Source organism: Hoplias malabaricus, chromosome X2, assembly GCF_029633855.1.
Source record: "Hoplias malabaricus isolate fHopMal1 chromosome X2, fHopMal1.hap1, whole genome shotgun sequence".
Classification (NCBI taxonomy): domain Eukaryota; kingdom Metazoa; phylum Chordata; class Actinopteri; order Characiformes; family Erythrinidae; genus Hoplias; species Hoplias malabaricus.
The window spans coordinates 21849101-21993279 of record NC_089819.1 but is presented as its reverse complement, the minus strand read 5'-3'; the positions used below and the strand labels follow the sequence as shown (position 1 = coordinate 21993279).

At 40.5% G+C, this 144179-nt stretch overlaps 4 protein-coding genes across 11 annotated transcripts; all 4 read right to left on the bottom strand.

The window, feature by feature from the left end:
- Positions 1-16376: 16376 nt before the first annotated feature.
- On the bottom strand, positions 16377-21558 carry LOC136676814 (doublesex- and mab-3-related transcription factor 2-like). Of its 2 annotated transcripts, XM_066654049.1 has the most exons (5): positions 21333-21558; positions 19235-19637; positions 18350-18452; positions 17357-17730; positions 16377-17254 (listed from the first exon to the last, which is right to left on the bottom strand). In XM_066654049.1, the coding sequence occupies exons 2-5, from the start codon at positions 19589-19591 to the stop codon at positions 16652-16654; spliced, it is 1437 nt and encodes a 478-aa protein (XP_066510146.1). In that variant the 5' UTR covers positions 19592-19637; positions 21333-21558; the 3' UTR covers positions 16377-16651. The 2 variants fall into 2 exon arrangements, with proteins under 2 accessions (XP_066510146.1, XP_066510145.1); XM_066654048.1 differs by having other exon boundaries at positions 16377-17730; positions 21333-21557.
- A 7543-nt stretch (positions 21559-29101) lies between these two features.
- Positions 29102-38460, bottom strand: LOC136676916 (doublesex- and mab-3-related transcription factor 3a-like). Its single transcript, XM_066654208.1, has 2 exons — positions 38000-38460; positions 29102-31339 (listed from the first exon to the last, which is right to left on the bottom strand). Exons 1-2 carry the CDS (start codon positions 38319-38321, stop codon positions 30348-30350), a joined length of 1314 nt encoding a protein of 437 aa, XP_066510305.1. The 5' UTR covers positions 38322-38460; the 3' UTR covers positions 29102-30347.
- An 11320-nt stretch (positions 38461-49780) lies between these two features.
- Positions 49781-78602, bottom strand: LOC136676354 (doublesex- and mab-3-related transcription factor 1-like). 7 transcript variants are annotated; one of them, XR_010796282.1, is made up of 7 exons: positions 78282-78602; positions 73521-73698; positions 69483-69643; positions 64027-64198; positions 61135-61175; positions 51553-51805; positions 51204-51306 (listed from the first exon to the last, which is right to left on the bottom strand). XR_010796282.1 is itself a non-coding variant. In XM_066653301.1 (6 exons), exons 1-6 carry the CDS (start codon positions 78486-78488, stop codon positions 51247-51249), a joined length of 819 nt encoding a protein of 272 aa, XP_066509398.1. In that variant the 5' UTR covers positions 78489-78600; the 3' UTR covers positions 49781-51246. The 7 variants fall into 7 exon arrangements, 3 of the variants coding, with proteins under 3 accessions (XP_066509398.1, XP_066509396.1, XP_066509397.1); XR_010796283.1 differs by having other exon boundaries at positions 64027-64195; positions 78282-78601; XR_010796285.1 differs by having other exon boundaries at positions 51553-51693; positions 78282-78600.
- A 2595-nt stretch (positions 78603-81197) lies between these two features.
- On the bottom strand, positions 81198-141424 carry LOC136676679 (KN motif and ankyrin repeat domain-containing protein 1-like). The gene is made up of 12 exons (XM_066653836.1): positions 140931-141424; positions 105798-105920; positions 93326-95983; positions 91015-91164; positions 89332-89431; positions 88258-88458; positions 87201-87288; positions 85802-86021; positions 84805-84947; positions 83934-84134; positions 83475-83573; positions 81198-82087 (listed from the first exon to the last, which is right to left on the bottom strand). Exons 2-12 carry the CDS (start codon positions 105832-105834, stop codon positions 82025-82027), a joined length of 3960 nt encoding a protein of 1319 aa, XP_066509933.1. The 5' UTR covers positions 105835-105920; positions 140931-141424; the 3' UTR covers positions 81198-82024.
- Positions 141425-144179: the final 2755 nt, after the last annotated feature.

Below are 144179 nucleotides of genomic sequence, written 5' to 3'. Positions count from 1 at the left end.
TGGTGCCTATTCTGAAGTAAAACAGATCGTTATATCCACTTTGCTTTTCCCATCAGCTAGTCAGTTTAAACCAGCTCAATTGCTTTGTCATTCTCTGTGGTGCTATATTATTTTGAGCTTCCTCCAAAACAATAGCCCATATCTTCTAATGTGTGGTATAAAAGAGGTGCAATTGGACCGTTAAATCTTACCTCAGTGTATAAGAGGTGGTCAACGACAGTCCACGTTTGGAAGTGGATACTTAAGCAGTCATTGTAAAAGAATGTTGATAGCCAGCTTTTGGAAATGGCCCATCAGCCTGGCACCGCAAGGGAAAGGAAGGCCTTTTTTTTATGACTTCCTTTGAAAAAATTGATTCCAATTTATAAGAGGGGGTTCCTGAAAGGGTGTCATATACAATTCCCCCTGCTCTTCCTACTAAATCTTTCAGGCAGAAGCTTTTAAAACTTCAAATGGACTAATATCCCCTTACACATGTCACGGTATACCCCTATATAGGCCTTCCCTGGTCATTCAGTGCCTGATATGCCAGTGCGTGTAAGAGAATGACAATTTTCCACGAGGGAAAAAAGCCGGACCTGTTCACTGTAAAAGACGAGCATATGGTGTCTGGCGTTTCCATCACCTCGCTGAACAGAACTCGTCCCAGGTGGCTGTCGGGGTGTCTGTGTCTGCAAAGCACAAATAGACTTCTCATTATCAGTTATTTGCCCTCAGTTTATCCCTTTTGAGTTCAAAAGAATATAACTATCCTCAAAATTAATTTCCATCTGCTCTAATTAGTACGTTCAGCTACTCTAAGGTGCACTGGCTATTGACACGAGTGTATACAGTTTCTTTAATCCCCACAGAAAGGTATTAAACCAAGTGAGATGCTTTGAAGCAGCTGCACATGAGCAGATACTCAACGCCAAACATCAGCGTCGGGTTCTGGAGCAATTGCTCTCTGAAGCAGTGTTTTTCACTCCTGGTCCTGGAGGCACCTTCCCCTGCACTTTAAAGTGTTTTCCCTGATCCCAGCACACCTGGTCCAAATAATCAGTGCTTTAACAGTCCATCACTGGGTTGTATGTGTGTGTTAAAGCAGGTAAATCACTTAAATATGCAGGGCTCGCAAACAAGGCTTGAGAAACTCTGCTCTGGAGTGATGGGCTTTTGTTCAATTTTAAGCAGAAGTAAAGTGTTTTATTGCTAATCATCCAACTCTCATCTGACCTCAGTAATTATAGTTAATTGTCATCATGTCCTCAGAGGTCTAGTCTAATCTCATCAAAAGCTTTCTTCAAAAAGTAAAAGCTGTTACTGCAGCAAATGATGGACAAACTACCTAATACCTTTATTTAAGAAAAAATGTTGGGTGACCAGATGTGGCCAAACTTTAACATGTAACAGGTTCACACCTGGGTGGCACAGTGGTGCAGCAGGTTAGTGTCCAGTCACACAGCTCCAGGGACCTGGAGGTTGTGGGTTTGATTCCCGCTCCGGGTGACTGTCTGTGAGGAGTGTGGTGTGTTCTCCCTGTGTCTGCCTGGGTTTCCTCCAGGTGACTGTCTGTGAGGAGTGTGGTGTGTTCTCCCTGTGTCTGTGTGGGTTTCCTCCGGGTGACTGTCTGTCAGGAGTGTGGTGTGTTCTCCCTGTGTCTGCCTGGGTTTCCTCCAGGTGACTGTGAGGAGTGTGATGTGTTCTCCCTGTGTCTGTGTGGGTTTCCTCCGGGTGACTGTCTGTCAGGAGTGTGGTGTGTTCTCCCTGTGTCTGCCTGGGTTTCCTCCAGGTGACTGTGAGGAGTGTGGTGTGTTCTCCCTGTGTCTGTGTGGGTTTCCTCCGGGTGACTGTCTGTCAGGAGTGTGGTGTGTTCTCCCTGTGTCTGCCTGGGTTTCCTCCAGGTGACTGTGAGGAGTGTGGTGTGTTCTCCCTGTGTCTGTGTGGGTTTCCTCCGGGTGACTATCTGTGAGGAGTGTGGTGTGTTCTCCCTGTGTCTGCCTGGGTTTCCTCCAGGTGACTGTCTGTGAGGAGTGTGGTGTGTTCTCCCTGTGTCCGCGTGGGTTTCCTCCGGGTGCTCCGGTTTCCTCCCACAGTCGAAAAACACACGTTGGTAAGTGGATTGATGACTCAAAAGTGTCCGTAGGTGTGAGTGAATGTGTGTGTATGTGTGTCTGTGTTGCCCTGTGAAGGATTGGCGCCCCCTGCAGGGTGTATTCCTGTCTTGCGCTCAATGATTCCAGGTAGGCCCTGGACCCACCGCGACCCTGAACTGGATAAACACTTACAGATAATGAATGAATGAATGGTTCACATCTGTACATTAAGAGTACAGATATGTATTGTGATTGTACGTATTTGTACAATTTCACTATCACAAGACTTAAAATTGCTTTATAATTGATTTAAAAAAGATTGGAGGCAGGACATGGGAATGGAGTACACGTAACTAACAAAGTATAGCTGCAATGGTAAATGATACAATCATGTGTCCTTAATTAAGGTTTTGAAGACGTACTTGAAAGTAACATCCAAGTGATCATACATTTTTAGATGTTAAGGCTAAAGGCTTTAGTTGGTCCCTTTGTTTAAGGTTTGCAAGGGGTAATAGTGCTTGTTCTTGCTTGATCTTCATGATCTTTTCAGTAGGAGACAGATCTGGGAGGCTTAAGGCAAGTTTGGATCAAGTCTCTTTTTCTCTCTGTTATTGTTCCACAGAGCAGTGAAGCTAATGACTTACAGTGTCAGTGTCACAGTGCTAGCAAACAGCAACAGAAGTAGATGCAACACTCAGAACTCAGCACCATCCCAAACTGAGGTCAGTGGAAAAGCTGAACCTATGTTTATGGTGAGATATACATACATAGACTTACATTCATTTTGTGGAAATATACCATTGACTTTTGCATAACTACTACAAGCTTAACCCTAACCCCAATTCTAACCTTAGTCCAACCTTACAATATGTATTCATCTTAAAATGTAATGATTTATATTGTGGGGACCAGCTAGACTCTCTCTCTCTCTCTCTCTCTCTCTCTCTCTCTCTCTCTCTCTCTCTCTCTCACACACACACACACACACACACACACACACTGATGTTTCTTTTCCAAACAATGTATGAGTAAGAAACAATATCCTTCATCTTTAGAAAAACCTGGCACTGTGGCACCCATCTCACTTTTATACTCACTTCATAATCACTTCCACCTCCATAAACATCCTAAAGAAACCCATTTCTGAAGATACGGTACGTATCGCTGCTGTCCTGTTAAAAATGTGTCTCCAAAACGGTAACTTTACAGGAGAAAAAAAAATCCTTCTAAACGTTCAGTGAAAGTCGGTGTAAAAAAAGATTTTATAGTAATTTTGGAGCATTTTTATTGGTTCCTTAACCATGATTTTTTCACACAGTGGAGAGCTGCTGCTTTCAATTGCTGTAGTCAACTACTAAAAATTGACAAAAATGGAGATACACATTTGTCTTTGGACAGTGAAGATTTCTCTGGGGAATAATTACATAATTAAATCTTGTGTCTGTTCAGGGCAGGTTGTCCTCTCTTCACTGTTGTGACAACTTCTAATCTTCCGAGAAGTTTGTGCGTTAGATTTTAAGACGTAGCTCATAAACAGTGAGGTCAGATGCAGATGATGGATGATTATTTTTGGATCACAAAATGCAGTGGAAGGTGTTCCAGCTCTCCATAGACTCAACAGTCAATGTACCCTTTGATACTGATGAATGTCTATGAACTCTGCTGGGACCAGCATGGAGAATATCCTGTTTTTAAGAAGCAGTTGATGTATATTTTATAAGCATATGATATTAAGAGCACCATTAAAAGATGTTACGTTGTTCTGTGTCCATACATATGGCTTAGGTCTGATTTGGAGTAAGATACGTTCCTGAAAGTTACAGAAGGAAGTCATAATTAGAAAAGTCAAATAAGAAAAGATGTAAACAAAAGCTATACCTTACCTTATATAGCAAGAAAACAACCTATATAAGTGAACAGGTATTGGAATGGCAGAATGCATTGGCTAACCTCTCAACAAGCAGTCCATTGGTGTCTGTTCAGCTGCTCTTTTCATTGTAATAAATCTGTTTATTTGTAACGTAAGAAAACTAGAGCATTTTATATCAAACTAACACTTTTTATGCACAAAGCAACTGCTGATGATGACTAAATATAACACAACACTTTAAAAGTGTTTACTCTACACTGTTTCCTAGCATGGGATTAATAATCACAGCTTGGGCAAGGTGCCTGGAGTCAGATGTGGTACAGTCAGTACAATCTTTCATCCCGTTACTCTCAGAAACAGCAGCTGAGTGGCACATGGTGGAACCCTTGCAACCCCAAAAACATCCCACCATCAACTTCAGCTCCCCCCAGTACACACCAGTGCATATATGGGCTATTTTCTGGTTTTTTTCTGCCTAAACATGCCCTCTCCAGTTCAAATGCTCTGTGTTCAGTAGCAAAGTCATTTTCACACCGTACTTGGTCCGGCCCTTTTCTTTTATTCAGGACACTGTACATCCACACTTAGTTTTCACAGAGGTGATATAGTTTTTCTCCCCAATAGTCTCAAGGTTTTTTCCCCGTAATTCTCCAGTAAAAATCTTTTGTTGAAAATGGTAGCCAGGCTCTCAGAGCTGATTTGCAGGTGAAAATATTTTTAAGCTTCACTGATTTTCTATAATGAGCAGAGCACTGTAAATCATTCACTGCCACACAGCCTTAAAGAGTCCGTAAGGAAACAGAAACCAGGGAAAAAGAAGGAAAGTCGATCATATTTTATACCGTTTTTCTTTTAAACCAAACCTTACATCAACTGTAATTCTTAAAAAATATTTTAAAGTTAAGTAGTATTTGTATTCCAGACGTCCTGGACCTGATTTCTCAGAGAGTTATACTCCTTACTGATACGAGTAATAGTGTATTACTAATATATATATATATATATATATATATATATATATATATATATATATATATTTTTTTTTTTTTTTTTTTTTTTTTTTAATGCATTCAATTATTATGAATTTACCTAATGAAATAACATGCAGAAATAAATAATATATATATATATATTGTTTATATATAAATGAAAATAAATGCAAAAATTAACATTGGTAAACTATTTAAATTACACATACAGTCAAATGCAATTCCTTAGGCACTTTTAACATGAAGTAATGCATTAGGGAATTATATAAATCAATGCACAAGAAAGAAAGAAAGAAAGAAAGAAAGAAAGAAAGAAAGAAAGAAAGAAAGAAAAAAGACAGAAAGAAAGAAAGAAAGACAGAAAGAAAGAAACAATAATTTGTTTACGATAGATAGATAGATAGATATATATATAGAGAGAGACAGAGAGAGAGAGAGAGAAAGAGAGATAGTATAGTATAGATAGATATAGTTCAGGATTGTGGTAACATTTTACATTGTAATTTGTCCAAACAATAATATATATGCATTTACCAATGAAACGAAAAAGAATGAAAGAAATCCACATGTGTTTGTGCATCCCACCCCCCACCCCTTCCACTCTAAGGAGGCACCTCAACTCTATGGGTCTGAAAGAATGTGTAGTCATTTAGAAGACGATACCAAAACAAATAATAGACAAAAAGGAGAAGAAGAAAGGAGCTGCTGGTACTCTCTGTCTGTTTTGTAACTTATATTCTGATGTCTCCGACAGATTCTTTTTTGTGAAGTAGCATTGTACAGTAAAATAAATCATGCTCAGGGGCTTCTATGGAACAGACTGAATCATTTAGTCATGCTGGTGAGATACCAGTATCTCAGGTACCACTGAAATAAGTGTGAGTGGAGTGTGTGGTCAGTGGCCAGATCACTTGCATGTGAAGGAGGTGTGGGGTGGTCTTGATTAGTCAGAAACCCACTTGGAAAGACCAGCTGACTGCTATCTGCCTTTTCCTCTTTGTTAAATAGGGTAGGTCACAGTGGAAGGATTTTTAATAAGGTCTCCATTTAATTAAAGAAGATGCTGTCACACCGCAGGTGGCATTAGTTCCACACACAGCTCCAGGGTCCTGGTGTTCTGGGTTTGATCTTCATCTCGGGCATCGTCTCTAAGACTTTGGTGGGTTTTGGTAGGTTGAGTGGCTGAATGAAATTGCTCACGTGTGACTGGGTGAATGTGTGATCAACCTGATATGATCACAGAAGATCACTGAATAAATGTAGGACACGACCTGGTGACTGGGATTGTTTTAAAATGCTTGTGAGATGAGGCTTTGGCCCAAAATAAATGTTTAAAAATCCCTTCATGGTACATGGTTCAGGGTGGTGGTCTTGATTAGATAAACTCCCACCTGGAAAGAGGAAGGAAACCTGAGTGTTACCTAGCACTTCCATTTTGTTAGCTATGGTATGGATTAGTTTAGTAACAGCCCTTTCTCTCTGTGTTTCGATGTGAAACAGTTCTAGCGTATGATGTGGCGGGTCGTCACACCTAGGACCTGTAGCATGTGGAGGTCTTCAAAAGAGGAATTGGACACAGCACACAAATCAATGTACTTTCTGTGTTTAAACACGCAGGAGTTGTCCAAGATTCCCAGATAATTTACACAACGGCCCAGGATTAAAATTATCTTTGATGTGGGGTTATGATTTATAATCTGGACAGCTTAACGTTTCAGGAATCACTTCTGCGATTATAATATAAAATAGCAGACCCAGTTCTCTTCCTGTGGCATCTTTAAAATTTATCTTTAAAAAACTTTAATAGATACACTCTCAGAAAAAAAGGTACGGTAGAGGTATTGATCTGTGAGGAGTAGGTGTGTTCTCCCTGTGTCTGCGTGGGTTTCCTCCGGGTGACTGTTTGTGAGGAGTGGGTGTGTTTTCCCTGTGTCTGCCTGGGTTTCCTCCGGGTGACTGTCTATGAGGAATGGGTGGGTTCTCCCTGTGTCTGTGTGGGTTTCCTCCGGGTGACTGTCTGTGAGGAGTAGGTGTGTTCTCCCTGTGTCTGTGTGGGTTTCCTCCGGGAGACTGTCTGTGAGGAGTGTGGTGTGTTCTCCCTGTGTCTGCGTGGGTTTCCTCCGGGTGACTGTCTGTGAGGAGTGTGGTGTGTTCTCCCTGTGTCTGCGTGGATTTCCTCCGGGTGACTGTTTGTGAGGAGCTGGTGTGTTCTCCCTGTGTCTGCGTGGGTTTCCTCTGGGTGACTGTCTGTGAGGAGTGGGTGTGTTCTCCCTGTGTCTGTGTGGGTTTCCTCCAGGTGACTGTCTGTGAGGAGTGTGGTGTGTTCTCCCTGTGTCTGCGTGTGTTTCCTCCAGGTGACTGTCTGTGAGGAGTGTGGTGTGTTCTCCCTGTGTCTGCGTGGGTTTCCACCAGGGTGACTGTCTGTGAGGAGTGTGGTGTGTTCTCCCTGTGTCTGCGTGGGTTTCCTCTGGGTGACTGTCTGTGAGGAGTGTGGTGTGTTCTCCCTGTGTCTGCATGGGTTTCCTCCGGGTGACTGTCTGTGAGGAGTAGGTGTGTTCTCCCTGTGTCTGCGTGGGTTTCCACCAGGGTGACTGTCTGTGAGGAGTGTGGTGTGTTCTCCCTGTGTCTGCGTGGGTTTCCTCTGGGTGACTGTCTGTGAAGAGTGGGTGTGTTCTCCCTGTGTTTGCGTGGGTTTCCTCTGGGGGACTGTCTGTGAGGAGTGTGGTGTGTTCTCCCTGTGTCTGCGTGGGTTTCCTCCGGGTGACTGTCTGTGAGGAGTGTGGTGTGTTTTCTTATTGGTCACTAAAGTTATAAACAGTGTAAATGCACCTTTAAAGGTACAACAGTGTTTAAAAACCCAGTTGTGTTCCTTAAAGGTACATTACACAACTTTAAAATCTTTTTTTTTTCAAATGGTAGTTTAGCATATGGCAGGAAGTGGAAAGAGTCACTGGCTGAAAGATGACCGTATACGATATACATGTATATTTATAAATTGGTAAATTGCTTAAAGTAAATGGATTTTTATAAGGTTTATCATTATTAAATTAGTAAGAAATTCATTCAGAGATGGTTGGAGTCAATGTACAATTCTAACCCTACAGATTTAGAGTTGTTCACAGTGGAGGTGATAGAAACCAGACGAGTGAAATGTTAAATGCTTATAAAGAACTCCAATAGAAAGCTATTATATGAATGTATTTTTAAATATTCATTGAGATTATCTTCAGATCAATGTAAAGCAAACTAGTGACTGTAAACCTCTTTACTTTTAAATCTGAAGCCACATGTGAGTTCACTTGTTTTTTAAATAAATAAACTTAATATAAATGAGCTTAAAATATTGTGACCCTTGTGGCACCACAGTAAAAAATATTGGCTCCAGTTTGTACAGAAAAAAAACACTTTACATCAAAGCACTTGTTTATGTCTCTGCCATTTCATTTTATATTTTTTAAATTTTGAAAAATATCTAAAACTCCTCTTTAATGTTTATTGGCAGAGACCAATAGAGCAATGAGGATTGGGTCTCGTTTGTTTGTTTGTTTGTTTGTTTTTTATTTTCATCCTTGCTTTTTGGTCACAGCCACAAGGGGCAGTAAGTGAACCACTGGGTCACTGTAACCTTTTGATAAACACTAACTCGCTCATTCTGAAACATTATTTGGTTCTGTCACTTGACATTAAACATGGTGACTTTAGGCTCATGCTTTTCTTTGAAGATTTTACGAGCTGTTTATGCGAAGCTGAACTTGTGCTGATGGATATACTTTATGTGTTATTCCTATAATTCAATACGTCTTTTTTTTTTTACTCAAAAATCTTATTTTTTTCGTTAGTGAAGTATCAGTATAGATATCCATAAGTCAATACAGAAAACCAAACACCAGTGCATGGGTTAAGAGTTCCTGAAATAAACTCTCAGCTTGGTAAAAAAAAAAAAAAAACAAGATCAAAATAGAGAGATCAAGAGTCCTAAACTGAGTTCTCATGATCAGCCAAAAGGGGAAATCCCCTTGCAGATGTTCTGGCGCATCATTGGAACCCTGCAGGCGGGACATCTGGACATCAGGTCCCAGCCCAGCAGAAACCTGAGCAGATAAGAAGTATAAACCAGTTCTGTGGCACTGCACTGTACAGGAAACAATTGGTGTTTACATCACAACACGCAGAATAGCACACATCATGTTGGCTAAACACGGCTTAAGTGTCACAGTAGCAACGGCTCAAACTTTGGCCTCTGTCAAGGTTAAATTAGTGAGGACCATGGCCAAATACTGATGGACAACAAGGACTTGAGCTTCAGAAGAATGGGGGACAAACTGACCCATCCAAATGTTCCAGCAGGTCCATCATTCCACATCGGAGTGGACACATCAGCCCAACTGCCCCAATGGTCAATAACCGCTGTTTGTCGTGGTCTAAATGTTTACAAAACAACATCGCACCTCATTTCATAGTATTTTTTCCAATTTTTTACAAGAATCAGTGTCTATGTGTTGTTTCAATCACAATCTTGTTGTTTCCAAAACAATCGTTTGGCTTTTTTTTACATGACAATTTCAGGAATTTCACAAGAATTTGCGTATTGTTTCCAAAACATGGCTGTTGACATGTCATAATATTTTACAAAATATGACAACATTGGCTTGGTTTGGCAAGATAATTTTTCAATAAGATACTGTAATTTAATCTAAGGATTGCAACTAATTCATTGTTATATCATATTGATTGTAATATTATGAGACGACGTACGGCCACTGCAGTAACCGTCCAAACCCAGCTAAAAACCCCATATTAAATCCATATAGAATAAATAGGTTATTAAGTATAATTTTCATCTTCCTGAAAAGACCTGATAAAATATAGAAAATTTCGAAAAATCTTGAAATTCTGAATATTAAATATTAATGTAGAGGCTGAAACTTCAAGGAAATATTATTTTTAATGTAAGTTCACCTAATGTGTGAACTATATCTATAGATCAAGTAAATTTTCACATTATTCATTCATTATCTGTAACCCTTATCCAGTTCAGAGTCGCGGTGGGTCCGGAGCCTACCTGGAATCATTGAGCGCAAGGCAGGAGGGCGTCAGTCCTTCACAGGGCGACACACACTCACACCTACGGACAATTTTGAGTCGCCAATCCAATTACCAACGTGTGTTTTTGGACTGTGGGAGGAAACTGGAGCACCCGGAGGAAACCCACGCAGACACAGGGAGAACACACCACACTCCTCACAGACAGTCACCCGGAGGAAACCCACGCGGACACAGGGAGAACACACCACACTCCTCACAGACAGTCACCCGGAGGAAACCCACGCGGACACAGGGAGAACACACCACACTCCTCACAGACAGTCACCCGGAGGAAACCCACGCGGACACAGGGAGAACACACCACACTCCTCACAGACAGTCACCCGGAGGAAATCCACGCAGACACAGGGAGAACACACCACACTCCTCACAGACAGTCACCCGGAGGAAACCCACGCAGACACAGGGAGAACACACCACACTCCTCACAGACAGTCACCCGGAGGAAAACCACGCGGACACAGGGAGAACACACCACACTCCTCACAGACAGTCACCCGGAGGAAACCCACGCAGACAGAGGGAGAACACACCACACTCCTCACAGACAGTCACCCGGAGGAAACCCACGCAGACACAGGAAAAACACACCACACTCCTCACAGACAGTCACCCGGAGGAAACCCACGCAGACACAGGGAAAACACACCACACTCCTCACAGACAGACACCCGGAGGAAACCCACGCGGACACAGGGAGAACACACCACACTCCTCACAGACAGACACCCGGAGTCACCCGGAGCGGGATTCGAACCGACAACCTCCAGGAGCTATGTGATTGAGACACTACCTGCTGCACCACCGTGCTGCCCAATTTTCACATTATATAAAAAGGAAGTAATATAAATAAATTATCAATAAATAAATACCAAAAAATATGTGTTTTGTTTTTAACCAAATGATGGTATTTTTCAAATTATGACAAAAATATAAACTGCAAAAATAGAAATGATGTTTTGTTCTCACAGTGACGATATATTGGATCCTCAAGTCATGTCACACTTCAGTGGCATCCAACAACAGTGACCTCAGCGAAACCCAAACACGCCTCCTGTTTACGCTTCATCTCTTGTCTCTTCCATGAGGGGTTCTGCAGGTTTGCTCCTGGACCCTCTCTTACTCAAACAGACATGTAACCCCCTTTCTTTCACCTGATCTGTCACCAGGCCTTTGTTTGTCCTGCTCCTGTGGAGGAAGCCAGTCCTCTGTCCCAGCAGGCTGTTCCCCAGGAGAGTGAGGGCAGAGGATCCAGAGGGGGTTTGTCCAGGCCACAAGTCAGGCAGCCTCAGGGGTTCACCTCTTATCCCAGACTTTGCGGACACTGATGCCCTGAGACTTGCAACATTGAGGGCATCCCCTCTGTGGGAAAACACTCCTGTGTTTTGACACCGCTCTTGATCTGATAGCTGAGAACTTATCCACCACATTCTGGAGCCCTGAGAGAATCAGGCCTGTGACCTCACTCCATTGGCAATATTTATCTGTCGAGAATTTATTACATTTGAAGTGGGACAGGGTTTTGGAAGTTTCTGAAAAAATATATTTTTAAAAAAGAATTTCCATGGAAGGCATTAAAATGTTTTTATATTGAAGTCAATCTTTTGGCAAATGAATATATTCACAGTCAAAAATGTTTTCAAATTAAATTCCTTTAGAAACATTAGAGTCTGAGTGTCCCAATCCAGAAAAACAAAGATTTCAGACGTGTTTCCTGTGCCTTTTTCATGTCTCTGTCCTCCCTCTGAATTTCCATGTGCTGTGATAGTGCTTTCCTGCTGAAGATCCACTCTAAATGGGCTGAGACAAAGACCTTAGAAAATGACCTCTGCAGTAAAATCTGATGTCTTTCTCCATGGATTTCCATAGAATTTCCATGCTCCTTTCAGAATAGCAAATTAAGACCATGCATCACCGGACACAGAAGATAGTTTTGTGATCTTGTAGACACTGGGCACTGATCCTAAAAGCAGGATACCGCACTCTCGATAATTCCACTCATAAGAGCAATACACGCAACGTGACGGACAAGCATGCACACAGCTGGAGCCGTAAAATAAGATCAAGCAGCAGAGCTCAAGATGAAATGTTGTTGCCAAGCAGAGCTTGCCAGATTTATGTTCGTTCCTAAAGGATTTACAAACATTTGCATGAACTTTGGCCAATTTGCTTATCTACTTGCATGTCTTGAAAATGTTGCGAAAATGGAGAACAATGGACAAAGAGAACGTGAATTTTTGGATTAAGGTCAAAAGATGTATGGTGTTGTTTTGATCCATGTAAATGATTCCTTTGAATAAACAATAAAAAAGGAGCTTGGCTTCGGTGTGAGCATCTGAAAATGATATTTGGTTTCAAGTTTCACTTCAGCACCCCCCCCCCACCCACCCACCCTTTCTGCTTTAGTAACTTGTTGGTTCACCTGATTGCTTTATGAACCTGTCAGAAGGAGGGTAAGAAGTGACAGGTTCAACAAGTCTCTCTGCTGTTTGTTTAAGAGCCACACTCTTGTTATGTTCAGCTGTTGTGTGCTTGTTTACAGAGAGAGAGAGAGTGTTGAAGAAGCTTCATCTAAACGTTTCACCAATGTGGTCAGTGGGAAGTGTTAGAGTGGGGAGAGTGTAAAAGAAGGAGGAAAAGAAAAAACATCCCACAGGTGTTAATGTAATAACCTGCCAGGCAAGCTTGTACTGAGGAAACACACAGAGAAGATAGTGGTAGTGTGTTTGGGTAAGTGTGTGTGTGTGAGAGAGAGCGTTTGCATGTGTGTGTGCTGGGAGCAACCGGGGCCAAACCCTGATTTGACTGAGCCCGCATCGGCTTCATCAGCTGTCAGCTCAGCAAACACAGTAATTAAGTGCTGCTAGCTAGTCAAAAGTTCCTGTGCTACACATTTCTTATTATATTACAAGTCGCCTCGCAAGGAATTTAAGTCCGGGCCTCCCTCGGTGCTCTGGCTGCTGGTACTGAAGAGGCAAACACACTGAGGGTAATAAATAGGGATCCTACCCCTCAGGTTATGGCTGGGTGAAAGTCAATGCAAAATACAGAGCAGGCCATTTATTCCACACGTCAAAATAACCCCTTGCCTTGTGTAACTTCTGCGTGTCAGAGCGTTTGCATACACTTCAGCTTAATAGATGCTTAATGTGCAGTGTATTGTAGCATGGCCCAGACCAGTGTGCTGAGTTACTGAAGCGACAAAGTCAACAGATTGAAAGATGGGGAATAGTCCTGCACCTGCACGGCCAAAGGTTCAGAGCTTGAGGATAGGGTGGGAACTGAGACGCCAAAAACTGTGATCAAGACAGTAAAGTTGATAGAGTAATAGTAGTTAAAGCAAGCCAAATGTTTCAAAGAAAAAAAAAACCTGAGGCTAAATCCAGCCCAAGGGTCTAATCTGGTCTTTTCACCAACAATTATTTATGTGGCCCAGTAATGTAAAATCCAAAGGAGCATTGAATTTATAATTCAGTTTTGTAAAATGTGATTTATCTGGTTGATAAAAAAAAATACAGGGCACATTAGGAAGTTACAGTTTCCCATTTCAATTATGTACATCACACTAAGCACAATGTAAAGTATCTCCATTTTGTCATTATTTTCCCTCATGCAATTTCAAAGCTTCAGTTATTCTTTAAGGTTTTTTTTAAGATTTGATTAATAATAGACAAGCCAGAATGTCCTAAAACCATATGAAAATTTTGAGAATGTTATTTCTCACTCTGTACAGTTAAAATTTCAAACTGTACTGAGACACAAACATTGGTTCTGAAAAGAATGACAGATAATTATAAATGTATTAAACAGCACTATGCTAATCTTTCAGTTTTTTATAACAGCAACAGAGACCATAGGAGTATAAAGCCAATTTGGTAATTAGCAGTACTGTATTAGCTTACTGCAGCTGGAAAGCAAAGATGTAAATAAGCAGTTTTGCATGAAAGCTAATGTCTCCTTTTCTTTGTTCGACTGTGACTGATCTCTGAGAGAAAGCCAGAACTAGCTGCATCAGCACTGACACATGTATTATCAGATTATCCTCAACCAGTGAGCTCAACAGAACAAGAGTACAAAATGAGAACATGTCTAAAACAATTCCACAGTAGCAGAGGGACATGCTAATGTTAGCGTAACTAGCTTCAAATAAACAATTGTTATCTTAGCTGTCTCATTTATCTGCTGCGTTTGAAGGAACACTTGAGATTAGATTGATGGGAGACGGCTGGTAACAGGAGCTGAATAAACATGTTTGCGATACTAGCCAGGGCACTTCGCTATAACGCGCTAAATTTGACACTTTGGGAATGAAGCTCATCTGTCTTGATGGCATCAGCAGATTTCTATCAGCAGCAGTTAGTATCTGCAAACACTTCACCTCGACTAGCTTATGTATCCTTGCTGGCCTGGAACTATTTGAACCACAAATAATAATGATATCTCCTTGCAATCTCCCCATGTTTGCCTGGCTGCACAAATTTTCGACCTGTTTTCCACATATCTCAAGACTATTTATAGGAACTGTTTACTGTAAATAGCTAAAACGTGTGAGAAAAATCTACACAGATTTCTTTGTTAAACTAGAAGCATTCCCAAGTTCCATCAACACAGCTAGGGGTTCTTTCATACATTATTGTGTATATATTTTAACGCATTTATATTTTTGCATTTTATTGCAGCACTGAGGGATTTTTCAAGGGGTATTTAGTGAGTGGACTAGTGAAGGGTACTGTTCAACTTCTTGAACTAGAATGAAAATTATAGGCAGGTACTTTTATTGTAACTCTTAATACAAATGTGTGGATTATTTTTGTTATTAAATTGCTTGAACACAGCATTTTTCGACAATGACTGGGTCTGAAATATAAAATGGCTGCCTACTCCATTTGTAGTGCACTGCAAAAATCATGGCACTATGGTTTCCCCACTCAAATCATTAACTGAAGAATAGGCAGAGAGGCATGTAACATGTGCATGAATGTAAGAAGCCATCATTTAATGACCTACATACTGCACCACACAGTGAGCAATGTAGTATTAATTTTAGTAGTAATTAATGAACCATTATTTCATTTTTGTATTTTTGATCCTAATAGCTCAGTGGTGAGCCTTGTGCTGTAAATATGCTCCAGTATTAAAGCTAGGATATTTTTACTAAATGTTGTTGGGAGCTTGTTCCTCTCGTTTTTTGAGCACTGTTAATATTTGGTGTGTGATTGTGCTTTGGTCGCTTAATTATAGTCAAAACACAGCATGTCCACTATGAGCTGCTCTAGTCGCTTGGTCGGCCTCACCGTTTAGGTTGCTTCCATGTGGCCGATAGGGGCAGAATCACCTGACTGCAGCTTGGTAGCGTGGTTTTAAAGGGGCAGTACATGAACACACAGTGGGGACATAGAATATAAATAATTGACATAATCGATATAGACAAAAATATGTCGATTAGAAGTTCTGAATATCGATTTTGATTAATTGCCCAGCCCTACCTCAGACTTATATCTGAACTGATAACATATATTTGTGCTACAGTATGTGTTGATGCCTACTTAATGTAGCATGTCAAGGCATTTTCTTGTGAGAAAGTGTAAAAATAGATGGATATTTGATACTGCACACTGTCCATGTGACTTAATAATAAAGGACACAGGTGTTAAGCAGCGTATAAATGATTCTCCTGTGAATCTTTGGTCTTCCTCTTAAGCTCTACAACTGTCATAAGTTGACATATGTGGACTTGAAGCACAGCTCAGTGTCCCACATCAGTCGATAGCTCAAAGGGTTTGAAAGGAGGAAAACCTCAAGGATTGTGAGACTTTCACAATTTATGGACTCCTCAAGTTTCCGTTAAAAAAGACGATAAGGTGGCATCTGTGATACATATTCACATAATTCATGTCTAGAGCAGGTGTTCAGGATCTGTAGCTGCATCGCTGTGTATAAACTCAGTCAGCTACACCAGAGATAAATGGTCACACATTTGCACCCAACATATCGTATTGATTAATGTTGGATGCTGGTGAAGTGTCTACGAACATGTAAAACAATATAAAAGAGAATTTCTTTGTGTTACTGACAACTAAATTATTTCACCAGTGAAAAAACATGTTTACAACAAGAGGATATACACTTAAATGTGCTATTATTTATACAACTTTACTGTTGACCTAGTTGGTGATAAATACGTTTGGAAATACGTTTTTTCTTAGTCGTTATGTGTCAATCTGTCAGGAATTTTTAACTGTGTTTATAGAGTTAACATTAAAATTGTGATTTTAGAATTTAAAAATATATACTTCAACATTGGGATGAATTTTCATGAAATTTTATTGACACATTGAGGTAAAAAAATTAGCGATACATTTAAATACTCTACACTCTGATTTACAACATGCTTGTTTCACAAACTGTAATATTTACATGGCTATGTACAGAAGCATTGGTGGAGTTGGGATGAACAATTGAATGAGTGCTCACCAGTTGTTTGATCTCACATTCACATACAGCCAGTCAGGAAAATCTATTTCTGTCTATGAGTTAGAATAAATACACAGTATATATCGAAGCATTAGTCCATAAGTACCTTTTTGATTAATGTTTTGGACAGACAGCCCTTACTGGGACGCACGGTTTACAGGCAGCGAGGGCCGTTTTAATATGGCTTCCACAGAAAATGACAAAGGCTCGTTTGAAGAAACCTTTGTGCCTGCCGGCTTGACCATAGAGTCTTTTACTGCTCTCTCTGTGCTTTTAAAGCACGCTGCATCTTTGGCTGAGCCGTCCCTGAACTTCTTAGCAGCCTCCTCCAGCAAGTCTTTACAGCAGGGGCTCCTCAGCTCTGGGCCCTTTTCGCTCAGGGTCTGCTGAATGAGGGAATGGAAGGAGTTGAGCTTCATGGACAGTGTGTGCTTGGCGCTATCTTTGCTCATCTTGTTCAGCACATGTTCGTGGCCTGCTGGGTGTAGTGGGCCACTGGTGAACGCCTGTCTGTAGCCTCTTTTTGGGGGCGAGAAAGCAGATCTCTCCCTGGTGTTGTGCGCCTCTGGTGGCCCAGGTTGCACTTCAGTTGGATCCAGAGCTGCCCGTGATCCCTCGAGTCTGGAGGCGGCTGAGGAGGACTCATGTTCGGGCGAGTGGCTCTCATTAGATGCCATCATTTTTGGATCCCAGACGGCACCAGGTTTGAGATTCTGCACGGCTGTGGCATTGAGGAGACACTGCTGGTATAGAAGCGCATCACTGAGGTTACTGCCGCCCCTCGGCCACATAACAAAGCGTGGAGACATTGGGTACTGGCGGTAGGTGGTGGCCACACTCACATTGGACGAGATCAGCTCCACATTTGCTGGGCCGCTGGATGCGCCATACCCCAAAGACAGGTCCAGGCACCCGGGCAGAAAGCCACACAGCTCCTTGGGTGCCGTCTCAGGGGCTGTTGGTGCAGATGATGAGGAAAAAGCTGTCTTGTAAGAGTTATATTCAGCGGCATGCACCACACTTCCTGGAAGGAACAGGGACGCAGATGCGGACTGGTTAGACTCCAGGAGTTCCCGTTCCTTGTATTCCCGCTCCAGCATTATGCTTTCTAGCTCCTTGTCAGCAAAGGCACGTCTCTTCCTCATTCGGTCGCTGAGAGGAGGTGGAAGAGCGGGACTGGCTCCCAGGAAGGTGTCAGCTGGGACAGGACGGTACCCTGAGAGAATAAAGAGCTAGTTTAGACGTGAGCTCTACCACTCCAAAAATGAAATGAATATAAACAATACCCATGTAATCTTTTCTCTTTCTTAAAAAATTGATTTACAATGAAGAATTTAGTTCCAAAACACATCACAGAGCACTTTTATTTTTTTCATTTTTTATATGAAATAAATTGAGAGTGAGCTTAAAAACTAGGATGTTATCATTTGGATTAATAGCACGTTTATTACAGAAATATAAAAGAACATGTCAGCTGTTATCATCATCATCATCATCTTTATTCCCACTAAATCCATTTCAGGGTTGCGGTTGTCAGCTGTTAGACTTTTCAATATCACTATAAATGGATACAGAGCTTTCGGGAAGTAAGCACTGCAATTGGTTGATTTAATTTGACCTTCAGTGCCAGAAAAGTGTAATGTTACATATTTGCTGCCTCTGTGATATTAAAACAGGATGCTGTTGAATTAAAGAAATAGAGGCAAAGCTGAAAAAGAGATTAAAAAAAGGTAGAAACGATGAGTGAAGGGTTTAATAAAAGAGTGTAAATATCTGTGGACATTAAGCACATTAAGGCCTGGATGTTACTGTTTCATTTGTGATGACGCTCTTACCTTCTAAGATACTTTTAGCCAGCATCGTGGACGGGCGAATGTGCCTTTGATAGATCGTCCGTCTCTCGGCTGGTGTTGGTTTTCCCGATATTCCTTTCTTATCCTAAATATTAAAAATCAGAGGGAGTATAAAAACAGGCTTTTGAAAAGTAACTAAAAAACTACACCGCAGCACAAGCACACACTCGTTTAAGGCATGATTTATTGCATCATTTTTGGGCTAGAAATGTGGAAATTTGCCATTTCAAAATGTTTCATAACTTTAATGGTATCCATGTTTTTCGGGATTTCTCTGGACTACATTTATCGCAAGTAAATTAATACGACTACATATTAAGTAAGATTAGATCACACTAGTTTTCAAATGATGTATTTTGTTGGAAGTGAAATTAAATGAGCACGTCATGTTCAGAGAAATTGTTCCGTTTAAATTTTTGGAAAAAAAAATTACACGCTAAATTCAGTATATTATGAGTATTTAAATGTTAAAATGTGTAAACAGCTTTGTTTTTCAGAGTGCAGACAGACCACAGGCTAATAATTAACAGCTTATTTAATATGTAGTCATATTTACTTATTATATTTACTTAAATACGACTGAATTTAGCATGTAAAATGTAAACAAATGATAATATATATATAAATAAACTGTGGCCTGTGCAAACATTAATGCGTGTATTAAAGGCTGTTTATATTTTCCAAATTTTTAATCTTAGCAGGTTTCTCTGTATCTCGTATAATTTAATTTATATAATTTCATTTAAATGATTTACGAGAGTTTGAAAACCACTGGCGTTTAATATACAGGCTTAAACACGGCTATATAAATTAGACACCGTGCAGGTTTATTTACTTTCTACCCACTTCTGAGGGAAGGCAGCTCACCTCTGTGGCCTGTTGTCTCCTGAGCGCCACCTGAGCGGCCATGACCCTCTGCCTCTCCACCACCAGCAGGCAGTTTGCGCACTGACAGTCCCTCCATCTGCAGAAGCGCTTGTGGCCCTTCAGGCAGGACACCACGCCGTGGTTGCGGCAGCGAGCGCACTTCGGCGTGCGGCTGAGTTTCTTCTGCTCCCCAGGGCCGGGGCTGGGGCTCGCGAGGGCCGCTCGCTCTTCGTCTTTAACCCCGAGCTCATCGTCTCCGGCGCCGGGGAAGAGCGCGCCGAAAGACTCCGGCTCCTCGCCCTCCGCCCCCAGACTCTCAACATCGATCTCACACTCGGCTCCGGACAGATCAGACATGTCTCCGTCCGGGAAAAGTCGCCTCCTCTCCGCTGTGAGCCGCTGTCTGAGAAGGAAACCATAAGAGAGACGGCTTTATTTTGATATCTGTTTTACCTAGTGATAGTTCCAATAGGTCAAAGGTTCCCACACTTTTACTTCCGATTAACCCCAAACGGACCTCACGAGTGTTCCGAGACCCCAGGGGATTCAAACTTATATTTACTTGTTTAATTTATGTCACTTAGGGATATTTTTATACAGTAGTAATAGTTTTTTTGAGCCATCTACAGCCGAGTCTAATTTCCCCTGCGATATCAGCCTAGTCTTTTGTAAAATAAATGTAAAAAATTAAACTAGAGGTCGGTCTGTTTCTCTGTGAACTCATTTGAGGATCAAGTGTGGTCCTGATGTTTGGAGGAACCCTTGCTTTAGCTGTAAAACCTTGTTGGAAAGAGTAACCCTTATTCTTAGCCCCCATATTCACTTCTAACATCTCTAACCTAAAATCACATCAGCAACAGCAGTTTATCCAGTTTATATTTACTGCAGTCTTAATATTTACTCAAATAATAAAAATACAGCAATTTAACTGTGTTTATTAAATTATTACATACACATTTTGAAGGAAACCTTGTGAAGGAAATTTTAGATAATCCAAAGCAATATTTTACATCAATTCAAAACAATTTCTACACTGCTCCACTCTACTGTGTGTGATAAAGTCCTCTGTTTCTAAGATGAATTCATAAAGACACTTTGCTGCTGTGTTTTCTTGTTACGAGGTGCAGAATCTAAACTGTCCCCTGTTCTTAGTTCTGTTGAAGGACGCTCTGGTTTTATTCCAGTTGTCTTGTGTGGTGATTTCTCCTTTTGAGTACAATGCGCTTTCAATTAACTATTTCCACAGAAATCAGTATAAACCAGCAGGCACAGAAGCTAAATAAATAAAAAAATGAATAAAAGTTTTTGGGAAGTTATTGATGTTAACTGGTGATTAATACTGCTTTCTAAACTTAGATAGAAATGTACTATAAAGGGGTGAATCCTCAAGTTAATTCACAACAGTTCATTCTCAATTTCTGTTCACACCTCCAGCACAGACACGTAGTGACTTGCTCCATTCACCTTTTGGCCCACACTTTATACCACTGAGAATTTTCAAATGACAGTGTTAGCCTATTTTCCGTTCTAACAGTAAATCCCTGAGAAAATGAAACTACCTTTTCCTCATTCTATTCAGCTGACTGACAACAAATGACCTACACTGGAAAAAAACAGTAAAAAAATTCAGCTAAAAATCTAATTCACTACATTTGTTGAACACGAACAAACACTAAACCAAAGTTTATTCTAAGTACTCAGTTCTATCCCTTGCTACTACATTAAGTCACTTATCTGTTTCTGTACTGAGGATTTCCACTGTAAAAAAATAAAAACAACACAAAAAACCTCTAGGTTAAAAAAACAAATAAACCCAAAAGTGTAGTTGTTCATTCTAAAAAATACTGTGGTAACAAGCAAATAAACTACACCTTTCACTTTGAATGTGCACTCTGACTGAAGCAATGAAAGTATCTACTGCTGAAACTAGTTCAGTTGACTGTCAGCACATGGGGGAATTTTAGGTCATAGTTTATTAAAACTGCTGTGCAAAGATGACGAAGAATTAACAATATTTCTACTCTCTCTCTCTTTCTCTCTCTCTCTCTCTCTCTCTCTCTCTCTCTCTCTCTTTACCCCAACATGTATTATAGCTTACCTCGTGAAAGTGTGTCCTCCTCGGAAGAAAGTTGCCTGTTGTGAGAGCTCAGTTTAAAAGATTTCCTTTAAAAGAGGCTTAAATACGTTTTTCTCTCAGTTGAACTGTTTTCCTTAGACTTTCAGAAAGAGCTCTGAGTGTGTGTGTGTGTGTGTGTGAAGGAGAGGGAGAGAGAGAGAGAGAGAGAGAAAGGGCGAGACAGACTTTACTGAAGCTGCTGTCACCGCTACACAAACCTCGTGCTTTCAACTCAAAGCACCTCCTTCATCACAAACCCAGCTCGCCTTCTGATTGGCTATCGGTCAATAGAGACTCCTGATTGGCTGAACACACTTCCCCCACCACTATTACTTATTTGACTAAACACACAAGTACAACAATTCCACGAAACTTCATTTCCCCATTCGTATTCAGAGAACTAACTAACCGAATAACAGATAGATAGATAGATAGATAGATAGATAGATAGATAGATAGATAGATAGATGTCTGACATAAAATGATGTATAAAATTCTTAACTATATACAGTAGAGCGCTCTGTTTAGACAAATGAAATAAAATGTATTTTACTTTATGTGTTTGCTTTATTTCCTGCGGTCAATGATTAAGTGGTTTCCATCATAACGCTGCACTGACAGTAAGCCCCCTCCCAACAGCATATAAACACCTTTTAGTGATAGCTATTTGAATGAAAGTCCTCTGACTGGTGAGTATTAAGTGCTTTTCCAGTCCCAGTGCTGGAGTGTAGGAACCAGGTGGGAATTTAAGAAATCTAAAGCTTCCAGGAAACAATCAATTAGTCAAAAGACAAAAGAGAAGTGCGGTTATTTTCTTCAGACCGAAGCTGGAGAAACCATTCACTTCGTTCAGTTCAATTCCAGTAAAATTCAGTCTGCAATCCTCGTGGGAAATATATAATGAATGAAATCAAACAGGACCGCCGAGAATGAGACTTTTTCGACTTTCATTTTCAGCTTCACCCCCTTTTAATAAAGTCTGGATTCCTCGGTTTATTAAATCCGCCTAACCGCAGTTTCTGTGGCGATTCTCTTGCTGCTGGACTTTAGTACGGAGCTGTTTATGTTGAGGCATCCATGGTTACTGCCGTGTATGTGTTAAAAGAGCTCGCGCGATGACAGCTCGCCTCGTGCAGCCTCGTTTATTTTAGCCTCGCGCGTCAATAACAAACGCCCCCATTTGTTAGAAGGCAGTTTGCTAGTGATTTGCAAGCGGTACATCGCATTGTGTTATTTCGTTAGCATGTGTTTATTATTAGCCAATGTAACCACTATTGAAACTATTCAAATGATCGCAGGAGAATGCAAAATATAAGTGATTTTTTCCATTAGGACTATTCCAACGCGTGTTTTACATTTCCTTGCATACTTAAAAAAAATCCCAAAATTATTTAAAATATTAAATTCTCAGTAGTTACTGAAATGTGGACAGGATTCATGAAATGGTCAGTAGTTTCAAACACTCAAAAATATTCTACATTTGTGCAAATACATGCATAGATTTATGTGTTTAAATACAAATAAAAATCATTATTTACGTATATGCAAAAAAAATACATGAACCATAATCCAATGAATTATCTAATACAGTCTGATCACGAATGCAGTTTTAAAACATTGATTATAAGCTCATGAATCAGACTGGGCTGGTTTTCCCAAAGGCTTCGTAGAATGAATATCATCGTTAAATGTGGAGCCAGCATTACATACGGAAATTGATCTACAACCTAGAATGGAATCTGGCATTGTGTCATCTACTTACTGCCCTACACTCTTCTTTCCCCCTGTGCATTTACTTCTCAGAATGTGTCCCATTTAAAAAATTGGAAACACAGGTATCGTAAATTTGATATAAACAAGTACTCAGCTTAAACACACATTTAATTTATATGTACACCACGACGATGTTCCTGAAATCTAATGAAGTGGCCAATTAGGGAAGTCTTTTTTTTTAAATGGTCTCTGGAGTAGCATGCAGCTACTGTTGACTGCTGTCAGGTTTTCAGTGATGGATTTATTAAAACAACAAACACGTGGGAAATCCTCCCAAAACACACACACACACACACAACAAAAACACAGTTTGTCCCAGTGGAGCCATGTGTGAAGAATCTCAAAAGAAAGTGAAAAAGCCACTGGAGAACAACACCCTAAGAACTGTGCTACTGCACCAGAGAGAAGACACTATGACTACTGACCAAACAAACAAGACACGAGTAAACAACACGAGAATAAATAAGGGTAACTTAACATTTCAAAGTTTAAGAACCTGTCAGCAATGAGATTTATTAAATTTAACAAGAGCAAATACAACTCTTCTTTTACTTTAAAATAGGACCAAAAAATCAAAATCAAAATCAAATACAAGTTTAAAATGAATAATTAATCTTTGTGTACATATTTTGTTTATTTATATATATTTTTCAGACATATCATGACTATTTCTTTTATAATTATGTTGAAAAACAAAGTATTTCACATACTGAATGTTGTTTTACTCCGTTTTTGCTGTTATTTATTGTAACTGTTATTAAATGATACAACGTTAATAAAGAAACAAAGGCCTTAAATGCTTCTATAGGAAAAGATGCTTATCACGTTTTACTCGGCTGTGTGAGCAGGTGAGAAAAGAAATAAAAATAATTATTGGAAAACTATCAGGCGAATTCCACCATTCATTAAAGTATAATCAACAGTACATCGCAAAATGAAGAGGTCCAAACATTTAAAAGAATTTGTACAATTACTACACAACATTTAAAGGCTCTAACTGAGCTACATTTGTATTTCCCAAAATGTCGTGTTTAAATCTTGTTTTGCACCCGTTTTCGATTTACAGCTCAGCAAGGCGGGGACTGCCGGAAAACAGGTGGGTAAAGGGAAACAGCGACGGGGAGGATCCTACTGCGCATGCGCTCCTTAATGCGTCCGCATGTTTAAGGCCTGTCCAGTACAACTGAAAAACAAACGGTCGCCAAGGGGGCAATCACGGCGGGAAACACTTTCATCTTCTCCGTAGATTTGTCCTAATTTCACGATTAACCGTCAAACCTCAGATGCTCAGTGACTGGACAGATACGAGACCACATCATTCGACAAAAGTAAAAAAAACGGCCCCTGTTTGGATAAGTGATTTAGCTTGTATATTTACTAACGGAAGTTAAATAAAAAACGCATATTCTACGTTTTTTACTGAATTTCACATTGCATCAAAATCGCACGATGAACTCAGAAATTAAAGTAAGTTAATATTATGTGGGAAAAATCTTTTTATATGTAAAAATTTAAATCACAGCCGATTTTTTTTTCTTTTGACTTTTATCAGGGACTGGGATCCATCCATCCATCCATTATCTGTAACCCTTATCCAATCTAGGGTCGCGGGGGTCCAGAGCCTACCTGGAATCATTGGGCGCAAGGCGGGAATACACCCTGGAGGGGGCGCCAGTCCTTCACAGGGCAACACAGACACACACTCACTCACACCTACGGACACCAATCCACCTGCAACGTGTGTTTTTGGACTGTGGGAGGAAACCGGAGCACCCGGAGGAAACCCACGCGGACACGGGGAGAACACACCAACTCCTCACAGAGAGTCACCAGGAGCGGGAATCGAAGCCAGGCCCCTGGAGCTGTGACTGCGACACTACCTGCTGCACCACCGTGCCGCCCATGACTGGGATCCAGTCCACTGTATATACACTAAACTATATCGCCACACAACGGTCTACTGACCGTTTTATATATATATATATATATATATATATATATATATCTCCTTTTTCACAGAAACCTACTGATTTACTGACTCAACCTCTTAAATAAACACACCAGAGACATTGTTACTGTCTAACGTTTCTATTATTTCTAAGGCATGGATGACGTTTTCTTTTGGTGTGTGTTAATATTGGGGAATTAGAAATAATACTATTTCAGTTTGTGGGGCTTTCAGGGGATTGCGGGACAGCTACTTTTATCAGGAACTTTGTGGGAAGTTTTAGGAATGAATATGTGTTTCCAGTATTCACAAAACAAAATTATACACAGTAAATTGAGAGTGAGTGGGTGTGGCACGAGGATAAACGTCCCATAATTAGTAATAAAAAAACCTTGCATTTTGCTAGGAATCATATTCCTTTGCGCAGGTGCAGAGGGTAGAGGGAAAGAGGTAGACCCTCGCTGGGGGTCTGCTATGTTAAGTAGCATTTAAGAACTGTGATGGATCGGTAGCGCGTGCTCTGCATGCTGAAGCAGGGCTAATTTGTCAGCGTGTTTGATGCGCGCGAGGGCACTGAGAGCTGTTGACTTAGTGGCGCGTATTCAAATGCGCGCGAGAAATTCTTCCTCTCGGTTAAGTCAACACGCGCTTAATGAACTGCAACACCTGCACTTAGCATGTAGCTAAACAGTAAATCACCAGAGCTGAATGAACTCATACTTCGCAAACAGACACATACAGTGCAGTCAACACTGGGCCCACTGCTCTGATACAGAGAGGACAAAAAGACCCGGATTATTATAATTTGGCTGTAAAATCAGGCAGTTTTATGTTATTAATTTTTTTTCTTGTTGTTCTTGACATTATAAGTTTTACTGTAATTGTGGTGTAGGATTTATTATTATAAAAGGTTCAGTTCTTAATTGGCCCTTCTATATTTCCCCTGATAGCAAGGAGACGGCGGACCACTTTTGGTCCACTAGTGTTTTACACGGTCTTTTCTGGGCGGACCACTGGTGATTAAACAGAACTTTAGACTAAATGACACATTTTAGCACTTTTCCATTCACAGTTCAATTTACTTTTTTTTTCCTTCATTAGGTTTTTTTGTTGTCCTTTATAAATAAGATTAGTAAATAATTTAAATCCAGCACAGTGTCAACATTTTTAGCATTTAATCATTTTATATCAGGCTTATACTCATTATTATATCTCTCACAGTTGTTGGTAATATCTGTATTAGTGTGTTTTCCAGAATAAAAGTCTCTGTGAATGTAGAATCTGTTTGAGGAGATTATAAATGAGTGATATCCGGTACAGGAGAGTAATCTGAGTGGTCCGATGGTGGACCAGCAGTGGTCTACAGTCAGTACCAGCCTTTTTATGCCAGTGCATCGATGCTCGCTGTCTGGGTCGTGCCAAATGAAAAACATGTTCATCACATTTTATTCACAGGAAAGTACTTTCATAGGTCTACTCAAGTAGAAATGCAGAATATTAGTACTTGTACTGACGTGGTAGTAAATAGTATTTAACTATGATAAGTACGTATGAATTAATTACGATGTACACATACATTCAAGTATTGTACTTCATCTGTTCAACTTCAGATGTTATATAAACATTTGCTAAATACTGGTGATCAATATTATAAAAACACTGATGTCAGAATCATTCACAATTTCAGTCCAATGACCCGCAGTCGGAGTAAATTCCAATAGCATGCCCTTATTTCACTTTGTTACAAAAGTTCTGTACAGTTTCATATGTCCACACAGAACGTATGCCTCATTAAACAGTCCACTCTTTACACTGATGGAAAATGTAACATGAGAGGTGAGAAAGGTGAGCTGCGTTGAGTTCAACGAGCGCTAGATGGCGCAGTTTAGTCGTTAAACAAACGTTTGTATATTCCTTACAAATGCTGAATTTAGCCTCTTTATGGTGCGCCTGTGCACTGCTCTGGCGTTCATTTAGTTACACACACTGTATTAATACAGATTGTATCTGAATGTAGAGGCACTATGAAGAGCATCAGCGTCTCTATGGAGCTTCAGCCCCTCAGCCTCAGACCACCCAGAGCTGAGCCAAGCACTGGAAAGATGATAATGTTTGAAATTACTGGGCCTGAAGCAGTGGATCCAGACTGTAGTGAACACCACATCTTTCTGTACACATTAATAAAAATTTAACTTCGTGCAATTAATGCGTAGCAATGTGTAGTTGCCACTGACAGTGTTTTTAAATTGGGAAAAGTGTGGATATATTTGTTTTGTAAGCTATAAATTAATTTTTCTACCTCTCGCTTTACACATTTCATTTATATTTGTTCTTTTGTGTTAATCAGCTAAACCAAACAGCTAACACCTGTGACCACTTAAACTTAATTTAATGATTTCTGAGTCACTTCCAAGACAAAGTGCATAAGTAGTATTTCAAATACAGGTGTGTCTTTTCCTATCACTCAGTAAATATTGCCTTTGTGTATTTCTTGGTTATTCCAAGCATAGCCAAGAAATACCCCAAGAATCAATAACAACACTTTGGGCAACGAGCTGTAAATTTGTAGCCAAAAACATTTTTTTCGTACACGGATATATTCCTGCAGATATACCACAGCCATTTTAGGATTTTAAAAAGGAAATTTGCTTACGACGCGCCTCTAGGTGGCGCTATTCGCTCAGATTTAGCTGTGAGAACTTGTTCTCAGTTTTTCGCGGAGTGAGCTTTTTTTCACCACAATTAGCAAAGAAACGAGGGGGGGTGGGGCAAAAACGGACTCCGTTTACATATCAGTGTTTTCTTAACAGTTCCGTTTGTTTCAGCTTTAAACAGCTCAAATAATGATTTACCTTTAATTTACCGTTGGAGCTTCGACTATTTCTAAATGCTAAATCTCTCAGTATTCGTTCTTTCATTCGAGTCTCTTTCTTACTGTGAACGTAGCTCCGGTAAAAAAAAAAAGGCAAAAATCTTCACAGTTCACCCGTGTGTGCCCTTTTAGCTTAGCATAATTGTTCAGCAAAAGAAAATGACCCAGATCGTGGTCTCCTTTATGTAAAGCGATAACAGTATGCTGAGTTACACACAGTAAATTCACCAGTATTAAATCAACATTATTAGTGTTAAAATAACAATAGTATTGATTTAACACTGGTGAATTTACTGTGTACTTTGTATGAACATCTAGCAATGCGCATTTGCACTTTAATACTTTTAAGTTGTCTTTCTACGTCGTCCATATTTGTTTTATTTATATAACAACTTTCCTAACGGTTTTCTGTAAATGACCCAAAATGGACGTTGTAGCGTGACACGTTTTAAGTGTTTATTTTTAAACACTTAGTTATAATGTCTATATTAATAATGAACTGTTATATCATATGTTAGTAACAAATTTGTACGATAAGTTAAAACTCTTGAAACACATTAACATTAAATGAATAACTGTAATAAGCATTACCTTATGTAATGTATGACACTGTATTACAATAGTGAACGATTTATAACATTGTAACATGTTATTACTTATTTTAAGATAACTGCAAAATATAATTTCACATTATCAGGCATGATCACATTATTAGGATAATATTACACCGCTGCTTTCTACAACAAACTGCATCCAAAGAATATTACTTGCAAGGACTTACCTGTCGGATATGTGGTAAATACATAAAAACAGAGGTCCGTTTCTTCCACAACAGCCCCATTTGTAGCTCAAATATGTCCCTGTTTGGGATCCTTGGCTGTTGTCTAATTAAAAGCTGGAATGTAACATCTTATATAAGGGGTGTATTATGTCACAAATGAAAGAGTTAAGAACACTTGCTGACAGAAGCATAAGCATCAGATTTCTTCTGTAAACTACAGTAAAATCATGATTTGAACACTTCCAGGTAACTGTCATGACACTGAAATGTTTGCCCTCCAGGGATACAGTGAAGAAACAAGTTTGTCAAACAAGTTTATACTAAAATGATGCCGCTTCCAAAATAAGGTCACACACTGAAAACATTTATATCTTCGTTTTATTATTTGGGGATTATAATTATATACAGTCCAGTGTTTATCTCATGGTCATTTAAAGCTGTGTCATAATCTAGTTCATCGCAGTCAGTTCAGCAGATGACTGTGATAATGTATTTCAGAGCTGATAATATTCTGATTTTGAAATTCTGCATATTCAGGTGTGAATAAGTAGAGCTTAAGAAATGTATATTGGGAATGATAATCATACATCAGTGTTTTAGACTTGATTCTTTTATCATTTGACAGATTGGATTTAGCAACTATTCCCAGAATTACAGTCATCTGTTGAAATGATGAACCTACATTTGGTTATTTGTAATTACAATATTAATAAGATCCATTTTCTTTAAACATTCACATCTTGTTGATATTATTTTCATTTAAATAAATGACAATGACAATTCCAGTTGGGACTATTTGGTATACACATTTCCATGCTTTATTGTTTGGTTATCTCTACATTTCATTGCTATTTACAGGACATTTCATGCAAGGTGGAATTAGTGGATATTGTTGGCCAACTAAAGATCAGTCTTTCATATTTATCTCTTGTTTTTTTTTTTGGTCAGTTCATACTGGTGGTGGTTTTAAGAGTAGATGGAGCAGGGAATGGTAGTATTACATCCACAAACACCATAGTTCAGAGGGCAACACAATACCTTAATGTACAGTGTATTTCTCATAAAGCTCCTACAAGGTCGCGATCTGCCGTATGTCTTGTTGTCAGTTCAGTTTCATTCACAGGACTGGGTTTTAGTTTGTGTGTTTTGGGGCTGAACGATTAGGGGAAAATATCCATAAAATGTTTCTGACATTTCATAGTGTGCAAATGCATTTAAATGTTATCTCTATAAATTAAGCTCCAGGTTTCTTCTATTTTTTCTTTCTTTTTTATTTGACCCTCAATGCTGAAAGCCCCTGGTCAAATTACACATTGTGTTCAATGTCACAGTGAAAACAAATCCAGATCCCCTCCACACTTCTGCACATTTTATATTAAACTATGTGTGTTTTTATTTTGCATGTACTTGAAAAGCACTATATAGATCCAATGTATTATTATTATTATTAAATAGTATTGTGCAGCTGGATGTGCAGAACATCAGATCTGTAAAACAAAACATATCATTTGACCAGGACTGTTCTAATCTCACACTGCACCCTTTTTACATTATGATTTTTATATAAAACCATTAATTGTTCAGCCCTCAGTTTGTTGGCCTCCCCACGAAGTACACCAGAGGTTAGGAAGATGAGTTGAGGATCCTGGAGTCAGAGGAGTCAGACCTCTCATCATAATCCTCCTCAGCGTATATTGTCTGTTTGGTGGTGGAGGGACAGCCGTCCTCCTGGACACTGATTCTCTGCTCCTCTGGAGGGGCTCTGGCAGTCAGCAAGGGCGAGCTGCGGAAAGGTCCGGGTGAAGGTCCGGAGAAGGGTGATACGTATTGGGAACGGAGCTGGTACTGCTGCTGCAGGGTCATGGTGTTCCACAGAGTCACATCGCTGTGCACAAAGGGCCCTCCAGCCTGGCTCCGGCTCAGAGAGTTACGCAGCATCAGCGGGTACCGAGGCGGTTGGTTGAAGCCGTGCTGCAACGGGACGCCCAGAGGACTGGGCACCATCCCCCCGGCGGCAGGCGACTCTGGAGTAAAGCGCAGGGAATCAGGGACACGGAAAGCCGAGCCCACTGACCACTTGGTGGAAGACATTGGGTATGAACCCAAAGGATGCTCAAAAAGATGCCCATTGGAGGGCAGCACTAGACCCTCTGAACCATCAGGAGAGGGCTTGTCCACTTTCGCTGAGGATCGGCTGGACAGCAGGACCTCGATTGCCCCAACCAGGTCGCCCCCACATCCCCTCAAGATCAGTTCAAGCACGGCAGGCTTGTGTCCAGGGAAGATCTTTTTCAGCACCTCTAGAGGGGGACGGTTGGCTCTCAGGTTGAACGGGAGAGAGACAGAACCTGAAAGACCCTCGATTAAGAGGTTGGGCTCACTGGGGTACTTTGGGCTCTCGGGTTTGGGCTCTGGATCAGTGCAGGATTTAGGGGCACCGTAGCGGGGCTCTTCAGAATGAGGAGGAGGAGGAGGAGGGGGCTCTGGTGTGGTGGGAGTGTAGCAGGAGTTTGTTTTGGGCTCCTCTGGGGAACTGGCTGGTTCTTGCTCTCTGTCACTGGTGCTGCCGCTGTTCTCTCCTCCAGACTGTTCACCAGACAGATCATCATTCAGCTCTGGAAACAAACACATAAAAACAAATAATACATCACCTATGGTGCTCTTGTTCAGTTTTATGAGTGCCCAATGAATAACCTAGATGTTAGGTGTAGCCAGTTGCTGATTGGATCATAAATGACCACAGTAACCTTATTCATAGGACACCTTAGGTGTAGGATCTTATTTCAACGTTCAGTGATAGATGAATGATAGATGACAGCAGAAATGTTGTGGGTTCCTGGCAGGAAGACAGTGAACTGTTCCTATCTCAAACTCTAATAGACTGGCTTAGGATATTTGACATCGTATTCTGTGTCTGAAGACTTCTTAATCTTTAATGATTTGTTAAGATTCATTCATTACCTGTAACCCTTATCCAGGTCGCGGTGGGTCCGGAGCCTACCTGGAATCATTGGGCGCAAGGTGAGAACACACCCTGGAGGGGGTGCCAGTCCTTCACAGGGCAACACACACACATTCACTCACACACTCACGGACACTTTTGAGTCGCCAATCCACCTACTAATGTGTGTTTTTGGACTGTGGGAACCGAAGCACCTGGAGGAAACCCACGCAGACACAGAGAGAACACACCACACTCCTCACAGACAGTCACCCGGAGGAAACCCACACAGACACAGGGAGAACACACCAACTCCTCACAGACAGTCACCCGGAGCGGGAATCGAACCCACAACCTCCAGGTCCCTGGAGCTGTGTGACTGTGACACTAACCTGCTGCGCCACCGTGCCGCCCCACAAATCTTGATATAATAATAATAATAATAGTAGTAGTAGTAACAATGACATTTAATGTTATTGTAAAAGAAAACTACTGAAGCAAAGAACAATGCTTGAAAATTTTGTTTGTGACAAAAGTTTGTTGGTGATTGTGAAGAACCTTTAAAGGAACACTAGGTAAAAATGTCTCCTACCCTCCACCAAAGTTTACATAGTGCAGTTTCTGCAGTGTTGAGCCCAGAGTAGCAACAACAGAAGCTCTGTTCACCCTATTACAGCTCAGTGAACCATCACAATCATTTTGAAGCTGTAATGTTAAGGGAAAAATATTACAAAGTGTTCCTACAAAGGCTTGAATCCCTTCCTGTTTCTACAGTTTATTTATGAAGAAGTTCTTCCAACTTTAAAAAGGATCTTCTTGTATTCTGTATTTACTCAAAAGCGTCCATAGGTGTGAGCATGTGAGTGAATGTGTGTGTGTATGTGTGTGTGTCGCCTTGTGAAGGACCCCTCCAGAGTATATTCCTGCCTTGCGACCAGTGATTCCATGTAGGCTCCGGACCCACCACGACCCTGAACTGGATAAGTCGTAACAGACAATGAATGAATGAACGAATGAATGCATATTATCCACAAAAGTGTCTCTCTGTAGAGAGATCCAGTGACATGTTGTTCTTCTGTGGCATCACATAGAGAAATGTATACAGGACCTTTATTTTGAAAAGAATGAAAATAAAGCAAAAATGAGGATCATAATATCCCACAGGACTTTATAGATGGTAAAGTTAAAGGCAACTTCGATGATTGTTGGTAACTGCTGCTCCCTCTGGATTGTTTACATTCAGAAGCTCAGCGTCTTTTAAGGTGTAACGGTCTGTTTGAGAGGTAAAAAACTGATGTTTGTAAGTTTAACTTGTCTATTAGATTTTATCCACTGTTTGAATTACCACAGTTGTGTAGTTATGTAATACTTTAAGGTTTACTTCCAACTAGAGTAATCTGCAACAATTCCTCCCTATGGAACAGGAATAAAGCAACATCCTCATCTCTTTTATCATGATTTTTAACCCATTTAGTGACACTAGGGCTTTGTAACCACATCAGACTTGTTTGCAGAGCATAAACAGACTGGAGAGCTAGCAAATGGGGAAGAAACATCCTCTGAATTTTATAAAAAGGTGCTTTTTGATTAAAAGCCTGAATGTCACCTTTAAATCCTTCTGTTATATTAGAATAGCTATGTAATGACTTTGTCAGCGGGTCACTGGGCTAAGACTCCCTCTATCACACAAAGCTTTCAGGCTGTGAGGATGAATGCTAGCGCGCCTCATTTTTCGTGTGATCATTGGACAGCTCAACACACTTGGAGGAGAAGACTAATTCAGTTATATCAGCTAACAGACACCTGCATTGGTTGGTATCTTGTCCATTCAGAGAGAGGGAATACACTCCTCAGTGAAAGTTGACACTGAAATCATACAGGCTTTAAAAGCTCAGGATCTAGTCATTGTATGTTTAACAACAATAAGAAGTGATTCTACCAAACCATCAGCAAAATGTGGCCAGCTTTATCTCTGACAGGTGTGAAAGCTGAGGGGCAGGACTTGAGTGAAAGGCTGAGCTGGGATTTGTAGTCCTCTGCCTTTTTCTGCTCTGCTGGATGCCTGGGTTTTTTTTCTCTGCAGCCAGTTCACAGCTACATTATCTGTAATTTAACTGAGCTGCCAGCGCAACTGATTTATTCTGCTTCACTTTCCTCTGAGAACAGCTCTGAGCTCAAAGTGCTGAGTGGAGTCTCTTCTCCACATACTGAAAACGGATGGCTGTTATTCGGTAACATTTCACCTGAGTTTGGAGCCCTGCTGAACTGATGGATATTGCCTTCGACTGCCGCTGTCCACTTCTGATTACTGTAATCTCTGGAGTGAAAAAGAGCTGATGGAAAGTCAATGTCAATTTGGTCTCAGTCTCTACTCTCCCTGTAATGTCCTGTCCCATAGTGTACAGTTCTCTATTGTACTGTAGTGTAGTGTCCAGTACTGTACTGTCCATTTCTGCAACGAAGCCGCAGCCATAGATTCACTCAGAGACACATCACCGTCACTTATCTACAGTATTAGGTACAATCGAATGGGAAACAGGAATATAGTGGGAAACACAATAATAACATGCCAGAAGGGGTTAAAACAGAGCTGAATGGAAAAAACAGTAATAACCACATTCTAAGTCTAATGATTGTGTATTATAACAAGTTGCAACATACGATTATAATAATTCAAATGCATATTTTATTGAATACAACTGTGAATGATGTTTGTGTGCTGTTCAGATCCTTTGTATATATTTTAAATAAAGTACAGCCTAATGGTGCTTTAACATTTTGCATATAAATATAATGAAAATATATAATATATCCTTTTTAGATTTGAGGAGGTAGTATTATAATCAATATTGTCCAAATAAAACACATATCCCTTGTGCTTTTAGAGCCCACTCCCAACAATACGTATGAAAATAAGTGTCCTGTGTATAATTTCTGCTAATTGTGTGCCACGTATATCCTGCATCATGTTATTTATTTATTTTTTACCAGCACTGTATTTAAAGAATATACTGATCCTGTCTAATATGCTGTTTTGATTTGGGCCTGATATTGTTATATGATATATAAGTTGATGCTGTTTTCATGTTACATGTTATTTATGTTTGTAGTCATAATATACAAGTTATATTTACAAGATAAATTTAGTATTGGCAATAAAAATAATGTGACTTTATTCTCTTCCTCTTTTTCTTCTTATTATAATTATTCTTTTAAAATATTTATGCTATAGTTATGTTATGTATACAGCAAACTTATAGTTAATTAAAGTTAATTTAATTATACAGTAAATTTATATAACAATTATTATTGTTTAATATTGTGGAATTAAATTTAAAATATATTATTATATTATTATAATTGCTATAGATGTAAACGATTCGCTCTTATTTAAATAGTACATCTAAAGCAAGGAACTTATTTAAATACTTTACGTGAATTTATTTTAATTATTATATTTCAATACATTTTTCTTGAAGTGTACGTTATATGTACAGTGTATAGTAAGGTATGACAATAATATCATTAATATAATTATTACAATAATGGCATATTACACGTAGTTTGTGTTTAAATACGATATAAACACACTTTTTTTAACGGATTTTTCTGGGTTTTCCCGCTTTTTCCTTCCGTTCCGCTGTTAACGCAGTTTATCGCGTTAATTTAAAAACCGTGACAGTGACGTCTTCAGCGGCTGGAACGTTAAAGGGTTATTGTTATGATTATCCGTCTTCCTGTTATGACACGGTGTTTGGGGTCATATAAAATCCGTATCTTTTGCTGCAACGAATAAATAAATGCATTTTCTCACACAGTCTGTTTTCCAGAGTAAGTAAAGAGTAAACAGCCTGCATATAGTTCGGGATAATTTCACCGCAGTCTAAACACAGCGAGGTGTAAATATCTCAGTGAACCCAGGAGCTGATGATGAAATCTGACAGGATTCAAATCAGGATTTAACATCAAATTTACATTAACACAAACAAAAGACCTCATAATCTAATTTTAATACCAAGCGTTTCCTTCCAACCCGCATTAAAACCGCTGTCAAAAATAGTTTAATAATATCAATAGCAATACAAATTAAACCGCTTTTTAAAGAGAAATGTAAACGCGTGTTCTGTTATTCTGCTGTTTATTCTCTTCAGAAAAGCGCTGTACTCATCCCGAGCGTCTGGAAAAAAAGCGTCTTCATATTTTATAAAATATTTCTCACATGTTAGAGCCTTGTCAGATATTCGCAAATAATAATAATAATAATAATAATAACTTCCTGCACTTTTAATGCAACACCGTTTATCTACTGAATTCACTTTTGCTCCAAACTTTAAACTCATTGGGCACTAACACCTACTCAATGTGAAATAACTCCATCTGATTCAGGCCTAGACTAACGGGGGCGTCTAAACATTTTCCAGTCCACTGTAAAATATTCTGTATCTGTTTTCGAGGACTTTAAACTGCTGCTGTACAATGGAAAGCACTGGTTATTTTTCTTAAAGAGTTTTTTCTTTTATTAGTTATTCCTTGTGAAGTGTAAATCCCACTTCTAATGATGTCAGGAAAAACAGGAACATTTCATCACTCTCCAGTTAAAACGTGTATCTCCATTTCATTTATTTATTTATTTATTTTAGATTACTACATCATTTGAACACCATCACCTTGTGATAAAACTTCATGATGAATGAACGAATAGAAATGCTCCAAAATGAGTTCAAATAAAATCTTATTGCATTGATTTCCATTGAAAGTCAAGGAGGGTTTTCTCTTCTCCTGTAAAACTGCTATTTTGGGAGATACATTGGACAGCGATGAACAGTGGGTTTTGTTCCACTAAAGTGTGAAATGCATAAATACGGCTAGATACAACCCTAAAAGTCTAAACCCTAACCCTAGACCTAAGCCTTACCTCAAATCTACTAACACTGTCCTTAAACCAACCCCTAAACTTAACACTAGGCATCTCTCTTAACGCTTAACTGTACCTTACCATCACTCTCACACTAATCCTAAATCATCCCATGCTTTAGTGGCACAGTATCCTGACACTGACGTCCAAACTGGCAAATGTGTTTATTACAAGCTTCCGCCTGGGACCAGATTCAAAGGTCAGTTTTACAAAATTGTTTGAATGGGAACTGCAGGAAGACACTGGACTCTATTCCGAATCATCTGCTGTCCAGGATTAGGCCTATTCCGTGTTCAGTAAAACAGCTGTTACATTTCTGTAACTTCCTCACAAACAAACAGGGCAGAGTTTCCCCAAAAAGCTTGTGGGTATAAAGATAACACCAGAACTATCCCCCTCTCAGTTCTGTCTCCAGAGAATCAAATCAGCTCCGATCAAACCAAATCTGATCACGTTCTGAGCTCTTATAGCTGCAGTGAACTGTGATCTCTCAGAACTTGTATCGGTCTCTCACTCGGTCAACTCTCACCTTAGAGCTTTACCCCAACACACTTTAAAAACATGGTCCTTTAATGGATCCTGAGGCAGCGCTTAAATAAAACAGCAAGATGGTTCTGTTGTTACATGCTTGACATCAGACGTAACAGCAGAACACGCCTGGCTTCTACACAGAACCAGCACATCTGAAAAACCACTCTACCATCAATAGAACAATTTATTATGTAAATGGTTGAATATAGAAACCATGGGTCTGTGCAGAACCATTGTATTTACTAAAGACCCCTCGAAGAACCCTGTTGTTTGAAGTGTGAACGTTTAAAGTTAGGGTTAGTTTCACAGACTTCAATAAAAATGGCTCTGTATTTTTTTAACAATGTAGTATTGTCTGGCTCTAATTTATTTAACAATCAGTTTTATTAACATATTGTTGTTGTTTTTTTTTTAATAAATACACATGGTCAAATATGTGTCTTGTTTTGGTTTTGATTTTGATTTTCTAACATTTCTTCTGTAATCAAGGAAATGAATTAGGAGTTGATTTGTTTTCTGTTGACAGCCTCCTCTCCAGAACCTTTTTAGATGAGATGTTGGAACATTCCTTTGAAGATCTGATGGTATTAAACTAACTTAATAACTAATTAAGTAAATAATTAACTAACTAAATAAATAACTAACTATATAAGTAATTAAATAATTAATTAAATATCTAACTAAATAGAAGGTGGGTCAGGTGCTGATGGTGTGAGGTTAGTTCAGGGTCAAAAGTCAGTACATTTACGCTATGTTCATTAATTCTTCTTGTTCAGGGTCGCGGTGGGTTCGGAGCCCACCAGGAGTCACTGGGATCAAGGCGGAATAGACTAGCTATTACTAACCTTTCTGTCGCTACGTGTGTGTGTGTGGAGTACGGTATGTTACCTGCCGCCGTGTGCGCGCTCCAGCGCTGCTGCGCCCCAGGGGTTGCGAGGGTCTCGGGGATCAAGCTGAGACTCTGCAGGCTCTCGCTCGCCTGCTGCCGTCGGAGCGCGACCTGCGCCGCCATCACGCGCTGACGCTCCACGATCAGGATACACTTCTCGCACGCGCAGTCTTTGAAGCGGCAGTAGCGCTTGTGGCCCTTGAGCCACGATAGCACGCCGTGGTTGCGGCAGCGCGCGCATTTGGGCGTCCTCTGGAGCGGCGCGCGAGCCTGCGCCACCGGACCCCCGACGTACACGAACGGAGAGCCGAAACCGTTCATGCTCGCGTGTGTCACGGGCTCAGGAGACGGGAGAGAGGGTGCGAGAGATCAGCACGCGCCACGCAGCTGCGTAAGAAGAGGGCGAAGATGAAGAAGAGCCCAAAAAAGTCCGCGCGCATTGCACGAGGAAAGCGAGCACCTTCAGTGTAACCGCCCACTAAAACCTCACACCGCCGGGGTTTCTCCTCATCGCCAGTGGCGCCCCCCCTGCTCGAGAATAATGACCGAAGACGTCAAACAGCCTCTTTTTTTTTTTTTTTTTTCCTCGCGCACCTCCCCAAAAACACACACACACAGGCAACACTGCCTCATAGTAACACCTATTTTCCAGCACGCACACACGCACAAGAATAAAACAACAACAAAAAAAATCGACACCCTCTTCACAAGAAAAAAAAAGCACTTTACAAACGACTTTACATTTAACTCTGAGGCAGCAGTATTCTGTAAAACCGCTAATACAATCTTTATAATATTTTATATTACTGTTATTATACAGTTTATATAGTTTTATTATATTGTATATTAATTATTGTACACAAGGCATAATATTACAAAAATAAACTCTATTGAATGTTTCGCATTATACGGTATAAAACATTAATACACGTTTTACTAGGGTTCACTAATGATTTTAGTCCCTAGCAGAGTCTCCGCGGACTGTTTCTTTTATTTGTTTGTTTCTTTTGTTTGTTTTTTTATTATTTAAAATGCACAAGGGACAAAGGTGAAGAAGAGTGCGGGAGTGTTCCTAAATTACAAAACAATTTTTCTTGCAACAACTGAAATACATTCCATGACCAACATGACACTTAGTGTAATAACACACAACACACCACTGGAGCCGAGTGTGTACACATTCCTCGAGGTGTAATCACATATGAACAAAATCTGTCAAAAACCTGTCAGTGGGGCACCCTCCAGAGCTCATACTCAGTCCCTTCAGTTAGGGAACATGCCTTATTCTGTTATAATTGTAGATTTTAAAATTGTGTTAATTTCATACGCCCCGTTTCATCTCCAGGACTTGTTTCTGGAGAAGAGTATGCACCTGGGCGTAATGACATATATGACACATTTAATAATACTTGAACTTGTTTATATTTATTTTAAATAAACGCTAATGTTTGTTAAAGGATCTAAGAACTTGATAAAATCGTTAAATTTACAGTAGGCTCTTTACGAACACTCAAATAGTAACAAACTGAAAGTGCTTCAATGAAGATTACAGCCATTAGCTGCACCACAATAGCCCTGTTACTAGTTTTTTAAACATGTTATCACTGCACGGTTCCCGTATTAATACGTTTTTTTGAAACACAACCGTCTTCACTGAAGACCCGGACGGTGTGTAAAAAATATAAAACGCGTGCTAGACCCAGTAAGTTACTGTAGAAAGAGCAGAAGTCCTTTCCAGTGTGTTGTTGTCAGGTTTTGTTGCCGAGGAGCATACCGCAGACTTTAAGTACGAACCGGCCACTACTTCATAATGCGCGTGCATTTCTGCAATCTGATCCTAGGCAATTATTCCAACAATGCTGCTGCAATTTCCAGAATCAACTGGGAATGCCCCCCCTCCCCTCCTCCTTTTTCCTCCCCAAATCCCTGCAGCGCGTGTTTAACCCCGGAGCCCGGAGCAGCGCGAGGCCACTTTTACTTTCAGCCCACGCTGCGCGTGCGAATTAAAGAGAGAAGAACTAATATGCTGCTTTGCATTTGAATACGAGCTTAACTCATTCCCATGAGGAATTTCAAACAGGCGCGCGCGGTGAGCTACTGCACTTAATTGGGCGATTAAAATGTTGGAGTGTGTTATTGGATGGAGTTTTCAGCGACGAAAAAAATACCAAAAAGATACAGGATTCCGAGGAACTTGAGGAATGCATCGTTTAGGTCAAAGACGAATCCCTTTTTTTGTTTCAAAATTTTACCATCCTGAGATTTAAAACGAAGTCACTCTGAGCTAAATTTAAAATCAAGTTTAGACGGTGGATATTACCTTAAACGCTCTCTCTCTCCCAGTCAGAGCTTATACCACTGGGTCCAGAGGGGTTTGGTGTGAACTGGCGCATTAGAAAAGCAGAGTGACCAGCTGAGATTTCATTAGCCTCGTGGTGACAGGAAGCAAAGGCCAGACTCACAAAACCTAAGGGGAAAAAAAAGTTACGAAGAATCTTAGGAGAAACAAAGCATTTCATACGAATGTTTTTAAATGCAATTCTCGGAGAAATAAAAACACCACTAAATATTTAATACTTTATTTCATCTCTGAGCTGAAAAGCTGACATCCTCTATTTTTTTAAACACGAGGCTGTAAAAAAACATTTTTACATTGTCAGAAAAAAACAAAAAAAAAAAAATAACAGTTTCTGTATTGTTCACCACACGCATCTTCAAAGGCACAACCGTGGTCTTGTGAATCTTGTAGGTGCGGTACGAGGTGAATATTTGTTTTCATAGCAGAAATATTAAGAACACAACACTAAATACAAGGCCTGGACTTGAGGAAATATGTGTGAAATTAATTCAACTTAAAAATCGACCGTTAAAATAGAGTATTGTAGAAGAACGTTGACTATCTAAAGTCACTGAGGACGTAAACTTGAGGGTGACGCCATGGTGATTTCTTCTCAGGAGCGCGAATCAGTGTAAATAGATCACAAATGTCCTCAGCTGTGGATACACCCCAGGTTTGTGGGTTTATTTTGTCACTTATTTTTTCAGAGATTAGATGAAAAGTAAAATGACGGAAGTAGACGATAAATCCAACCCAAATGTGAAACCAGGTGAACTTAAAAACGTTCTGCAAATGTTCTTTTATTTCCCGTAAGACACTTTTCATTGGTTCCTTCTGTCGGCCATTTTGTAGCCATTTTTAATTTGGATTATTTCAGCTCATCCACACAGAACCCAAACACAAAAACACACATTAGAACTCTATTGAGAGAAGGGATCATATAAAGTAAGAAAACAAAGAGAAATAGGAACATTTATCAGAAAAAAAAATTCTCAAGCACAAAGTTAATAGAAAAAAGAACACCCATCAAAAGTATTTATTCCTTAATATGTTTAAGAAAACAATAAAAGACAGTTTCCTCGTTTTTAAGCTTTGTTCACACAGTGGGATCTCTGTGGTTTGGGATTAATTTATGTACACTCTTCAAAATTATGGGTCTGTTATTAAAGGAAATGGTTCCACCCGATTAAAGGGTTCTTTGCATCTTGTAGTGGTTCTTCAGATTGATGGTGAATGTGCTATACATGATTCTATATAGCAACCTTTAGAGAAGGGTTCTATACAGCACCAAACAGGGTTCCTCAAGCTTGTTACAATAGGAGAACCATTTTTGGTGCCGCACAGAACCCTTTTCAAACAGGTGCTATATAGATATCAATGCATGCAAAGAACCCCTGTATGCAAAACATCCTTCAAAGGTTCAGGGTTCCATATAGAACCAGTTTCTTTACTAAAGAACCTTTGAAGAACTATCATTTTGAAGTGTTTAAGTGTTAAGGTTACCACATTGTTACCTTAAAGTGACACTATTAAACTGCATTACTCTATAAATCTATAGTGAATATAATAGTAACACATTAGACTGTGGCATAATGTAAAGATTAAATAGTTATAATACGTGGAACTGGGCTTTAAAGCACATTTAATGAATTTAGTGAGCACTGAACCCACTGTATTCTGAGTGTTTTAGGGAATGATGGAGGTTGTGGAACAATGTTGTAAATCTGGTGCAAATATAACATTCATATATTGGACAACTGTTACTTCACTCCCTCCCCATTATGAAAGGATTTTAAGAACAGGTTTTAGACTAAAACCTTAATTTATAATTTAAATTATCCTCAATACAATAAAACCACATCATTGAACATCAGACAGTTTATCTAAAAGCCTTCTGTGAAAGTCATAATCGAGGTCCGATTACCGTCCCCACGGCTTTGAACAGTTCAGACACTGTAAAATGCTTCATCAATTCAACCTAAAATGACATCATGTACTAATTTGCAAGCAGCTGAAGCGATTTTATTGAACTCAGATTAATTGCATGCTTTAAATGAAAGAATTCAAAGCTAAAATCTCAAAGCAGTTAAATCAGTTCTAATTCACATTTTACAGTGTCTTCTGTGTCTCAAATCAAAGCACAATAAAATAACAGAATATTGGAAAATTCAGTTTATTAAGAAGCTCAGAGCATTAATATTAATAAACTCCTCCAATGGAAAAAAAAAATCCCCATTGAAGAACTGGATGGATTTGCTGACCATATATTCACTGGTCACTGCTTTAACATGTTGAAATATCCATCCACAGCCTTCCACCGTGCTGGAGTTCATTGAAACCCAATGCTGGGTTTGTGTTGGTTCAGAAAAGGTTTAGTGAAGCACATGATGGGATCGAGAGCGAGTGAGCGAGAGAGAGAGAGAGAGAGAGAGAGAGAGAGAGATCAGCTCTGTCTCCAGGCCGTTAAGCTTTTAATTGGCAAATAGTGGAGGAAATTTCAAGGTGAAGGTAAAGCACTGTGTGAATAAATACAGAGAAGAGAAGCAGAGGAGACGAGGAAAAAAGAAAGGAGGGGGTGAATATAATTTTATACATGGGATAAAATTATCGACATGTTCTAGAGATCGTGGTATTGGTATAAAAGGCTCTGTGTTGTCCAGATGTTTAGAGATGTTGTCCAGATGTGTTAATATTTCACTGCTGAATTCCACCAAGGGTACCCAAAGATGTGGATTAAAATTGTGAGGGAAAAATAAAATATCACATTATTATAAAATATAAAATCATTAAGTGTGCTCCACCCCCAGTTTCAGTTTTGCAAATAAGCATGAGAAAATATTTGGCCCAGTATTTAATATTAGACCTAAACTGTAACAATTTATTTGTTGTGGGTTGCAGATATTTTGGCACCTCTCCCAATTTAAAATGCTCTCAAAATTCAATCAATAAAGCACCACGGCATTGTTTACACACACACGCTCTCAGAAAGTTAGACGCCACTGGTCACTGCTCCTTCAATTCCTTTAGTTAAGGAACATAATTTTGCAATAAACCATTTAATTTTAAAGTAATATACATCCCCACAGTGTCCAATGCAATTATTTGATTAGATTATTCTGTTGAAGCCCTGGTGTGTTTATGAATTAAGACCACAAATTATAATCTCTAAAGATCAAAAATGGTGAGTGCATATAAGAGTTTGGTGTGTTCTCCCTGTGTCTGCGTGGGTTTCCTCTGGGTGACTATCTGTGAGGAGTGTGGAGTGTTTTCTCTGTGTCTGTGTGGGTTTCCTCCGGGTGACTGTCTGTGAGGAGTGTGGTGTGTTCTCCCTGTGTCTGTGTGGGCTTCCTCCGGGTGACTGTCTGTGAGGAGTGTGGTGTGTTCTCCCTGTGTCTGTGTGGGTTTCCTCCGGGTGACTGTCTGTGAGGAGTGTGGTGTGTTCTCTCTGTGTCTGTGTGGGTTTTTCTCCAGGTGACTGTCTGTGAGGAGTGTGGTGTGTTCTCCCTGTGTCTGTGTGGGTTTTTCTCCAGGTGACAGTCTGTGAGGAGTGTGGTGTGTTCTCCCTGTGTCTGTGTGGGTGTGATGATGTACAGTACCTGTGACACATCACCAAGAGAAACCATTATGTATACTTACCTGTACTTACTCACCTGCATACAGGTCATGCGAGAGGGAAAAGAGTACTATCTCTTGATGCTGAGTTTTACTTACCTGGTTGAATCCATTCTCCACAGAGGGAAGGGGGAACTAGCATCTAGAAGAGGGAAAATATATTATCTAATAAATATTGATATTATGAATGAACGTTAAACATGCCATGGCTGTAACTGAATCTTAGTACAGTTGTTAGTTCATTGTTAAGTTTTATTGTTTATGAAGCTTGTGTATCCAAGATACAATAACTTTTACCTCTTAAGGGAATGGTATATTCTAAGCGGCGGGGCTACCTATATATATATATATACCACACAAGGGTAAAAGAGGAGAGACTCTGCTAGACCGTAGCGAGAGGAGCATAACCTAAGGGCATAATAAGACTCATGATTTAGTTGTCTTTATCCTTTTGGTCTCTGCTAATAGAGAATTTTGTTTTGTTAATTTTTTTGTTCACAAGGAGCACGCGTGTGTATATATTGTAAATAGTAATTTAAAGTCTGGTGTGTAAATAAAGGTGGAAGGGAACCAAAAATCGAACCTCTCGGTGTTATTTCGAGTCGACCTTATAACATCTCAAGCCTCTCGCCCGACTCTACCCATAGAGAACACCTCCCACCATTTCACTTTGTGATGGTGTAGGGGTGAGCTTTATCACAGTGGGTTTCCTCCAGGTGACTGTCTGTGAGGAGTGTGGTGTGTTCTCCCTGTGTCTGTGTGGGTTTCCTCCGGGTGACTGTCTGTGAGGAGTGTGGTGTGTTCTCCCTGTGTCTGCATGGGTTTCCTCCGGGTGACTGTCTGTGAGGAGTGTGGTGTGATCTCCCTGTGTCTGCATGGGCTTCCTCCGGGTGACTGTCTGTGAGGATTGTGGTGTGTTCTCCCTGTGTCTGTGTGGGTTTCCTCCAGGTGACTGTCTGTGAGGAGTGTGGTGTGATCTCCCTGTGTCTGCATGGGCTTCCTCCGGGTGACTGTCTGTGAGGAGTGTGGTGTGTTCTCCCTGTGTCTGTGTGGGTTTCCTCCAGGTGACTGTCTGTGAGGAGTGTGGTGTGATCTCCCTGTGTCTGCATGGGCTTCCTCCGGGTGACTGTCTGTGAGGAGTGTGGTGTGTTCTCCCTGTGTCTGTGTGGGTTTCCTCCAGGTGACTGTCTGTGAGGAGTGTGGTGTGTTCTCCCTGTGTCTGTGTGGGTTTCCTCCAGGTGACTGTCTGTGAGGACTTTGGTGTGTTCTCCCTGTGTCCACGTGGGTTTCCTCCGGGTGACTGTCTGTGAGGAGTGTGGTGTGTTCTCCCTGTGTCTGTGTGGGTTTTCTCCGGGTGACTGTCTGTGAGGAGTTTGGTGTGTTCTCCCACGGTCCATAACCACATGCTGGTATGTGGATTAGCAACTCAAAATTTTCCACAGGTGTGACTGTGTGAGTGAATGTGTGTCGCCCTGTGAAGGACTGGCGCCCCCTCCAGGGTGTATTCCTGCCTTGCGCCCAGTGATTCCAGGTAGGCACCGGACACACCGCAACCCTGAATTGGATAAGTGGATACAGATAATGAATGAATGAATGGCTCACCATTAGAATTTCAATAAAAAGATTTAGGTAGCCAAATTACATCAGTTTAAAACATAATTATTTTGTTTATGTTACATGTGGTAGGAAACACAAAAACACACGTTTAACAATTTAATGCAGGTAGGATCCAAGGCCTTTCACTGCAGCAACCTAAATCACAACAACTTTCAAGCTGTAGGGATTTTGTGCCTCATATAGAGATCACATTGGACCTCACCACCCCACCACTTTTGCCACAAAGATGACAATAAGAAAATATACCCTGATTTTATTTTTAGGGTATTTACAACTCGCCTCAACCCACTTTCCACGCCCTCCTAGCTCTTTGAACAGTGAGTGTTTTTCAGATCCAAGTTTACTAGAGCCCAAGTATTCCAAATTCACATTCCATAAATGACAGAGAAGGAACTGTGTCTGTGTGAAAGTGGAGCCCTGTTTGAATGTGAATGAAATGGATATTGCTGCTGGAGTCTGGAGGGATTGAGGGTATAAAGCTATCAGTAGCTGTGCTCTGTACTTTATCAGTATTGAGCCTCAGTGCAGTTTTATAGAGTGAAGGACAGCACAGAGTCTATAAACGTCCCATACCCAGAACTCAAGCACCAATAAACCGGGATAAATCAACAGTCAACCTCTCACTGGAGCCACTGTGGAGTATGACATTCACCATTCTAAACAATATCAGCAATCAGGCAACTGTAATTATTAAAAAACTTCATACTCACTTCATATTTCCTCAATGCATCCAGTCAGTTTGCTCTTAACTGTGCGAAGAACGGTCAGTTACTGAAAATACACAAGAGGGTCAAGTCAACTCCACAAATACACATTATTAACAGTAACAAGGATAAGATGAGGATGGCTGCTGAGGTAAGACCTTAGAAAATAGGGTTATAATCAGTGTCTCATATATGGTTTTGGAAAATTGAGCTAGATTTCAGTTCAATTTAAAGACAAGCCCTCATTTATTTCCATTAAAAGTGACATTAAATAAAAGTCATTCATTATTCATTATCAGGAAAAAGCACAAAGCATAATATTCAAAAGAAAATTAAACATAAGCCTCAGTAAACATTTATATGGATACACATTAATAAAATTGGAATGGTTGGTGATATTAAACTACGGATACTGGAAGCCTGTGCTAGCATTTCTCCTGTGGTGTTTCATTAACAATCCAACACAATGGGCAGCACTTTGAACACATTTTATAAGTGGTCAGAAACTTGTAAATAACTCATGAAAGAATAAAGTTACGTTACAACCAAGCACACCATTGTTTTTCTTGTGAAATTCCCAATGAGTTTGATGTGTCACATGACCCTCTTCCCATTGGAAAAACAAAAGCTGGATCCAAAATGGCCGACTTCAAAATGGCCTCCATGGTCACCACCCATCTTGAAAAGTCCCCCCCCCTCCCATATACTAATGTGACACAAACAGAAAGTTAATATCACCAACCATTCCCATTTTATTAAGGTGTATCCATATAATTGGGGAGGGGGGGGTTACTTTTCTTAAATCAGGCATTATTAATATAAACAGAAAAGAGAAATAACTCAACAAAAATGTGCCTTCAATCAAAGTGCCGTGCCATTGTCAGTATTTTCTTTAAACACATTTATTTTTTCATTCAGCAGAACAGTAGATGCTTCATTTAAACCATCATTAGATTAAAGATGTGTGCATGTAAATGTAACGGACATCACTGAAGTAAAGAATTAAATACAAAAAAAATCAAAACTGAGAACAGCTCAGGGACTGTCCAGCTCTCTTAGGAGGATTAGGTACAGGCTCAATCCAGGGAGCCGTCCGTCCGTCAGCGGGCAGTTCCACAGTGGAGTGAGTGATGAAGGGACATCTGTTCACTGAAACCTTTGCTAATTTCTCTGAGCAACTAGACTTTCAAATTACTGCCTTTCTGACAGCAGCATCCACACCCAGCCACGCCCCCTCCATCTCTCCGTCTCACAGCCAGAGGATCACTCAGTCGTCACTATTACTCTTATCGCTCCCAGTGGAATCATTCTTTAATGCACTAGCTTTAAAGATAATTAAGTGACAACTGCACTCACTTAGTGCACTCAATCTTTATTGTGATGGGATTGCGGTAATTGCCGATCCCATAGGAGACGAATTCTCCCTATATCTCTATAGTTTCTCTTAAACAGCAACATCAGATGGAGAGGTTTTAGATATTCAGATACTTCTCCTGAGAAAAAGAGCCCAGGAATCTTCTGCATCTCCCATAGAGTTTGAGTTCTCTGTAAAGTTTCACACTGGGCTCAGTGCTGAGATAATAACACTTGTGTTTTTCTGAAGCTAAACGTAACATGGGGTATTCAACCATTTCTCATTTCTCTGTGACCCTTTTCAGGTTTGATGCTATAGATATCCTTATCATTTTTACCTTGACAAGAAGTGACTTGTGTCTTCTTGTTGTTTCTCAAAAGCCATCAAACAGCAACACATTTTTCCACTGGGATTTTTCTTATTTTTAACCTGTAATGATAGAAATACCATGAAAAATAATAACTTGGTGGTATTCACATTTACACTGAACAGGAGATCATTGATCCACCATTTTGTCATCTCTGTGTGAATCTGAAATATAGAAAGCACAGAAAGGCAATAAACATAAGACAGAGAAACAGCACATTGTTTTTAGAAAATGCAGTAAATGCACCATAATACAATACTTTATTGTTAAATATGAATATATAAATACATAAAAATTAAGATCCTACCTTTATATCCTAAACCAAGTAGGATGATGGATCTTCAGTCATTCACTTGTAATTCAGAACCCTGCTGGAAGACCACAGCACGTAGCACATACCCGTCTAGTGCAAAGATACATATATTCACCACTGTAACTAAAGCAAAGTTTATCTAAAACTCACAACGTCACATAAAACATTATTTTATGAATTCAGCAGATTTCCCTTTTTAACCTAATCCCAATCCACCCACAGAAGATATATATCAGGAACCTCATATAATGGACTTCTGGGAGCACTGTTCTCTGAGACAAATCAGAAATGAAAGTAAGCGTTAAGATTATTAATACTTTAAAATAATACATTAAAGTAAGCCCTTATAGACCTGTGCTTTCTATCATTATGTACCCATACTATCTAACAGATGGGCAACACTCGGCTATCAAAACACACCTGATAACACACAGCAGGAACAGTCAAAGTTATGACAAGTTTGTTCTTGATTTTTCCATAACCTTGAACAGTGTCTCCAAACAATGTACACATTCCCAGAGAGCTGTAGATTTTGCTCTTTTCCAATCCATTACATCCCAGGCTGAACATAAAGCGCATATGTAAAGATGAACTGCATTAAAATGAGCCTTGTTTCAGAGCTTCTGGTCATCAACCACTTTTATGTGGATCATTCCACCTCTTTAATTCAGAACTCCTGACTATAGAGATGCAGCTGAGGAACCTGCCCCCCACCACCTCTGAGAGAGTAAGTGTGTTTGAAAGCATCTTGAGGACGAGTGCAGCTTTATCGTGGCTCTGGCTCTCATGCGGCGGCGGTGATTGATGGTGCAATAGCAGTTCAAGGAAAACAAACCCAGCAACACTTCTCCAGCGCCGCTGGAACACAGGCCTCGCTTTGCAGCAACAGAAGGACACGGGACGGACCACCTCTGACAACCCCCCGTGATGAAAGGGACTTCCTTAACTAAACTCGTAAAGCACTGTGCAATAAAAGTCAATCTTCTGTAAAATCCAATTAAGTCATTATCTGACTGATTGTATCTTTAATTGAAAACAGAAGTGACAGTAAATTTCTGTGATATATCAGGATCAATCGATACTGCCAGGCCATCCGCTCCACAGCCGTGATTTATAATGTCAAAGCCGCATAGGTAACTCCACATTCTTCTCACTAAAACCACTGGGGGATGAAATTAAGAGTAAGTGCGTTTAATAAAAAAGAAAAAGAAAAAAACACACGCAAGACGGTGAAGTTATTGATTACAGCAGATGGGGCTGGGAATCCTACAAATGTTTTCAGAAGGCGCAGGGCGAAGAAAATACAAGTAATTTTCATTTTGGGTTTTATGTGGTGCACTGTACACACACGCGGTGTGAAAATCAGTCATCAATAACCGCTCTGTCTTCCCCTGAAACACAAAGCCACATAAACGCCCCAGACCTGCAAATTAGCTTTCTGCTGTTTTATTATTGAGACATAACAATAACCAATGCGTTCGTAACATGCCATTCAGAGTGAACCTCCATAACACTCACAGTCCTCCCATGAACAAAGCGCAGTGGTTAAAGCTACACAACTGTGTTGAATTGTACTTAACTGCCGTTATTCATAAGAAAAACTTTAATGCAAATTTTAAAACAAAATAATTCGTAAAACAACAATAAGGCACTCACTCATTGTTTTCATTATTAACACATAAAGGTACAGTTAGTACAACAAAACAACAGAAAATGGTCAAATACAGTGCAGAAGTAAAAATAAACAACAAAAAGAACACTATTTATACCTTCACAATAGTCCCCTCTGGAAATCTCATGATGCACACGTAGGAAATCTCTTGCAAAGTTGAAAGTACAGAATACGTTTGTGCACATTTTCTAAGTGTGATGATGTAGATCTATTAAGTTGGCATATAATATGCTACTGTCCAGTCATAGCTAGCCACTATAGCGGTTAATGGCTAACTGTTTTGCAAAGACTATTAAGGGCAACTCTAAGATACTGGAGGAAAAACAGACAAAAGTAGTCCTAAGCTCCAGAACCTTTCTCAAGGAGGTAGACATTGATGCAAATCATCCTGAGTTAAATGATGCCCTTTGTGTGGTGGCCATAAATAAACAATGCATAGCCTGGAGAGAGATTGAAGCATAATTCATTAGTATCCCTTCCTCACTTCCTGCATACTAACCCACACCCGCTTCCCTGCTCTCTGAAGGAATCTACAGCATGTGATGAAAAGGGATGAGCAGAACTGCTCTCCTGGCTGAAATTGTCACTGGGTTAACCCCATGTAATGAAGCATTCACCTCCTGGAAAAGTTAAAAAGAAGATAATTGGATTAAAACTAATCCAAACTGGTTATTGTTTCAGGAAAAGCATTAAAGCTGTTGCAAATGTTCATACGAACTATTAGTATTAGATATGAATGCAGTTATAAAAATGTGTTGGCCTCTAATACTGATGTGCTGTTTCTCACACTTTTGCACTGATAAAAAAAAAATAATAGATGAATGTCTATCAACAGTCAGCTCATAAGGGTTTTGTTTTAACTATTTAACTTGTGTCTTGTGATTTGAGACTAAGAAAACAAAGCAAAAAAGAACAGAAATTATAAAGCATTATAATTTTTTTTAAAATAAAGTATTAAAATTATACAAGATTATAAAACATTCCATCAAACTTTTCAAACTGCGGTGACAACATAATCAAAGGAATCAAATAGAAACAAATGACAGTAAGAACTTCCAGAAGCATCAAATTTTAAACTCGATGCCTGCAACTTGTTTTAGCTTGTAACACTAACCACTGAAGAAAAAATAATAAGGAAGTAACCCCAGAGGTTCAGGTCTAGAGCGGCTGGTTCTCAGAGGCTTTACTTGGCAGCGCCCTCTATTATGGAATCCACGGTAAATTCTCCAGAGTCAGAGTTGGCCTCACACTCGGGTTTGTTCTCCATGTTCAGAGGGTTGATGGACATGCAGGACAGCCCGGAGTCATGAGCTCCGTCAGTGGAGAAGGCTGCAAACCAGACAGGATCGGGTCAACAGTTTAGCCCTATTCATCTTTACATCTGAAAATCTAACTTAATACTGTACTGAAAAATGTAATATTATTATCCAACGTTCCAAAATCAATGTGGCTGAGTTACCCCCTTTAAATCATCATATCACCGTACATGACAGATATATACACCCACTGTATCTGTAGTTTAAACTTGAAATGTGAGAAATGTGCTGGAGAAAACAATTCCATTACAGCTTTTACCTGTCAATAAGCAGGCAACCTGTTATCTTCTTGTAATTATAATGCTGTCAGCACTCAACGTTACAACAAAGTAGTCAAAGTGCAGTCACACATGAATCACTGAGGCTCCTGAGCTAAAGCACTGAAGCTGGGAGCCAATGTCTGCTGAGCACACACACAACAAACAGGCCAAGAACAAAAACTGCTGGGTAAGCAATGTGTCGATTTGGCTTAGTTTTCTGCAGAGCTGGATAATGTATAAGAGTAGAGTCGACTGTAAACAGATGGATATTATTGTTAGCAGATAAAAATATTGTTTTTACTTATATAAGATAATTAGAAATGTTCACCCTGTATTCAACAGAAATCAATAGAAATGCCTCTATGTGACTTCAAAAGAGCTTTAGTGACATTAATTTGCATTGAAATTCAGAAGAGGGTGGCACGGTGACGCAGCAGGTAGTGTCGCAGTCACAGAGCTCCAGGGACCTGGAGGTTGTGGGTTCGTTTCCTGCTCCAGGTGCCTGTCTGTGAGCAGTTGGTGTGTTCTCCCCGTGTCCGCGTGGGTTTCCTCCGGGTGCTCCGGTTTCCTCCCACAGTCCAAAAACACATGTTGGTAGGTGGATTGGCAACTGTGTGAGTGAATGTGTGACTGCGTGTGTTGCCCTGTGAAGGACTGGCGCCCCCTCCAGAGTGTATTCCCGCCTTGCGCCCAATGATTCCAGGTAGGCTCTGGACCCACCACGACCCTGAACTGGATAAGCACTTACAGATAATGAATGAATGGAATTTAGAAGGACGCAATAAAACCTTTTATTCCAAAAATAATAAATATGCATTTTATATTCCATAAAAAACACTGAACAATGCCAAATTAGAAAAATTGTGCTAATACAAGGAAAAGAAAAATAATTTTATGACAGTGATGTTAAGATGTCAAGTGTATATTTAATAAGCAGAAATTAATTAAATTAATATATATATATATATGATGATGTTAAATAGAAACACTTACAGCAGAGACTATCATAATACGGTAAATTACAATAAGCCAAGGATCACAGATTGTGCACTGAGCCAGGTCACTGTTATTCTCCTCTGAGTGTGAATATAAAACTGACATTATGGTGTCTTGGTTCTATCAAATTTACAAGCAAAGGAGGAGGCGCAAGGGGGTGGTGGTGTTGGGGGTTACACAAACCAACTCAAATCCATCCCTGACCTTCATAACCCACACCAAGCAATATAGGGTTCATCTCCATGCCACTTTTTTTCCACTCTCCTCCTCCCTCTCCTCAGCTCTCCGCTCTGGCGTGGAGGTAATTAAGGGGCGCTGGCGGGAAAAAAGGAGTCATTTTTCTCCTCATTAACTTTCTGATTGGTTTCGGGCTTCGGGACTGGGCAAGCTGCCTGCAGTTTGTCACCCGTCCCAAACTGGCCAATCGTTAATACTAATGTTTGTGTAGCTAAACTGCGCAGACGCTCTTTGAACAGCAATAACGCACAGTGAGGGAAGGAGGGGTGGCGTGGAATTAGCTGTGCCTGTGTTAATTCTGAGGGAGTTCATCAGGGGGAAATCTATGGTGTAATTAAAAGGAAAGCTCTTGCGGGTGACTGGACAGGGTCGTTTGGAGGGACTGTAAATTACACGCCGGCCCGTGGACATGTTCTGTGTCACAGCTTCGTTGCCTTTGATTATTGCTGTATTACCATTTAATACAGATTAATGTTGGAGCCTAGCAAATACTTTAAAATGCTTTCAATAGGCTCTTAAATGATATGGTACTACACAATAATATAAAGACCTGTCTGTACCACATTATGTGTAATATCAAAAACATTCAGTGTAATATCTACACCATCTGTAAACAACTTTAAAGGCCATTTCCAACAAGTCAGAGCTCTCTAGGCTGGAACTGACTAAAACAGTGTTTTTGGAAACTAACAGCTGTTGGAATAAGGCTTTATGGATGTTTATGCAGGTGTCAGTTGTCATGAAGGACTTATGTAGCTGTCATGTAGCCTTCCAAAATAATGACCTAGAGTACCACGTTAGCGCTGAAATCACAAGACAACCACATGGACCCTTCCAGGATTTCATATTCGATACGCAAACCTTAAAATACATAGCTACAATTAGTACTAATATGTTTTCTAAGAGTATTTCAAGCCGAACATTGGCAGGTCCTCAGAATTGCCCAATGATGTAAAATCCAGCACACATCCGTCAAGTGTAAAACAGTACTGAAACAAGAGAGGATTTACCTTTCTGTTTGCTGAGAAAGAGCTTATTCTCTCCTCTGAACTTTTGCCCTCTTCACCTCTGTTCTACTGACTATCTTATATTTCCAAACTATTAAACTGTCTTTGTGTGGTTTAACAATGGGAAGCTTTTTTTAAAAGTCCACAAAAAAGGGGCGGGGAAAGGCTGAAAGAAGCTCAATCATTTCTGGCAGTCAGAACAAAAAGTGAACAAAAGCCCAGATGTGAGAGAAGATGGTAATTTAGGCCTGATCTATTGTGGATAAGGCTTTTCTTCTGGGGCTCATATACTACCTGCACAGGGCCATGAGGGTGCGTTATGCCTCCTCTTAGATAAACACACATACACACACTCTTGTGTACACTTACACACATGTAGATATGCATGTTTCAGAGAGACAAACCTTTAATGAAAGCGTTACACTGATCAGCCAAAACTAATTTACTAATTTAGCCTCCTTGTTTCTACACTCACCGTGCATTTTATTACCTACACTTACCAAACAGGAGCACTTTGTAGTTACATAAGTAATCCATCTGTTACTCTGAATACTTTACTAACACCTTCTCACCCTGGTCTTCAATGGTCATGACCTCCAGAAGACCACCATAGACCAGGTATTATTGGGATGGTGGGTTATTCTCAGTTCTGCAAAGACACACTGATATGGTGGAGGTGTGACATCATACGTATAAGTGCCGCTGGAGTATTTAACCCCCGCAGAGTCACTGCAGGACTATCAATAGTCCACCAACAAAAAAATACTCAGCCAAAAGCTTCCTGTGTCCACTGATGGAGGACTAGAGGAAGACCAACGCAAACTGTGCAGCAGCAGATGACTGTCTCTGATTTTACATCTACTTGATGAATCAATGGTGTTAAAATGTGGGTAGTATGTGGACACTGTTTAAAAACTCCAGTAGCAGTTTCTGATCCATTTGAACCAGGGCAACAGACACTAACACACCACCACCACAATGTCAGTGTGATTGTGTGAGAATGAGATCCACCACCCAAATCATACCTGCTCTGTGGTGGTCCTGATCATTGAAAAAATAGGGTGAAAAGAGGCTAACAACGTATTCTGAGCAAAAAACTACTGCTCATACAATATTTCCTCTAGATTGCTAACGGTATTAATACTAGATGTTGTCTATGAGACTGTTAGAAATCAAGATTCATTCATTCATTATCTGTAACAGCTTATCCAATTCAGGGTCGCAGTGGGTCCAGAGCCTACCTGGAATCATTGGGCGCAAGGAGGATATACACCCTGGAGGGGGCGCCAGTCCTTCACAGGGAAACACACACACACACATTTACTCACACACTCACACCTCTGGACACTTTTGAGTCACCAATCCACCTACCAACGTGTGTTTTTGGACTGTGGGAGGAAACCAGAGCACCCGGAGGAAACCCACGCGGACACAGAGAGAACACACCAACTCCTCACAGAGAGTCACCCGGAGGAAACCCACGCGGACACAGAGAGAACACACCAACTCCTCACAGACAGTCACCCGGAGGAAACCTACGTGGACACAGGGAGAACACACCAACTCCTCACAGACAATCACCCGGAGGAAACCCACGAGGACACCGGGAGAACACACCAACTCCTCTCAGACAGGATCTGTTTTACAATTGCCAAACTAACTCAGGTCAAAAGTATTGGATAATATCTGTTGACCAGATACTTCTATATAATTTCCAAAATCCAAATCTATTTTCAGTTTTTTTAAAAAGCATACCTTAACAAACTAAAATCTCATAAAAAAGCATGATTTTACTTATGATTTTTGTTCATGTTTCCACTAAAGCGATGGAGAAAGATTAAAAAACAAAATAAATGACTGAAGGCAATGCAGCAAGAGATGGAGTCCTCTCATGGAATGACATGCGCATCTCTCTCTCAATCATTAGAGCTGTGGCAGGACTTAATGGCGCAGAAAACACAGTCAAACAGCAAGAGGAGGGGGGCTGGGGTGCAGCACCTTAAACATATGCTGACTCCTCAGAGTTAGAGGCGGCTGCCGCCATTTCTGCAGGAGACAGATGCAGCTGCTGGAGTGGAGCTCTCACTCAAGTCAGAATGGGACTGGGCTTTAAAGCTTACAGTATACAGGAATATTGAGTACATTGTATTTAAATGGTGGCATACTTCTAAACTGAAACAGCAGCACACATTTTTATGCTTAATTTAAAATAAGTAACACAGCCTGAACTGAAATGACAGAGCCATTAGAATAGAATAGAAACACGGAAACAAAAGTGAGTGGTAACGCCACTGGCTCCCATTTGAGAGCCCTGGGCAACCAGTCTGTGCTACACCTCTAAGAGTCCTTGGGCAAGACTCCTAACACTGCATTGGCCGATCTGTAATACCTGGATAAGAGCTTTTTTTGTGAGACTAATAACTACAAGTACTACAATTTTCACATCCTGTGCTATATAAAATCCATAAGTAGCTAAGTATTAACCCTATCATCAGGAGATCATAAACAGATACCTGGTGAAGCCAATGCAACACTTGGCCAGGAGTCCAAGACAGCCCTCACTGTCTGATTCAGCATAGACATTTAGTAAGGTCCTCCACTACCTATACAAACTCCAAGGCTGCTTCTACCTGTAGTTTTAAATCAAAACTCTATTGTTTATAACTTGTTTGACCAGAGTAGGGTGGGTCCCTCTTGTGAGTCTTGGTTGCTCCCAAGGTTTCTTCCTCCAGCTGCACGGGGAGTGTTTCCATGCCACTGTGGCCTTTGCCTTGCTCACCTGGGAATATTAATTTCGATTTCTGTTTTAAATCTCAATGTCTCTAAAGCTGCTTTGTGATCTCATCAGGTTGTAAAAAGTGTAAAATTGTACAAATAAATTAGACTTGACTTGATTGTCTCTGATGGGTGTAGAAATCAGGCACATTAATAGTCAGTGTGCAGTCCTTCGACAGTATTCCACCACCAAAACATCAGGTCAGGTGTTAAGTGGTTAGTTCTGGATCTCACAAGCCACTTCAACTTATTTTGAAAGATGCTGGATTGAGCTCCATCACTGCAGAGAAACTCCACAGCTGAACATCTCCACCTGGATTTGGAATTACACTGGACAGCATCATGTCCATTCACTGGGGTCAATTAATATTTAGTTAAAAAACGAATAGTAACTTGGGTGGCATGGTGGTGCAGCAGGTAGGTGTCGCAGTCACACAGCTCCAGGGACCTGGAGGTTGTGGGTTCGATTCCCGCTCCGGGTGACTGTCTGTGAGGAGTTGGTGTGTTTACATTTACATATTTGGCAGACGCTTTTATCCAAAGCGACTTACAAAAGAGGATCTAACATTCGAACTACAGCACAAATTATACAAAATACCTTACATTAAGTGCAATATGCCAAGAAGTAATAAGTGCATTAAAGAAAGACATTCAGTGCAAAAGATACTCTCGGAGAAGCTGGGTGTAGGTGTGTGTGTGTTGCCCTGTGAAGGACTGGCGCCCCCTCCAGGGTGTATTCCCGCCTTGCGCCCAATGATTCCAGGTAGGCTCTGGACCCACCGCGACCCTGAACTGGATAAGCGCTTACAGATAATGAATGATTAATAGTAACTTGAGCTAAATTCAACAAATTTGAACAAAGTATTAATTGCAATTTACACAATTTTGGCTGAACAAAATTAGCTGGGAAATGTTGAATAGAATTTATTCATATTTTATCAGTAACATCAAAGATCCAAAAAATGTAATAGATTTTACTCATTGGGAGGTCTTTATTTTTGATCATCATACACTTCCGCCCAACGCATTTTGAAACTCGTGAACACCAGCATTATTGGGTTCTGAACGTCCTCGGACTTCCCAAAGTGAACAGCTTTTAAATTATTAATAGGGAAAGAACAATTTTTATCTAAAATTGTGTATTTTGTTTGAGGCGCTCTTAAATGTGGGACACGCATTTTTTAAAGTGGATTGGTGAGTTTGAGGGGGAACAACGACAGTTGTTTGTATGTGGATGAAGTTTAACTTGTCCGTAAGGTTTTAATTTAGTTAATTTATTCAATGAATGTTACCTAAAATTCGGAAAATTAGAATCTACTCATCTACAGTGCTGTATTTATGTCTATACATCTCCACAATGTCATAAAAAACTGCTCATAATGTGTAAGAGTAAACAGCTTCAGACAAAATAATAAAAAATACAACAAAAATCTGTGATTTGTAGAAAAAAATTTAAATCCTCTCTTGGTAAAGTCCACATCACGCAGTAAATTAAAGTGTATTATGTCACTGCTGTCTGATCAAGATCTCATATATTCAAAAGCAAAAAGGTATAGATCAGATATAGAACAGAGTAAACCATTTTGGTCAAAGTATGTTAATATAATCCATGTTAATTTTCAGTTTTAATTAACTTTTGGTTTTGTGCATTTGTTCTAAAATTATGTAATTTTTCGAAAAGAAAAATAAACAAACACGGAGACACAAGTTTTCATTTCCAACAGTGGCAGTATACTTATTATTCATGGCACAACACAATCCCGTTCTATTAACAGCTGAACTTCCATCATTAACTTTTCCTGGACAACATTAGGACAGCAACCTTCAGTCCCTGTTGTTGGACCATTAGAAACCGCTATGCACAGCCAGCAGTGTCTGGCAGAAGGCATCATGCAAGGGTCAGAGGCTAATTAAACACAGAAGCACCTCTAGCCCCGCATTGTTAACCAATCTGTCCCCAGCCGGAGAGTGTCAGTGAGAAAATTGACAGGCCCTCCTCCAAGTTAAATCACTGGCACTGTTACGCTGCTTCACCGGCCCCCACAAAATGACCTGTCCATCTCTGGACTCCCGCTTTGATTCGTCGAAACATTATGGATATACTATAATGACCTGAGACGTGTGATCGATGATTTCAAAGATTTTTTGTCGGTCTGTTTAAACAGGAGAAAATAATTGCGAGTGTGTAATAAAAGATGCAGAAATAAAAACACCATTGTGGGCTGCAGCCCCAAGGGGAATATAAATGTCTCAATATATTCAGCTGAGACTTTTAATGGCAGAATGGTGAAGTGAGAGTTGAGGGGAACCTTGGAGGACAGGCCTTTTATAGCCACATACATAGCCTTTTAGATACATAATGTTTTAATTGATAAATCTGCAATGCTTTCATAATAAACAAGAAGCTGTCTTTCTGGAGTCTGCAGTTCTAACACGGGGTGCTTGTGCCGACAGTTGTGGTTGAGTATCATTTAATATATAAATCCGCATAAGAATGTTACTGCAACGCAATGGCAGCTGGAACTAAGCCATTAAACGAGTTAATTAAATATTAAGATATATCATTTATTGAGAAAGTGATGGCTGAATGTGAGATCTGCATGCACTTACTGCATCACTCAGCAGTGGCAAAATTATACAAGATGAGGGCTATTATTCATTCCAGCTTTAGGAATTAAAAGATCTGTAAGATAAAAATTTGTTCACTCATATCAAAACAGCTTCCCAAACCCCCCCTATCAGTCTCTATCTGATCTAAAGCACTCCTTTTAATGGTGTCTGGCTTGTCTATCCCTGTGACTCAGCTTGTCTGTGTGCCGGACAGTGGCAAAAGCAAGAGAAGAGCATAAAGCAGCGCTCCGCACCCATTTAATCTCCTAAGAGCCTTAGGCAAGTCTTAATGGAGATGTTGTACAAGACATTACAACTGTGCTTGAGGCTGCAGCAGGCAATTACACTGGTATTTAACCAATCCATAGAGAGAGAAAAGACAGAGCATTTAGCATCAGCAGCATAGTGGGGAAGACAGCATGAAATGGAGGAGTCGCTAAGTGTGTTTTCAGCTGGTTAGAATCCAGCCATGGATATCGCCTCTAGGCCACTAATTCATTCTGAGATTTAGTAGTAGAAAGCTTTGTTTTGTGTTTCGTCAGTTTAGGTGCTCACCTCTCGGAGTCCATGTCGTATTGACTAAAATGCTAAATGCAGCTGTGATAAGATCAATATCCACATCTCTGAAGCACTGCTCCTCATAACTATAGGTTATTCAAAAGTCAACATTATACTTGAAAAGCAATTTCATAAAACAACATGTCAGCATGACGGCAAATGGACTGGTGTCATATGCTTGTCTATTGATTCTGGAGGAGGAAAAGTGTTAGAGATATTTCAGACAGATCTTTATTTTGTCCCATTTAAGTGATTTCAGAAAGAAGAAAAATCCTTTAACATATTAATACAACGAACACGACCTCGTGAGTGGAGGTTATCGCAGAGGAGTTGAACGCCCGCTCTATTGGGGAGACGTCAACGAAAACGGATTAGTGATGATGAGAAAAGCTCAAAAGCTTTTCTGTTACATGAGACATTACACCCCTTCCTGTTGAATTTTTATCACTTTATTGTTCTTATTTTGTTGTTCCTCTCTGTTAATCCCACAGTGGAGGAGAGTGAATGGGGCCTTTGAATATTCTTGTAGGACTTTAATTTCCAGAAGACTGTGTCAAGTGTGCCGTTTCTGATTTAAATTCTCAAGTGTACATCTAGACAAAGAGTGTCCAAAGGAATATGATGGAGCTTCACAGAGATAACTGCTCATAACACAGGCTTAAAACTGAAATATTAATCTGAAATAATTGCTATGAATTATTCAGCAATGACTAAACTAATGCTACATTTGTGTTGATAGGAATGTGAATTAATGGGTTAAATGGCTGTCAAAGATACTACTCCAATGTATATCATAATACAGATATTTAGAGCTGGGATATAAAAAAAAAACAAAGCTCGTGGTATAATATGATTTAAACAACATTCATGTAACATTGGTTCTGTACTAGACATTCATTCATTCATTCATTCATTATCTGTAACCCTTATCCAGTTCAGGGTCACGGTGGGTCAAGAGCCTACCTGGAATCATTGGGCGCAAGCCGGGAATACACCCTGCAGGGGGCGCCAGTCCTTCACAGGGCAACACACACACATACACACTCCTACGGACACTTTTGAGTCGCCAATCCACCTACCAGCGTGTTTTTGGACTGTGGGAGGACACCGGAGCACCCGGAGGAAACCCACGCGGACACAGGGAGAACACACCAACTCCTCACAGACAGTCACCTGGAGGAAACCCACGCAGACACAGGGAGAGCACACCACACTCCTCACAGACAGTCACCAGGAGCAGGAATCGAACCCACAACCTCCAAATCCCTGGAGCTGTGTGACTGCGACACTACCTGCTGCTCCATCATGCCGCCTCTGTACTAGACAGAACTAGCTAATATGAAACATGGGTTAGTTTTATGTGGATAACAAAGGGCACTGAGGGAATATGAATCATACCTGGAAATCATCTTGTGGTTTTAAAACAGCAGGGCAGCATACTGAAGGAATACACAACAGTGAGATCAATACATATCTTCTGTTGGGGTGAGATTGCCACTTCATTACTGAATCACAACAAAGTCTGACACTGACAGTTCCATCCATACCATTGGCATCGGCACTTCAGAAGGATAAATGACAGAGACTTACTTACTGTTATCCTTCCACTTACAAAAACTGACTCTTTACTGTAGAAAGCTTCAAAAGTAAACTTGGTCCGCCCTACACAAGACAACTAACTTTGAACACTTTCAGCAATATACCGCGACAACAACAACGGGGAAAAAAATCAAGCGTGAAAGAAAATGGTAAAACCTGGAGCTGTCTCGTATAACACTAAAATTCCTACATAACTCACGGTGGGCACATCATCTCTGGCGATTGCAGGCGGTCGGCTCCTGCAAGTGTATGGAGAGTGGGTGTGAGGGTGGGGGCGAGGCGGACCCGGCCGTGTGATGGAGTGCAGTGTCACTTGCGGCCTAGGCGATTTATGGCAGAGCGCTGCTGACGAGCTCGCGGCAGTAAAGCGCGCACAGGGGCGTATTTCACAGCGAGCTGCCTTTTATGAAGAACACTTGGACGCCCCAGCAGGGCCGCCGCTCGTGACGGATGGAGAAAGACGCATGACAAGCTTCATCATTGTTTGTAAATCTTAACTGTTCCCGCTCACTAACCCCAGAGGCAATTTTCCAGAGACGGTGGTGGAAGGGGCCCGCTCAGAAAGGACAGCGTGGCACTCCTGAAGGTTATTTGGGCTCGTATTTGGCCAACTGATTACCCACCAGCACAAGGGGGAAATAAATACACTGCACACCATGCTGGAGTACAGGAGGCACAGCCGCTATATGGGCCACTCCGAGGCCTTCACAGAGAAAGACATATGTCCATGAGCGCATTACATCATTCTCTACATCTTCAGGATCAAGGATCAAACTTTGCCTTCAATATCCATGCATGACTTCTAATCACCTATAAATCATAACATATAAAGTTTGAAAAACACTGATTAGGACATACTTTTGCACATTTGTTCCTGGCAAATACCACAACTCAATGAACTCAGATCAAAACTATATATGCATTATGTACACATCAAAGACACATGAACGTGGACTGATATTTCAATAAGGTGATATCTAGGTTCATCTCAGCATTTGTTGACATGACAGGATATTGAGTGAGATTTGATTGAGCATGCAGACCATGTAGAATTACAGAGAATGGCAGGCTAAAGCTGGCTCATATGAAAATTACATTAGTCAAAAATGGAGAAATAAATGGATGCATTACGTTAAAAAAGATGGCAAAATTATACAAACGATACAAAAAAAAATTTTGGGAAAGTTACAAAATGCAAAAAAAGTTGATCTGTAAATTCACTTTCACCAGTATTTTTTTTATTTGAAAATGGACCATGATCGATTTTATACTGTAATTTGGAAAAGGAGGAGCATGAGTTTCAGGGAAGTCCATGGTTATTTCAGCATGATGAAGCCAGACACCGTGAATGTTACAACACAGGTCTCACAAGGTCTGCACAGTTTTTAAATTGAACCACTGAATCATCAGGTACAAATTTCTGAACGATCAGACAGAAATCTCTTTTGATGTTAGCTGTAAATAATTTAAAAACTTGCTTTTTGCTTTTTTTTAATTTAGAATATTCTAAGTATTACTGAAACATCTAATGGTTAAAAAGATCATGTTTAATGAAATCCTTACAAAAAAAAGGTTAATACGTTTATATGCTCTCTATTATTGTTCCTAAAGGTGTGGACATGTATATAGTAATTCTGGAAAACGGGTCCAAATGTGTTGCCTAATAAGGGATGGTCGTACTGTCTGTTCTAATGATGATGACAGAGAGATTGGGAGATGTGGACATGCCACACTGGAACGGGAGGTGACAGATAACAGAAATCTCTGCAGTCATGCCAAAAAGGTCAAGGTCATTAATTCTCCTTCATAACAAAAGCTAAAACGATTAGCACTGCCTCAGTAGAAGAAAGTAGTTTTCTATGTGAAAGTCTTAACATCTTTGTTAATTCTGTGGAGTTCTATATATGTAATTGTTGTGTTGTTATGATATTAAATTACCTGCTGGACGCAAGATGCCGGAAACATCAGACTGGCATTTCCCTAGTAACTGGGAAGTTAGTATCAGTGTTTTTGGACCACCCAGATTTTATTGCTTTTGTGTTGTAATGGAGCATGGGACCCCCTGGAGTGAGAGTGGGGGTGAGAGACACCCTTATGTTTGGGCCACTGGAAAGCAGCATGTAAAATTCATTAAGATCTAGAGCAGGTGAAGGGCTTTGGGGTATGGGGGAAAGGTGGGTCTTCTTAAACAACCAGAGCATGCCAGCGTTCTATCAACGTCACTTAGAATATGTCCATTTACGGGTTTTTATTCTGGGTGGTTTAGAACCGACTATTACCCAGAAGTTAAAGCGACGATGTTCTAATATGAAGCTATTACTAAATATTATTCAGGTTTATTTAAGAGCATATCCACTGATTTAAAAACCAGTTTATGATTTCTGAAATTCTGCATGTACTTGTACATGTGGCTGCTATCTCTTTAAATCTGAAGGTCTAGGACAAATGGCCATAATAAAAGTTTTACTTTTGAATTTATGCATTTGTGAGAATTTTATGGCGCCCTTGACTTGCAGAGAGAACCTCCCTCGGATGTACTTGTGCACACTGTTGATAAACTCTGGATAAAACTTTATGGGCCTGAGAGTGGTGTGTGCATACGTTTATGTGTGTGTGTGTATGTGTGGTGCATGTGTGTGTGTGTGTGTGTGTGTGTGTGTGTGTGAGAGAGAAAGTAGGGAGAGCACTGACCTGCAGCTTTGGGCTCCTGGCAGATGTTGTTCTCTTCGAGGGTGAAAACTGGGGGCACACAGGCAGCAGTGCCCAGGCCCTGGCTGAGGTAGGACGCTGCAGAGTAGTAGTGCATGCGATACTGCTGGGACACATTATGGCTGGACACAAGGCTATCTCCACTGGGCATCTGCTTTCAAAGCATAATATGATTCACATACAATTAAAATTAAAGTCCTTTCCTAGTTGGAAATCCAAGCTAATACTGTAAGAAATATAAAAGAACAAATGTGGGGTAATTCCTTTTCTTTCTTGTAATAACATTAACCATTAACGTAATATAATACAAATAACAAATCTGATAGATTTTTGCAACAAGCTTAGTTCTCGTACTTGTACGTTGTTCGTGTCTCATCATGAAATGTTTTAAAACAAAAAATGAAGATAAGATTCACAGCCCTTACAAGTCTTGCTTGACTTCTCAGGCCAGATTTTTTTTTCTCTCAAAATAAACTGCAACACACATCTCTGGTAAATTTCCTTCTTTGTGAGAACTTGCTTGTTTTAAAAGAAGCTGTCTACTCAGCAGCACGGGGGGCTTTAGGGGATTTTCAATTTCACTTTTATGGAATTTGATTTCTGTCAGCCCATAATATGTCACCATTTATTGTCCACCCCATCAATTTCAGACAGCTTTATAAACTGTTATTTAAGCTACGCTGGCTTCTTGTATTACCTATGACAAATACAACAGAAATTGAACTGTATTTTTCTGAGCGTGCTCCAGTGACACTTGCATGAAACCAGAACGAGACAAAACATGGCAAGCATCTGAAATATGCCACAAAAAAACAGAACCAATCAATTCCTCTGCATGTGTTAAACTAAAGTTAAAATTGGGAATTGCTTTGAAGCATTTTACATTTCAATTTACACAATAAAATCAAAAATTGGTCCAATCTTATATAATAGATATATCCACCTAACTGTGGAAATACAGCTGCTGTGTTGAAAGTTTATGCCTGACTTTCCCTTTTGTGGTGTAGCATGGGTGCAGTGCTACTGTTGGTGAGAAAGCTCCAGTGCGGCCTCATTAATAAAGACTGGCTGAGCTCCCTTACCTCCCTCAGAGGCTCTTATCTGGCACCATCGGCTGTCTGGGCTCTCTATGCCACCCTCATATTATCATTCTCCACCTGCAGTGCAGCGCAGCCCCACTCTCTCACGGTGGGAGAGGGTGGGAGATGGACACAGATAAAGACTAACCAGAGAGCATCTCCTCTATTCTTTTACTTTTTTCCCAAGTGGAGGGCGAATGTATGGAAACCTGGATCAACCTCAAAAACCTCACCTCGCAGAAGCAAGAAAGTGTAGTTCAAAACACAAACATATAAAAATATAGATGAGATGTTAAGCAAAATTTCAAATTTACAAAATTTGTGAAAGGGGACAAGCTCAGAAACCAGTGCTAAGTAACAGCATGTTTTATAAGACAAACCTGCATTTCAATTTGTAATTAGAAGTCACCTTTAAATATTGTAGTTTTCTAAATATTTGCACTTTTTTTAAAGATTGTAGCTTACCAAACCACCAAAATTAACATAAACCATTCACAAAACTTTTTCTACAACGGCACACAATGTGTGGACCCTGACAATCACCACCTATTTCATTTGTGAGTCTTTGTCTTGTAGTTTGTCCATAACAATTCTATATCTGTAGGTTGCATGAACAGTAACTGAGAACCGCTCTTGAGTTCCATTAGGAAAAGAGCTGAGATTACCTTCAAATTCTTTTAATGACAACAGAATGCCCTTATTCCAAAATTAAAAACTCATTAAATATTTACAATAAACAGCCACAATAAACAAATAAAAAAAATAACAACTCTTACTGATGGACAGATGTGGCCTAATGGATAGAAGAGTGGGCTTGGGACCAGAATGTCACTGGTTTGATCCCCACGACTGACAAGAAAATTTGGAGCAGTTGGAGTGAACGACCACAAACAAAATGCTCTTGTTGCAAGGCACCTTAAACCCAACTGTGTGTGTGTGTGTGTTGACTGGTCCTAGTGCATTTGTGTGTGTGTGTGTTGACTGGTCCTAGTGCATTTGTGTGTGTGTGTGTGTGTTTACTGGTCCTAGTGCATTTGTGTGTGTGTGCTTACTGGTCCTAGTGCATTTGTGTGTGTGTGTGCTTACTGGTCCTAGTGCATTTGTGTGTGTGTGTGCTTACTGGTCCTAGTGCATTTGTGTGTGTGTGTTGACTGGTCCTAGTGCATTTGTGTGTGTGTGCTTACTGGTCCTAGTGCATTTGTGTGTGTGTGCTTACTGGTCCTAGTGCATTTGTGTGTGTGTGCTTACTGGTCCTAGTGCATTTGTGTGTGTGTGCTTACTGGTCCTAGTGCATTTGTGTGTGTGTGTGTGCTTACTGGTCCTAGTGCATTTGTGTGTGTGTGTGTGTGTGTGTGCTTACTGGTCCTAGTGCATTTGTGTGTGTGTGTGTGTGTGTGCTTACTGGTCCTAGTGCATTTGTGTGTGTGTGTGTGTGTGTGTGTGTGTGTTCTTACTGGTCCTAGTGCATTTGTGTGTGTGTGTGTGTGTGTGTGTGTGTTCTTACTGGTCCTAGTGCATTTGTGTGTGTGTGTGTGTGTGTGCTTACTGGTCCTAGTGCATTTGTGTGTGTGTGTGTGTGTGTGTGCTTACTGGTCCTAGTGCATTTGTGTGTGTGTGTGTGTGTGTGTGCTTACTGGTCCTAGTGCATTTGTGTGTGTGTGTGTGTGTGTGTGTGTGTTTGCTTACTGGTCCTAGTGCATTTGTGTGTGTTTACTGGTTCTAGTGCATTTGTGTGTGTGTGTGTGTGTGTGTGTGTGTGCGCGCGTGCTTACTGGTCCTAGTGCATTTGTGTGTGTGTGTGTGTGTGTGTGTGTGCTTACTGGTCCTAGTGCATTTGTGTGTGTGTGTGTGCTTACTGGTCCTAGTGCATTTGTGTGTGTGTGTTCACTGCCCCAGATGAGTTAAATGTTGACACATTTGTACAAGGTAAAACAAGAAATGAGTGCAAGTAAACTTTTCAGACACACAATTAAATAATAAATATACAACTTAAATAATAATATAAGTGTTTGTAGGTGTTAATCTAACACTACATTCCCTCAGGCAAGACCAGCTCTTCACCTAACAAACATGTCCTATGTCTAGGTTGGCTTTGTTTGCAACAGAACGCTCAGGAAATCACCTTGAATTCATTCATCCTGCAGATAGCCCCATTACGCATAATAAGTTCCGCATTACAGTACCTTTCTCTCTACGGAAGGGGTCTGAAACACTATAGCAATATCATTAACCTTTGCTATATTAAACTCCATAAAGTAGTGTGACGAAGGCAGTGACCCTGGAGCAAGATGTCACCATCAGGCCCCCTGCTGCACAAACATGCTAAAATATGGCCCCATCAATGGCTTGCATGGACATAACTCTCAGAGGCAAGTCCCTGGAGAAATATAGATTTAATTTATTTCACACTCGAGTAGCTCACATTCGATACAATTGGGACACTTTGTAACATAAATCAGAGTGAATATACAAGGGTAACTTCATATTAAAACCATATTATGTGATGGTGCGGAGGCTGGGTCATATATCAGCGGGTAGGGGGCTGATTAATGCGGATAAATAAAAGTGTTGCCTTAAGTTGATCGGATATCAAAGTTGAAGGGGCCATGACTTTGAGGATGCCCTCAATTTCATGCCGTCCGATTCAATGTGTGTAAATGGAGATCTTCAGACTTATGCAATATAATGGAAGGCAAGCCTTAACTAGACATTAGCAGAGTGGGGGCAATTGAACCTTCCACTTTTAGACGCTGTGGAACAAAACACTTCATTCACAGGGCTGAAAACCTCTTATTATTGCTCAATGAGAAAAGGCAACATTTCAATAAATTAGCCCTTGACCACAGGTCTCTGCAGATCAACATTTCATCGTCGCAATCCTAGAGGTACCCTTACATTAAAAGCTTACATTAAAATGGCCTCGTCAGTGGTTCTAGACATGCTTTCTGGAGGATCCTTGGTGTTTTCTATGCTCTAATGTGCCTCATCAAGTGTGTGTAAAACAGTTATATGTAAAACCCATAATGTACAGATAGGAACAGTCCAGAGTTATGCCTGGGACTATCTTTGGTTGCAGCTATAATTAGTAAGCCCAGGTACTGATGCTGGATGATTAGTCCTGTACCACTCAAACGGCATGCCAATGCATCCCAAAGGTCTTAGATGGTGCTCCATCACTCCACAGCATGTGGTTCCACTGCTCCACAGTCCAGTTTTGGGAGACATAACACACGGTTCTGGCCACAGTGACTTTACTCTCAGCGTTTCTCTGAAGATTATACAAGTCGTGTGTGCGCCGTTGCACAACTCTGTCAGCAGTGGGTGCATTTTAACCAATCATTCATTAGAAGAGGTTCTGACAAGACCTCAGGGCATGTGTATTCTTTTCTCTGCCTGCGTTGCCTGCCATGTACTCCATGATCACACTAAATTTGGCCAAAAATATAATTGTCCAACTCCGAATGCACTACAGCACTTCCACTGAAATCATTGATGTGCTCAGCGATGGAGGGAGACCAATTCTCTGCTGTGGAAATAGCATGGATAAGGGTTAGAGAACTCCCAGTGGCAGCATTAGTTGCAGTTCCGGCTGGGGGGAGTGGGGAAATGTAAACAACATGTTAGAGGGGCAAATCTGCATGAAGACTGCACACCCGCCACGCTGTGCTCACCCAGTGGCTTGGAACGAGGGGAAGCTCACCATAGCCTGCCACCTTAAAACAGCCAGCCGGGTCCACTGACAGAAACCCCTATCAACACGGCTTCCAGCCCAGCTAATCACCTCATTACTGCGCACTCCTGCACTACACAGGCCATGGCGTGGGCGAGAAGGGAGAGGGGTGTATATGGTGGTGTTCTTCATGGGTGTTGGGTTAATATGGAATAATACTTCCTGTTTGAGAGGGTTTGGAACACTGCTAACACAAGAAGTCACCACAACAGTGCATCTTGGGAGTCCTACCGTCTAAAAGACACTATATACAGTCATTATTTCCATAACGAATACAACAATAAAACATAGAAAAACAATAAAAGACAAATGGCTTGTCACATAAATTAGATCCAGAAAAATGCATATTATATCAAGCATGAAATTGTCATAAATTAATGTTTATCATCTAAGTTTTGGGCCCGTACAAATTCTGCAGATCTTTTTGTTAGTTTTTATAGATCATTGTATGTCTGCATCTTTAACTACACTGAAACTGTCATGAAAACTTAGACCTAGTAATTGGAGAAATGTTAGTCCTAAAATCCACAAACAAAACCCCTTAACAAAAAAATGTCTTGGCTAATCTAGTGGAAGACTGTGTGTTTATATTTCTATTATATTTGAGTAGTCTTTGTGTATGTAGTCACCTGGTACTGCTGGTAATTGTAGAGGTTGCTGTAGTAGGCTGGGTACCGGGATGACTGGTAAAAGTTGTAGTATGAGGAGGAGTCCACCACCAGGTCAGTGGAGCTCTCAGAGTGCCCCCTGCTGGTGAAGGTGGGACTCGGTGACAGTGAGGTGCGAGTGCCTGAAATAACACTTTGTACAGTTACAAACCACCTTAATCTTCCTCACACATAATTCATTCAAAGCCAGTTGAGTCCCTTTTTTCTAAAGACACACTCTATTGTCTGAACTATATTGGCTTTCCCCAAAGTTCTACTGGTCTTACGTAGTTGTTAGAGCTACTAGTTCTGTGCTTTTACTCACATTGTTTTGGAAAGTTATTAGTATTTTTACTTGAATCAACTTTTACTTGATTTTACCCAAGTCACAATCCTTTTCCCGAGTATAAGGTTCAGGCTTCTCTACCCACTTCTGGAGATAAACTACAATGCACAACTGTGTTGTTTTTAGCACCATCTGCTGGTGACACAACGTATGTTTTAATGGTTGGCAGGCAGATGTGACAACGCTAACAGAAGAGTTACTGTTTCATTGTGGATGTCGTTTATTCCAACACGTGCAACAGCAGAATATGGTATCCATGACTGCACTCTTACAATACACGATTTTCTTATTAAAAATCACATGCCTGAGGTTTAAGATGTTTAGTAACCCTACACTAGGGTGACCATATCTGAGTTTTCAAAAAAAAGAGGACACATGGGGCAAATTTAATACATAAACCGATCCTCGTTAACAAGATAAAAAAAATGCCTTTTTGGACAGATTCCTTTCCATTCAACATTTGGCCCTAGGCAAAAATAATTAACATTTTTGTCATTTCTTGACAGTTTATTATCGATAAGACCTGTTATTTTTCTGTTCATACCAAATTTCAAACCTGAAGTCCTGTATTAAAGCGACTTGTTTGCACCAGAAAACTCATGATCATGACAGAAACTGACGAGTTCAACTTTTAACTGTTTTTTAAATGTTACTAAGAGCAAGCGCCACACTTTAACAAGCAGAAGTAATACAGACTTGATAAATGATCCATAAGACTATTGACGTGCAGACTGACCAATTAAATGTCTACAGAGAAGGTTATCGACCAATAACGGTAGCTCTACAGTCAGACCGTCCAATCAGAAGATGTTAGGCTACTTCGCCACGCCCCCTTCTCACTCAAGCGAACCAATCAGAGTAGGTGAGGGCGGGACTAGTTTGTGAACGAAACTTCTAGAAGTTCTATGCAAGCTCTAGAAAAACAAAATCCCGGACATTTTTTAAGTCTGAAAAAGAGGACATGTCCGGGTAAAAGAGGACGTCTGGTCACCCTATTTAAACAGAAAAACCGCGCAGATGTAACTTGATTAAGTCGTCAGAAAATCAGTAACGGTCAGGTGTGTCCGTATATTTGTGTCGTTATAGGGACAGACGTGACGACTTTCAGTTTTTTTATACAATATAGAGCAGAAAGTGAAAGGCTTGTGTGACATAGAAACTCTTCCAACTACAAAGAAGAGACTGATAATTTACCTTAACAACTTTCAACACATTTCTGTTCGAGGCTCCAGTAAAACGCGGAGCTCGGCTGAAAGGAATGTAAGCACAAGCAAGTGCGCGCGGCGAAGTGTGTCCCATTTCTGCTCTGAGCTCCGCCCCCTTGAACACTCCCTGCGCGCCCATTTCGCTCCCTTTTGTTCTAAAAGAACGTCATCATACGTCATCGAAGTACACGCTTCAATAAAGGTATTAGGGCTTTTTGTAAGATTTGGGACAGAGGGAATACGGTAGACGGCAAAATCCCGGACAGTTTTGGAATCCCGCCCGGACGCATTTTTTTAGGTCCCGAAAAGAGGACGTCTGGTCACCCAACCCTACACAGGAATATTCTCTTGGTCTAATCCATCTTTATCAAGACAGGGCTTGTTATAGTGTCAATTTCATACAAATACATCACATTTCTAAATGGAAATAATTTGTTAAATATTTAATTATTAAAGCTTTATTAAAGTGGACTCTAATTATTAAAGTGGACTCTAACTCTAATTATTAAAGTGGACTCTAACTCTAATTATTAAAGTGGACTCTAACTCTAATTATTAAAGTGGACTCTAACTCTAATTATTAAAGTGGACTCTAACTCTAATTATTAAAGTGGACTCTAACTCTAATTATTAAAGTGGACTCTAACTCTAATTATTAAAGTGGACTCTAAGCTTCAAAAAAGCTGCATTAATAGATTTTGTGGTGCATAGTGTGGCCCAAAGGTAATTTCTGTATTAGCTTCTCACTTAATACAACAATTATTACAATTTTACAAAATGCAGAGACAGAAGTTCCTCACGTGCAGGAATCGGAACCACTGATCTGGAGAAATATCTCTGTGATGGATTCCACCATCTCCACCATGTTGGCCTCTTACATTACCACTAACGAGCCAAAAACAGGTGCGTTGTTCATAAGGAACAACAACTTTCAGGGGGCTCTAAGCCAATCTGTTTGTCTTTCTTCTATGTTCCTTATTTCTTCCTTCTCTTGATGTGCAAGCTGACTGGAATGTGCCATCTTCTCTATGAATGTGCCATCTTTTCCTGTAAATGTGCCCAACAGACGTCAGTAATGCAACCTTGACCGGGCTGATATTACACTCCTAGCTTAGTCCTATCAGAGGAGCGAGAACAGCCTGTTTCTTTCCCACTCTCTTTGAGCCACCAACTCTGGCCAAAATAGCCATCAAAAGGATGGTCCAGCTTGGCAAGGCACAATCACTAACGCTACAGATAGGTGTAGTGACAGAATGTAATGAAAAGATACCCTGCTACCCGCCCAGCTTCCCAAAAATAAGGAGTCCACTTCACTGGCTGTGTTGTGTTCCATAGTCACGGTCCTCAGTGTTCTCCTACTCCCACCATTTCTCAAGCGTCACTGAAGGTTTAAAGGTCATTACAGGCTTATCTCTCATTTCTATGATGATATGACAAAAATAACCTGAAACAGACAGCCTTTTGTTTAACACTACAGTTGAAGAGATGAAGATGAAGAGATTCATTCATTCATTCATTCATTATCTGTAACCGCTTATCCAATTCAGGGTCGCGTAGGGTCCAGAGCCTACCTGGAATCATTGGGCGCAAGGCGGGAATACACCCTGGAGGGGGCGCCAGTCCTTTACAGGGCAACACAGACACACACACATTCACTCACACACACACACCTATGGACACTTTTGAGTCGCCAATCCACCTACCAACATGTGATTTTGGACTGTGGGAGGAAACCCACGCAGACACAGAGAGAACACACCACACTCCTCACAGACAGTCACCCGGAGGAAACCCACGCGGACATAGGGAGAACACACCAACTCCTCACAGACAGTCACCCGGAGGAAACCCACACAGACACAGAGAGAACACACCACACTCCTCACAGACAGTCACCCGGAGGAAACCCACGCGGACATAGGGAGAACACACCAACTCCTCACAGACAGTCACCCGGAGGAAACCCACGCGGACATAGGGAGAACACACCAACTCCTCACAGACAGTCACCTGGAGGAAACCCACACAGACACAGAGAGAACACACCACACTCCTCACAGACAGTCACCCGGAGGAAACCCACGCGGACATAGGGAGAACACACCAACTCCTCACAGACAGTCACCCGGAGGAAACCCACGCGGACATAGGGAGAACACACCAACTCCTCACAGACAGTCACCCCGGAGGAAACCCACGCGGACATAGGGAGAACACACCAACTCCTCACAGAGTCACCCGGAGCGGAAGATGAAGAGATGTTTTATGAAATTTATTTCCAGAATCCAGTCAAATATTAAAGAATATTTATAATTACATGATTTCCCCCCCCTAATCTTATTATAATTAGTCAGACTTTCCCATTTCACACTTAAGAGACCCAGATATGATTCATATTTTATTCTGTCCCAGTTTCCTACGCTGTCTGGGTTACAAACAACTAATATATATCTAAAAATCTTGGCTCACCTGAAGCAGTCGGGGAGGAGGAAGAGCCAGGACTGTTGGACAGTGGAGATCTAGTTCCCACTGGAAACACGTAATCGTTATCTGGCTCATTTTTCACCACAAAGTCAGAACTGGGCAAGTTCACTGGAGTGCAGATGCCCATCTCCTCTTCCTGAGCCTGCTGACGACGCAGAGCCACCTAAACACAAACGATGCAATACATTAGAAAAAATCTATTACATACAAAAACTAATGTGATATACACTAAGGGCGGCACAATGGCGCAGCAGGTTAGCTCCAGGGACCTGGAGGTTGTGGGTTTGAGTCCTGCTCCGGGTGACTGTCTGTGAGGAGTGTGGTGTGTTCTCCCTGTGTCTGCGTGGGTTTCCTCCGGGTGACTGTCTGTGAGAAGTGTGGTGTGTTCTCCCTGTGTATGCGTGGGTTTCCTCCGGGTGATTGTCTGTGAGGAGTGTGGTGTGTTCTCCCCGTGTACGCGTGGGTTTCCTCCGGGTGACTCTCTGTGAGGAATGTGGTGTGTTCTCCCCGTGTCTACGTGGGTTTCCTCCGGGTGACTGTCTGTGAGGAATGTGGTGTGTTCTCCCTGTGTCTGCGTGGGTTTCCTCCGGGTGACTGTGAGGAATGTAGTGTGTTCTCCCTGTGTCTGCGTGGGTTTCCTCCGGGTGACTGTGAGGAATGTGGTGTGTTCTCCCTGTGTCTGCGTGGGTTTCCTCCGGGTGACTGTGAGGAATGTGGTGTGTTCTCCCTGTGAGTTTCCTCTGAGTGCTCCAGTTTACTCCCATGGTCCCAAAACACACGTTGATAGGTGGATTGGCGACTCAAAAGTGTCCATAGGTAGTGAATGTGTGTGAGCGTGTCTTGCCCTGTGAGGGACTGGCACCCCCTCTGGGGTGTGTTCCCACCTTGCCCTCAGGCTCTGCACCCACCACGACCCTGAATTAGATAAACGGTTACAGACAATAAATAATATATAATTATATATAATAATAATGATGAATAATATAAAATAATATAATTTTCATGGTGCCAGGATGGACAGAGCAAGTCCTACTGGTTGTTGTGATGTAGTATGTACATCATGCCTGTAAATTATCTCTTTGCTAAGGGTTGAATGCTAGATTGCTAGTTGCTTGAGACATCCCGCATACAGAAAAATCAGTTGACATGCAGAATAGGACAAGTAAACACTAAAATGGTCAATTGAGTGCTCATGGTTCCACATATAAACACTGCTTCATAAAAGTAAAGTTACTTTTCTCATTTCCCAGCTTTGTTGATTTTCCTTGTGGTGTCAAATTAGCAGATAGCTTTGGTTTAACTCTTCAGCATTATAGACACAAAATGTAGATCTATTTTTCAGCCTATATAAACTGTTATCACTCTTTATAAACCTTATAAATAAATATTTATAAATGGTTTATAATCTGTTAATTATTATTGATAAAGATTGTAAAATTCATTAATAATTATTTGTAACACACAGACAGAAAGGGCAACTAAAATGTTGTTTGCCTAATAGTAAAAGTGTCAGAAAACTTACTGGAAATAAAGGGAAAACCACATTAAAATTAATGTTTAAAAAGACACGGTTCATGGTTCAAGGTTAATCCATTAAACTTGGTTGTTAAATATTTAAATGTATTAACCAATATGTGATTAAGCAGGAGGGCGGCACTGTGGCGCCTCAGTCACACAGCTCCAGGGTTGTGGGTTTGAATCTCGCTCCGGGTGACTGTCTGTGAAGAGTTTTGTGTGTTCTCCCTGTGTCGGTGTGGGTTTCCTGTAGGTGCTCCGGTTTCCTCCCACCATGAGATTGGTGACTCAAAAGTGTCCGTAGGTGTGAGTGTGTGACTAAATGTGTGTGAGTGTGTCTCACACATTCCCCCCTCCAGGATGTGTTCCTGCCTTGCACCCATTGAATCCGGGTAGGCCCACCACGACCCTGGATAAGCGGTTACAGACAATGAATGAATGATTAAGCTCCAGGGTCCATGAGGAGTTTGGTGTGTTCTCCCAGTGTCCATGCTGGTTTCCTCCCACGGTCCAAAACCTACGATGATAGGTTGATTGGTTACTCAAAAGTGTCCATAGGAGTGATTCTGGGTACGCTCCGGCCCCACAGTGACCATGAACTTGATAAGTGGTTACAGACAATGAATGAATGAATGAATGTCAAGTTAAATAAAGACTCAAAGAAAACAGTACCCACCATGGGTTTAAAATAATCATGAAAATATACATGTAAATATTGTCAAAGTGAAGATAAAATACACTTCATCGCCCTACATTACTGCTACTGCCTTATAATAGAATTAATCTGAGCCTCAGGCTGCATGTCAAATTAATCTGTACTCCCTAGTTATACTGCACTCTGTAAATCAATATAAATATGGCTTCTGCACTCAATTACCTACGTGTTAGGCAATGCTAAAATACACCAGTTTACACAAACCGAATAAACCAGCTAACACAGACAGTAAAAACGTTAAATTAAACCAGTTAACAAAGCCTGTAGCATAACTAGGCTAAATTAAACAGTTTACATAGGCTATAACCAAGCTAAAATATACCATCCACACACAGGCTGTGACCTCACTAAAATAAACCAGTTAACACAGGCTGTAACCCAGCTAAAATAAACCAGTACAGGCCGTAACCCAGCTAAACTAAACCAGTTAACACAGGCCGTAACCCAGCTAAACTAAACCAGTTAACACAAGCCGTAACGCAGCTAAACTAAACCAGTTAACACAGGCCGTAACCCAGCTAAACTAAACCAGTTAACACAAGCCGTAACGCAGCTAAACTAAACCAGTTAACACAGGCCGTAACGCAGCTAAAATAAACCAGTTAACACAGGCCGTAACGCAGCTAAAATAAACCGGTTAACACAGGCCGTAACCCAGCTAAAATGAACCGGTTAACACAGGCCGTAACGTAGCTAAAATGAACCGGTTAACACAGGCCGTAACGCAGGTAAAATGAACCGGTTAACACAGGCCGTAACGCAGGTAAAATGAACCGGTTAACACAGGCCGTAACGCAGCTAAAATAAACCGGTTAACACAGGCCGTAACGCAGCTAAAATGAACCGGTTAACACAGGCCGTAACGCAGGTAAAATGAACCGGTTAACACAGGCCGTAACGCAGCTAAAATAAACCGGTTAACACAGGCCGTAACGCAGCTAAAATAAACCAGTTAACACAGGCCGTAACGCAGCTAAAATAAACCAGTTAACACAGGCCGTAACGCAGCTAAAATAAACCAGTTAACACAGGCCATAACGCAGCTAAAATAAACCAGTTAACACAGGCCATAACGCAGCTAAAATAAACCAGTTAACACAGGCCGTAACGCAGCTAAAATAAACCAGTTAACACAGGCCGTAACGCAGCTAAAATAAACCGGTTAACACAGGCCGTAACGCAGCTAAAATAAACCGGTTAACACAGGCCGTAACGCAGCTAAAATGAACCAGTTAACACAGGCCGTAACGCAGCTAAAATGAACCAGTTAACACAGGCCGTAACGCAGCTAAAATAAACCAGTTAACACAGGCCGTAACGCAGCTAAAATGAACCAGTTAACACAGGCCATAACGCAGCTAAAATGAACCAGTTAACACAGGCCGTAACGCAGCTAAAATGAACCAGTTAACACAGGCCGTAACGCAGCTAAAATAAACCAGTTAACACAGGCCGTAACGCAGCTAAAATGAACCAGTTAACACAGGCTGTAACCCAGCTAAAACAAACCAGTTAACACAGGCTGTAACCCAGCTAAAACAAACCAGTTAACACAGGCTGTAACCCAGCTAAAACAAACCAGTTAACACAGGCCGTAACCCAGCTAAAATAAACCATTACAGGCTGTAACGCAGCTAAAATAAACCAGTTAACACAGGCTAACATAATCCCTACTAACATAACAAGTGAACACAAGCCATGTCCTCACTAAAATTATTACTAAAATTGAACAATTCTCTCAGGTTACTAATCTGTTAAAAGACGTTACAAACCTGCTGTAACACTGCTAACACAACTGCTAACATAAGCCCTGACAGTGTCCGTTAGCTAGTACTGTATTGTATTATAAATTTTCTCCTGAGCAGTTGACAACCTTGTGTTAAAATTTTCTGGTGGTGTATGCTAACTGTTGAGTTGTGACTTATGCTACTGCTGATAATAGTTAAAGACTTTCTTAAGGGGATACATAACGAAACACACAACAGTTCTCTCACAACCGTTTAGATTGTGACGATCTTTTGTCAGCAGCGAAGGCGATGTAATAATCCAATTATAATGCATTCATTGGATAATTTCTTCTGATTACTTTTAGCTATATTTTTCAACGCAGACCCACGCTCACGCTGAAAACCGTTGATATTCACTGCTGTGACTGGACGTGGAAAAGTGGAAACGGCTGATAATATATTTCGTAGCTTTTGGTCAATAATTTACAATAGGGCAAGCAACCAATAATCTACAAATGCATTTGGAGATTTTCTAAAAAGGTTTATAAGTCTTCAGTGAGTAATTAGAATAGTTAATTTTCATAATTACACAACAGAACTGACTTTACTCTAAAGGTTGGGTTCCTATTGTTTATTTATGAGGAACATTCAAACACAACAGGTCAAAGGGCAACATACAGTAGCTCTAACAGTAAATTCACTGTAAATAAGTTTCAATTAGGACCTCGGTAAAGCTTAACCAGAAAGTAAAGTTTAACCATAAGCCAGCTCAGATATAACTGTCCCCACCTGAGCCGCCATGACGCGCTGCCGCTCCGCTATGAGTTTACATTTCTGACATTGGCAGTCTCTCCAGTTGCAGAAGCGCTTGTGGCCCTTCAGCGGAGACACGAACCCGTGATTGCGGCACCGGGAGCACTTAGGGGTGCGGGGTTGTTTCTGAGCCCCGCTCAGCTCCACCGCCGCCGGCTGCCTCGCCCTGACTTCGTCGCTCATATCTTGGAGTGAATTAATGCCACTGTGCAGTTAGTTCGGTCCCAGAGGAATGAGTGCTGTCTTTTTTTTCTCCCTTTTTTCACCAAAAGCGGTCCGCCTCAGCTGAGCTGTGTGGGAGTTCAGTTCCTTCCCACTCAGGACTCACTGGCTAACAGCTAATATCAGAAAAACCCAAAAGATATCTATGAAAGTTCAGGCTTTTAGTAATGTACACAATACGAGTGTTTTGGTTGTTTTCGAGGAGAAACACCAGTTTAGCAGTAGTTTAATTCAGTTGTGAAGGAGAAATATTTTCACATAATTTAATATCAATAATAAAAAGGAAAATCTCTTTTTGTTATATAAAATTACATATTCAGTTCACATACAGCTGTGTGTGATGGTTTGGAAACACATGGCCAAATGTAAACATACACAAAGCAAACTTAAATATGGCACTTTAAGTGAATTCTTTAGTGCACATGTAAGATTAGTTGAAGTTAAACCCTATAATGAGGGGGGGGGACGGACAAAAACATAGCCTCTGAAAAACATATGGGCAATTATATAAATAAATAAAAGATGCTAGCCTACATTTAAGCATGTAAACGTAGCCCAAAAAGTAAGGAAATGTGTTTGGTAGATTATTTCTTTGTTGTAACAATGTTTCTTGGCCATAAATCTTATACCGTTGAAAAGCCTGTTAATTTTCCTTTAAAATGGGGCCACATTTGTAAGGAATATTCATTTGTGGGATGAGCCGTAGAGCTGAGTATGTGGATTGCGCCCATGAAAAAGAAATCAAATGTTCTCTGCCAATGCCAAAAAGCTTTTTTTTTGCTATTGACACCCGTTTTGAGCTTGTGGTACCCCTAGGTGCCACCTGTGAGCATGGGCCCTGCTACAGTTGTCAGCAGGTGTCTGCTCCAAGAATCGGCATGCCATGTTTGACTGATCTTGATGGAGCCCATGTGATAGGGCATTATTTGGAGTCCTAGTACCTAGTATCTCCAAATTGAAGGCCAAGTTCCGTATAATGGGGATGTCAGAGAAAGGCTGCAAAGTGGGCGTCCCAAGAAGACGACGCTGCAAGAATATTGTTTCCTCACTGTCAGAACTTAGGTACCGTAGGCCGTCTTCAACAAATTTGCAGTCAAGGTTTGTAGGACAATATGGCCGACGGCTCTCTGCCCTGACAATATGGAACAGACTGCACAGGATTAGGGTCAGAGTTTGGAGAAGATGCAGAGAACACCATGCTGTTTGCTGCACAGATAGAGTAACATCTTTTGGTGGAGGCAGTGTGATGGTGTGGGGCAGCATCTCCCTGACTGGAAAAACAAGACTTGTCATCATTGGAGGCAATCTCAATGCAAAGATATTGAGATGAGGTTCTGCAACCAGTGGCAATCCCATATCTCCACAGCCTGGGACCAAACCCTATCCTCCAAGATGACAGTGCTCAGCTCCACAGAGCGGTGTATATCAGAGACTACCTCCAGAATTTAGGAGTGGAGAGGATGGAATGGCCTGCCAGCAGGACCTCCTGACCTCACTGAACACTCGTAGGATCAGCTTGGGTGTGTTGTTCGTGCCACAGTGACCGACAAACCACGCTGGCTGACTTGTGACAAATGCTGGTTGAAGAATGGGATGCCATCTCGCAGCAGTGTGTGAACAGGCTGGTGACCAGCGTGAGGAGATGGTGGAGGCTGTTGTGGCTGTGTATGGTTCTTCCACATGTTACTAATGCTCTCGTTTATTAAATGAATAAATTGTTCAATTGCCAATACGTCTTATTCCTTCAAACTTAATTCACCCAGTCCACCAAACAACCAAACAAGTCAATGGCAGAATAAGCCGTTTGGCATTGACAGAGGGGATCTGACCATTTTTTATGGGCACAACCCACACACTCAGCGCTACTGCTCATCCCACAAATGCATGTTCCTGACAAATGTAGCCCCATTTAAAAGGGAAATTGACATTGTCTACCCATGTATCTCTCAGACAATGGCATTATGTTTATACAATATTTATTTAGCCATTCATATGATCCACTTCTAGGAATGTATCATAGTTTAATATAGACTTATTTCTTGTGGTCTATGGAGTACATGCCTGGACATTTTAATCCAAATTCATTTTATATGCAGAACTTAACATACTGCAAACATAAAACAAAATGTGACCTTGTGGCAAACTTGTGGCACATTCTATTTGCCCTGTGCAGGACTGGCGCCCAGTGATTCTTCTCACTGCAAACCTGGATTTACAGAACAGTTTACAGTTACAGACAATGAGTGTACAAATGAAAATATCACAAACTAAAAATGAAATTTGAAACAGACGTAATCAACATTAAAGAACACATTAAGAAAATTAGCACCAATAACTGAGAAGTTCTAATCATCTGGCAACCATTTTGCAAAATAGCAAGCTGTTAAAAGGAGTCTGAAACTTTGAACAGACACCATTCCTGTTCTCCAACACTGATCACTACTTTTTATGTCGTAACACAAAATGTACCTTCCATTAACGTTAACATAACTTCAAACTGAGACGAGCAGTCACTTTGATTTAATCTCAGCTGTTTGTACTCAACCTGCTGAGACGTGGCATGGTGTGTTTGACTCCACTAGAGGGAGGCAGTGCTGCATGTGAGGTGAATCACACTCCATTGCTGAGAGATGGCTAAATAACTGAGAACAAATCATACATTTTAAGTAAAGTTTATTAACTGGAAAGTCTCAGGAATTCTTTACATTTAATTTTGGAGAAAAGTACCACAAAGATAGAAACTAGACGAGGGGTACGTCAATCTACGATATCCAGGAATTGTAAACATTTATGTTTAATGAAAATACAATTATCTGTAATAAAAAAAGCATGTTTTAATTGATAAATATTTAACTTCTGTTTTCTGTTATGAAGTAATAGTAAATATCCAAAATACTGTGATTAAATATAATGGCATTTATAAAAGTAAGGACTGAACCCAATCTAGATATATACTGTCAAAAAAGTTCAAAAATTTAATCCAAACTCTTATACCCATCGCATATGTCCAGGGACTTTAGCAGAGAGAAAAAAAGTGATTTACAACCTCTAAGCTGAATTACAGAGCTATATTATATACAGGGTTAAAATATAAAGCTTGAGTTCAGGCACCGTTGGCCGTATTTGAGAACTTGATTTATGATTAAAAACAAAAAGCTCAAGAGTCTATAAACACAGCTCGACAAGAAAGAGAGCATTGATATATATTATAAACTTCAATATCTACATTATTTTGAAGTTGTTCCAATATAAATTCCAGTTGATATGAAATCCACTTAATCTCAGTTGCTGGTGATTTCAGGCACAAAATGTATATAGCATGGAATTCAGTTAAATCTTGAGAGACTTGCTGAATTGAAGTCAGAAAAAGTGCTGAACGTGAAAGGCATCTTTATGAGTCCTTTGCTGGGGTTTTGAAGATTGCAGAATACAAACAAAAACGAGGCACAAATGAACCATGAGGAATAGCAGCAGTGACAGGGTGAGGGAGGGGAGGGCTAATCAAACATTCCTCGCCTTGTGAGACTGGGGGAGGTTTTTCTGCCAAGCCGAGGGGTTCCCTGTGACAGACGACAGAAACACCATTCAGCCAATTCAAAGCTTCAGTTTTACAGTTTGTGTGATGTGCATCTATTGTATAGACGTACAGAGGTTGGAGAATGAAACTGAAACACCTGGTTTTAGACCCAATTTATTAGTGTGGTGTAGGGCCTCCTTTTGTGGCCAATACAGCGTCAGTTCGTCTTGGGAATGACATATACAAGTCCTGCACAGTGGTCAGAGGGATTTGAAGCCATTCTTCTTGCAGGATAGTGGCCAGGTCTCTATGTGATGCTGGTGGAGGAAAACGTTTCCTGACTCGCTCCTCCAAAACACCCCAAAGTGGCTCAATAATATTTAGATCTGGTGACTGTGCAGGCCATGGGAGATGTTCAACTTCACTTTCATGTTCATCAAACCAATCTTTCACCAGTCTTGCTGTGTGTATTGGTGCATTGTCGTCCTGATACACGGCACCGCCTTCAGGACACAATGTTTGAACCATTGGATGCACATGGTCTTACTGGTGCAATGTGCAGTTAATGAAGATTGGCCACCAGGCTGCTCCAAATTAGCCATGAAACCTCCCACACTACAATGACAGGTGTTTCACTTTCATTGTCCAACCCCTGTATTTCCTATCAGCCGTAAAATGAAAATGAATTTATTTCTACAACTCATTTTCCAATTTGTCAGCTCCACTGAGAGGAGCACTTTGAAGTTCTATAATTAGAGACTGCAGTCTATTTGTTGTTCTGCATACCTGTAGCCCCACTTTCACCCTGTTCTTCAGTGAGCAGGACACCCAACTGACCACCACAGACCCTAGAGCATTAAGTATTAAGCAGGGTGTATGATCAATTGCGATGACGTGGTGGTAGTGTGTGTTGCACTGGTGAGACTGAATCACACAGCAGTGCTGCTGTTGTTTTTAAACAGAGTCAATTCCTTTAGACACACACACCTTGAAGGTCCACCTTGTAGATACAAAGTCGTACACAGCAGCTCATCTGTTGCTGCAGTTTGTTTTGCTCATAGCTAGATATTTTTGGTTGCTATTCGAATCCTAGTTACGCAGCAGGATTTAAAAACTGCTAACACGTAAGTGCTCAGAATGACACCACCCTATTAATACCTGCTTTACAGAAGTCATTTCTGGGACCTGATCATTGAAGAGTACAGAGAAAGGTGGCTAACAAAGCATGCAGAACAACAGATTGACCCCAGTCTAATTGTAGTACATCATCCTCCTCTATGGTCAATGTAGCAGATGAAAAGACAGTGAGTGTCTTCTACATCCTGAGGATTTTCTGCTGAATATTTTTTTTAAAGGAACAAGACCACCTTTGATTAACGTAATGTGTTATCAATAGCACAACAGCTAAAAGCAGAAGAGTAGGCACTTACTGGTGACTGTGCTTTGGAAAAGTTGACATGAGCATAAAGCAACACTGCAATGTCTTTGTGTCCAGCTTCCAGAGCAATGGACAGAGCAGTACTTTCATCCTACACAAAAAGACAGTCATATAGTAAATACATGGAGGTAAATTACACATGTGATTAACCAATGCTTCCAATGATTCCTTAGGCACGTTTTCCTCTTCTACAGAAATAACTGTCTCTTACTGGAATAGCTGTGTCTTAAATGGAATGGGCAGTCAAATGGAAATGCATGAGTGTTAAAGCACAGCCTTAAAATAAAATATAGCTCTGCTTCTTAGCACACGGTGTAATGTGAAGAGTGAAACTTTAACAGTGCTACCATTACATTAATTTAACAAACTCTTGTATTTAACTCTATTTTCCATATGTTCTTTTAAAAAGACGATTATTACTTATAGTTTAATATAGATGCCGTTTACTTACGTTGTCGCTGAGTGTGGCGTCGCAGCCTGGCTGGGCCAGCAGCAGCTTGACGATCTCCACATGGCCGTGCTCACTGGCGCACATCAGCGCCGTAGAGCCCTCATCGTCCTGGATGTTGACATCGGCCCCGCAGGCCAACAGAGCCTTCACCATGTCCATCCGCCCATGGCTGACCGCCAGCATCAGCCCCGTCTGACCAGCCTGGGAAACAGACAGCCAGGGACGGAGTTAGACAGGGTAGGTCAAAAAGACATCACAAGTAACCAGCTCTGAACCCTGTCTGAATTGTTTGATACACCCCTATCTATATACACACCAGAGCCATCTCTGTGTACATAGGGCAAAATACAACAAGACTAGAAAGCATACCTTTAATACCATAAATAACAGAACAAGTCAGTTTCTCAATGTGCAGTTGCATTAACTACAGTTGCTAAAAACTTGGTGACCAACGATTTAAAACTTTATGCAAAACATTCATTCATTCATTATCTGTAAGCCTTATCCAATTCAGGGTCGCGGTGGGTCCAGAGCCTACCTGGAATCATTGGGCGCAAGGCGGGAATACACCCTGGAGGGGGCGCCAGTCCTTCACAGGGCAACACACACATTCACTCACACCTACGGACACTTGAGTCACCAATCCACCTACTAACGTGTGTTTTTGGACTGTGGGAGGAAACCGGAGCACCCGGAGGTAACCAAACCAGACACAGGGAGAACACACCAACTCCTCACAGACAGTCACCCGGAGTGGGAATCGAACCCACAACCTCCAACTCCCTGGTGGAGCTGTGTGACTGCGACTCTACCTTTATGCAAAACAATTTATGAGAATTAAAAAAATAAGTAATTCAGGGGTCACAGTGACCTGGCTGGCTTTCGCGTTGACGTCCCCTTTGCTGAACAGTTCTGCCACCACCCTCATATCTTTGGGAGCCTCCACGGCTGCTAACGCAGCTAGCATGATGGGAGTGTAGCCCGCCTTGTTCTGCTGATTGACATTGCAGACATCTGTGACAAAGAGAGAACCGGAACATCAGAGAGGGTCCAGAGCCCACCCTTCAAGTCAGTGCTCCTGGAGGAAGGGCTTCTTTTGTTAGACTTCAAGAAGGGGAGATACTCTACATGCAAGCTATTGAGACAGGAGAGCTTTGAGATGAGGAGGAAGAGTGAGGTTAAAGCGCTGTTTTATTGACTGGCCATGGGGCCAGGCTTGGAAAATCAGAGCAGACAATGGGAACAATGGGGGCCTCTTTCGGAACTGAGGGTGTCAGATTGGGGTTATACACAAAAAAAAAGAGCTAACAATGAGCTTTTCTCGGAGAGAAGTGCAGCACCTCATCATACACAGCATCTCCAGCATCTTAGCTGCACACAGCTAGAGCAATGTGGGTTTCTTATGAAAAGGGTTCGCAGAGGATTAACTATTCTTATTTCAAAATGTACATCTACAGATTGGAAGCATATTGTACTGCTTCAAATGTTGGACACACCAACCCAAACAAGAGTCTTAATCTCTTCAGAGTTCTGGTCCTTTTCACCAACACTGTTCTGACTTATCAAATCAAAACACATTCAAATGTAATTACAGTGACATTTTGAATAACTGCTGGCATTCTTCTTAAAAATAAATGGAATAACCGTTTGACAGGTACTGCAGATAAACATTTATTTTAGTAAGTGTTCTGGAAACAATGTCTCATTATTGAAAAAGAAAATAATGAATAAGAAAACAAAAGAGATAAGACTAGTTAAAAAAAAACAACAACAATAGCGACAAGGTCCATACAAGCAGTAATCATGTGAGGCAGAATATAGGGAGTGGAAAAGTTGAATAAACGTGTTAAATATATGTCATCATTTACCTGCATCCAGCAGTTTCTTGACGATGTGGAAGTTAGAGTGGGAAACACTGTAGTGGAGAGCAGTGTTTCCGTTGCCGTCGGCCATGTTGACCACATGCTGCAGCAGAGCAGGTGAAATATTGCGGAAAGCGTTCAGGAAATCCTCCACCATCACAGCCACAGCCGTCTTCTGACTGGACACTCTGAACCACTCGTGCTGAACTGTGTTTATACACGTCCTCTGTAATAAGAGATAAAGAAGGGCTTCAGTTTTACTATCTAAAGACAAAAGTAAATGATTTTAATCAAAATTGAGGACTTTTCCCTCTTTATTTGCTAGCTCTCCAGACTGTTTGCGTGCTGGAAACAGTTCTAATGTGTTTACTAAGCCCCAGAATCAGCAGTTAAGAGGTTAAAGAAAAAAACAAAAAAGAGGCGGCTAAATCTGCTATGCTAGCTCCTCATTCTCGCTATCTCCATCTCCGTCTGTTTAACGCTATACGGCAGAGACAAAGCATCTGGAGTTGTTCAGATGGCTAACTGCATGAAAATAAACACAGACTATGTGCTACAAATAACAAATGAGTTTCTGTGGTAATTTGAACAGTGAATAAAAACATATTGCTTTTAACAGAAAATATTAAAAAAGTCTAGTAAAAATACATGATTAATATATATGCATGATTTAATACATGATTTAAATATATGCTCAGAAATTAGCATGGAATTAGTTCATTAGAACGGTCTTTGTCCTTTACCTAAGGGGGCCCAAGTCTGTCAGCTGGTCTGTTTGTACATTAGAGTCATCAAATGAATTAATATGGCATTTAAATTTTAAGTAACTTAAGAGCAAACCCTCCAAAAAACAAAATTGACCTCAACATGCACTAAATTCAACCAAGCCTAAGAACTGCAGAATTATCTACCTTCTCCTAGACTATCATAATTGGTCCTAATCAAGGTCATTAAAGGTTATAAATCGGCTCCTGCTTGGCTAGAACATCAGCCAGCCACGGCTTTGGGTTCAGACTGGACTCTGTAACCCTGCCAACACACAGCTGGATCTGGCTCAAAGCTTGAGCTTTCAGGTCGGTGCTGCTTGCTGTTGCTGCTGCATTCTTTTACACTGTGTTAGCCACAAAGGAGCCAATACCCCATTCCTGCCTCAGGCACAGTGAAGCAAAGCACAAAAGACCCGCCAAAACTCTAATTTGATCTGAAGCCCTTGTTTGTTCACCAAGAGTGCTGATAGTGAATAAAGCTGCTGTGTTTAGAAAGGACAGGATTCTACAGCTCAGTGCAGATGTTCAAGGGTGACAGCGCCAGTTGTGGATTGGGCTTAGAGAGACGGGATTATTGTAGATCAGAAGACGGTAATCTGTTTTATTAATATGGATTAGTAAGCGAATAGTTTGCTCACCACATCTTTGCTGGATAAAGCCTTGGGGTCATTCAAATGGGCTTTCAGGACATTGCATGCAGACAGCATCTTCTCACTTAATTCGTACCTTAGAGGCAGAGAGAAAGGAAGCATCAGAAAGCCATGGGTCAACTGACCTTCTGCACAGTGGCCACAGACAGGATTAGGATTAACATTTAAAGTCTGGTGGATTGATAGAAACACGACACTTTTTTTGTGAAAAGAATATGTTAAAACATCAGCAATTGCTTTAACAACGTTATCTCTATTGAACAATTTATGAATCCATCTACATAACATAAAATTTGTATTTTTATGGGAGAACACAGAATCATTGCTAAATTTTAGCTTGGTTAACTATCACAGTAATTTGTTTCCATGCTTCATGTGCCATAACACATACAGGGACTTATTTGTTTAAGTATATACCATAGCTGCTACACCATTTTTGGCACCATTAGTCATAGTAGAGTGGTGTTTAAAAAGAAAAAAATAGTTGAACAGTAGCTCACAAACGCACAGATATAAAATCTAAATTTTTTTAAGCACACATACTGTCACACAAATACCCAGACATCCATTCCTGTAAACATTCACACAGACAATTATAAACAGTGCAAACTGTAAAGTAAAAACAACTCTGGATCTCACATTCATTCATTATCTGTAACCCTTATCCAGTTCAGGGTCGCGGTCCAGAGCCTACCTGGAATCATTGGGCGCAAGGCAGGAATACACCCTGGAGGGGGCGCTGGTCCTTCACAGGGCAACACATACATTCACATCTACGGACACTTTGGAGTCGCCAATCCACCTACCAACGTGTGTTTTTGGACTGTGGGAGGAAACCGGAGCACCCGGAGGAAACCCACGGAGACACAGGGAGAACACACCAACTCCTCACAGACATTCACCCGGAGGAAACCCACGCGGACACAGGGAGAACACACCAACTCCTCACAGACAGTCACCCGGAGCGGGAATCTGGAGCTGTGTGACTGCGACACCACTGTGCCACCCCTGGATCTCACAGTTTAAACTTAACCCTTTATAGTACCTTTCTCTTGTTTCCTGCATGTTCTGACCAGAATCATCCTTATCCCTCTCCACATCCACTGCTCCTTCATCACTGAACTCCTTTTTCATCTTCTCCTTTCCACTCCCTGTCCTTTCCTTCTCATCTTCCTCCTCCTCCTCTTCTGAGCCTGAAGAACTGCTCTCCTCAGAGCTGGAGTCATCACTCGAGGTCGTCTCATACCTGGGACAACAGCAGATGGCATGGAAAGTGAAGATAACAGAAAGTGAAGAGGATGAAAAATATTGGTTGCTACAGATCACACCATTCACATATCTTTATAGCCACACTGGCAGATGTTACGAGGAGCCAAACTTGTATTTTCAAATTCTGTTATTTGTTATTGTACAGGATTGGTATCTGTGTAATTAAAAATAACGCACACAGGGAGCATTACGGATTTTGCTGTGGGATGATGCTTGAAATGTATGACATTTTAAACTAAAACAAGAAGCACATTCCTCAGGTCTGCTGTGATGGATGTGGTGATGTAGCACCTTATTGTAATAACCATGCATTATGTTACAAAGAGCTTTTTATTACATTTCTGATAATGAAAAAAGAAAAAAAAAACTATTATGTAGTTAATATATTAATTTAAGTGCTATCCATTACATTACAAATTGAGTTCCAATAAAATATAAAATGTAATAACTTCAACATATAATGTATGAACATGTCAAAAACATTACACTGGCCGTTTAATGTCAAAAAATTGTATTATGGTATTGAATGAAGCTTTTATTGCATTGTGAGTTCTACAAGTGATCCAACTCATCAAATATTTAAAACTGAAGATATACTTTAATATCTATCCTAAAAGAGACTGGAAGCCAATGCAATGAGGTCATTTTTGTGAGATATATCGTCTTTGGGGACAGCTGTTAACACCTGGGCTGCAGTATATATTTATTACGGCTGTGAGAAAGCAGGATTTGTGTTTCACAAGATTACTTTAGGACATTAATACCTGACTAAACTAACAATTATGTATGTTATCACTTATAGTATTGTACATCACCAAGTTAAATGATACAGTATGAACTGAGCACCTACCCTCCATTTACACCAACAAACTGCAGGTTCTTTTTGGTACCATTGGTCCCCTGGCGTCCATCTTTCTTCTTCATGATGGATTTCAGAGTGCTCTGACCACCTAACGAGAGGAATAAGATGAATAAACTCAAAGTAAACATATTAATACGATCAAAACTACAAAAGTTAGAGATGCATGAAATCTGTGCCAATGGCAGATTCCCAAACATATCTGCCTTTAAACATAGAGTCAAAATGATAAAGACCAGATGCCTAGTAACACAGAAACACAATCAAATCTAATGAACTGTCCAATTCCTCATTATTATTTTTTATTAATATTAAAGCAAATATCTGCAAATACTGATATTTGTTCACAGGTAATACTTTGTTTCAATCCAATCAGTCCATTAGACATCATGTATGATTCTGAAACAGCTGTGGGTGAGCCACAAGGTGGAGCACACACAAACACACTGACTGCTGAACTGCAGAGAAACACACCAATAATCTGATACCAGCATCTGATAGGAACCAGCTGTCAACACTTGACAATCTTGCTTGGCATGCAAAGGGAACCATGCACATTTTACTGGCATTGCAAGGAAATGAGCAAGTTTCCTCAACATTTCCACTGGCCAATAACCACTAATCAAGACCATGAGCTGTACCGTGCCAAGTTGCTTTCTTATTTAACACACTGCTTTGGGAAATTTCCATTCTTCACATTAAAAGAAACATTTGTTTAAGATAAATTTCTTTAAGAATTGTTAAATAACATTTATAAAAAGATAATAAACCTACAAAATTATTTAAAAAACAAAAAACGCCCATTTCTGCAAGGCACCGAAACTGGTACAAAACCCAGAGCTATCCCAAACATTTTAACTACAGGCTCTGTGCTGCCAAATACCAAAGAGGACCTCCGCCTCTCTCCACAGAGAACGAAAAAAGAACAGTTCTGTGAACTGCCAGAACATGCCTTACACATGTAGCCTCAGCCTGCCTCTCTCCTCCTGTCTGCGTAGATACTTGGCCAAAGCAGTCATTAGCCACATTTCCTTTATTTTGACAGGTGAGAACAAGGCACTGTGGCCTGCAGCACTAATCTGTTGCTTGTTCTCCCAAAGACAGACACAAATGCTAGGCTTCTGAGCTGGGTCTCTAAAATAGACATTATTGTAACAGAAGTAATGCCAGCAGCTGATAAGTAGCACAATTAAGAAAGTATAATTTGCAAAAATCATTTAAAAAGCGAGCGTATTTAAACGTTAAACATACGTTTCACACTCTTAAATGATCTACTTTGTTACCATTATATTGCATCTTGAACCTGCTACTGTTGACGTCTGGTTATTTTGTTTTGAACGTGCTGTTATCACTTAAATTTAACCTATGGCTATGACTTTGTGGCTTTATAACTTATGACTATGACTGTGTTGTGAAAGGAGACTGGATTTACCACAGTCAAAACACTGACACTGCGGATATTACATCAGACGTTAGGACGGTTTTCTTTCTCCGTTTTATAATAAACATTTCGACAGTTTGTTATCCGTCTGTTGCGAGTTGTGGACAGTGTCTGTTTACGTAACCTCTAAAACATGGCGGTTAACAGAGCACAAGTCTCTTGACTCCAATACTGATATTTAAAAAAATAATTAAAAAAGATCTGGACATTGCTACAGCTAAACAACTGCTCACCATGTAGAGCAGTGGACATCTGTTGGTCCATGCGGCTCTTCTGTACAGCTGCAATCTGCTTCTGGGTCACGGTGTCATCAGCACGCTGGCTTTCTGTGTATGTGACCTCCGTCTTCGTATGTAGAATCTGAGAGCTTGCAATCTGTGAATCTGATAAGAGGTGGTGAGTAAGCAGCGTTGAATAAAAGCTAATAGCACTGGAAGTTCTACAGCGTACTATAAATGTTGATATTTCCCCAATTAATAAACACGCTATTTAGTCTAAAGGTTAAATTGTAAAACAAAATAAATAATAAAAATTCCATTACATTATAGTTAAAACTAAATCATTTATTTTCCATCATGAATTTACAGCATGAATTGCACATGAATCACACCTTATTACAAGACCGGCAAAAACATTTACACTAAACCATAATAAACGCTTTCAGTGCCGGCGGGAGACATGTATTCACATTCCCCTGCATAATTACTGTTGATGTATGTTTTTGTAGTAAGTGTTTTTTACACTGACATAAGAAAATGCGATTGCCTTGCCTCCGAAAAGAATATCCTTGGAATTACAGGCAGGCACTTGAAGGGAATGCTATTCTTGGAATAACACAAACAATCACTGTCATTATATTTAGAGACATTTTTAATAACATATGACATCATCTATAGATAAAGGTCTAGCTCTGTATTATGACAAATACCCTCTTCAAAAGTGTGCCATCTTGAATTCTTTGGAGCAAGATTTGTAGTTTGTTTACGCTGCTTGACACCAAATATTCTGCATATTTTAAACGGCTCTAAAAAAATATTCTTAAGTTTAATGTCATTCATTAAAAGAAACCTTTCACCTGTTCCACGCATAAGCCGGATATAATGTAGTTACAGCCTATCGACTTTAAAGAAGGCTTTTTATAAAGCAAGAGCAGCTAAAGCAAACATTTCTGAGTGTGTGTCTGATCTCGAAAATACCTGACCAGATCCTTTCACTAATCTCGGGCCAAATCAGTCTGCAGCAAAGATGGAAACTCTTAAGTCTTGGCAGCAAGCTCGAATAACCAACCACACAAAGTATTTGATATTCACAATAAAACGTTCTCATTTTTGCTTTACACTCCAACAACCCAAGTGGTGGCTATTCATAGCTTTGTGAATTGGGGCCAAAAGGGTGGTGTATCTAAAGAAAGGACTAACTGTGAGGCTTGCGAGAGCCACAAAGGAATGCTGACCCTCAATTACAGCATTTAACCCATTTCACAAACAGTCAAATTAGATTAGCATATAGTGATGTAGACAATGAGGCACTGTGTCATACTAACGCTTATATTATGGAGCACTGAAGTAGATAACGCTCTACTTATCCGTGAAGATCTAATTGACAGAGTAAGGCTGACATTAATTAGAATTTGTTCAGGCGTAAAAACAAAAGAAACTTTTTAAAATGATCTTCTAAATTAGATAAACATGTGTTTTAATCGTGCAAATCCTCTCAGTGATAAACACCTCATATCTAAGCATGTACACACCACACCCCTGCTAATGTATACAATTATTTAATCAGAAAAAATAGATTAATCTTCTCTCCATGCTCATCTCTGCACAATGCTACTGTTGATGTTACATAATAGTGAAGAGCTATGAATCAGCATTAGCACAAACAACAACTAGCCATTTAATACAAGCTGTTGCCTCCTAAAAGAGATGAGCTCATTGTTGGTTTATAGCCAAAGCCCAATGCATTTTTCAGGGTCAGAGATAACTTTGGCCTGTCAGATCCCATCAAGCCTCATTGAACAAAGGATGAACCTCATGTTCAACTTTTGGTTCCTCCCCATGCCCAGCAAGAACCAGGATCCAGAAGGTAAAAATAGCACATGGATCACAGCCACACATTGGGCTATTGTGATGACAGTCGTATCACGGTATACACATGAAACAATTTACACCAGTATCCATTTTCAGGGCTGGACGATATGGCTAAAATATATATCATGATATATTTCTTAATTCTGGTTGATACAATATAATTCCGATATCGATATGAACAGTATAAATCCACTAACAAAACTTCCAAGAAACATGACATCACCATCAAACATAAACCTATTGTAAATGTTAATATTTTTAAGTAACATTTTAAATTGAGTGCGCTGAACAGTGACTGATTTTGTAAGTAATGTATATCAAAATTTAAAAATTAAATAATTGTTATCGAAACGCTTCATATTGTGATATATATTGATATTAATTTATTGTGCAGCCCTAATCTGTTTTGAATCTATAAGAAATGTAACATTCATTTATTCATTATATTTCTTACCTTTTCTGACATTTCCAGAGTCTGTTTGTAGATTCCGGAGATCCAGGTTGTTAAGCTCTTCGACACTACCATACTTCATTACAGAGTTGATGGACGATAGAGTGGTCACCAGCTCACTGTTGATGTTACTGAACTGGGACTGCTGGGGTGGGCCAAAGGCATCTGCCAACTCACTGTAGTTCTCAGCAAGCAACATCTGCTGCTCCTGTAGGAGTTTCTGCACTCTCTCTATGTAGTGGTCTAAGCTAACGCCACTTCCAGCCTTGGCCTGCATTTGTAAATCTTCAGATTTTACCATCTGTTTGGCTGTCATACTCTTCTCTTGCGCTTGGTTAAGGGGTTGAGTGGGGCCACATGCTATATTCCGTGTCTTGAGACCCACCAAATAGTTCTCATGTATATTTATGTGTCCAACCCCATGATCTTTGGTTTTAGAAGGAGTCGTCTTCTCTGTAGTGTCCTCCGAAGCTGTGGTACCCACTGCAATGGAACGGGTTTTTACTGTGGCCTGGATGTCTTTTACAAGACCTTCACCAACAGCAACTGTTCTAGTCTCTAAGGGTATGGTGCTGGTTTGCTTGTCTTTCAAGTTGGGTTGAGTGTTGATGCAGGAATCAATGAGGATGGCACTCTCTGTGTTGGTAAACTTACTTGAAGTCTTCATTTCTGTGTTTGTGTGCTGAGAAAGCATTGTGGGCAAAACCATCACAGCCGAGTCCATTTTACTCACCACGTCAGTTTCTGTGCTCTGGGATAACAGCTCCTTAATGGGACTAATTAGTACATCCACAGAGCAATCTCCACATCCAATGGACCTGAATTCCTTCACTTGTTCAGGTTCTGCTTTGCAAAGTCCTAAACTTTCCACTGTCAACTCAGTGTTGACTCCCATCTCACACATACTTATTTCCACTCCAACTTTCTTGTGGCACAATATTACCCGTTTTCCAACACACTGATCTTGAACCTCCACACGTTCTTGTACAACCCACCTCTCCATTGGCAACTCTGGGCCCACAGGTACATGCCTCATATCTGGAACACAAGAGACGCCTACAGTGTGTGTTTGTTGGACGTGACTCGTGCTTACGTCACTATATTCGGCATGGTTCCCCACCCCTTGGCTGTGTGTGGGTACTTTGGCCTCCACTGAAGTGCTGTACATCTCAGGCCTTGCCATGGAGCCCTTGTCTGCTTTCTTCCTTGAGCCAGCCACCTGCAGCTCTAGCTTGAGCTTGCCCATCTCCATCTCATGGGTGGTCTCTTTTAGCTGTACCTCCAGTCTGTAAATTTTCTCCTTTAAGGCTTCGATGGTCTGATGCTGCAACTCAATTTCAGTCTCAGCCTCTGTAGTCATGCCCAGCATGGCCTCGGTTACACCAACTCCTGTGGTCCTCACCTCATGCTCGGTCCCTATAGCAACGTCCTTGCTCCAACCTGCTGACCTCCTGTAGATTACTACATCGTTCATATTCTCATCTGCACCAACAGCAATAGATTTGCTTTCACAAGTCCAATGCCTTTGCAAGTTATTTTGGTTTGTGCTGTTTTGTATTTGGTTTGAAACCCGTGCCGGCTCCTCGCTGCTGTCCTGGATCTTCTTCTCCAAAGCCTGCACCTCAGCAGTCAGCTGCCGAAACTCCTGTAGCCTTTGAGAACTCTGTTCCACGTTCTCTGATTCGTCAATGTGCAACTCTGAGCCTGCTTGAAGCTGGGCCACAGGCTCATACTGGTCAGCACTGCCTACACTGTATGACCGTTTCCTAAAGCCTCCAGGTTGACCCTGGCCAGCAAGTTTTGGGTTCTTCAACTGTGACACCAGCTGTCGCTTTTCTTCCTGCAAGACTGAGATTTTGACTTGAAGGATTGGGATGGTCTTCACCTGCTCTTCAAGCTCTTTAAGTCGTCTGAGAGCTACCACCATCTGGTCTCGGATGTTCTGTAGGTGCACAGGGCTGATGTTGGTCACCGGTGTGGTCATGCCTGAGCTGAGTGGGCTGTGACGTATGGAGCTGCCCATGGAGGAGGTTACATAGAGATTGTATTCGCCATTGACCAGGTGTCCATTATGTGGCAGACTATTTGGACTGGGTGAAAGCTGGCTTGGCCCATAAGAACCACCGTATGACGACAGGGAGCTGCTGGAGCCCATTCCCCCAAAGCTGGCCAGGCGCCTCCTAGGTGGCTCACTTGCTGGTGGCTGCATAAGCAGCCGTTCTTGTTCCAGCCGCCTTCGAGTCTCCATTAGTGTTTTCTCGACCTGGGGGTTATGGCGAGGCAGGCGTGGCGAGGGTGGTGGCAGCAGCGGCTGCTTGGCCTCAAGAACATTCACAAAGGCCTGGGGTGGCTCATGGACTTGGGCAATATGTCCCAAGGAGGCTAGCTGGTGCCGAGTCGTAAAGTAGACCGGTGACTGCTTGCTTTCATCACTGTTGGAGGAGGACAGGGAGTCAGTAGAAGTCCACTCAGTTTGACCTCCACTGTGAGGTGGTGGCGCACATCTGGCCACTTTAGGTTTCCTCTGAATATTCAACTTCTTAATAGTGTTTCCCCTTTCTATGTCGTCCACATACTTGAGGAAGTCCAGGTCTAGCTGATAACCATAAGGAGTCTCCAAATAATAGGGGGCCAAAGAGTCCTTGTCCTCTTCATTTTTTTCTGCAGAGCGAGAGACAAATGGAGGAATCAGAACTGGAGAATGAGGATTATTTAAAAACAAAATTAAGCTCATTAATGAACAAAGCGATCTTTTTTTAATAAAAACTGTTACTGATTCTTAATTTCTTTTTAAATTTAACATAATAAATGTAATGAGTGCTATCGCTAAAAGGAACCATAAATGCAATCTTCTCATGCAGTTTGCTTTAAGCATAAAAACAGATCAATATTCTTTCAAAAAGTTGTCATTAACATTTATTAATTAAACCTCAGACATGTGCACAAACTTTTGCAACAAATGCCACACATAACTGAGTCTGTGGTAACAGACCACCAATTGTGCTGTGCGGGTACAAACGTGTTAAGTATTTCATCAGTGTCTGGAAGACAACAAGCATCGGTCAAAACTGTGAGGAAACCAACTGAAATTACTGTAATGTCACAGAGAAACTAGAGCTCGCCTTTTGGTCTGATTTAGCATTTGTCCTTTTCCAGAAATCCCAAGCCAGCCAGGTGATGATATGAACACTGACTAAAGTGGCATCATCTGTTTCTAAATATCGGCAAAGGCTGGGTGAACAGGGGGTGGGATTGTTTTCTCTGCACTAAATTCCTGGTACAATAATTCTGACAACACAAGCTGGTGAAATAATTCCAGCAAACAGGGCATGTCTTAAGTAAGGGAGGAAAAGAAATAAATCGTTTTCCTTTAGTTGGGAGCCCAGGAATATCCATCAACAATGCTTATATCAGTTGCCAAATTCCACACTAGACACAGCGAATTCCTGCTTTGACTTACTAATCAATCCTCCAGGATACAAACTACATTCCAGACCATTTAAAGACCATCTACAGGGTAATAAGAATGACTTGCACAACACCAAAACACAACCTCTTTGTACATTCTGCTTTAAAGAAAGTGAAAACAGCGAAAAACAAAAGTGTTTGACTGCTCACTAACAGACTTCCCTTTAAAACTGCGAAAGAATGAGAGGAAGCCAAGTCTACCGGTTATCTAATCCTTGTTTTTCCAAGCTCTACTTACCACAAGTAAAACAGCAGTCCTACTGCAGACCCTCGCTCTCAGGCTGTAACAGAAGGCAATAACCAGAACAAGCTGCAGGCAGACAGACTCCCTCACACAGTGAGCACTTTCTCAACCTTCACTCCATAAGGGGAAAAATTCCACTATTGGTGTAAACTTAGCCAAGCTCAACTCAGTTCGTCATAGGCTGGCCACCTCCACCAATCACACAGCACTTTCACTGTTCCTTCTGCCTCTGCTTCTGCTGAAAGGTTTCTTTAAAGTGCATTCTACTCCCTAAAAACAATGAAGACATTCTCTTAAAGATATTAACGTTCCTCTATTGCACTGACAAGTACAGACTACTGAAAGAGAAAATAAGTCAAATAAAAGTAAACAGACAATGTCTTTGAATCAAAGGCACTAAGAAACAAATGTCCAAGTCTTTATATGCCAAAGTTAATCATCTTATTTGTAATGCCTCTGGAAAATGCTCATTCACACTTGTCCAAAAGCCTCATTACACTACATTTAAAGCAACAAATATAAGCTTGTATAACTACAATGACAACACATAGACAAGTCACGAAGGGTGACAAGGGACACTCTGGTACGAGAAAGCCGGAGCCCCCAGGCAGCTGAGCTCTGACCTCACGGTTTGTAAACCCAGGAGGTCATAAGCCTGTGACACTGAGGGAGAACCATGGAGAGAGCCAATGAAAGAAGTGGGTGAGACAAGAATACATCCACCACCGCCCTGTCCAGGCTTGAATTACACAAGACAGTAGCCACTGTCAGACATAAACCTTTAACTGTTTACATCTTCCCACAACGAAGACAAAGACATGAGAACCAATTTGTCAGAGCAATTCCACTCCCCAGGACTACGAGTATAAAAAGCATGGTCACTAATCTCACGGTAAAGAACAATCTGAACACCATGTGTCAGGCTGGTTAATTTTTAACTGCTACCTACCTCTGCTTTTTGGATTCTGAAAAATGCCAGGAAATCCTACAATTTAAAAAAACGAGGATTTTCTGCCTGAATTTAATCCAGAGAAGGCTGTTTGTCTTTGTCAAAGTTCCCTGAAGAGGTTGCCTCAAGCTGTAAAGTCGTAGTCCTTTTCTCAAATGCAAATGGATTACTCTGTTTGGACATGATTGGCTGAGGTAAAAGTAAAGAAACAAAATGAGCCAATAGGTTTTCAGAGAGGGGGGGGGGGGGATTCACAAACACTACACAGAGAGGTATGGCTGTGTGACCATTGAGCTGTTTATGAACAAAGTCACACTTTGCCAAACGTGGGTGGATATAAGAGTAGGTCAATATCTTTGCTACGCTTAAAGGAATATCTCAATACCTAGTACCATTCATTTACTGTTAGCAACATTAGCACTGTCCAAGTCTTCACTTTAAAAACAAGAAATCTTACCAGAGTCAGGAAATAAATAAAATTTTGGGTGAAAATATTTGTATCTTTCCTTAGTAAATGATTATCGACATAATTAATGAAACTCTTTTCAGTGTTTATCTAAGACTGATTCAAACAGAGTGACATGATTGTGCTTTCATTCAGCTCTGGGTTTGCAACTCGTCTTGCCAGCGCATTCACTGTTCTCCAAAAGCAACATTAGTGGAGAGTAAACAGCTCAAAATAGACTTGCGCAGACAGCCTTGCTCTTTGGCACTCTGCACTGCCTGACTTTTCTTTGCACAGCACACAGAGGGAAGAGCAGACAGAGACTAAGAGGAGCCAGGGGTACTCGCAATAAGATATGATGCTGTCAGCTAGGCATGAGAGGATCCTGAACATGTTCTCAGCTCCATAAAGTACCCAAGGTTATCTTAAAGTAACGGTCTGGATAAACTTACACGGTTCCTTACCTTACTCCAAATGTGGTCAATCACACCTGACAGAGTCCGTGTCTTAAGTTTGATTCTTCTTTTGTTGTTAACAAATAATGAAAGCTAATATTCTACTATCACTTTTCAAAGTGCATGACTAAAACTGTGCATACACAACAAGACTTGCGCGTTCCTGTAAAAACGACACCATCTATTGGATAGAGTCTGTGGTGTTTTTTTGTTGTGAGGGCATGAAATGAACACTAGACAATTATACAACATCGCAGATCTCTCAGTTACAGCTACAGAAATATTAGGCAATACAAGCTTGACTTGAAACAAAACACCTCAACATTTGGGTGCATAAATTCTGAACATTATAAAAGACTCTTAACCTAGCATTTTGCACTTACACCTCTGTGGTCTGCTGTATGCACTTATGTGCATCCCTGCTGCTGAATTTTATATTTCATTATTTTTATATATACATTTTAGGTAAAAAAATTTTTCATGTCCACATATCAGACCACATGAATAATTGAATCCATTATAATACATTCATCCATCCATCCATCCATTATCTCTAACCCTTATACAGTTCAGGGTCACGGTGGGTCCAGAGCCTACCTGGAATCATTGGGCCAGTCCTTCACAGGGCAACACACTCACATTCGAGTTGCCAATCCACCTACCAACGTGTGTTTTGAGACTGTGGGAGGCAACCGGAGCACCCGGAGGAAACCCACGCGGACACGGGGAGAACACACCACACTCCTCACAGACAGTCACCCGGAGGAAACCCACGCAGACACAGTGAGAACACACCACACTCCTCACAGACAGTCACCCGGAGGAAACACACACAGACACAGGGAGAACACGCCACACTCCTCACAGACAGTCACCCGGAGGAAACCCACGGAGACACAGGGAGAATATACCACACTTCTCACAGACAGTCACCCGGAGCTCGAATCAAACCCACAACCTCCAGGCCCCTGGAGCTGTGTGACTGCGACACTACCTCATTATAATACAAACTGACACACATTAATGGAAGTACAGGACTATGTAGGCACACAGGTTTCCTTATTTCTCAGTCACTCTCGATGAGTAACCGTGCACTGTATCTTCAGTACAAAATTAAGAATGATACTGCAGTTGCCAAGAAGAAAATTGCATAAACCACAGCTCAGTTCATTAAACAGGTCACAAACAATAAACACAGCTGTTCAACTCTAGGTCCCACTAGGGTTGTCACGATACCAAAATGATGACTTGCCTGAATATCTTGATACCGGTACTGAAACCATACCATTGCACAAACCTAAAACGTCAGGACAAATAACTTTCTCTACAATCTGAGGGCAGTCGGCAAAAATCGCTGGTATCTGTTAAGTGTGACGCCACACGTGACGTTTCGCCATTTCTGTGTCCAATCGCGCCTTTGGCCCCGTGTCATACGTTCAAAAGACTTGTACACTGCTTGAATAAAGCTGAATACCTCAATCGTGTGATCTCAGTTCAGAAAAAGGAATAAATTAAAAATAAAAGGAAATAAACGTGCCTTTGGCAGCACTTTATACACATTCGCGGCTCATTCTGGGTCGAGGGACCGGCGTGTCCCGGAGCTCGAGAAGCCGTGGAGAGGGAGAGAGCCGTCTCTCCCTCTCATGTTCAGTCCTGGTGTTCTAACGAGGTGTGCTACCAATGATTCTTTTCTATATAAAAGTAGCTAAGTTTTGAAAAAAGAAAATTGCTGGTGCTAGTCATGTTTTTTGTTGTTTAAAAAACTTGCAACAAGGTCTGAAAAGTCGCTAAATCTAGCAGCAAAATCATTAAGAGAAGGAGAGGAAACAAAACACTGTGGGCGCACGCTTGCCCCCTGTGGCACTCATTGGAAATACCGCTCTTATCATAATTATTCTTAAAAGTACTGGTACTCATTATATGAGGTATTGTACCACTTTTAATGAAAAAGTATTGAGATACTTTTCTAGTATCTCACCACTAGGTCCTACCATAAAGTATTTTACATTCTACCTTTCCATGAGTATTGGTTGTATTCAAGTCTGGTTAACTACATTTAAGAAATGAAGGGCACTTCATTGTTTTGCTTCTCAAGTCTGCAACCTTCGTATGCACCAGAGTTTCCAGAAGTTTTGTGGCTAACCAAATCCCATGTCTCCCACTGGGATGTGTTTTCACATCCAGGGTCACACAATGGAATCTGCATTTCTTTTCAGAGAGCATTTAAGTCACCTTGGTTAGAGGAACCTACCAAGTGTTTGCAATGAAAATAAAACAGACAGGAATGTTTGGCCTTGATACTGCCCAAATGCACAGTGCAGGAGAAAAACAAAAACAGTACAGGTCACATCATTTTAATGGCAAAGGATTTCTGCGGTCTCTTGAACTTAGTATCCCAACCCAGACATGCAGATTTCACCACTGAAAATATACTGAACCAATGTATATATGTCCGAGTTAAAAATGCTGTCATGTTTCCAAAGGCCATCGTGTGTTGAACTACAAATCTGTGTTCAACTAGTCCTACAGGTTCACTTGTGCAAAAAAAACAAACACCACCCTGCATCGTTTGAACACAGTCTATGATGCGTGTGACAAAGATCACGTGTCTAGAACATTTAAACAAATTTGATGGGTGTTTGAGAGACATGAAGGTGTAAGAAACACAATGGTTTTACATTACAGTGGAAAAAACAAACCCACAGCCTTAAACGCTTTTCAACCTTCTCAGTATGACGTCAGGCCTCAAGCTTGTGCCCAAATTTGCTTAAAGCATTAAAAATGACACATTCAGAAATAAATGTGAAAGAGTCATCCCCACGTTATTCCCGTAAGTTAAAGAGCACAGCACAGCCAGGCCACAGAGTATCACTTCTCCTGAACATGACCCAAAACAGAAGGCCATTCATTTATTCAGCTCCTATTCACCCACCTCTGAATCCACACAGCAATGAATATAATACTCAATTTAGGTACGAGGGAAAAGCAAGCGCTGTAGCTGATTACCACAGAGGCTCTGGACCTAATCACAACTTTTATATGCATGCAAACACTGCAAGTGAACAGGGGTTCTTTTTTTTTTTTTTTTTTTTTTTTTTCTCCTCTCTCACACTGGCCTGGTATTTCCTGACCCGGCCCAAGGAAACCACGTCAGTTCGCTGCAGTTTAATTACCCCAGGGATCCACGTCAGATCGAGGCCTAACAAACAAGCAGGTAGCAGCACACAACAATGCAAATGTGGTTGAGGAATTCTAAGAATAAGCCATGAATGCAGGAAGCAATACAAAGCAAAGCACAGTCAGAGAATATCCAGAACCCCAGGTCTAAGCTAACTCACATGCAACACAGGGGTGGGCAAAACAAGTATTAAAAGTACTTTTATAACGCAAACAACAGCATCTAAAATTTTGAGAGGATAAAAATAACACTAACGCCACCCACAACCGGGTTATTGTTAAGTGCACACTGTCCAGTAGCAAGGACAGTTACAACTAATCATGATAAATATTTGCTTCATTGTTTCTAAAGTTTTTAAATAAATGATTCAGAGAACTAGGGTACATGTTTTACGTTTGAAAGAGCATTGTGCAAAACTGATGAATCCTACTCGTGCAAGTGAAATACATAGGCTAATAGAAGCAGTTTTATTTTCCTGATCAACCAGTTTATAACGACATAATTAATCCGTTAGGAAAATCATAGTTGCACCCTGAGTAACAAGCAGCTGTTTTGATGTCAGTCTTATTTTATTAATGAGCATACAAAAAACAAACAGATATCATGAGACCTGAATATAATATAAGAGACCTGGGCCATATTGCCACCCTTATTGCAACACGTCCAGTACTAGCATCACTTCAGCCAATAGCAACAGTAACTGAAGCAGACTTGTTTTAGTAGACTTCCACATCCGTCCTTTCATACATGTCACTCAGTGGTAGGTGTGAGTCATTGTCGTGCTTCTTTCTGCTTGGACTTGATGACCCATAAAACAAATTCTGGCAGTAAAAGTCCACAATGTTCAGGAAATGTTTAAGAGACAAGTGCAAACACTGCTCTAGAATAATGATTGGGCCTTGCTTTATTATATTAAATCACAGGCATCAGTGTGAACAACCAATATAAGTTAAGCTGTGATATAACAAACATTAAACAATGCAGGCAGTAAAGGCCAACAATGAAATAAGAAGTTGATTGGTTAGTGAAATGATGAAAACTGAACTGAGTTCTCGACAGGCCAGTCTCCTTCCACTGCTCCATCCATCCATCCATCCTATATCCACCGCTTATCCGGGTCCGGGTCGCGGGGGAAGCAGTCGGAGCAAAGAAACCCAGAACTCCCTCTCCTCAGCCACCGCCTCTAGCTCCTCCGGGGGTATACCGAGGCGTTCTCAGGCCAGTCGAGACATAGTCTCTCCAGCGTGTTCTTGGTCTGCCCCGGGGCCTCCTCCCCGTTGGACATGCCCAGAACACCTCTCCAGGAAGGCGTCCAGGAGGCATCCGAACCAGATGCCCGAACCACCTCAACTGGCTCCTCTCGACGTGGAGGAGCAGCGGCTCCACTCCGATTCACTCCTGGATGTCCGAGCTCCTAACCCTGTCTCTAAGGGAGAGTCCAGACACCCAGCGGAGAAAACTCATTTCAGCCACTTGTACCCGCGATCTCGTTCTTTCAGTCACTACCCAAAGCTCATGACCATAGGTGAGGGTTGGGACGTAGATTGAACGGTAAATCGAGAGCTTTGCTTTTTTGCACAGCTCTCTCTTCACCACAACGGAACGGTACCGAGCCTGCTTTACTGCTGACGCTGCACCGATCCGCCTGTCAATCTCACGCTCCATCTTTCCCTCACTCGTGAACAAGACCCCGAGGTATTTAAACTCCTCCACTTGAGGCAGGATCTCACTTCCAACCTGGAGAGAGCACTCCAGAACCTTCCACTGCTGCACAGGAAAAACTATTTACTCCATCCATCCATTATCTGTAACCCTTCTCCAATTCAGGGTCACAGTGGGTCCAGAGCATACCTGGAATCATTGAGCACAAAGCGGGAATACACCACAGAGAGAACACACCACACTCCTCACAGACAGTCACCCGGAGGAAACCCACGCGGACACAGGAAGAACACACCAACACCTGGTGTCACCCGGAGCGGGACTCGAACCCACAACCTCCAGGTCCCTGGAGCTGTGTGACCGCGACACTAACCTGCTGCACCACCGTGCCGCCCAAAAACTATTTACTAAAATCCTTAACACTACTTACATATATGTAACTGACAGGTGTGTAATTGAAAGAAGGTAAATTCAAATACCATCACTGCCCAACGAAAAACACGTATCTCCAAAAACAGTAACTTTGCAGGAGAAGAAAATAACCTTCAGTAGAAGACAATGTAAAAAGGTTTAATTCCAAGTAATTGTGGAGCATTTCTATTGGTCCATTAATCATCAAAATTTAGCACACAGGGTATGTTCAAATGATGTAGTAAACATGGAGATATGTTTTATTAATTAGACAGTTTATAACAATTCTTGTTAATATTCCTTGAGTGGGCCTGAAAGCGTTATTGTTCAGTGGAACAACTTTTCCCAAAAAGGAGAAAACAAACAACTGAAAGCCACGTAGCAACTAAACGAGCTGGCCCTCCCCCCAGGGAAAAACTTCCATCAGTTCTTGATCAATGAGGCCTCAAACTGCTCGGAGGCACCACTTGGCAACCTTCTTCTAACACAAGTTCCCTGGCCATAGCTAGCTGTGGAGTTTGTGCCATATGGAGTTTGGCCAAGGCTAAAATCCCCTTTCTCCAGTCACTGACCTAAACTGGATCGTGCAAATATCATAGTTGGGCCAAACTGTTCAAGAATGTGGCTTTATTATATACTACACGAAAAGCTATTTAGACTTCTTATATCTCTGCTAACTGAAACAGCCCTGCTAAGCAACAGCCCTTATGAGTGTTTTTAACATTTTAGCATTTTCTCATCAATGCTTTTATGGACTTCCATTGGTTACACGTTAAATGGAGATAATGCTAATGCGCCGCTTCGTAAAATAAAATGAATACACTAGTTTCTTCTCTCCCAAGATGTCGTAAACAGGATATGCGACCAAACGTAAGATTTCGTTCACTCTTTCATGTAATCACACAATTTAACCAACAATTTAATTGGTTAACACAGGCTGTGTATAATAAATTAAATGTAACTTCTCATGATTCTGCCTGGTGGACGTGCTCCAACGATTAGTCCTGATTATGACGGCTAAAATACCTGAACTACGTTAAGTTGGACGAACTGGCTATGACAAATTTTGTAACAATACAGAGTGAAGCCCTAGTTAATAAGTTAAACGCTGCAGTAAATCTTTGAGCCTAAATGCAAAAATACAATGTTACAATATTTTTTTTAAACACATCTTTTTGTTAATAAAATTTCCATAAATTGGAGTTGAAGTACTAAAAATGAGAAATGCCGAGTACTGCACATTGAAACACTCAAACATTAAAATAAACATTTCCTACTTCATTAGATCTGAGTGGTGAATAAATATGAAGAGGAATGTTAGGAAGCTGCAGGTACGAGTGTGGGGCCTGGCACAGCTACCGCTGCATATTTCACAGTGTACTGAGAAAATCCACCTCAGACTCAAAGCTGCAGTGTCTACTTATGACATTTTCTGGACACGCTAAAAACTACTGTGAGTAACCTGGGTTATTTAACGCTCAAAACAAGTCACTGAAAATTAAAATTAAAAGACAATAACAATTAAAAGCTGAGAGGAACCTAGTAAAAAAGCTCCACAAAACTTAATTTTTGCTACATGGCCCCCAATGTTACAATGGTTCATATTAGTTCTCCAAAACAAAACGCAGAACAACGAAATTAAAAAAGGAAACAGTGTCTTTACCTGTGGTGTTACCATTAAGCTGCATAGTTTGGGCCATGGCTACAGCAGGTCACTCTCACCCCCACACAGGTGCTGAATGGGGTCATGCAAACACCATGCATCCAATCCAGTTAATCATGCAACCTGTTAACCGGGAAAACAAAAAGACAGACCACAAAGCAACACATTAAGACCATGCGATGGATATTATAGTAGCAGCCCACAGGCAAGGTCAAAGGCAAAATGACTTAATGTTCATACAGATTATTAGCATTTGGCATTCTGAACTGCAGTGTTTGTTGTCCTCATATGGTTTGTATGATTTCAAAACACTGGAGAGTTTACATTTAACCACAGGAGAAAACAATGACAAAGCTTCAGCAACTAATCTGGGTCAAAGCATTACATTACGCCATGAGCAAGGTACTTTTTAAATTGTACACATTTGCAATCCGTGTAATGTTTAAACATTAAATAAACAAACAAATTTTATATATATATATATATATATATATATATATATATATATATATATATATATATATATATATATATATATATATAGAGAGAGAGAGAGAGAGAGAGAGAGAGAGAGAGAGAGAGAGAGAGAGAGAGAGAGAGAGAGAGAGAGAGAGAGAGAGAGAGAGATTTTACATTTAAGGGCATGTTTACATTATGTATTTCTTTCACTGATTTGGAAGTACATAATATTTAATATACCGTCATTAGTTCAGATCCTTGTCTGAGAGATGTTCCAGGAGTGCCAATATTACACCATAAAGGCACACTGACTTTTGATGTATCACACTGCAATATAAATGTAACCTAGCAAGGACACCAACGCTTACAATACAGAGCTGTACTAAAACTTTTTCACACAAAGGGGTTCATGCACCTTATAATGAACACAGTAAAAGAGTTACGGCTCATTGGACCATTATCTGCCTTCTGATTTGTAAACAAAAGAAAATCCAGGAAAAAAAAAAGTTAATTGCTATGTCTGTGTGGTTTCTGTGACTGTGATTAACTCGAGTCGAAGCACGTCTTATTTCTCCGCTGCTCTCGTTCACCAGCTCAACAGCGATACTCCAAATCAATCACTTTTAACTAAAACAGAGAGAACTTGGCATCGTTTAGTGTATGATATATATCACTACCATCTGAATCTGCTGTAAACAATGGTTAAACCATGATGCATTTATCTCTGCTTCTGTCCTGATTTAGACAGAGAGCAGTTCTGGATAACGCAGCCTTGTTTCCCAAAAAATCTGGTGTGAACCGGCTCGCTGGAGAGAACCACGGTTAATAAAATCCTGGGCAGGTCCAACACCACACAAGTTAAAGATCCAGACTTCGTTGAAAAGAGCAAAAGGGAATGTGTGACGGAATGGAACTATTCTACTTCACGGAAAATTGATAAACAATGTTTTACTGTTTTGTTCATTCATTCATTATCTGTAACCCTTATCCAGTTCAGGGTCGCGGTGGGTCCAAAGCCTACCTGGAATCATTGGGCGCAAGGTGGGAATACACCCTGGAGGGGGCACCAGTCCTTCACAGGGCAACACACACACACACACACTCACACCTACGGACACTTGAGTCGCCAATCCACCTACCAACGTGTGTTTTTGGACTGTGGGAGGAAACCGGAGCACCCGGAGGAAAGCTACTGTTTTTTTTTTTTAATCATAAAACCTAATAATAAATGATAAATAAACAAGCGATAACGAACTGTGATATAATGCAATATTACACTTGAGGTTTGTGCTGTAACGTGAGATATGGCACTGGTGTACTGATCTTACAACCGCAGCACATCACTGCCAATATCTCACATTATAGCATGCCCTCGTTATTGCTTAATCGTTCACTGTCCACATTTTGCTTTTTTGTTTAGCGTTAGGGCTACAAAGGCACCTTGGCCTTGACAGAAGAAAACAGATATCCAAGACTTTATAAGCATCCAACATTCACAGTTCAGCTGAATACAGAAGTCATTTTATACACCTCATGTACCATCTTCATGCAGAATGTTGGCATAAATATTTTTTATTTTTTTATTTACTCAGTTTCTACAGGTCAAAGTGTCATTACAAGTAAAAGCGTCCTTCAAAACTAAATTTTAGGTTCAACATCCCACAGAAATCCATAAGAAAATAATTTCTGAAAATATTTTACGTGACAAAGGGGGGGAAAATGAAGGCACAGATTCAGTCGAAAAATCAATGCAGGCCTGTTACTGATGAGCTAATGACCTTTGAAACCTTTCACTGAAGCATACACAAACAGCTCAATTCAGCACCTTTCCATCGCTGCGTTTGCTTACACAGAGTCAGTGTCACGCGTATGGAAAGGCTGGGTTAATACCGGCCGTGCTACTAAGTACAGTAGAGCTCTTTCTATGCCTTTTAAGTGCTAGGCTATGAACCATGGTTTCACTCTACGCTGCCACCCAAGACTGGATGAAAATAAATGTGGGTGCAACATAATGAGGTCAAATATAGAAGTTGAAATTGGGTTAACTAGCTTTTTGCTCCAGGTCAGCTCAACAGCTGTTTATCTCTGATGTGAAAAATAAACATGGGTGGGTGGGAGGCTTAGATTCTACCAATCAGAAGCTTGTATCAGGTCCTTTGTCTGTTAAGGCTCTAGAATTAATCATTGGGCGTCATGGGACTAGCTCAAAGTCCACAGCTGGAGTATGAACACCACGGTAGGTGATACAGAAGTCAATGGTGATCAGAATGAAGTAGACAGGCATAAGACATGTGCAGACCAGACAGAGGCTGAATGCACAGCATGTACTGCCTCAAATTCCTTCAGAAAGAACAGCAGGAGGAAGGAACAGATGGGATTATAAGATCATGTTCCCAAAGGAACATAAACAAATACTGTACTTCAAGCAAAGTTTCATCAAGAAAGTTCTTCTGGGAAAAATCAGCCAAAAATAAGATTTACACAGTTTCCCCCCGCTTTTTCTAATTGTAGTTAATCGGCTTATTATCTGGATTCTACATTGAATTCGTTAGTTTAAAAAGATAATTCAGCTAACAAGTAACGTAAGCCACTGCTAACCATGTAAAGACGTCAAACATGTATCCCAAATATGCTTGCTTAGATGGTTTCTGGCATTGCATTATGTAATGTTTTCATTATTTAAAAAAGTACTTGAGATGTAACCTACAATGGCTACTACCACTGCTTTTAAAAAGTCATCGTCTTTTTGTTAAATTTTATGTAGTACACGTCTGTGTCAGAAACCACGAATCTGTATTTAGGAATATTTAAAAATTCAACCAAGTGAGGTACAATTCACATCACATTATAATATAATAATATGCAAGTAGAAATGTGTATTGTTCCTCTTCATATTAAAAAACAAAAATAAATGCATAATTCGCCTGATGGTCTAGCCCTAACCGTCACAGTTCAACCGATTGACACCAAAAGGATCAACATATAGATGGGTGATTTTGTGACTAAGGCCAACAGTGAGGACGTTCTAACTCTTATAAGCTTCACAATCAGAGTCTCTTAGGCATTTGTGTAATCTCGAAACAAGCTGCCAGTACATAATTTAGGACTAAGGCAAGGCCTGCCGAGTTACAAATACATAAACTGCACCCTAGTTCATCTGCTTGGGGAATACTGGGGAATGCCCACTCCATGACACCACCACACCCCAAAAAGCAAACAAACAGAATTCCTGTTACACATGCATCACTCATGGCTCAAAAATCAGTTCAATAAGAACAGCAAGTACAAGCAGATGTGTAATGCACCATATGCTGCTCCATATGCAGTGCAAAACTGACCAAAAATCTCAGGGGTATCACAGTCCATGATGCAACACATCTTGGCAACCTATGACATGGAGAGAGGGGTGTAACATTAAATTGTTATTGCTTTAGCAAATTTTTAACCTGCACAAAACGTCTTCAGCAGCATTAACCAGAAAGCAAGAACAAAGAAGGAATCTAAACATTACAACTTTCCTGAAAATGATGGTACAAGACCACAATGCTGACATTGAGTGACATTTCAACAACAGTTACATTTTAAATGTTTAAAGGCTAAGCACCAGCTATATGACAGTGTCAAACAAATAAATACAGTGGAATTTGAGTTCCTAACTTGTGTTTATTGATAGTCAGAAAACATGTTATTTCTTACTAATTCAAGGAATAAGGGTTAATAGACCGTTGGAAACCAACGAAAGGTGTTCAAGAGCCTCTGTAACATGGAGGTAAACAGGGTAAGGACACTTACTTCGCCTGTTTTAGTTGGTGTTAGTTAACGTTAGCTTGACTTGCTAAACTCAGTGGCTCAGATTATACTCGGCTACGTAGCTGCATTACGGAGGTTTATAGTGTCGGATGAATTCGAGTTCGACTTCGATCACATTTACAAGAATAACGGTACCTCTAAATTTGAGTTTAGCTTATTGCTAGGCTATTGTTGTGAATAATGTTGGTTATTTAGCTAGCTAGATACTGTCATAACAGTCAGTTATAACGGTGTTTTACCGCGGCGTTGTTCAGCTGTTGTCCACCAGTGACGTCAAGGTTGCGTTTAATAAGTTCCGTAGCGAGCTCAGGTTTTACCGTCAGTTTAAAAAAATTGTCAGTTCTAAAGCAAATTAAAGACGCTATTTCCATTTTAATTCATACTTATGTCAGTAACTAAAATAATGTGAAATATTCAATGGAGGTTCATTAAGTGGTGCTTAGCCTTTAATGTAGAAGACCATTTAAATATAAGTCAAGAATATTAAGTTAATATCTGTACAAAGATTTAGAGACAGAACAAAGAATGATGTGATGCTAAGACCACAACCAACCAAACAAAGTCTAAATGCTAAATACTGAAAGTAAATGTGTTTACAGCAACAAGAATTCACATCTTTTAATAACACAGTCTAAATAAAACAAAGATGAACAACATCCTATTTTGAACTTGTGGTAGACTAATCCATGTTCTCCGTAACACAGGCACTTATTAAAAATAAAAGGCCTATTGAATTACAACTGTACATTTGGTGCAAAATTAAAGTTGCCAGGTTTGTAAAATGTAGATTGATTTTCTGGACATTTAGTCTGGACACAGGCGGATTATATCTTAGTGTGTGTCACAGAGGGAATCTCCACTCCTGATACTGCTGGAGTCCGTATGCAATCATTTCTATGAAGAACCAATGTTTCCCTGATAAAAAAATGTAGCGCTCCACTAATCACTTTGTGAGTTCGTTAAAGCTACAACTACAATAAAATTAAGACAACTGTCTATAATGGTTTGCAGTACATTTTAAAGTTAAATACACAGAAAAACATGAACCTACCATTCTCTTTCATCCTCAGATCCTTCCAGGTGGGTGCAGGGAATGATCTGAGTATGGCTCTGCACCAGCGCAATACTCTGTGTTACATCCAAGATTAGACAAGTTACTCAGATGACAGGGAAACGATCTAGGTCCTATATCAGGAAACGCCACATCCAGGCTGGACCCTAAACTAGGCCCCCAGGTACAAGGGCCAAGAGTAGAAATAAGACCAAATCCAGACTGAAACCTACAAATGTTAATGTCCATATGTTACTAAGTTTTGCCCAGTGCATACAAGCTGCAGGAAGTTCTTCAAATGAACAAATGTTACTGTATTCCGTGAACACACCTATATGAACACGCAGCTCATAAAAGAGTAATAGTGGTTAAGCCCAGACTTGACTATGAGGAGATTCATTTATTAGCAGTCAAAGGAAGCCTAGTTTCCTTCTTTTACAGCAGGGTGACTATCACATGACACTCTCACAGACTGGTTCTTATGGCTTTTGGACAGGTGTTCCTGCACATTCTCAAAGACAATCCTCAACTATTAACAATGTTTAAAACATCTATTCCTATTTTGGTTGTGAGCAAAAGCTCCATAATTCAAGTTTAAGAATGAATGAAGATTAAAAACTGGCTCACTAACAAATCAGGCTTTTCAATAACCAAATTACCACCTTGTTATCTGTGTGGGTGTTGACCACAGGTCAAGCTCAAATTTCATATATGGGTTTTACCCTGGAGGTCCCTGATGCTTATTTGTCTACTCACTTTAACCTACCTTCCTGGTTCACCTCCTCTAAAGATTTTAATCTGGCAATGCTGGAGTCATCCACACGTGTTGTTGACAGGATTTAGAACCATGTGAGAAAATGTATGTGTGGGACATAAAATAATGAATCTGTGATAGGCTCTAGGCAATAGCACATGAAGAAAAGAGACAAGTGGCTACACTGTGAAGAGCTAAAAAAAGATTGGCAAGCAACAAACGTAATAATGAGGTCTGCTAAATTCCTCATCTCCACAGAGGCAAGGGCAAGCTGGCATGACAAGGCAGTCACCTGACAACTCCACCCCGATGACTGGCGCAAGCAGAGTACTGAAGTATGCAGGTCTATGTAATGTACTGCATTTAGACACGCTGGGGTAGACATTGTTTAGAAAAACTGCAAAATTACAGCTGTTTGGCACATATCAAGAATCAGTTTTCTTACAGAGGAACCATGGATGTTCCTGTGCAAATATTTTTGCATTTGTGAGATATTTCCACACTCTTTCACCCGTCACAGCCCGCATATCGCTCATGAAGGCAAAATGTTTGCGTATGCATTCAACATTCCATAAAGACACAACCTCCATTATCTGCAGTTATGATTAAACAGAGGAGGTTGTCCCATACTTTCTTATTCTACAACCACAAGTGACGCCTAAGCTATGATCACAATAAATGAACTAGGTCACTTAGATAAGTGAAAATCACCATCTGTTACCAACACCAAAATTTCCATTAAGTCAATATCTTTAGGTACAACAAGCAGCTCAACATTTCACAGTATTTCATAAGTGTTTCTCACCTAACGTTCACGACGGTCTCCTTCATTTGTCTTGGTCGTACCACATGAAAACACCAAGGAAGAGAGACAGAAAACTACTTGATGTACATACAATGAAAAGTAATGCTTCCTGATTTTCTTGTTCCTCTTCCCTGATTGCATGTATTAACTGGCTGAGTAAAGTACAAACTAGCTAAATACCTTGCAGCTAATTTCAATTTGATTAGCATTATATAACTGCCAGAGCTGGACTGATATCTTTTTATTTAAACCACAAATATAGAGGTTTAAGGGGATAAAAGGTGTGCAGAGCCAATAACATTGAGCAATTAGATAATGTTTTATTTATTAATATCATTACTTCTAAATTAGCCTAACACCTAAAATTAGACATTTAGATTTACACAGAGGTGTTAAGGCACTCCATTAGCCCTATTCCACCAAAAAAACTCTGGTTCTTCAACTGGTTCTGTTCAGGCTTCAAAGAACTATGGTGGTTTTCAGCGAACCAACACAAGTTTTAGTGGAACCGAGGATACGCCACAGAATACGTCGCACAGCGGAAGTAAACAGAAATGAGAAGATTGCCCCTTGCTCCTATACAACTAGACATGGCCAAAGATGTTGCCATGGTTTGTGCTGAAAAGCCTACTATATTTGGTTCCCGCTGCCAGAACAGAGCCTGTTCAATGTTGGTGGAAGAGTGCTCTGTGAGGTACAAGGTTTCCTTGTCTGTCTATTTCAATGGAACACAGGCCTCTAATGCCCCCTAACTATACTTTACACTTCGAAAAACAACAACATACCAATACTTGCACTAAATTAATTATAAACCATAACCAACTATTTTAACCACATTATCCTGACAAAGACAGAGACTGTTGGGAGTAACACGAAACCCCAGGTAAAAAGGGAAGAAAAAGTGCTTAAGGAGAGCTCCAAATCTCACAGCCGTTCCAGTTCATTCTCCAGTGCTCTGACGTGGGCTGCAGGTGTGTCCATTGTGGACACTCAGCGTGGAGGCTTCAGGCACTGTGGGCAAATAATACAAATCACAAAAGCCTGGACAGGTCTGCGTGACCCAAGCTGTCAAGAGGGGCCATTTTGAAATGACTGAATGTAAATATCCTTATGTCAACAATGAGTGCTGCTTTCACTGCTTAAAGGAAAAATAGGAATAATGCCAGAATTAATCCTTTAAATCATTTAAATAGTTCAAACTACAACAGGATTAGCTCTGATGAAGCTTGACGTTTGGTCATGGTTTAATATGACTGTTGTTCTTCATGAATGAGTAACCCAGGTTATTCGCATCCATTATATTTGAAGGAATGTAACACCAGAACAAAATTAAAAATAGCACGTGGTGACACCATAACACTGATGAACTAGGTAATCAAAAAAGAACAGCATATAAATTATACTACTTGTCAAACCTTCCCATTAATAACTTAATACATTTTTTAAATTACCTGCTAGCTTCTTCATGAGCAGTTTGTTAAAAAGAATTTGGAAAAAGACCATACGGTGTTCATTTTCCAGACCACAGGGTCTTATCCGTGCTGGCACAAACTGCTCGATGTTTACATATAAACACTGCATTTTTCCAGTCCTCCATAGTGACGCTTATTGTTTATAAACACAAAGTGAGAAAAGATTGGCAGCTACCTTGCCATGAAAAAGGCAGCTGGAATTCATTAAACCACAATGAATGAAGAGGGTCTGAAAAACCTAATGTCAAGGATGGACTGCACACCTGTGTTCAAATTCACTTCTGGGTGGTGGTGAGGGCTTGACCTAGGCCAAAGCTCCACAGCTCAGCTGCACTGCAACAACCACGCTTTCATTACCACAGCAACCAAGCAGAGTCCCACCCCCACTTACTACCTTTCTAAATCCCGCTTCTGAACTTCAAAGAGATATAATTATCCCGACAAGCGAAAGGGAAACGGTGAGGTGCCAGACTCAAAGGAGAATTATCCTCCCACTCTCTTCTTTATACTTTCTCTTGCCTTCCTTCTTCAGCCTGGAAATACTATCTGGTCACTGAAGCTGTAGAAGGTTCTCGAAGCAGAATACATGTTTATTTAATGGACCTTTACTCTTACCAAACATGACTAAAGCTCTAAGGGTGTTTCAAACTAGGCAATCTGTAGCGTGGCCTGGTAAATTTGATCCCAAAATCCAGGTGGTTTAAACTAGTGCGATGGCATCGCACCTTCATTCATTTGGACCCGGGCACAGTATTCGTCGGTGTGATCACTAACCATGAACAAGCACAGAACTTTAATGCAATGTCAATGATGTGAGACTCACTGCAAAACACACAGCAGCATCACTCTGCTCTATCACAGAGATGCAGTGTTTGCTGGAAATGCTTGCCCATGATATCTGGTAAAACTCGCTGCCATTTGCTGCCGTTAAAACCATTCTTGTACGTGTTAATAATAGACAAGACAAGTGAGTGCGCCAAGAGTCACTGCCGACACAAAAATAACTGAAAATAAGCAACAAATATATACAGTGGAACCTCTACCTATGAACTTGATCCGTTCCGTGACCCGGTCCGCAAGTGGAAAAGTTCGTTTCTCGAGTCAATTTTCCCCATTTAAAATAATGGAAAAGCAATTAATGCGTTCCAGACCCCACCCCGAAAGTCACCCTTTTTGCACTGATATATGTTTACAACACTCTCAAATTAGTAAAACAATACATGTAGCGTTCCTAAAAATAAAAGAGAAATACAGTGGTAACAGTAATAAAAAAGAAATAACGTTTTAAGTGGTTACACATCGCTACCTTGAAGACGTGACGATTGGCTGGAGGAGTAACACAGGCACTGGCTGTATGACGGGAGGTGGGGGGGTGGGTGGAATAACGGAGAGTAGGTGGGTGAATGTGGGGAGACGAAGCGTAGATACGACTTAACTTACATTAATGCTTAACTTACACTAATGCTAAATTGCTAAAGCTACAATTGGCTAATCTTAAAAGCTCACTCAAGTCTGGGCGCTGGGAGACTCGCCGATTGGGGTCAGTGGCCATTTCCAGCCGCCGGCTCGGGTTCGTTTCTAGAGTCATGGTTCGTTGGTGGAGGCAAAAAATATTCAAATGCCCGATTCGTATCTTGGAAAGTTCGTTAGTATAGGCGTTCGTTAGTAGAGGCTCCACTGTATATTATTATAATATTCCATCAGGCTGGTAGGTTAAGACAATTAAAATGACGCTTCAGTCTTAAAGTAATCTACAGATCCATTTTCAAATTAATGTCTAGGTACAATGAAGTGATATGATTTTTTTTCTTCACAGTAATAACTTTTTAAACATGTCAACCGGTTTATCGTAACAGCTCTGATCATTATCAAGCAACTTTGAAGTCAACTAATCAAATGTTTATTGAATTATTTACACGTGTAATACAACATTTATACTACATTAACGGAGGACGATACGTCAAAAACGTTTTTTTTGGGGGGGTTTTCCTGCGGTTGGTGAATAATCTGAAAAAAGACAAAACAGTAAAACAACAGCACTACATTTAAAAAGGTCAAGAACCGGTATGCACTTGTTCACTTTATTTAGTTGTTATACGATAATCTTGCGCTATTGTATTCTCTGCCCTGTACATCCAGTATGCTACCTCCTCCTATTACGATTTTTTTTGCACTATTGTTTACCCTGCCTTGTACATCCATTATCCTTCCTCCAAATCAGGTTATTGTCTTCAGTCAGTGTCCCATTGTCTCATGTATGTCTATCAGTGAGCTGCTGGTATCGTATGTCCTGCACTTGTCTTCTGTTTGTTCACTTTCATATATTTATATACTTATTTTTGATTGAATTTAGTCTATTTTTATTAAATGTTACTGCAGCATGGAGAGGAGAGTAACATATGCAGAATGTTATATACAAGAAATACAAGATATTTCTGCCTTACATTACCTGAATACTCAGAGGAATGTGCATACAGGTCATTCACTCACTGTCACTGGGCAAACCTTCCCCTGTGAATCCTTTTTGATCCTAAATGTGAGTATGCACTCAAGGCAGTATTAGGCCTTTAAACTGAAGAGCCTGTGTCTCTGCGGCAAACAAAGAACCAAGCAAAAATACACCACGTCTAAATATACAAATTCATTTGAGCCTGGAGACAAAATGACTTCATTAACACAGCAAGTAATGCAAAGCCTATTTTTGTCATTATCACCATCATGTCCAGACAGGAGCCATAAACAGCTCCCTCAGGGGAGGTCTTTAAATATATCCAAGTGGAGGCGAAGGGTCTGTTTATCAGTCAAGTGGGCATCACTTGTACATTCCGAGGACTATTCCTGTTTCCACCCTTCACAACATGCTTGTGATAGAGCAGAGCAGAAGTACTAATTCAGGACAGAAGTATGTTATAAAGAACCCAGAAACACTATAAAATGTTCAGTCTAAATTCTAATTGAATTCGTGTTTTAGAGGATGGACTACAACCAGTGGCTTGGCCGGCTACTATGATTTTAACCTCATCACCTTCTCAAGGCTCATTAAGCTAAATCCTGTCTTAGCCTCTAAGATTAACATTCATAAATAATATTAATAATGCTCGTGAGATTTGCTTCAGATCTAAATGATCAGGATCAGCTTGATGAGTGTGTGCAGTGCACGTTACAGTAAGAACACGTGGTCTAAAGAAGCTCCTTTTTTCTTCTATTCTATTAAAAGTTAAAACAGCATTCCTGTGTAAAGGGCACTCGCATTCCTCTACATTCAGAACCCCTGAAAGCGTGGAGATGGCCTCCTGCAGGCTGTAAGCCTACTCTACCCACTTCACCTGAGAAAACGAACACAAGCTAAACTCGAACACTAAGAAAAACTATATTGTTCTAAATATGAATAAGCAGCAAGGGATTTGAGTGTGTCTGAGGGCAGATGAAATATCCAGGGCTGAGGATTAGAGCTCTGGTTTGGAATGCTCTTCTGTTTCCAAAACCCACTCTAATTTAGAAACCTTCTTTATCTGTTCGAGCATGGCTAAAACCATGATTAGACACAGAGGCTTTTGAAGACGAGGACAACTTCGAACTCTATAAATGCCAAACTTAAAATTACTTCTCCAAAAACAGCACAGTGATGGTCTATTTCTGCTAAATTACAAGTCTTGTAAACGAGAAATCTTCACGAAATACTCCATTTTTCATTTCACAATGCTATTCTTTGGAGAAAATTTGGCGACATCCTGGTGTTTATATCCGAGCAAGACCATTTTCACTGGACTCCTGGAGTAAACCATCCCTCCAGATGAAGGAATGCAGAGAAGCTTGAGCAGTTAGAGCCTTCTCTGAAAGATATATCTGGCACCTACCCTGGATTCTCCCTCCCTTCTTCCAGAGTGAAAAGACTGGGCCAAAAAGCCCCTATTCATCCATTCTCTCTTAGCAGATTTATAACTTGCAAATTAGGGTACAACTATCATTTACTGTGTGAGGAAGATGGCAAATCTACTGTATATTTTCTGACTTAATACATACGGGCTGAAGCAGGTTAGTAGTAAAAGCTCCCTACTGTTTCTTTTCCACGTTTTGGTCGGTTTAACCACATACAACACTGCCACCTAGAGGCAAGGGCTGAACACAGCTGTAAAGGAATCAAACAGCCACCTGCTCATTCATAGAAACTACCCAATTACACATGAAAATTAAGAATTCTTCATATAATAATCCGTGACATGATATGATGATGAAATCCATCACTTTTCCTTAAACAAAGCAACAAAAACGTGATGATTAAAAGAAAACAAGAATACATAGTACATTTATTAGAGTAGCACCAACCAAAGCCAAGCAACAAACACTGAAAATGGTTATTACCTCAGAATTCATGAGCAGCCATAGTTTTTCTACAGTCATCCTTAACTGTGGATGAATGGAAGATGCCAGTGGTGTCCAAATATCCAGTAAATCCACTATATGTATAAACTCAGACACACATGTAAAATTAAAAGTAGCTGGACAGCATGCAGTCAGGACACTGCCTCTGGTCAAACTCACAGCATCATTAAACAATGCCCCTGCCCAGCTTCACTCCACACTCTGTACCCCAGGGACAATCGGATGGAGGTGGTTCTCTCTGGCACAGACTCACGGTCCCAGATACACAGCCCCAACAAGTTAAACCCCTCCTCAAGCTGGCTTTGCACCAGTAAGGGAGGCCTATGCATCTTACTCTCCCTTTTCCTTTGCATTCTTCCCTTAAAGCCCCCACCCTCTCTCTCTCTGCTCCCTCTGTCCGACTGTGTGCTTGACCAGGGACATGTTGGAGCCAGTTTTGTTTTAAAGCTCTTCATTGGAGCCAGGAACACTGAGGAGGTTACTACTTGTCTTCAGAAACATCCCTATGTCAATAAAATACTACACGGTCATTTAATTTAAAAGCAATATTCATGGTTTTTATCCTAAAACACTTCCTATAAAATTCTGATTTTATAATTTTTTTTAAAGCCCAAGTGTCCTCCTCCTCCCTCCCTTCTCACAGCAGGGAAAGCCATCTGTAGGTATTTTTTAATTTAAACAGTGGAGAGACATCCCAACTTTAAAAAGCATGACCCAAGATGAGGATATTGCTCTATTCATGCTCCATAGGCGGGTAATACTGGTTTATTTTTGCAGTTTTGTATTTTTTAAGGTGAAAATATCTTACAAATGAGATTCTATGGTAGATAAAAGAGTATAAACATACAAACAAATTAAACCTCAGCCACGTGCACTGTTCCACCCTAAAAGATGTGGATCTGCTGAACGTAAACAAACCAGAGAGAACAGCATTTCCCCATATTAGATGTTCCCTTTAACTGCTTAAACAACAAGCTTATAAAATGTTGTTACAATTTATATTCATTAGATGGCAACACTGTGGACTAAATTTTAGAAATTTGATTTAACTCTTTTAAGCTGCACCTTGTGGTGCAGCAGGTTAGTGTCGTAGTCACACAGCTCCAGGGACCTGGAGGTTGTGGATTCAATTCCCGCTCCGGGTGACTGTCTGTGAGGAGTTGGTGTGTTCTCCCTGTGTCCGCATGGGTTTCCTCCGGGTGCTCTAGTTTCCAGTCCAAAAACACAAGTTGGTAGGTGGATTGGTGACTCAAATGTGACCGTAGGTGCGAGTGTGTGAGTGAATGTGAGAGTAACAAGTAATGTTACATGGCTCAAGACCCTTCGGCACTGACTTGACCAAAAATAACTTGTGGAGCACATACAAAGTAAGAAAAAAATCTAAATCAAATAAAGGCTAATTGGTTAGAGCTCTCAACTGGAAACTGAAGCCATCTGCAACGTTCTTAATGAAAAGGTCAGTGTCAGCACAGCAGTTACCAAACGGAATATATTATACAGCCTTAAATGTATTAGACTTTTAGCAGAAGAAAACTACAAACAATCATGCCTTTTAACACGCCCTGCGCAATAATTATACACTTCATTCATGCAGTTTCCATTAAGTAGTTATTTTGTTCCATTTAAGACTCTGAGGAGAAGAGATCAAAGCATTAAGGTGTGGAGAGTTACAAAAAAATTAATAAATAAATCCAAGGCTATAAAAAAAATGCTAGAGGGCTCTTAACCACCACTGAAAACTTGCAGACCAACTTTTGGACATGAAATAAATTTTAAAACATAGATTAAGGGAAGAGAAATCAAGATTCATTTATTGCTTCCTTGAGTTGTGAGGAGAAGGAAATACAGTAGAACCTCTACTTACGAACTTGATCCATTCCGTGCCCCGGTTCGTAAGTAGAAAAGTTAGTTTCTCGAGTCAGGTGAATGTGGGGAGATGAAGTGTAGATACGGCTTAACTTAGCACGAATTTTGATGTCTCCTATTTACACTAATGCTAAATTGCTAAAAGTACAATTTGCTAATCTTAAAAGCTCACTCAAGTCTGGGCGCTGGGAGACTCGCTAATTGGGGTCAATGGCCATTTCCAGCCGCCGGCTCGGAGGAGGCTCGTGTTCGTTTCTAGAGTCGTGGTTCATTGGTGGAGGCAAAAAATATTCAAATCCCTGGTTCGTATCTTGGAAAGTTTATTAGTATAGGCGTTCGTTAGTAGAGGTTCCACTGTATACCATACTTCTAAACTGAAATATGGAGGAATGGAGAGAGAAAAAAAAAAAAATACCTGTCAAAAGAAAACTATTATAAAAGGCAATTGAGTCAATATTAGAAGAAAGTCACAGATGCCTCAACAACTAAATGTATATTTTCTGCTTTTATTATTATTATACTTCACACAAAATGAATATTTGGCCCATTATTGTTCTAACTTGAGCACTTTATAAAATAAAAACAATTCCTGACTAAGCCACAGCTTTAAGAGTTTAAATTAATTTCTGAGGAAAACTATCAATCTTCAGCTGTTCACCAGATCCCACATTTCGTTTTTCATTGCTTGGGTCTCAACGGCTTAAAATGTTTGCTAAGTGCTAAGAAATTCCAGAGTCTTTAAAGGGCTGCATGACCTTCAGAAGTCCGGGTCGACTCTTGAAAAGCTGCTCTTCTCCTTTTTCAAAAAGCAACTTAAAAAGAATGAATCAAGTGAGGAGAGAAATGAATGTGGTTATAAATGACATGTGACCAGGGTGAACTTCTTCACCTCCAAAGTTTAAACAGTTGTAGTCATTGACCTGTCAGCTCCCTTGATTGACTGGCGAAGTGTCGGGTTACCTCAATCTAAAAATCCCATGGAGATAGGTGGATGACTCTTCAAAAGTTAACTCAAATGCCAATTCAACTGAAAACATAAGCCTTTTTAAAAAGCTGACAGGCTATCTGGTTAAAGACTAACATCTGTAGAGCAGTTGGAGTCATTTTAATATTCAAAATCCATTAACAAAAATCTAATTAGTCTGTATGCATGAAGAAATAAATAAAAATACACAGAACACAAGCAATTGTGCAATCAACTTAAGCATCAAGTTTAAGGAAAAACGCAAAAGATTAGCTGTGAAAAATAAAGTAACATTTCCGTGGGACACTCCAAACTCTCTTCTAGGTGATGGACACATCAGAAATGTTCAAAACCCACAGTCTACGGTCAGTTAGAATTAAATTCCAACTGAACACACTTTGTCAGTCTTAATTAGAACTGAGTTCAATAGGATGTGGGCTTTGTTCAGCCACTCCATCTGAGCTGGCCAGGCATTAAATGGTGCTAATGAAAAAGGGGACATTCTGGAGGGATTAGGCTGGGAAATGTGTGGAATAGGCAAACATAGCCCTTAAACTTAAACCTATGGCCCCTGGAGCAGTACTTAACTCATGACAGGCTAGCACACCAAACAGCCAGGAGCTTTCTGTCACCATAATTGATGACTTTGAGGCAATGTCCATCCTGAGAATTGCTAGCTCTGGCTGAGGTTCTGCTAACAACGCACTGCACATTTCATAAGTTTCCAAAACCAGTGGAAACCCACCTCCTAGGCCTACACAGGGGCCAGAAACCTGTTGGGTGGGGAGGGGACTCCGTCAATCTCAGAGGGCTTTCTGAGGTGTCTTTTTAAACTGACCAAAAATGGAAACTAAAGTCATGAAGGAACTGAGCATTACTGCACAACATTAAGATTCTAACTAGTTTTACTCTAAACATAGCCTTGTGACTGTTAACAGGGGTTGCCCACAGAGAACTACTGTAGAAGATACACATTAGCATTTTACGCAATCACTATGACACAGGACCCCTTCAGTCCTGAACTTTGCATAATGATGAATCAGCTCATTGCTGTGCGACTGGTCCCATTGTTTTCAGCCAAATCAATATTCCAGATCCACATCTACTGTTTATGCATCTCCATCTGCTGGACACAGAGCACACCAGCTGTTCGTCCCACTCTCCAGCCCTCACCATTGGCTCCAGTCTGTGAACAAGCCTCCCAGTAGTCACCCTTGACGTGGCCAGCCTTTTGTCTTCAGCAATGTAGGAAGCCCTGAGGGACATATTGAGGTGACATCATGGTCAGGCATGATTAAATGCCCTCTTTGCTATTCACACTAGTATGGACGAAGGGGGGTGGGGTTACGCTGTTTAGGACCAACTGACAAGAGGAGAGAATGTATTCCCATGGCTAATTGATAGTCATATGTTATCTGAGCCTGAACGCAAACTGCAGTGAGTGGGATAAGGTTGGGACATGCAAATAACATTGTTATGTACTCATCTAAAAACTTCAGAATGTTTGAGATGATCCTGTCATGAGCAAGGATCATTTACTGAACTGAGAATTAAACATACCACTAAAAATCAAATCCCAATACTATTCGTCCACTTCAGTATCTAAATTACCATCTTTAAAAAAAATAAATAAATAAAATTAAAGCAACAAGGCCTAGCTATTTTAACACATTCTATCTGGGAACCTCCTCTGGGCCAGCAGTGATGGAGCTGGGGAGACAGAACTAATCGCTTTTGGGGTTGCAGCTCAACGATTTGTCTCATCGCAGAGAAGAAGAGAGACCTCACGCTGTCCCATCTGTGGTGGGCACACAGAGAGAGGCACTTTTAATCCTGTTTGGGGAAACTCCCTCCCGCATGTGCTCCCTCTCCACCTGTTATGATCCCTAAGCCTTCCAGCCCTAGGGACTGGCTGCCCTCACTGCAACGAATACTGTGGCTGCACAGAACATCAGAAATTTTAATTGCTTCCTGAGTGAAACTGAGTAAGCTGAAGGAGCCTCTGATAAACAACATAAGCACAAGTGAGAGAGGGTGCACAGATAAAAAGAACCCTACACTCAGTTCCCTATAAATGATGTGGTAAATAAAGGCTGCTGAATGGAAAACCACTGGTTGCTTAAAAGGCTAAGCACCAGCTCTATGAAAGTGTCAAACAAATAAATACAGTGGAATTTGAGTTCCTAACTTGTTTTCTGACTATCAATAAACATGTTATTTCTTACTATTTCAAGGAATAAGGTTTAAAAGACCGTTGCCCCCCCAACAGTGTTTGGAAACTCTAATAGGCATCTTGCCTGTGACGTAGATGGTGGACAACAACTCTAGAAGCTGCACTTAATTTAATGCAAAATGACGAAAAGGTGTGTTGTTTTTGGCTGCAATCATTCAATTTACAGTGGGACATCTGTGCACAAATGGCCCAAAGATCCCAATATATCCAGAAAATGGTTCAAATGTATCAACTTTAAACGGGCACTTTGGAAAGGACCATCCGCTCACTCCGTTATCTGTAGCTCATTTCACTGGCGCTTTTCCAACAATATGGGCATGTAAGGACACCAACGAAAGGTGTTCAAGAGCCTCTGTAACATGGAGGTAAACAGGGTAAGGACACTCACTTCGCCTGTTTTAGTTGGTGTTAGTTAACGTTAGCTTGACTTGCTAAACTCAGTGGCTCAGATTATACTCGGCTACGTAGCTGCATTACGGAGGTTTATAGTGTCGGATGAATTCGAGTTCGACTTCGATCACATTTACAAGAATAACGGTACCTCTAAATTTGAGTTTAGCTTATTGCTAGGCTATTGTCATGAATAATGTTGGTTATTTAGCTAGCTAGATACTGTCATAAGAGTCGGTCATAACAGTGTTTTACCGCGGCGTTGTTCAGCTGTTGTCCACCAGTGACGTCACGGTTGCGTTCAAGAATTTCCGTAGCGAGCTCGGGTTTTTCCGTCAATTTAATAAAATTGTCAGTTTTAAAGCAAATTAAGCTGTTATTTTCATTTTAATTCATACTTTAATAAGTCAGTAACTAAAATAATGTGAAATATTCATGGAGGTCCATTAAGTGGTGCTTAGCCTTTAAGGAAGCATTAACTGCACAAGAGTAGGTTGTACATAGTTTGATTATTTTTATACACAAGTCCTCAGCTAAAGGACTTGAGCAATAACTGGGGTTGTATTATAGTTGTAAATATTAAATATAAGATATAATAAACACACAAAATGAAATTGATTTTAAAAAATGCAAATTAGAAGCCTGACAGAATTTGTACAAAACTGCATGATACTAAATTTATTTTTTTTTTTTGTAGAAAAGCCAAGGTATGTTCTGGGAAGTACAAAGTACCAAGTCTCCATTTATTTTAAGAATCTTTAAAAGAATCAAGTGTGAATAGGACCTTGTATGTGGTTACACTGAGACATGCACATGACAATATGTACAAAGCATCTGGACATCCTTCAACAAAACTAGAATGTTCATAACACTGATAACTGTTTTTCCCACTTAGACAGAGCTCCATTATGAATATTCTAGTTTTGTTAAAGGATGCCCATAATGGAACTCTATCTAAGAGATAGAAACTGTCGAAAGAATAACTTAACCTGTGTGGGCTCTTCCTCTCTGCTCTAGATTTTGAGGTTCAGTAGAAACAATGAGATGGTAGAGATGGTCTTACATGTTTAAGTTTGTTTGCGTTACAGAGTACAACCGATGCAGTAGATGGAGTATTATTATGGCTGTAGTCTCCCGTATGCATGCTTTGATAACTTGCCTAATGACTTAAAAATGAACACAGTGTTATTAGACTAAATGTAATCTAGTGAATCGTTATATTTACAGAGTACAAGAAATGAACAGTAAAACCTAGAGGCTTCAGAGGATTCGTGACCTTCAACTGGGCTGTGAACAAGTGACTTCTTGAATTATAGCCAAGTTCTTATTCTGCTGAGCAAGACAAAATGAGCCCAAGGGCAGACACGTTATGGTTGAACACACATGACAAACTGGAGAAAAGGAGCATACGAAACAACTGGAATTAACCGGATAAAGTGAGTGAGTTGTTGAGAGGTGTATCCTAATAGCGTTCAGAAAAAAAAAAAATCCTCCGAAGAATAGTGTGTGGACAGGGAACTCTTCACTGGTTGACAGCCTTTGACTAAGGGGGTTGGGGAAAGACATTTAAAAAGGGAAAGTGAAGTCAGGCCATTCTTGGCACTCCTTATATGACACTAACAACACAACTGAAATAAAGTTATTTCCTTCAGAGGAAAAAGAATGGTATTTGACAATAATGATATTTAATGTCAGGTTCTACAGTACCCCATACATTACTGAGGCTCCCTTTACATCTGACCATTCAAATTGTTATTTATTTTGTAACATGTGCCGCATTAGACCCTACTTTAGATTAAACACTTAGATTTAAACCTGCCTTTACACTTCTTCCAGAAGATTTTTGAATGCCGTCCAACAATCACTGCACAATCAGCCTCTCAAAAAAAATTCAATGAATGTCCAAACATTTCAGTAAACAAAACGTAAAACAATCATTTTAAAAAGTTCCATGCATTGAAGAGCTTCCTTCCTGGAATGGTATGTCAAGAGAGGGTTACTCAGCAGAGATGGAGGCCAGGAGACAAAAGAGCTCAGATGAGTATGAACAATCACATTGACAGGGTCTAAGCCTTTCCACAGGTATTATTCTCCATTACATGCACTGCCAAGACCCCAACAAGAGAGCACTGCCATGTAAAAGGGATGTGACGTTATAAGAATGGATGCTGCAGGTTCATGAACTTTGTTCGTTTAGAACTCCACAGAAAGAATGAAACCCCCAGAATCCTCTTCAGGGTGCCCTTTACAAACGAGATGCTCCAATTTGATTCAAAACTTGTTGACGACAACTTTTCAGCATCTTCTTGCTGAACCTAGAAGGCTTCGCAGCAGGCTTCATTACTGACCGACTGTTAAAGGATAACATCCTATGAATTGCTGCCCACAGGTTATAATTTACATAAAGCCTTCAAATAATAAACTATAATTTTCCATTTTATCAGGCCCAGCAGTTAAGAAAGCAAATGAGAGAGATGCTATCAACACAGTCATTTTGCATTTGTGCTTTCCTTGCCAGTGGCGGAAAAGGTCAGGAGGTCATGAGGGTATGATATTATTGGTGTGTCCTCATGCAGATAATGCACTGTATTGTGTGGGGAGTGGGGAACAGCACCGGAGGAACTCCTCTCAGCAGGAAGTTGTAATAACAGAGCTATGGGGGGCAGAAAGACAGTGGCATTGTGGCCTGGAAATCACCATTCCCACAGATCAAAGTGAGAAAAACACATCTGATCCAGTCCCCAATTACATGCCACCTGATCGGACCAGGGACGGATGTTTTCAAGAATGCATGAGCGATTGCAAGTATATGGAAAGGGATGGGGGAAATATTCTGCTAAAAATGCAAAATAACACACAATAGACCTTATACTGGCAGTAATTAGGTTTCCACTGGCATCAGAAGAGTGGGCAACAAAGCCCTTTAACACTGAAATGTACAGCTCTCAGTTTTACCATTTCTTTTGGTGGAATTTTTAGTCTTACCATGAATTACCGACAAATATGGAAGGCTCTTTTAAATAAACTCATTTATATGAATCAGTATTTCAGCATCACAGACTCAATAGCCACACATTTCTCTAAGAAATGGACAAAACTCTGGGTCCATTAATGAAATTAAAATGTCAGTCAACTTAATTCATATTTATTCCATTATATTTTACAACACAAATGCTGTTATTCATTACAACTTAACGACATGCAGTTCTGTTCCCCTAACGAGAAAACCAAAGGTGAAAGTGACCAGATACCGTCTCCCCCACTCAAGAACACTATGAAGAAACACTGAGATGAATCAAGAATCAGAGATCCCATCCTCCTCATTAATCTAAACTAGCCTGCCCTCTGAATAATGAGGGAAGTCAGATAGTCTTGTCGCTCTGCACGTAGGCCATGTCCTGTAGACATGGCACCCTGAGTGGACTGCTCCTATAGAACAGGGCTCAGCATATGACCTTGACACCAGAGGAATGCCTGGGAATGAGTTGAGTAACAGCATGCGAGGCTTAACGAATCAATGAGCACTCATCAAATTAGGAGCTGCATTGTCCTCCAAAAAGTACAAGGCTGACTGGTCAGACTCCACTATTTACCATGGGAATGCCAACAAGTGTTTTGGCTTAGCTGACTCGGTTTTGGGGTGTTCAGCACAAAATTGTTATTAAAACGTGGGCTGAGGGAACTGGCTTGAAGTACATTAGATATGAATTCTAGAGAATACTTTAAGACTGGAAGATATAGTCATCAAAAGAACTGTTTTCCAGAATTCATCAGTTGTTTTTTCTTTCCAGAGAAGACCCTGCCAACAAACAGAGATTGAGGAATTACTAGTTGAATCTTTGCACCATTGTAACCCAGCACAGCTGCAAACAGAGCAAGGACTGTCTTATTGGTATGAAGTGCGCTCCAGCCTAAAGCAGATCAAAGCTCTCCATCCTCATCCATTAAGAGACACATGCACGGGAAAACCAGAAATGTTCCAGAGTTTTCCTGGGGAGCTGTGTGTGTGAATGCAAACAGCCATGACGTGTCCCAGACATTATCCTTCTAGCCCCCTAGTAAAAGTTCTAGATAAAGTCCAAGTCAGTGCATGTGTGAACAGGGACTATAATGCTCTGGAGTTCTCCTGCAGACACCGCACAGGCACAGCACAAGTTTACACACGCCTTAAAATAAAAACCCATGCCTCCAATTTACATAGCAATGGTAAAGGTCATGTGGGCAGATATTTGACCCACAGAAAATAACACACCCAATATAATTTGGACTGCAGCAAATTCAAAGAGAAGCTTTTCATTCGTTTTTACCATGCCCCTCAAAATAGTTACTAAACTGAAGGAGCTAGAGGATGAAAATGTACTTGCAATACAACTGATTATAAATTGAAATACTAGCCCTTGAAACAGGTAGTAAAACAGACTACTTGTGCATCTGTACACCTCGGTTTTGAAGTTTGAGTAAGTCTTGCTATGGCTTTAAAAGTAGAGACTTTAAGAAAAGTAAACTACTAAACCTACCCCTTTCCACTGGTCACCTTCATTATGAGATTGTAGGCTGGACTTTTTTGATTGCAAGTGAGTTATTCTGGTTAATGAAATGAGTGTGTCATAGATTTGGTCCTAAGTTATACAGCAAACCCACAGTGAGCCCATCTTTCTCCTTAAACCCATAATGGGCTTCTCACATTTCTGTTTTTACAAATACAGGTTTGTCTTAGTAACAGTTTCCAGGCTGATAACACCTCCTGTTCTTTTTTCGTCTCTATTTTTGCACTCTGGCAGAGAACAGATAAGTTAATGTGTGTTTATTTAAAAAAGGTTTTTGTGCCCTCATTTTTAGCAGCACCTGTTCCCAGGGACATTTACCTGCACATAGAGGCTAGTTTGTTTATTGAAATTAGTGTGCATTGTGACAAATTCAGCTGGACTGATGAAAGCCTGTTCTACACGCGACCCTGAAATGGACAAGCAGAAAAGAAGATGAGATGAGATGTATTACAAGTAATGGGAAAATTATAGCAAATTATCGACAACAGAAAGAATATACAAGGCCAACAATGGTAATGAAATGCTAACTTTGTCTGCAGTGGATGTTCACACTTATGTATGATACTTTGCTAAATTAAATGAGCACAATACAAGCTTGTTGCCTCAGACAAGGACCAGACTTAAAGAGGAACTGTGTCTGTGTCTCCAGTTAGGCCCGTTTAACAATGTCGGGATAGGTTTTTTATATCGATATTGCGCAAAGCTATTTTTCTTAACCTTTCCCATGGATAGAATATTAAATCATTAACACTTATGCATGCATTGACATGTGAGAATCCAAATTATTCAGAACACACGCCCTGAAAACCTCACTTCAATCAGAGAATGATTCTGCTTTTTGTTTCCACATAAGCCATTTTCACATATAACCTCAGGAAAAAGCCAGGAGAATAAGGTTCAGAGTGTACCAAGACTATGTACTAGGGGCCTAACAGGATAAAGTGCAGGTAATGTCCAGTACAAATATCATGGACGTTTGCATTAACGCATTCAGCTCCTCCATCTTTTAAATCTTACTGTGCACGTGTGAAAGGGACTACAGTATAAAAACCAACAGTAACGTGTGACACACCAACATGTCTTCCAGCTGTTTTTAAAATGACAAGTCTAACTCCCACAATGATTGCTAGGTCCACCAAAAAAATTAGAAGCTTGGTCACAACATCTGGAGATGACAGGGCTGGAAGTTTCAGATTGTTTGGGTAGAAGTGCCGCTTTAAACCCCAGAGTGTGGTATGAAACCTTTCTGAATACTTCAATAAATTAAATGCCTAAATGTTTAATTGAAGACCATTTCTTGGAGACCTAGAGGGTATGCGATGACTGTGGTATTCCAAATGTAACCACAAGAAACATATGGTGACAAGTCTTTACCTGCTGGGCAAAGATCACTTAAAGAGTTAAACAAGGTTAATCAAGATGCCTGGCAACAAACGGAAAAGATAACCGTCAATCTGGTAAATGAATCTTGTGTATTTTTTAAATTAAAGTCCATTTAAAAATGTTATGTGCTCTTTCCCCAGGATATTGTCCTCTGAGGTTTATTGATGTTACTATTATACATACAAAGTTTGAAATGAATATCACTGAAACTGTCTGTAGCTGTAAACAACACAGCCAAGAACGGGTGTTTGGTTCATCTTTGCATTTGCATGACTTGGCCCAGGTTCCTCAGAAGTTCCTCCACTTATGATCAAGTCAGTGTAGACTGAATCCTGCTGCTTAGCACTCAAACCGTGGAATACCCAAAGGGAGAGTGAGTCTAAGGCCAGCTGATACAGACACAGGAGTAATTTGAGCTGACCAACTGGGCGTAGAAGACAACATCAAGTGAAACCTGAGGACGTTGGCGGCTACTGGGTTGAGTCCTCCAAAGACATCCAGTTTACCACAGCACTTAAGTCCTGCCTTAAAACTGGAGCTCTCTCAGTAACCAAGTAAAACTCAATTATTAGTTAAAAAAAAAATACATTAAAATGTGCTCAAACACATGATGAAAGGAAGAATCAGACAATCGTGACCACAGAGTGTTGAGCTGCTAAAGTCTTGTATGAAGTAATTATAGAAACTTGCATATCTTCAACAATTAGTATCCTTAGTTCCCAAACAATTTAAACGTCCAAGTCAAAGGAAAGGTGGTGTAACATTACAGCAACTTTGAGTATGTTGTAGGTGCCAAATTCTAATTTGCAACTCAAGTTGTTCAGTGAAAGCACTGCAATATTTTCATTGTGTTTTCTTGCCTTTTAATAAATGTTCGAATGTATGAAACAATGGATCTTTGTTTTTAGGGAACAATTGTACCTTATTCAATTATAACAGTAGATTTTACAGAAAATTGTTGATTTCAAACATTCCATTTCACCCCCAGAACTTATATTGAGTTTTTGTTTTTAAATTTTACACAGTTCTATAATGAAATATACAAATTTTCATATGTAAACACAACTGGACTATCACTGTTGTACATTTACACTTTTAGAGACCATAATATACCTTTATCATACTTTTTTCCAGTGTGTAAATGATGTACTTCATTTAGAAAACATAATCGTGCCTGTAACTCTACTCTCTTGCAAAAAAAAGTGGCTGGATGGAACTAACACACCCTTTTTAAGAGACTTTAATGGAATGGCTTCATCCCAACAGCATTTAAAAGGACTTTATTTTATCTCAATGCTTTGCTTTTTTTTTTTTTTTTTTTGAGAAACATTAATTTTTGGACCTGTCTGTTCCTGCCCAAAATTTGAAGCCTGTAAAGCACCAGCTCCATTTATGCCTCAAATGCATTCCATTCCCTCATGAACTTAAAAGCAGACTGCAGGGGAGGTTTTCTTCACCAGCTCTTTCTCTATTCAACTCTATTCAAACCTTCAGAGGCAAGAATCATGGTTTAAAAAGCACCACTTTTGGAGGTTAACAACTCTCTGGGTTCCCTGCTTGGTTGCAATCTCTTCCTCACCACCTCAAGCCTCCAGTGCTCTCCATCATAGCAAGCTATCAAAACACTCAATTATGGCAGGCTTCATCAAGCAAGGAGCAACTTGCACTTCCCAGGGGCAATCTATTCAGTGCAGGGTTCAAAAGCAGCATATTTCAACAAGTTCTTCACAGTAGTCCTGGTGGCACAGGCCCAAATCCAACCTTCATGCTGTGCATCAAGCTGCATGGGAGTGGTACAGATGTCTGAAAATAGGAGGGGCATCATTTGTCCAACACTTCATGGAGTTATGTTCTCAGATCTCATTAGCATGGATATGCCCACCAGCATTTTTTTAACCACTGCAGAAGCCTTTCTCTGACAGCTCCCTGTTTTGTTATTTGTTGTCTGTTTTTTATTTAAAAATAAAAGTTTTATTACATTTTAATTGTTCAGTTCAATAGTTAAGGTGTCACTGAAGTTCAAGATGTGAAAAACGTGGTAAATAAACAGGAATGCATTATTATTCAAACTTGCATTTATATGGCGCAGACAAGTGCACACCCAAGATGCACAGTAGTTTTTTGTAAACAATCTGAAGCTGTCACAACAAGCTAACGACTTTGTTCAGCAACTGGGCTTTCCAGTCATTCAAAGGGTTAACCCATCTTTTGAAAAAAGAAAGGCATATGATTAAGCTTGCAGAAATGGTGACCATGGAATAAAAGACTTAACATCATAAAGAACAAAAAGGCCTCTGTGAGGGGTCAGACAAATTTGCCACGTGGGTGTTTTCCTGTGCAGTGTAATCCCAGTAGCTGATGTAGGGTACTCTTTATACCAACGTTATCTTCACGTTTAAACGTGTTGTTTTGCAGATGCCAAGCAAAAATATATAAATAAATAAATAACACCATCCTGGTCATGGTTAAGGTGTTGCAGGAAGGAATTTGAGGGTTTGCTTAAGCCTTGGCAGCCTGATCATAACAATGTTTTAAGGAAAGATGGGCGATGCATAACAGGCTTTTGAGATGACTGTAGCCCTAGCTAGTCCCCTGACAGCATTTTGAGAAATAAGACAACTGAAGGTCACTGAAGTTTACCTGAGGTTTCAGGTCAACTTCCCAAGCATCCAGCTGTCTTGAGTACACAGCTGCATGACATTAACATTAAACGCTGAGAGGGGGAGTATTATGACAGTTCTCCAAAATAAGAAAGGGACATTGCAATTAGACAAAAGCCTGGCCCTACATTTCAACAGCTGTCCCTGACAGGAGCTTCACTCATACAATTCTACAGCTCAGACTTCAAAGCTAAACAAGGACCAGCGGGAATTCTGTTTTCCTCACAAAGGAGACTTCACTCAAGCCTTTCTGGACACAAAGGCCACGGAAAGAGGGCTCTGATGTCACAAACATGGGTCGTTCACTTTAACTACACGTTGGACAGTCTGTTCACCAATTCATAATGTTTAGTATACGACCAATCTAATACAACACTGATGGGCTCTATTTGGGAAAAAATGAAGGCGGCTTCAAATTGATATTTGAAGTTAAAATTCGATAGGTCTCAGAACATTCTTTACTCAACAATGTAACCCTGTGGGTGAATTGTGAAACTTTATACGGTATTAAGGATACCCACTTCCCATTCCAATGCAGCAAGACAAAACCCTTCACTGTAGAGACAACAATGAAAGCCAAAAGGGTGAAAGCATTGACACTGAGGCACCATTATCTGCAGGACTGTCTGGGTCTTTGGTAAACCAGATCATGTCATCTTCTGTCCCAGTAGATTATCAGAATGTAGAATAAGGAAAGCTGCCAAATAATTAGGTTTGCCTCCATCTTGTTAAAGCTAGACATCATTTTAAAGCTTTATTATCAACAATAAATAAAAATGTTTATATTTGAATATATTGCAACCTTAGTAACCATACTCCTTCATGAACCAGTATGTCTGGTTGTCACTACTGACGAGCACCCAGCCTGCCTCATTTGGTTACACCACCCGAAGGATTGCTGGATGTTGGAGGTCGTCCTTCTTTTTGTAATGGCAAAAGTCAGACAAACGCTGCTTCTCCTATATTCCACTAAGAATAAAATGGTGTAAGCTGTGTATAACTAGTTAATGGATCTGGAAATGGAACAGCAACAAAGAAAACAAATGCAAAATGGTATTTACAAGCAGCCGTTTAAAAAAAACAATCCACCTCTGATAGTATTTAGACCCTTTTTACTGGTAATCTTTTAAATCTAGCAAGTTCTTAAGAGGCCGTTTAAAATTCTGCCAAACCTTTGATCGCTCAAATAATCTCTTTCTGACCCGACTGTGGGCCACGGCAAAAGCTCTTACTTTCTACTGAATACATTCAGCACAATTACATTAGTCCAATACACTGTTTCTAAAATGTTTACTCAAAACACATTTAATCAAACGTTTTAGACTGCAATGATATTTACTAATCTATTCTTAATTTAAGAATTACTATTTTAGAGATAAGATACAACAAGCATTTGTGTTTTAAATCAAACAATAAGCGCAAGAAAGCAACTATCTGCATGACTACATATTAAAAAGTTAACACATTTTGGTTATGTGTATTTAATAATTTAGCAAACAAACTCTAATTTTGAATTACAATAAATCAATAAAAACATCACCAGATCTTTCACCAAACTCAATAATGTGAAGATTTGTTCAACTCCGCTGATTGATGGGGGACTTGAAAAGATGCACTCTTGGGTTTCACTCATGCTATATGAGCCATACAATTATACACTTCTATTTATTGCCACTCTCATGCAATGGGTGAGGTCACAGTGGGAAACTTGAAAACATCCCAAACACTTCTAGCAGATCAGAGTGCGACGAGCAAGCACTAACAAAAGGATGATATTTTATCTGGCAGACAGATTTTAACTGCCAACGTGTCTCTTTATGCACTGTCCGGCTGTGCTGAAACCCTTCACTTGACCCACACTCACCCAGGCTCACACAGCTTGAGAGCGAGCTGCTGAAGAGAATTTATCAGCCAAAAAAAAAAAAACATTTAGCAGCTAAAACCAGCCTTTAAATCGGTAAAAACACTGATTGAAAGGGAAATATACAACCCCTGTTCCACAAATGAGAACTGTGTGCCCTTGGGTCTTCCAAGATCAACCAAGACAGTGTTCGCCCCTGTTTAAACGACTGATTTCAGCTACCGTTCCTTTAAATGAGAATGAGCCACAGCTGAGCTCAGGAGTGAGAAGCAAGAAACAGACATTCTGCTTTTTAGCCTTTTTCACCATCAGTACTCATTTCTCTGCACTCGTTGTGTTTGTTTTGATCTGTTTAACCTCATCTTTGAGTGCTCACATGAATGAGCGTCCGTCCAGCCCTGTGACTGGAGAGACTGGGATGAGAAAGCGGAACCACCCAAAGACATTTGTACTCTACGTGAGACAGGACAGCTCGTTTTATTTCTTGTTTACTGACTTTAGGCTCAACGTTAAATACAGATACTCTGCCATAAGTCCGTTTGTGCACTCTGAAAAAAACTCGCAAAGCTTACAAATACAGACGGATTAAAGCAATGCCACTGGAAACCGTGCGGCCAGTGCAGCTGAAAGTTCAAGAGAAAAAATGACAACAATCCCCATACACGTGTTGGGAAGGTATCTGATGGCCTCACAGACCACAGCTATTTACATCACTGCCTCTTTCTTTTCTGCAGCAACATTATGTTTTCTTTTAATGCTTAACATGGCAATCGTTTATGGATATAGTCCCACCCTTGAACAGCCAATCAGCTGACCAGATTCTTCACAATTGGAAAAAGGTAGACGGTTTTGTGGAGCTAATGGGGAAACCCCACCTGAGTGTGGAGATCTGCAAAATTCCAGCAGCAAGAACAAGCCAACAAATAATGTTTTGGGGGCAAAACTGAGCCGAACTCAAGAGACTATTCATGAGGATTTTGTCAGATATTCAGTGATTTAAAATATACAGTGGAACTTGATCCGTTCCGTGACCCGGTTCATAAGTGGAAAAGTTTGTTTCTAGAGTCAATTTTCCCCATTTAAAATAATGGTAAAGTAATTAATGCGTTCCAGCCCCCACCCCGAAAGTCACCCTTTTTGCACTGATATATGTTTACAACACTCTCAAATTAGTAAAAAATACATGTAGCGTTATTAAAAATAAAAGAAATACAGTGGTAACAGTAATAAAAAAGAAATAATAAAGTTTTAAGTGGTTACACATCGCTACCTTGAAGATGTGACGACTGGCTGGAGGAGTAACACAGGCACTGGCTGTATGACGGGAGGTGGGTGGAATAACGGAGAGTAGGCGGGTGAATGTGGGGAGACGAAGCGCAGATACGGCTTAACTTAGCACGAATTTCGATGTCTGCTATTTACACTAATGCTAAATTGCTAAAACTACAATATGCTAATCTTAAAAGCTCACTCAAGTCTGGGCGCTGGGAGACTCGCCTATTGGGGTCAGTGGCCATTTCCAGCCGCCGGCTCGGCGGAGGCTCGGGTTCGTTTCTAGAGCCATGGTTCGTTGGTGGAGGCAAAAAATATTCAAATACCTGGTTCGTATCTTGGAAAGTTTGTTACTATAGGCGTTCGTTAGTAGAGGTTCCACTGTATTTCCATTCACAGAGATAGGATTCTGAACTTGTTCTAACTGTCCAGTGGCACTACAAATATAGGCATTGAGTGATCACACTTTCCTATAAAGACTTTGGTTTAAACTATTGCCTCCTCTCCCAGCCTGTCTTATTAACACTAACATAGCTACTGTTTGGTTAATTAAGCTTATTTAGATTTAACCTTGCTTAAGGAGTCCTAGACGAGTAGGTTTGCAGATTGATTTCTAAATGCACAACATATTAAAATGTATGTGCCTTTACATTTCCAACCACTAAGACTCAGTGCTGCTATTTTACCAGCAAACAGAATCATCCCTAATAGGACAAGACAGAGTAAGCCTCTGTAATGGTCAATTTATTCTATAGCCCTTCTTTAAAGTAATCTCAGCTTCTGTGTTTAGAGATATAATGGGACTCCTCTCTAGAGTGAAAAATTCACAAGTCTCACTTTAAGATCAATTCTTTACAAATTGGGGCCTACATGGGTCTCCTGAAGCAAATGTGGTGAAAGACTATCCACCCCAAAGTGATGGCAATAGCCTCACACTGACAGCAACGGGGCAGATTAGATTTGCAAACAGTTCTAACCAAGCAGCAAAGTGGAAGTAATATCCCCTGTATAAACAGTGAGCAGCGGGGAGGGTTTTATTGCTTGACGGCAAGCCAGAGGTGACAGTTCCCCTTACCGCAGGCTTGATCTTTGATCTCCATGTGCAGGGCCTTTTCAGCAAGGTGATAACTTAAGGCAGACTTGAGCCATATGTGGCCACAGAGGTTGGAAACAAGTCCCATAAACCAAGCCTCTGACCGAGCTGAATGTTATTGGCTTTAGGACAGTGCCATATTGTATCGTGTGCAATAATATTGTGATATTCTGACTTGTTTACGTAATGCATCATTGCAGTTACACGTAACATGGCACACATTCATTATGTCACTAAAGGCACAGTGACAGTAACAGTGGAAACATGCTCTGCATTCACAAATTGGCTCCCAAATAGGAGTGACTCCAGTCGTGTGGAGGTGGTTTGGAAATTGAGTTAAGCAAATGTTTGTTCTGATATTTGAAACTGTTTAGACATAATTAATTTAATATAATTCACATTAATATAACATCTATTCTGATGCAATGTGTTCTTAAAAAGGAATAAAATTTTAAGTGTTTTTTCATATCGCCAAGAATATCTCTATTGCCAAAATACCCTGAAATATCACGATATTATTTTAGGATCACATCGCCCACCCCTAGTTGGCTTTACACTCCGTTTAGAAACTGCTGACCGGTTTCAGACAAAAACAAACCTGTCAGATGAACGTTGCCAATAAACATGTTGCAGCAAATTAAAGCAGCTAAGAAGGTATCTTTGACACAACTACAGCAATGTCCACAGTTCCGAGATTTCACATCCTCAGTCACCCAACTGTACAATCAAACAAGTTACAGTGCAGAATTACTATCATCAAACACAAAGCTTCACATTTTCCCTTTCCACCCCTCCTCCACACATAGCTGTCTTAAATGGCACAGCCACTCTGTGACTGGTACTACGGAGCAGCATTGTACCTCTGTACATTGCCTCTTTTTTGTGGCAAAGATGGAAAAAAAACACAGAAGATAGTTTCCAATAGTCAAAAATGTGTTATGTTCTTGACAAAGGCAACAGGACAATTGGGAAAAAGTCCTTATTACAGGACATAATAGCTTTTGTCTGTGTAGGTTTATATACTAAAAATGAGGCACCAAAATTAATTTATTCCTAGACCGTTTTACAACTTTTCTTTACATCTCTGAATTTAACATGGCTTTCTGATTTGCAGCCTTAACTCGAAAAGTAGTCTGTGCGGAAACACTCGTCTCTTCCAGTTAAAACGATTGGTAGACGCTACTAATCTGTTGAAACCTGTTTTAAAATACTACAAACACATTGATTTTCCTTGATCTTTTAAAACCTCTAATAGTACGTCCAAAATGACAATGTGGCTTCCTACAATGACAATCCATTAACGTATGTTCATCTCTAATTATCCTCAGAAAATGCACCATCCCAGGTTTAAAACTAAAACAGCCTGCACAGCTCTGAACAGGGACCTTTCCCTGGAGTTCTACTGTGAGAAACTGACCACATTCGCAGAAGAATCCAGAATTGCCTACTGTTGAAATCCCTGGTGAAGGGATCCAAGAAGAGATATTCAAAGGGAGAATGCAGTCCTAGACCTCAGATCTGCGCAACAGAGGCTTCATTTCACTGGTGATGATATTTTGATATTTGCTGACAGCCCCTTTCACCGCGAGCTATAATGACGCTTTTGTTCGAAACAGGTCTCGCACACTGTTTTACAGTTTTTTTCCCCTAAAAAGAGGGCTTGCCAAAAACTGCTCCACAATACACTCTTATAAATAAAGGTGGCACAAGAGGTTCTCTGAGCAATGCCATAGAAGAACCACTTTCAGTTCCATAAATAAAAACATTTTTTGCTAATAACCTTTAAAAAGGATATAGAACCGTAATATCGAGTGATAAAAGGATTCTTCATGCTGACATGTCTTAAACAAACAAGGTCCTTTATGGAAACAAAAGTGGTTCTTCTGTGGCATCGCTCATAGAACCCTTTGTACCACCTTTATTTTTAAGAGTGATTATCAAACACATGATAAACTGAATCTAAAATCAGGTGTCAAACATAAAAGAAATATATTAGAAAAAGTGTTTTGAGGCATTTTTAAAGGAACAGCACAGGGGGAAAAATATCTGCAGCCCTCCATCATACTTAAGTTTACCATGAGTGAAACAAGCAGTCAATGCCATGGCTGAATTTTCCACTTAGATCATAGAGAGCACCAGTCACAAGGGTTTCGTACACCACAAATGTATAGAACCACTTTAAACAACTTGCAGTGTGGGACGTTACAGGATAACAATGACCTGTAGGTGACTGGTGGAGAGACAAGTAAACACAGAGGCAGAAACTAACTCTGCACGTACTGAATGAAGGACAAGGTTTTCAGTTACTGTTGAGTTACTTCAGGGCTTTGGGGAGTTTTTTCTTGAAAATCTGAAAACTTCTAAACACCATTTTGAAGAACAGAGATGAGCCAGAGAGGGACTTTAAAGATCTCTTTAGGTGAAGGTCAGCATTTGAGGACAAGTAAAGACTTCCTGAACAAGGACATGGAGTTAGGATGGGGGGGGGGGGCTCTCAAAATTACATCCTCTCAGGGGATTAGAAGACTTCAGAAGAATTCCTGGGCATTCAACTGGCAACCACACTTTTCTAAATAGTCCATTAAGCTGCTACTTCTTGTACAAGATGAGTTTTTTCAGATGCTGAGCGTACAGCTGGACCATTTTAAATCGGTAATGGCATGCCATGATATAGCTTTTCAGTTTTAATTATATCTTGGAGCATTGTATTATCCCTTGTACAGGAATATTTAAGGTCATTGCTGGGGCTGTGTAGATTTCATACTTATTATCAATATTTCAACATTTTCTTTTTAATTTTGTTTTATTTGACCATCATTTCTTCTGAAATGTAAGGTGTTAACAGGCAGGTTTGCTCCCCTCGGCTGCAGTTATCGCTTTCAACTCTTCTAGTGAAGCTCTACTATAGATAGTTGTGAGATAGCTGTGGAGATCTGATGGCACTCAATCACACGGGCATTAGTAAGTTCATGTACAGAAGCCACAGTACAGTGCTGGGAGTTTTATATCATGTCCACAATTGTCATGTTTCCATGTCATTGTTTCATTGAAATTACATAAACTGATTTTACTTATTCAAAATGGTGTCTTCAAAACACACAGCTTTCACTTCACTTCAACAGAGTCCACAACAACAAAAGAAAGCCATGCTTTTAAAGCCCATAATCACAAAAGAAGAAACAGGGAGTAAGAGGGGCCTCGTGTATTAAACCTCATATAGAAACAATTTGGTTCTCTAAAGAAATGAAGGCAAAATGTAAGGTAAGTCTGATGCAAATTTACACACTGCAATATTCCATACACATTGTCCATTTTAATCATCACCACTGACCATTCAGGTTCATTTTGTAGAGCTACAATTACAGACTCCATTCCATCTGTTGCCCTGCATACATTTGTAGCTTTCTTTTACGCTGTTCTTCAAAAGTCAGGAGCCCCACAGAGCAGGTAATGATTCAGGTGCTGGATCATCCTCAGCGCTCCAGTGACACTGATGTGGTGGTGGCTTGTTAGTGTGTTTTGCTCTTGTGTCAATGGATATGACACAGCACATCACTGCTGGACTGAGAATAGCCCATCATCTAAAAATTAATCCAGCCAACAGCATCCTATGGGCAGCATCTGGACACTGATGAACGAGAGGAGGGCCAACACAAACTGTGCAGCTACAAGACGATCGATGGGTGTCAAACTGAATGGGCAGAGTGTTAATTAAAAACTCCAATAGCACTGCTGCGTCTGATCCACCTGGACCAGTGCAGCACACTAACACATCTGTGTTACAGTGTTGAGACCCAACGTTAACCCCATACTGACAATGGAAAGGACAAAGTGGCAAATGTATATTAAAATTGTAGTTTGTGATATTTTTCACTGAAACTGTTCAATTTTACAAGCAAAATGTCGTCCTCTGTGATATTTCCCTCGACATTTCGTAGTGTTTTTAAATTGAAACTGTAAACGCTGTGTTAGTTCACTTTTAAATGTTCAAAGCTCAAAAATTCCGAGGCTCGAGAGGCATGTGGGTTTAAGTGGTTAAAGCCGAGGTAACTTTAAGACGAACTAGTATGGTATAAACGAGATTACATGTGTCTTTAACGTGTGAACACGAAAACATGGCAGTAACTCACCTTGTGTTTGGTGCCTCCGGTCATGAAGTAGTCGTTTCGGGTTTCGCAGGGTTCTCACGACAGGTGAGGTACAATACTGAACCGTGGTGACCTCTGTCAAATGCAAATGAAACTGTTTTTAAAGTAGCTCTCTGTTTACCTCACATTACAAGCATTTAAACGAGCCCTGTAGCTCCCACTCCTCAGGTCACAGCTCGCTCTGTTTCTCCGTAGCTCTTCGTTCGGCTCAACCGCCGCCGAATTGCCGTCTCCTCTCTGCGCATGCGCAGGCCGTGCTGATCCCGGTGTCCAAATAAACTCAGGTACTCCACTTCACCAAGGGAGTCACCAAAAGGTAGTTCACAAAGCAGGCTGTCCAACTTAAGCCCAAAGTTAAGGATTGTAAAGACTTGACTTCACATTACATTTATCTAAAATACTTTGTTTAGAAACCCAGCTTTCTGAATCGCCCCTCAAATATCATTCATTAATAGTCCGTAACCACTTCAAGCACCGTTAGGCTTGCGTTGGGCCAGGTGCAAGGCAGGAACACACAGCAGATTGGGCCCATTCACACATTCATTCAGTCACTTACTAACACCTGTGGACAATTTCAAACAGCCAATCAACCTATCAACATGTGGTTTTGGATTGTGAAGGGAAACCTATGCAGACAACACAAAACCAAACTCCTCACAGCGATAGTGATCCACACCAAGGATTGAACTCAATACCCCATTTAGGTGTAAATATGTTTACTTAAAGGAGTATGTGAGTGACATTTCAAACTTGATGTATTTTAACTTTGTTAAGGTGTAAACCAAGTTATTAACTATGAAATGGGGTGGCATAATGGTGCTCTAGTTAGTGTCACTACCACACAGCTCCAAGGTCCTGGGGTTGTGGGTTCAAGCCCCACCTCAGTTCACTGCCTGTAAGGAGTTTGGGGTGTTCTCCCCGTGCCCGAGTGGGTTTCCTCCCACAGTCCAAGAACAGACGTTGCTAGGTGGATTGGTTACTCATTGTGTCTGTAGGTGTGAGTGTGTGTTGCCCTGTGAAGGACTAGGGCCCCCTCCAGGGTGTGTCTCTGCCTTGCACCCAGTGATTCCGGGTAGTCTCTGGACCCACCGCGACCCTGAACTGGATAAGCAGTTAAGATAATGAAAGAATGAATGAATGAATGAGTACAATGATAACTCAATTAGAAGTAAGAGCATAAACATAGCACCAGAATAAATTTCCAAGAGTTACATTTTGGGATTCAGAAACCCAGATACAGATAGTTTTGCTATTGGAAATGTATCAATTGTAAAATTGTGCACTATTTAATGGTAAAACATATACTTTTGAGACTTTTATGGCGTATTATCCAGGGAGTGAAGAGTCATTCGAGATCCAGCTACAGGGAGTTCACTGCCTGAATTTTCAGATATAATTTCTTTAAATTAGATTTAACTACCCCATTTTTTTAACAGTACATTTTTAAATTATATTCTCTCAACATCTGAAAGACCTTGTAACTGTTAATGTCACTTATTACAGAGTATTATTAATTTTAGAACGTGAAAGTTAAAACAGACCTAGGTATACATCGACAATTCATTTAATGAATGGAATAACATGTAAGGAACTGAATCCATTTGTTTAAAAATTCATGTGGCTAATAATAAAGCTGAATACAGTGACATTGAAATGGCCTTTTAGGCCTGCAGCTCTCGCTTACAAGACGTTACAGCTAGTTAAACATTAACTTTGCTAAAGTCTGTGTCACCTTAATGTTATCCTACAACTTAACTCAGTGGTTCTATACGTTTTATGATTGTTTCCATCACTAGAGGTTTAATCATATTGAAATTCTAGGTTTGCAGTGAGCTAAGTAGCACTGTTACTGCTATAAAACTTAGCATTGTATCACTTCTGTTACTGTGTGATGCAGTTTTATTTCAGGCTTGAGTTAGCCAGTTAAATTGAGAAATTTTGCTTTGTGGATTACCACGCTAGTTCTAATGTTGTTTCTTTTAATGTGTGTTGTGTGTGTATGCTTTCACACACTGGATTAATGAGGCTTATCATAAGTGCAGTAGACTTCAAGGTGAACTATTATAATCCTCAAGGTTAAGAACTCACATTTTGTGAACAGAGTAAGAGCACAGCGTGTTTGCTTTGATTGTGGTTTTTCTTTATGACACGACTCAAAATTGATTAAATATTTGATCAAGATTGGCTTGTATGCTGTCATTAAACTATGGCAGATTATATGAAAATGTGGTGTTTTTCTAACACTTTCCAAGTCTGATACTGACGACACAGCAATATTCCATACTTGAGACTTCTGTTATATACGCTGTTTTATTACAGCTACAGGGAACAACTACAGGGAACATTTAATAAAGACTACCCTCTACCGGCTGGTGGTGGTACTGCAGGTAGTAATTACATGTTGTAGAGTAAATGTACATACATGTACATATTAAAAAATGAACCAAATAAGTTGTTTCTTTATTTATTTATTTCAGAACAGATTTAGGTGGAGTTACTGTCACCCATTAACCCCTTATTGCTTCATTTACCCCCTCACTACTTTATTTAGCTCCTCATGTATCTTGCCAGTCCATCTGTTCCCTGAGTCTTCCTTATGTCCTGCGCTTTCTCAACCACTTCTGGAAAAATAAAAGCACAGCTATTTACAAACTGACCAATACACAGAAGACAGTATAGTATCATTTATAAGAAACATGGTTTATTTAAAGACCAGCAAGATTGTGAGCCTTATTTTCCTCAGTTTAAAGCAAAGTCCGGCTTTGGTAAACCACCTTAAATTACACTTCACCATCCTTCTAGTTTTAATCTTAGTGACCTGCACTGTCAGTAAATCCAAAATCTCACGTACCCTTAGGTTGAAACTGAATCTGAGGATCCTGACAGGACAGCGGAACCTGGTCTCTGTGGGCTGGGGGCGCTTGTTTTGAGCATCTACCGCTGGCTCACGAAGCCAAGTGACTGGAAGCTCCTCAAGTGTGGTGGACCCGTCTGGAGCACCCCAAATCGGCTGAGTGGCAGGTGGGACGTTGAAGACGGTCCTCAGGGTTGAGTCAGCAATGACATCCGAAAACAGCCCGTTTTGGTTTTCTGCCATTCTTTGCAGGTTTCCCATATCTCCAGCTGCCTCAGGTGTGTCATGGCGCAGAAAGGGAAAGGTCTGCAGCAGCTGTTTAACTCCAGAGAGCGACACAGTTCTTCTGGGAGAAGAGGTGGAGGAGGAGCCACTCT

Bases quoted from the DNA above. Each gene is read 5' to 3' on its own strand.
- LOC136676814 (XM_066654048.1), bottom strand. From the start codon at position 19,591: ATGTCTGATCTGTCCGGAGCCGAGTGTGAGATCGATGTTGAGAGTCTG. The intron at 18,453-19,234 runs GTGAGCTGCCTT...TTTAATATTTAG, and splicing joins GGAGACAACAGGCCACAGAG to GATAAGAAAGGAATATCGGG. The intron at 17,731-18,349 runs GTAAGAGCGTCA...TTATTCTCTCAG, and splicing joins GGCTAAAAGTATCTTAGAAG to GGTACCGTCCTGTCCCAGCT.
- LOC136676916 (XM_066654208.1), bottom strand. From the start codon at position 38,321: ATGAACGGTTTCGGCTCTCCGTTCGTGTACGTCGGGGGTCCGGTGGCG. The intron at 31,340-37,999 runs GTAACATACCGT...GTTTGTTTCCAG, and splicing joins GAGCGCGCACACGGCGGCAG to AGCTGAATGATGATCTGTCT.
- LOC136676354 (XM_066653299.1), bottom strand. From the start codon at position 78,488: ATGAGCGACGAAGTCAGGGCGAGGCAGCCGGCGGCGGTGGAGCTGAGC. The intron at 73,699-78,281 runs GTGGGGACAGTT...GTTTGTGTTTAG, and splicing joins AGCGCGTCATGGCGGCTCAG to GTGGCTCTGCGTCGTCAGCA. The intron at 51,307-64,026 runs GTCAGTGCTCTC...TCTGGTTTGCAG, and splicing joins CCAGGAGCCCAAAGCTGCAG to CCTTCTCCACTGACGGAGCT.
- LOC136676679 (XM_066653836.1), bottom strand. From the start codon at position 105,834: ATGGCCCAAACTATGCAGCTTAATGGTAACACCACAG. The intron at 87,289-88,257 runs GTACTATAAAGG...TCTGCCTCTAAG, and splicing joins ATGCAGGAAACAAGAGAAAG to GTACGAATTAAGTGAGAAGA. The intron at 84,135-84,804 runs GTCACTGTGACC...TCTGTTTCCCAG, and splicing joins TCAACGCGAAAGCCAGCCAG to GCTGGTCAGACGGGGCTGAT.